Source organism: Rhinolophus sinicus, chromosome 1 (genome assembly GCF_057876585.1).
Source record: "Rhinolophus sinicus isolate RSI-liver-muscle chromosome 1, RSI-T2T, whole genome shotgun sequence".
Classification (NCBI taxonomy): Eukaryota; Metazoa; Chordata; class Mammalia; order Chiroptera; family Rhinolophidae; genus Rhinolophus; species Rhinolophus sinicus.
Genome location: NC_142501.1, coordinates 114,277,412 through 114,407,593, shown reverse-complemented (window position 1 = coordinate 114,407,593; position 130,182 = coordinate 114,277,412). Strand labels below are relative to the sequence as shown.

Here is a 130,182-nt window from a genome sequence, read left to right as displayed (position 1 = left end):
TTTATAGTCTTTGAAGCAATTGTAAATGGGATTCTTTTCTTAATTTCTCCTCCTGATATTTTATTATTGGTATATACACACGCAACTGATTTCTGAATATTAATTTTGTATCCTGCTACTTTACTAAATTCGTTTATCAGTTCTAATAGTTTTCTGGTGGATTCTTTAGGGTTCTCTATATATTGTATCATGTCATCTGCATATAATGACAATTTTACTTCCTCCTTACCAATTTGGATGCCTTTTATTTCTTTTTCTTGTCAGATTGCTGTGGCTAGAACTTCCAGCACTATGTTGAATAGAAGTGGAGAAAGTGGGCAACCTTGCCTTGTTCCTGATCTTAAGGGGAATGTTTTAGCTTTTCCCCATTGAGTGTGATGTTAGCTGTGGGCTTATCATATATGGCCTTTATTATGCTGAGATGTGGTCTCTCTATTCCCATTTTCTTAAACGTTTTTATTGTAAATGACTGCTGGATTTTGTCAAATGCTTTTTCTGCATCTAATCGATATGATCATATGATTTTTATTTTTCATTTTGTTAATGTGGTGTATCACATTAATTGATTTGCAGATGTTGAACCATCCTTGCATACCAGGAATGAATCCCCCTTGATCATGGTGTATAATGTTTTTAATGTATTGCTTAATTCTGTTCAGTGATATTGCTTAATTCTGTGTAGAGGGTTTTTGCATCTATGTTCATTAGAGATATCGGCCTATAGTTTTTTTGTTTCTTTTTTGTAGTGTCTGTCTGATTTGGGGATCAGAGTGATAGTGGCCTCGTAAAAAGTGTTTGGGAGCCTTCCCTCCTTCTGAATTTTTTGGAATAGCTTGAGGAGAATGGGGGATAATTCTTTTTTGCATGTTTTGTAAAATTCACCTGTAAAGCCATCTGGTCCAGAGCTTTTGTTTGTTGGGAACTTGTTGATTCCTGACTCAACTTCTGTGGTGGTAATCAGTCTCTTCAGGTTTTCCGTTTCTTCTTGAGTTAGCCTTGGAAGGTTGTATGCTTCTAGAAAATTTTCCGTTTCTAACAGATTGTCTAATTTGTTGGCATATAGATGCTTATAGTAATTTCTTAAATATTTTTGTATTTCTATGTGTCTGTTGTCACTTTTCCTCTTTCATTTCTGATTTTATTAATTTGGGTTCTCTCTCTCTCTCTCTCTCTCTCTCTCTCTCTCTCTCTCTCTCTCTCTCTCTGATGAGCCTGGCTAAAGGTTTGTTGACTTTGTTTATTTTCTCAAAAACCAACTCTTGGCTTCATTGATGTTTTTTATTGTTTTCTGGTGTCTATTTCATTGATTTCTGCTCTGACCTTTATTATCTCCCTCCTTATACTCCCTTTGTGGTTATTTTGCTGTTCTTTTTCCAGATCCCTTAAGTGTGAAGGTAAACTGTTGGTTAGTGATTTTTTTTGTTTCTCTATGTAGGCCTGCAATGCTGTGAATTTCCGTCTTAGGACTGCTTTCGCTGGATCCCATAGATTTGGTCTGTCGTGTTTTGATTTTCGTTTGTCTCGAGACATGTTTTGGTTTCTTCCTTGATCTCATAGTTAACCCATTCATTATTTAGTAACATGTTAATTCAGGCTCCATGAATTTGTGTGTCTTCTAGCTTTTTTTTCCTGTAGTTGATTTCTGATTTTATAGCACTGTTGTCAGAGAAGGCAATTGGTATGATGACTCCTCTGTAATCTGACACTACTCTTCAGTTCAGGGGCCAGCTTGAGTGTCTGGAAAGGCAGGGGTAGGATTGGGAGAGTGGGCAGAGGGGCCCGGGTGTTGTGATCAGGTCCTTTGTCTGACCTAGGGCCCAGCTGGAGGTCTCAGCTGAGGTTACTGCCTCAAATGCTGGATATGCTGGTCTCTCAGCAGGAGAGATCAGCTGTGGGACGCAGGGAAAGAGCCTACGTCTTGGCTCTTGTGGTCTCTGTTCTGTCCTGGGATCCTCTGTGTCTCCACAGCTGCAGGTGCGGGCTGAGGTCGCCACTCCACCCCCTTCTGTGTTCCCCTGCTCGCCCTATTTGCCCACCTTCACGTAATCCTCGAACGAGTCTCTTAGCTGTTCTATGTGATGAGCAGAGTCCTTTGATGGGTTCAATTTGTGGTAAGTTCCGGAGGAGAACTCAAGGAGACCACCTCGCTGCTGCCATTCCTATGATGTCACTCTTCTATGTATCCTTTGATCTATCCTCTTATTTCTTCTTTGACCAGGTCGTTCTTTAAAAGTATGTTGTTCAGTCTCTATGTATTTGTGGTTTTTCCTGCTTCCTTTTTGCAGTTGATATCCAATTTCAAAGCCTTGTGATCAGAGAATGTGTTTGGTATGATTTCAATCTTCTTAAATTTGCTGAGGCTAGTTTTATGTCCCAATAGATGATCTATCCTTGAGAATGTTCCGTACACTAGAAAAAAAATGTATAGTGTGATGTTTTAGGATAAAGTGCTCTATAAATGTCAATTATGTCTATTTCATGTAATGTGTCATTTAGGGCTGCTATTTCTTTCTTTATTTTCTGTTTGGATGATCTATCCATAGCTGTCAATGATGGATTTGGGTCCCCTAGTATAATTGTGTTTTGGTCAATTTCTCCCTTTAGTTCTGTTAGTAGTTGCTTGGTATATTTCGGTGCTCCCTGATTGGGGGCATAAATATCGATGACTGTTTTGTCTTCTTGTTGTATAGTCCCCTTTATCAATATGAAATGTTCATCTTTGTCTCTTGTTACTACCTTTTTTATCCTGAAGTCTGTTTCATCTGATATCAGTATGGATACACCTGATTTTCTCTGGATAGCATTTGCTTGGCGTATCAATTTCCACCCTTTCACTTTGAGTCTACGTTTGTCCTTGTAGCTGAGATGTGCCTCTTGGAGGCAGATATGATTTGGTTTAGTTTTTTGATCCAATCAGCTGCTCTGTGCCTTTCTGTTGGTGAGTTCAGTCCATTTACATTTAGGGTGATTATTGATATGTGAGGATTTCCTATCATTCTATCTCTACTTTTCTGGTAAGACTGTGTCTCCATTGTTTCTTTGCCTTTTTGTTGTTGTCTCTTATTTCTATGTGGTGGTAGTCTATGATTTTTCCCTCCTCTTCTTTCATTACATTATATATTTCAGTTCTGAATTTCTTTTGAGTGGTTACCATTAAGTTTATGTGAAAGAAAGTTTGATATTTAGAGTATTCCATTTTCTCAGCATGCTTACTTTCTCCATTCGCATATTCCGGTTGAGGCCTTTACTTTCCCCCCTTTTATGTTTTGGTTGCCACAAATTGTCCCTGTTGATCTGGTCAAATAGCTTCCTTCGGTATTTCTTGTAGTGCTTGTCATGTGTTAGAAAATTCCCTCAGCTTCTGTATGTCTGGAAAGGTCTTTATTCCTCCTTCATACCTAAAAGATACCGTTACTGCATATATTATCCTTGTCTCATAATTTCTCTCTGTCTATTGTTTGCATATTTGGTTCCACTCCCTCCTGACTTGTAGGTTACCGTCTTCTTTTTCCTGGCTTCCTTGAGGATTCTTTTTTGTCATTGATTTTTGACAGCTTCAATACAATGTGCGTTGGAGAAGGACTGTTGGATTTGAGGTCATTAGGTGTTCTATTTGTTTCTTGAATTCAAGGATCCAGTTCTTTCCACAAGTTTGGGAAGTTCTTATCGACTATTTGTTTGAATATATTCTCTGTTCCCTTCTCTCTTTCTTCCCCTTCTGGTATGCCCATTATTCTTATATTGCTCTTTCTGATGGAGTCACAAAGGTCTTGTAGTCTCACGTCTCAGGTCTCTTTCTCCTTCCATCCTTGTCATTTCCAGATTTCTAGCTTCGATGTCACTGATTCTTTCCTCCACCTGGTCAACTCTACTACCTAAACTGTCTCTTTCATTCGTCATTTCTTTTGATTATGTTTCTGAGTTCATTAAACTGCCTGTCTGTGTTTTCTTGCATCTCGTTGAGTTTTTCAAGAACTGCAGTCTTGACTTCTCTGTTATTTAAGTCACATATTTCCATATCTTTAAGTTTATTTTCTGGAGACTTTTCATTTTCTTTCTGAGCTGTCTTGTTGCTTTGGTTATGCATGGCAATTGATGATTTATTATTTGTCTTCCTAGACATCTGCAGGAGTGAGTTCTGCAACAGGTTGATAGAAAGAGGTCTTTCTTTTGTTTTCCAGTCGGTGTTGGGATAATGTTTTATTTTCTCTCCGACTGCAGCCTTTTATTGTCTCTCACACTGTAGTGTTATGTTTCCTCTGCACTATTCCGGCTTCTCACATAGTGGTGGGATTCCCTGGAAGGCGGGCGTTTCCTCTGTGAACAGTTCACTGGGGTCATAAGGCACTGCCTCCGTGGGGGGATGTGGGGAACTTCTGAAGTTCCAAAGCTCTTCCTGCACCAGATTCAGAGCCCGTGCATTTCAGCAGTTGTGTTCATTCCTGCAGGGATCCGCCCAGATAGGTGGGGACAGGGGTGGGGTGGGTTGTGAAAGGTGGCCCAGAGCAATGGCGGTGACGACCACCTCAGCCAGTCCTGTTTCCACAGCTCCCTGCCCTTTGCTGGAAGTACTTGGGCTGTGAGTCCTTGACTGCCGACCACAGTTCTCAGAACTGCAAATATTCTGTTCGTTTGATCTGACACTGCTACTGTTCTGCTTCTAGCACTGGACAGGTGGGGAAGGGGCGAGCTCTGGGAGGGTAGGGAGGAAGCAGCTAGTCTCTGTGCCTAAGGCTTCCATTCTTTACTCGGCAGTGAGGGCTTAAACCACTGTTTTCAGCCTTCTTCCCTCAGTCTTTGCTCTGACGTCCCTGCCGTTAGTAGTGGGTTCAGCTGTGTTATATGCTGTCCCCTCAGCCCTGTGGGCCATAATCAGAGCCCTAGCAGTCCAAGTTCTTCCCACTCCTGCAGCTGCACTAGTTCCGGGATGAAGGGAGCTCGGAGCACCGAGCTAGGTCTGCGTCCTGAGCCCACACGGCCCCGTGTGCCCACTTCTCCCCTCCCTCCTCCACCGCTCGAGCAATTTGTCCACCTTTAGGCTATTGCAGTAGTGCGGCCCTTAGTCTCGCCGGTCTTCTGCGCAGGGAGTCCTTTGTGAAATTTCAGTTGTTCAACTTGTTGTAAATTCCAGGGAAGATTTCAAGAGGCTCACCTCACACTGCCATTTTTACGACGTCACTCTTTCTTTTTTCCCCTTCACTTTAGGAAGTATTGAACATGGGGAATGAAAAAAAGAAGAGGCTGGGAAATATAGAGTGATAGTAAAATTTTATTGGGAGGTTTCCCACAGTGATGGAGATATGCAATTTGGTTAAGGGTAAGGAATCTTACTGTGATTTTACATTACATCAGCGGGACTTTTAGAATACTCGTGCATACACGAAATCTGTAATGGATTCATTTACTTATTGTAATAGTCATGAAATCTTCCTGGTACATTTCAATTTTAAAACTATGTGGCATATAATATATAGTTCTATTTTATTACACTTTGTATTTTGGTATCATATAGTTGGTAGGCGTGAGTGTTTTCTCTATACTTTTTTCTTTTTCTTTTTTTTTCAGTTATATTCAACTGACATTCAATATTATTTTATATTAGTTGCAGGTATCCTGGGTTCATCATTTTGACTTAAACAATGGTAATTTTGAAAATTGAGAATTCAAGTTCTCTATCTCAAAACCCGTATTACGAACGGATTCCACTATGTCCTCAATCAGTACATTATGAATATATTTAAATGTCTTCATCTAATTGAAGAGTACATGTTTTGCATAAAATAATAACCAGTTTTAGAAGCAGAGATTCTTAAACCATATGGTGAAATGTCAAATTTCAGAAAGTTTTTAGTTTTCTTTATAAATGTAAAATGTTTCATTTCCGTTACAGTTGACATTCAATATGATGTCAGCCTCAGGTGTACAGCATAGTGGTTAGGCATTTATATAATGTGTAAACTGGTGCTCCGATTAGTGTGGAATCCCTGACACCATACTTAGTTATTACAATGTTATTTCCTGTATTCTGTGTGCTGTCCTTGACAGCTACATGACTGTTTTATAACTGCCAGTGTGTACTTCTTAATCCTTTTACCTTTTCAAGCATCCCCCAACACTCCTCGAATCATGCCAGGATCAGTTAGTTCTCTGCATCTATGAGTTTGTTTCTCTTTTCTACGTTTATTTATTTTTTTTACGTATCACCAATAAGTGAAATCATGTGGTGTTTGTGTTTCTCTATCTGACTTATTTCACTTGGAAAAATACCCTCTAGGTCCACCCACGTTGCCATAAATGGTAAGATTTTATTCTTTGTTACAGCCAAGTCGTATTTTGTTGTATCTATGTACCACTTCTTCTTTATACAAGATGATGGATACTTCGGTTGCTTCCTTATCTGGATTAATGTAAATAATGTGTCAACGACCATAGAAATGCATATGTCTTCTCAAATGAGTGTTTTGGATTTCTGTGGAGGAAAACCCAACGTGGGATTGCTTCCCCACATGGTAGTTCTATTTTTAAAGTTTTGAGGAACTTACATATTGTTTCCATTGCGGCTGGCCGGATTTACAGTCTCAGCAACAGTGCACAAGGGCTCCGTTTTCTTCACATCCTCACCAACACTTGTTATTTGTTGAATTATTGATGATGGCCATTTTGATAGGTGTGAGGTGATAGCTCATTGTGCTTTTAATTTGCATTGCTCTAATGATTAGTGACGCTGAGAATCTTTTCTTATGTCTCTTGGCTATCTGTGTGACCCCTTTGGAGAAAAGTCTATTCAAGTGCTCTTCTCATTTTGTAATTGCATTGTTTGTCTTTTGGTGCCGAGCTTTATGACTTCCTTATATATTCTTGATATCAACCCTTTCTCAGATATATCATTGGCAAATATCTTCTCCATTCATCTGGTCGTGATTTCATATTGTAAATGGTTTCCTTTGCTGTGCAAAAATTTTTTAGTTTGATGTCATATATATATGGGTCTTGTATTCTTAACTATTCAGCCACCTTATGTCTTGACTGGAGCATTTAACTTATTTACATTTGCACTAACTATTTGTAGGTATGTAGATATTGCCATTTTATTATTAGTATTTCGTCTCCTCCTCCTCCTCCTCGTTCTGCTTCTGTTTTTTCTTCTTCTTCTTCAAGTTGTGGTTTTACATTTCTTGTAATACTGGTTTGCTGGTGCTCAACTGCATTACCCTCTTTTTCTTGGCAAGTTCTTTACGTCTCCTTTGATTCTAAATGAGAGCCTTGCTGGATACAGTAATCTTGGTTGTCGATTATAGCTTTTCATCACTTTCACTATTTCTTGCCAATCCCTTCTGACCTGCAAATTTTCTGTTGAGAGATCACCTGACAGCCTTATGGACGCTCCCTTGTTCATAACTAACTGCTCTTTTCTTGTCGGTTTTAATATTCTCTGTGCGTCTTTCCCCTTTGGCATTTTAATTATGATATGTCTTGGTGTGGGCACATTTAGGTTCATTTTGTTTGGAACGCTCTGTATTTCCTAGGCTTGTGTGTCTATTTCCTTCTCAGGTTGGGGAAGGTTTCTGTCACTGTTTATTACAAGAGGAGTTCAATTCCTTGATCTCTCTTCTTCTGATAGATTTACAAATGTTACTACATTTGATGTTGTACGAGAGGTCTCTTAAAGGATTCTCTGTCTTTATTTTATTTTGCTTATTATTCATTTTTTTCTTTTTGTGTTCTATTTGGGTGCTTTCTGCTACCATTTCTTCCAAATCACTGATTTGAACCTCTACTTCACCAAATGTGGTGCTGATTCCATCTATAAATTATTCATTTCAGACTTTTTTTAAATGATTTGTATGTCTTCTTTATGTATGCTGTCTCTTTGTTGAAGTTTTACTGAGTCTATCTATTCTTCCCCTAATTTCATTGAGCATCCTCATAACTAGTATTTTGAGCTGTGTATCTCATAGATTATTTGTCTCCATTTGGTTTATTTCTTTTTCTGGAGATTTTTCCTGGTTTTCCATTACATAAACGTTTCTTTCTCTCTTCTTTTTTCACTGCCTCTCTGTGTTTGTTTCTATGTATTATGTAGATCTGCTAATGCCCCTCATCTTGGCAGCATTGGCTCATATAACAGGTGTCCTGTGGGTCCAGTGGTACAGTCTCCCTGGTCACCTTAGCCAGGTTCTCCAGAAGCTCGTGTGGGTGGTGTGTGCCCTCCTGTTGTACTTGAGCCTTGATTGTTGTTGGCGCATCAGTGTGTGGAATTGACCCTCAGGACGACTGGCTGTGACTACAGTAGATGAGCTGATGTGTGTGGGCTGACGTCACAGAGTGGGATCGGCTGTAGCAGGGCTCCGGTGTCTGCTCAGTCCATGGCTTGGGCGTGCCATTTGTGGAGCTAATTGGGTGTCGTTCTGGTGTTGCTGAAGCTGATCACCAGGTGTGTTGGATTTGGGGCCTCTTGGGAGGGGCTGTGGGGCAGGCCCAGGTCAGCTGCTGCTTGTGCCCAACCCGGAGCACCCAGTGGAAGCCAGAAAGTGACCTACTCTTGGTAGCTGCCTTTGTGGGTGTGGAGGCCCCTGGGAGAGGCTATGCTGTGACGCAAGACAGGATGATGCATAGGATACTGGAAAGAAACGGAGGTCCTCAGTAGCATAAGTTGCGGCCTTATTGACTGTCTTAAAACAGAATTGTGATGATGCAACACCTCTGCTTACTGAGTGACTCCCCAGTATGTGAGGGTAAAATTCATATGCTAGCATGACACGTGCCTTCTTTGATTTGGTTCTGAAACGGCAGCGGTATCTCCATCCCATTCTCAGTGTTCCAGGCTTACCCCATCCCTTTGCGGCCCTCACTTGCAACATGTTGTTTCATCCTCAGGCTTTTGCTCCCTCTGCCCTTCTGGAATCCCCTTCATGGTTTCTGTCAGCACCTCGTATATCTTTCAAGATGCAGCCCTATCTTTGCCGCATCTGCTGAGCTTCCCTGGTACAACTGATTGTTGTCTCTTTTATGATCTAACTGTACTTTATTCATTTGGGGTGTTGAAGTGGAGAGCAGTACTTTTCTGTTCTTGTTGTTTTTATTTATTATATCTACCCCTACTAGAGTATAGGACCAAGTCTTTCATTTATATTCCCAGCTTCCACTGGGTCTACGCCTATGATATGATGGCTACAGTAAAGTTTTGTTGTCTTACTGACTGATGATTGAGTGAGTGAACGAGTAAATGAATATGATGTTTTCTGGAGTTGGGTTTTTGTTGTTGATTTTTACTTGTAGTAATAGAAGTACAGTGTAATGATGAGCTAATGTGAGGTGACAGCTGTGGAAAGATATAAGAAAGGTGTGATCTTCTGATATAGGCAACTGCTGCCTACTGGTATAGACACTGTCCTTGCAGAGTAGCACAGATTAGAATCCTGGATGGTCAGTTACTAGCTATGGGGTCTTGGGGAAACTTCTTTTTAAGCTGTCGGATGTAAGTGGCCTCATTCGTCATAATGGTGCTAATGCCTACCTTTCAGGTATGTGGAATGCACAAATATGGTAACAAATGTGAAAACACTTCGTAAACTGTAAAGGGAGCTACAGAATGTAAAACACCATGATCACAGTGGGATGTAGTAACTTACTAAATATCGGGACAATTTTTGTAAACCTGTAGGACAATCAAATGGCAATACTGTCAAGAACAGAAAGGAAAAGTTAGATGGGCCATGTGGATTTCTAATCTTAGGGATGTTAAGTTGCAGGAGACTGTGATTGGCGATACACTATAGATGTGTACCGTTTTGGTACTTGAGGCTTTGTTGGTGCGATCTCAATGTTTCGACCTGAAGTAAATGTCTGTGTTGGATACCAACTGTGTGCTGGGCAGATAGACAGTGAATGGAGAAGTTCAGGGCTTCAGCTGTAGCTTTAGAAGCAGAAATACAAGTTAACAAGAGTCCGTTATAAGTCACTATGAGTGCTTCATTTAAAGAGAATGGAGAATGCTGGGGGGAGGGGCATGGTTGTAGTTGGAATAGGAGTGGGAGTGGAATTTCGGTGATCAGGAAAGATCTTTCTGAGTGTGACAAAAACTGCCAAGTGAAGCATGAGAAGGAGCCAGTCGTGTGAAGATCTAGGAGCAAAACCTCCTGGACAGAGACAATACTGGATCGCATCTGTTCATCATTTTATTCTAATGTCTTGGAATGGCCACCAAGCAGGAAGTGGGGTAACCATCATCAAACTGTTTTCACATTTGTCGTTTTGGGTGGAAAACAAATGAAATTTGGATAGTAAGTACCCGGGACATTTTAGTTGGTTAATAAATAAATGTTCTTATTTAGCCTGATTAGAAATTATTATACTTTTTTGAAAATTTGCATAATTATATATAATATTTTTCCTATGATTTATTAAAACAAAATTTAATGAAAAGATTTTCTTATCACTTCGCTATGTTATTCCATCATTTTTCCTATCAAAATTTTTATCAAACTAGAGTTCGGTTTTTCTAAGCTCTTGCTGACCTACATGAAGCGGGTTCTAAAATGTTTTGTTTAGACTCAACAGGACATACACCAAGGTTTCTTACCATATCAAGCAAGTAGCTTGTTTTAACACTAAAAAAAAAAAAAAAAAAAAAAGAATGTGTCATTAGAAATATTTCAATGGTATATGAAGTACACTTTTCAAGGTGTTAGGTCAGTTCAAAAGTAATCGCGGTTTAAAAGGTTAAAAAAAATGCACAAACTGCAATATAATTTATACCAACCTAATATTTGCTTAAATACCTATTTTTCAAAAAGTCATTTTCTTGGAGGTTATAACGTTAATATTGTTATCCTGAATTGTTAACTAGAGATTGCATGAAATGTCCAATAGTTACTAATCATCTTGTTTCCTAACCCCTTCAGCCGACAATTAAAGAGAAAGATCCTGTTCCTGACGAAGCTGTAGGAATGGACGAAGTGCAACCCTTCAGACCAGGTACACTTTGTAACACCAATTTAATTTTGGGAAGGAGTACGCGAGGACTTTTGGCATGCGTGCAGTCTTCTCTTCCTCATTCCTTTTTTTCTGTTACAAATTTAATTGAAGGATTTGACATAAATAACATGATGTCACTGTTGGTATCGATGTTTGACAAAAGGTATTTACAGGAATAAGAAAATGAGATTTAAAAACTGTGACTCCACTAAGCTGTTCCTCCATTTGTTCGATACCCTAAATGTCCCAGTGTGGAATCCCGGTACTTAATAGTGGTTACCAGAGGTCAATTATCACACTGGAAGATATTCCCAGTGTTTTCAAATGGTTATTTGAATTTTTATGTTTACCCAAGTAAGCCTCAATTGCTACCATGTCAATTGTTTCTTAACTTTACTTCTCCTCTTAGTGTTTTAACACTGATGGTCTTAAGACATCCAGATATTCTACCGAGCAAACACTGGCTGTGTGTGTACGTGCGCCTATGGTGTCTTCGATTATTAAAAATGGGAGAAGTAATTAATGTTAATGAGTATTTGACAGACACAATCTTTGCAAACAGGAATTCTGAAGCTTTTGTGCCTTGGGATGCTTTGATGCTATTAAAAATTTTTGAGAATTCCAAAGAACATTTTTAAGTCAGTAGTCTCCATAGATAGTTACAATCTTAGAAATAAAAACCGAACAATTTAAAATACGAGCACACACAGGCATGCATTCCATGAGCCATTAGAGCTACGAGCCAGTCACCATCAGACCTATGATGTTACCATCAGAGCTGTGATATCACGGCTGTGGAGAACTCTACTGTACACTTAGAAGAGAATGAGAGTGAAAATAGCAAATGACAGTCAGTGTTTCTGTGAATATAGTTTTGACCTTTTCGGGCCCCTCGACTGACAGACTTTGGGACTTGACACATTCTCACATGACATTGGAAACCACTATTTTAAATGATGTACGAGCTTCCAGGATGTGAAGTGATAAGAGGCTTTAAAGCTTCACTTCTACAGTTGTGGTTTTCTTTCACTTGTCTTAAACGTTTAAGCTGAGATTTTGTTTAAAAAGCAAAAGGATTCTTTTGCTGTGCAGAAGCTTTTAAGTTTCATATAGTCCCATTCGTTTATTTTAGCTTTTACTTCCATTGCCTTTGGAGTCAAGTTCATAAAATGCTCTTTGAACCCAAGGTCCATAAATTTAGTACCTATGTTTTCTTCTATGCAGTTTATTGTGTCAGGTCTTATGCTTAAGTCTTTGATCCATTTTGAATTAACTTTGGTACATGGTGACAAATAGCAGTCCAGTTTCATTCTACTTATAGACACAGATAATAGTTTAGTGGTTGCCAGAGGGTAAGGGGGGTGGGGGCTGGGGGGTGGGGGGTGGGGGGTGGGAGATGAGGGTAAGGGAGATCGAATATATGGTGATGGAAGGAGAACTGACTCTGGGTGATGAACACACAATGGGATTTATAGATGATGTAATACAGAATTGTACACCTGAAATCTATGTAATTTTACTAACAATTGTCACCCCAATAAATTTAATAAAATTAAATTTAAAAAAAAAAAAAGATAAAAAGCAAAAGGAAAATATTCGTTTTCTGTCTCTTGGTGCCCTGTACTCTTTGGAGCTGACGTGGACCTAGTTTGATCGTATTTTTACTTGGAAACAATAAGGTCACCCAAGTCTGTCATTTGTCATTTGAATTTCAATTATCTAAAGCTTACAAAATGAATTCTGAAGATATTGAAGCATTTAGAAAAGACCATTTTCTTGTAATAAGTAGCTTCTTCTTTGAAATAGTATGATTCATTCAAAGTTGTTTTAAACCCATGTTTGTCACGCATATTTAAACGTCAGCGATTAGACATAACTTTTGATATTGACAAAAAAATTCACACCCCACACCATTTTAACTATTGAGACGGAAAGCTTTAATCGGGAACACATCATATAACAGAAATTGCTGAGTGACAATAGTTAATTAAACTTACCTATGTGAATGGCAAGTATAGGACACCTAAAATAACATGTACTCTGAAGGAGTAGTGTGTTTGGGAGAAAGAGGGTGTGGGGCTGCTTCTCTGAAGAAGGAAGTTTTACACGATGGTCGACTTTGTGTTATTTTTACCTCCTAATAAATGAAAACTGTATTTTCAGATTCTTCCAGCTGGAATGCTACTTCTTTGACTTTCAATCATGGAACTTCTCAAAGATCCGGGGATTCGAAATTTGGTGATAAACGGCCATTTGCCACACACTCAAGGAGCAAACCTCTGTCAGCATCCACAGAGTTTGGACAGATGACCGTAATAGACAAACGAAAGACTCAGATTGGAGGTGTGTTTTTCTTATGTACTTCTACGCTCCATGAATTGCGTGAATCACAGCTACAAGAAAACAGAGAAAGCAAAGAAGGAAATGAAAAAACAGAAAGAGTTCAACCCCAGCCTACCTCTGTGTAGGTTGATCGTAGTTCTGAATTTCCCACAGTCATTTTGTAGCAAAATGTGCTTTATGTTTACTCTGTTTAGGCAAGTTACAGCCAAATAGAATACCTTTTAGCGAGACATTAGCTTTCTTCCTCAATCTCAGTAACATAAGGAAATAAGAAAGGGAATAAGGAGAAAGTGTGGTTCCATTTAGACTAGTATTTAGCATACACTGGGGAGTGTATATGCATACATACACACATATATAGGTACATAAATATATGTGTGTGTATATATATATATATATATATATATATATATATATATGTATATATGTCTGTGTATGTGTGTATGTGTACGTATATACCTGAATATATAAATAAAAAATATATATGTATGTATAGATATATAGATATATAGATATGTATTTATATACACACACACACAAATATATAGCAGGGGAAGTAAAAGTTCTTTATGTATTAATTGCCCACCACTTGTATCATTAATATTCATTCTACTATAGTCTTCAGGGGTTGTCCCAAAGAAATGTTTTTACATCACTTCAATCTGCGCTTTCAAAGTTCTGCGTTTTTCTGTTGTGTATTTACACTTTATTTCAATTTTTTCTTTAACAGTGGATGAGTGTTCTAAATGCGACCCTGCGAGCAGGTAGGATTTTATGGATTTCTATAATTGCATGTTAACTAAGAGACTTCAGAGAGAAGCCAGTAAGCTTTAATGAGTGTTCTGCTCTGGAATAGACCCTATACTGTGTACCTAACATTGGTTCTCTCAGGTCTTCGGCACAGTAACTTTGCAAAGTAGCTGTGCTATTCGGCCTAGTTTTTATTCATTAGACGTGTGTGGTTCCGGGAGGTGGATTAATTGACCCCTGGTACCATAGTTACCAAGTGGCTGACCCGTGATGTGACCTTCAGCCTGCTTGGCTTCCCAAGTCCCTTCTCTTATCCCTCAGCCTGTACTGAGAAGTGCCTGGACAGGTCTGGATTCAAGGTTCAGGTGCAAGTCAGGTGGACTCAGAGAGTCCCGTTTAGTGACGTGTTAACACTGATTTAGAAGTTTCCTCCCAAGCCCAGTGAGCGCAAGCTCTTGTGTTAATGTACTTCACAATTGCAGCAGTCACGAGAACCTTGTTTTCACCATCAGTGTTTAAGGCAGATCTCAGTTCGCTGTGGCCATGAACCACAGGTTGTGCATAAGCAAGACCCAATCAGGCAAGTGTTTTCAGGTATAATGCGATGTAGCCTTCTTGGGACGAATCGTTGTTCTATAATAGAAGAACATCTATGTATAGATCATGTTGTGTTAATGCAGCACATATTCAGAGATATTTCTTATTGATTTCTCTACTCACTAACTCCACAGCCTGTGTTTTCCTTCTGGCTAGTACCTTTCCCTTGTCCAAGGAAGTTTTTTTCTTTTTTTCCAGAGTCTTTCTTCCTTCTTCCATGACTTTTCTTGATTTTTTACCATTGTCTCTGCTTTTTGGGGGGTTTTTGTTGCTATTCTGTTACTTTTTTCCACTTCTGCCAGCTAAGTGTTCTCCATGTTTCTAGACAGAATCAAAAGTACATAGAATTCCAGGTGTTGAAGGGATGTTAGTAATTAATTATTCAAAACACCCCCTGGTACTTCATATTGCCATTAATGTTTTGGTCAAGTGGTTGATCACATGAGGAGTATTAATTCCAAGAGATTAAAGTGACTTACTTGATGCAGTGAGTAATGAAATGAGATTAAGTGTAGGTTTCTAAGCCCTGTACACTTCCTTCTTTATCATCCTATGGCTGTGTGTTTTAATTATGGAAAGGTCTAGTGACTGCAGTGGAAGAGGATAAGAATGGAATTAGCAGGGGAATCCAAGTTTCAATAGGACCAACACTGGATGGAGTAGGAGTAAGGCTTTTAGAATAGAGATCAGAGATCAGATAAGGAAAAAGAGATCAGAATAGTAGGGTATGACAAGATAAAGAGAAATTACAAGAAAGAAGGAAAGAGGATGTTGGTAGTGGTCTAAAAAAGCAGATTAAAGTAAGGGGTTCTAGGGTGTCCTGAACAGGTTGCTGCTTTTTTGTTTGTTGACTTGGAGGAACCAGCATTCTTTAAGATTTGTATGAAAACATATTAAACATTTGAGCCTCTGGAAACATTCTCTTTATAGCAAGTAGGAATATGGTATCATCCACCAGCACCCGAAATTACAGAGCGGGTCCCCTCGAGTCCAAAGGCACTGCAGATTGCTGAACTCTATAGACCCATGGCCCACCGCAGGTGTTTCGTCACCTCCACCTCTTTTCCCGATGCACTGATGTCCTTCCCATGGATATGGAGGGTTGGGCAGAGGGAGGACTAATTGTGAAAACAGTAATGGAGTTGGGTCGGTGGTAACATGCCTGTGTTAGGAGTGGATGACCGAGCTCCACTTAGCTTATTTTCCAGGAACAGGGAAATGGAGAACTCCTAGTGTGGGTCATTTGAGCCCATCCATGTTTCAGGAGTCTGTGCTTTCGTAGGCTGAAGTTTTCAAGGTTGGAGATTGCCAGGAAGCTGTGAGGACAAGTGGTCTGGGAGTGGGGAGGCTAAGAACATACATATTTGTTCTTTGACTGTTGTACGTGTGACTTGCAAACATTTCACACATTTCAGGGAACTGACTGTACTGTTTCTGGGTGAAAGGAAGGAATGGGGTAAGTTTAGTATGTGCATCCTATGTTAAAGAAGTAAGACTGCCATTTTTGACTCACACAGATTAATCTTTGAACCAGGGACAGACCATGAAGAAGGGTCAGTGTATCTTTCTACCTTGATTTAGGTCACTGGTTTTGTCCCAGTTGAGGTTCCATTTATGTCTGCTATTAATTGCGTTTTGAATTCAGCCTTCAGGACTTTTGGTGAAAACAACATACTCTCAGGTGTTGCCAACATATTGGCTGTCATTCTCTGTTACGGAAACTTAGAGTGTATCTTCATTAAATATTGCATGAGTTGGGAGTGGTGGAGGCAGAAATAGGTAGCTAAGAGCTTTTCTAGCATATCATCTAATTTTTAATTATATCAAGAGACTATATTTCAAATGCAGATAGCTGACCTTTTACTCCTTTTGTTGTTGTTGTTGCTTTTGTCAAGAAATGAATTCACTTGTTTTTGTTATCTTTACCCTAAAGTCTTTCCCGCGAAACTGGCAATAAAGATTCATGGCCTATATCAGAGGAATGGCTCTTCGATGTTAATACCAAGGTAAAAGGCTCCTGTGTGAAATTAACTGTTTTGCTCTGAATTTAGTTTTGTGTAGCAATGACTTGTAAAATTTAGTTGTGGTCTACCTATCATTGTTCTATGTTTGTCATGGAAAATTCCTCAGCATGAACCATTTTATAACATGTGACCATTTGATGCTGCATTGTTTTGTTGTTGTTTTTTTAACTTCAGTAAGTATCAAAGATGGGGGCTGAGAAAAAGAAGGGCTGGGAAATGTATAGTGATAGTAAAATTCGATAGGGAGTTTTCCCACAGTGACGGAGCTATGCAATTTGGGTAACGGTAAGGATTCTCAATGTGACTTTTACGTTATACCAGCATGACTTTTATCATACTCGTGCCTGAATGAAATCTTGAATGGATTCACGTACTCATTGTAATAGTCATGAAATCTTCCTGGTACCTTTCAGTTTTAAAACTAGATAGTATATGACATATGGTTTTATTTTATTACGCTTTGTATGTTGGTATGGTATACTTGTTAGGAGGGAGTGTTTTCTTCATTTCATTTTTTTTTCACTTACATTCCGTTGACAATCCGTATTATTTTATATTAGTTTCCGGTATACTAGGTTCATCATTTAGACTTAATAATTGTAGAAGTTTTGAAAGTTTAGAATTCATGTTCTCTATCTCAAAACTCGTATAACAAAAGGATTCCACTATATTCTAAATCATTGCTTTGGGAATATATTTAAATATCTTCATCTAATTGAAGAGTACATGTTTTGCATAAAATAATAACCAATTTGAAAAACAGAGATCTTTTTTTTTTTCAAGTTTTGTGTTTTAATGGCGTATTTGATTACATGGTATTTGATCCGTGGGCTCCTCGGCCCATATATGCAATAGTGACACAGATTTTCATTCAACTGATATTCTGACATACTCCATCGTCAAATCAACACTTGTTGAGTACCTATTCTGTAACAAGCACGATCTCATTTACTTCTCAGAATAGCCTTGGCAAAGAAGGGAATCCTCATCTTCAGAGATAAGGAAGTGGAGACCAAGTCAGTCTAGGTAGCATGTGTTGCAGTAGCCAGGGAGAACGTTGAGGGTTTGATCCAAAATGCACTTGGCTCCAAAGCTCATGATACTCTTGTCTGCTCCCTATAAAACGTGTCCGTGAGGTCCTATGCCCATTGTCCATGACGCATTGACCAAAGTAAAGAAAGGATCCGTGTCTGCAAAAGACAGGATGCTTTCTTTACTCTGGTCAAAAGCAGAGATTCTTAAAAATCGTGTAATAAAATATCAAGCTTCAGAAAGTTTTTAGTTTTGTTTTTTAAATGTAAAATGTTTCATTTCTGTTACAGTTGACATTCAATATGATGTCAGCCTCAGGCGTACAGCATAGTGGTTAGGCATTTATATAATGTGTAAACTGGTACTCCGATTAGTGTGGAATCCCTGACACCATACTTAGTTATTACAATGTTATTTCCTGTATTCTGTGTGCTGTCCTTGACAGCTACATGACTGTTTTATAACTGCCAATGTGTACTTCTTAATCCTTTTACCTTTTCAAGTTGCTCCCCAACACTCTTCCCTCTGGGCAATGATCAGTTAGTTCTCTGCATCTATGAGTTTGTTTCTTTTTTCTATGTTCATTTATGTTTTTATTTATTTTTACATATCACCGATAAGTGAAACCATGTGGTATTTGCGTTTCTCTGTCTAACTTATTTCACTTCGAATAATACCCTGTAGGTGCACGCACGTTGTCACAAATGGTAAGATTTTATTCTTTGTTACAGCCAAGTAGTATGTTGTTGTATATATGTAGCACTTCTTGTTTATCCAAGACGATGGATACTTCGGTTGCTTCTTTATCTGGAGTATTGTAAATAATGCGACAAGGACCATACAGATGCATACATGTTTTCAAAGGAGTGTTTTGGATTTCTGCGGAGAAAAACTCAGAAGTGGGATTGCTGTGCCACATGGTAGTTCTATTTTCAAATTCTTGAGGAACTTCCATATTGTTTTCCATTGTGGCTGGCCGGATTTGCGGTCATACCAACAGTGCACGGGGGTTCCCTTCACATCCTCACCAACACTTGTTGTTTGTTGATTTATTGATGATGGCGATTCAGACAGTTGTGAGGTGATAGCTGATTGTGTATTTAATTTGCATTGCTCTAATGATTAGTGCACTGAGCATGGTGTCGTATGTCTCTTGGCTATCTGTGTGAGCTCTTTGGAGAAAAGTCTATTCAGGTACTCTTCTGATTTTGTAATTGCATTGTTTGTCTTTCGGTGTTACGTTTTCTGAGTTCCTTATATGTTTTGGATATCAACCCTTTCTCTGATATATGATTGGCAAATATCTTCTCCCATTCGTCCGGTCGTGTTTTCATTTTGTTGATGGTTTCTATTGCTGTGCAAAACTGTTTCAGTTTGATGTCATATATATGGGTCTTGAAGTCCTATCCATTCAGCCACGTTAGGTCCTCACTGGAGCATGTAACGTATTTGTATTTAAAGTAATTGTTATACGTATGTAATTATTGCCATTTTATTATCCATATTTCTTCTCCTCCTCTTCGTCCTCATTCTCCTGTTTCTCCTCCTCCTCCTCTTTCTTTTCTTCCTTCTTCTCCTTCTTCTCTTTCTCTTCCTCCTCTTTCTCCTCCTCCTCCTCCTCCTTCTCCTTCTTCTTCTTCTGTGTCTTGTTCTTTTTTCAAGTTGTCGTTTCACATTTCTTGTAATATTGGTTTGTTGGTGCTGAACGCCATCATCTTTTTCTCTGGCAAGTTTTTACCTCTCCATTGATTCTAAATGAGAGCCTTGCCAGATACAGTAATAGTAATCTTGGTTGTAGATTATAGCTTTTCATCACTTTCAATATTTCTTGCCAATCTCTTCTGACCTGCAGATTTTCTCTTGAGAGATCACCTGACAATCTTATGCGATCTCCATTGTACGTGACTAACTACTTTTCTCTTGATGGTTTTAATATTCTCTCCGTGTCCTACCCCTTTGGAATTTTAATTATGATATGTTTTGGTGTGGGCCTATTTGGGTTCATTTTGTTTGGAACTTTTGTGTTTCCTACGCTTGTGTGTCTATTTCCTTCTCCAGGTTAGGAAAGGTTTCCATCATTATGTATTCTGATAGGTTTTCTTTCTTTTTTTAATTTATTGCGGTGACAATTGTCAGTAAAATTACATGGATTTCAGGAGTACAATTCCGTATTACATCATGTATAAATCCCATTGTGTGTTCACCACCCAGAGTCAGTTCTCCTTCCATCACCATATATTTGATCCCCCTTACCCTCTCCTCCCAACCCCCACCCCCTTACCCTCTGGTAACCACTAAACTATTGTCTGTGTCTATGAGTTTTTGTTTCTCATTTGTTTTTCTTGTTCTTTTGTTGTTTTTGGTTTATATACCACATATCAGTGAAATCATATGGTTCTCTGCTTTTTCTGTCAGACTTATTCGCTTAACGTTATACTCTCAAGATCCATCCATGTTGTCACAAATGTTCCTATATCATCTTTTCTTACCGCTGAATAGTATTCCATTGTGTATATATACCACAACTTCTTTATCCATTCATCTATTGAAGGACATTTTGGTTGTTTCCATGCCTTAGCCACCGTAAACAAAGCTGCAGTGAACACTGGGGCACACGTGCCTTTATGTATAAATGTTCTCAGATTTTTGGGGTAGATACCCAGGAGAGGGATTCCTGGGTCGTACGGTAATTCTATTCATAATTTTTTGAGGAACCTCCACACTGCCTTCCATAACGGCTGCACCAGTCTGCATTCCCACCAACAGTGTATGAGGGTTCCTTTTTCTCCACAGCCTCTCCAACACTTGTTAGTGTTTGACTTGCTGATGATAGCCATTCGGACTGAAAGAAATTGAAGAAGGCACAAAGAAATGGAAAGACATTCCGTGCTCATGGATTGGAAGAATCAACATAGTTAAAATGGCCATATTACCCAAAGCAATATACAGATTTAATGCAATCCCCATCAAAATCCCAATGGCATTTTTAAAGAAATAGAACAAAAATATCATCAGATTTGTTTGGAACCACAAAAGACCCCGAATAGCCAAAGCAATCTTAAGAAAAAAGAACAATACTAGAGGTAAGACACGCCCTGACTTTAGCTTGTACTACAGGGCTACAATCATCAAAACAGCATGGTCTTGGCAGGAAAACAGACACAGAGACCAACGGAATAGACTTGAGAACGCAGAAATAAAACCACTTAAATGTGGACAGACAATTTTGACAAAGAAGCTAAAAACATCCAATAGAGGAAAGACAGCCTCTTCAATAAGTGGTGCTGGGAGAATTGGATAGCCACGTGCGAAAGAATGAAACTGCACTGCTATCTGTCACCATGTACCAAAATTAATTCAAAATGGATCAAAGACTTAAGCATAAGACCTGACACAATAAACTGCATAGAAAAAAACATAGGTACTAAACTTATGGACCTTGGGTTCAAAGAGCATTTTATGAATTTGACTCCAAAGGCAAGGGAAGTAAAAGCTAAAATAAACGAATGGCACTATATGAAACTTAAAAGCTTCTGCACAGCAAAAGAAACCATCGACAAAATAAAGAGGCAACCAACTGAATGGCAGAAGATTTCTGCAAACAGTGCCTCCGATAAGGGACTAATCTCCAAAATATTCAAAGAACTCATGAAACTCAACAACCACTAGGTTTTCAATTCGTGCTCTCTCTCCTTCTTCTCCTTTCGATAGCCTTACGAATGTTGTTACACTTGATATTGTCCCAGACATCCCTGAAAGTATTTTCTGTTTTATTTATTTTTTATTTATGTTCATTTTTTTTCTGTTCTGATTGGGTGTTTTCTGCTACCTTGTCTACCAAATCACTATTGGAACCTCTGCTTCACCAAATGTGCTGCTGATTCCATCTATAAATTATTCATTTAAATACTGTATTTTTCATTTCAGACTTTTTTTTTAAGGATTTCTATGTCTTCTTTATATTTGCTGTCTCTCTGTTGAAGTTTTACTTACTTTATGGATTCTTCCCCTAATTTCATCTCACATCCTTATAACTAGTGTTTTAAACTCTGTATCTGGTATGTGTCCATTTGGTTTACCTCTTTTTCTAGAGTTTTGTCCTGTTCTTTCATTAGGGAAATGTTTCTTTCTCCCTTGTTTGTTCACTGCCTCTCTGTGTGTGTTTCTATGTATTATGTAGATCTGCTAATTCTCCTCATCTTGGCAGCATTGGCTCATATAACAGGTGTCCTGTGTGTCGGGTGGTACAACCTCCCTGGTCACCGGAGCCAGGAGTTCCAGAAGCTCGTGTGGGTGGTGTGTGCCCTCCTGTTGTACTTGAGCCATATTGCTGTTGGCGCATCAGTGTGTGGAATGGACGCTCAGGACGACTGGCTGTGACTACAGTAGATGAGCTGATGTGTGTGGGCTGACGTCACAGAGTGGGATCGGCTGTAGCAGGGCTCCGGTGTCTGCTCAGTCCATGGCTTGGGCGTGCCATTTGTGGAGCTAATTGGGTGTCGTTCTGGTGTTGCTGAAGCTGATCACCAGGTGTGTTGGATTTGGGGCCTCTTGGGAGGGGCTGTGGGGCAGGCCCAGGTCAGCTGCTGCTTGTGCCCAACCCGGAGCACCCAGTGGAAGCCAGAAAGTGACCTACTTTTGGTAGCTGCCTTTGTGGGTTTGGAGGCCCCTGGGAAAGGCTATGCTGTGACGCAAGACAGGATGATACATAGGATACTAGAAAGAAACGGAGGTCCTCAATAGCATAAGTTGCGGCCTTATTGACTGTCTTAAAACAGAATTGTGATGATGCAACACCTCTGCTTACTGGGTGACTCCCCAGTATGTGAGGGTAAAATTCATATGCTAGCATGACACGTGCCTTCTTTGATTTGGTTCTGAAACGGCAGCGGTATCTCCATCCCATTCTCAGTGTTCCAGGCTTACCCCATCCCTTTGCGGCCCTCACTTGCAACATGTTGTTTCATCCTCAGGCTTTTGCTCCCTCTGCCCTTCTGGATTCCCCTTCATGCCTTCCCTCAGCACCTCGTATAACTGTCGAGATGCAGCCCTATCTTTGCCGCATCTGCTGAGCTCGCCTGGTACAACTGATTGTTGTCTCTTGTATGATCTAACTGTACTTTATTCACTTCAGGTGTACAAGTAGCGAGCGGTACTTTTCTGTTCTTATTTTTTCATGTATTATAATATCTCTACTCCTACTAGAATGTAGGACAAAATGTTTCATTTGTATTTCCAGCTTCCCCTGGGTCTGTGCCTATGATTTGTTGCCTACAGTAAAGTTTTCTTGTCCCACCGATGGATGGACTGAGTGAGTGAGTGAACGAGTAAATGAATATGATGTTTTCTGAAGTTGGGTTTTTCTTTCTTTTTGTTTTCTTTACTAGAAAGAAGCAACCAAGCCGGCAATTGGAAAAAGAGAAAATCGTGTGGCTATTATTGAAAGTGCTCCACAAGACCAAACAAGCAATGATAATTTGACTTGTGTTGACAGTGCACACCAGGATAATATACGTGGTAATTTAGTGACTATCTATGAATTCTTTCTAGCTTAAGCTCTGCTATAAACAAATCTCACTTGTGTCGACCCACATGTGATATTCACTTCTTTTAAGCATTCTTTCCTATCTTTTTTTGCAAAAGTATCCCCACTATTAACAACTGCTTCTTCTTGCAAACGCTTCCACCCCCTGAAATTCTTTTCTGCTATTACTTTTATGGAAATAAGCATGACTGAATGTGTATTTAAAATGCACAGTAATATACGTTCACATTAATGTACCTGTGACTCCATTTTATAGTTAAAAAGTCATCATTAGGATTAGGACAAGATGAAGATGAAGAATCACCTTGGGATTCTGAGGTACTGTCTTTCAGAATTATTATTATTATCAATGTTATTTACAAAATCACCATTCTGTGATGTTAAAACGAAAAGGGTGTGCTTTGACTTTACTTTCTCACCTCTGCATTTCCCCATACAAATCATTTTTTGATGGTTTATCCTATAATTAATAAACTAGCTATGTGGTTAATCTAATAAGACAGCGTAGTACAATTCTGCTAACTTGCAAGTTTCACTTTAGGAAGTCAGTGCAGAATAGTATAAAACACGTAGGCTTCCAAGTCTTAAGGAGTCAGTTTGGGATCTGAAGTGAAGTTTACCTAAAAGGTAAAGAATTATTCCAGCTCGACCTATACCCAAATGCATGACTCTGTGGTTTTTGTAGATGTGGAAATGTCCTAATGAGTTTCAGAAAGAAAGAGTTTGGATTGTAGGGTGTTTTTATAATTTGGAACTTGAGAAGATAATGCCTGGGACACCAAAGTATTATTATATTTGTATTGTCAAATAGATCTGCAAGGAACTTTTCTATGGTAGGAAAAGCATGGTGAATACTACTGATATGTTGGATTACACTAACAACAATTTGGCTGAGCGCTGCTTTACTATGTAACAACTGTCTCGTTCAGTTAAAACAGCAGGCATTGAGTCACTTGATGGCAACTGTACTTGCAGTAATGGAAGTACAGTGTAATGATGAGCCAATGTGAGGTGACAGCTGTGGAAAGAGACAGGAGGAGTGTGATCTTCTGATATAGGCAACTGCTGCCTCCTGGCACAGACACTGCGTTTGACGATAAGAACACAGTAGAATCCTGCATGGGTCACTTGCTAGCTGTGGGGTCTTGGGGCAACTCCTTCTTAACCTGTCGGATGTCAGTGCCCTCATTTGTCATAATGGTACTAATGACTACCTTTGAGGTATGTGGAATGCACAAATGTGGTAACAAATGTGAAAACACTTCGAAAACTGTAAAGGGTGCTATAGAATGTAAAACACAATGATCGCAGTGAGATTCAGCGACTTATTAAATATCGGGGACACTTTTTGTAAACCTGTAGGACAATCAAATGGCAGTAGTGTCAAGAACAGAGTGGAAAAGTTAGAAGGGGCACGTGGATTTCTCACCTGGGGGATGTTAAGTTTCAGAGACTGTGATTGGCAATACCCTGTAGATGTGTAGTGTTTTGGTACTTGAGGCTTTGTTGGTGCGAGCTGAATGTTTTCACCTTGAGTAAATTTCTAGTTGGATACCAGCTGTGTGCTGGGCAGTTAGACACTGACTGGAGAAGTTCAGGGGACAGCTGTAGCTGTACAAGCAGAAAAACAAGTGAACGACAGTCCATTATAAGTCACTATATCTGCGTCATTTAAGCAGAATGGAGAATGCTGGGTTAAAGAATATTGTCGGGGGTCGGGCATGGTTGTAGTTGGAATAGGAGTGGGAGTGGAATATCAGTGGTCAGGAAAGATCTTTGTGAGTGTGACAAAAACTGCCAAGTGAAGCATGAGAAGGAGCCAGTCGTGTGAAGATCTAGAAGCAAAACCTGCTGGACAGAGACTGCAATGGATCGCATCTGTCCATCATTGTATTCTAACGTCTTGGAATGGCCAGGAAGAGGAAGTGGGGTAACCATCATCAACCCATTTTTATACTTGTTGTTCTGTGTGGGAAAGAAGTAAAATGTGCATGGTAAGTGTCTGGTACATTTTAGATGATTATAATAAGTAAATGTTCTTATTTTTCCCTGATTACAAATTATTATACTTTTTTGAAAAGTTGCATAACTATATATACCATTTTTCCTATTATTTATTGACACATAATATAATGAAAAGTTTTTCTTATCTCTTTGCCACTTGGGTCAATGATTTTTTCTATCAAAATTTTTGTCAAATAACAGTTCGGTTTCTCCTAGCTCTTGTGGACCTAGATGAAGTAGGTTCTAAAATGTTCTGTTTAGACTCAGCTGGACATACACCAAGGTTTCTTACCATGTCAAGCAAGTATCTTGTTTTAGCACTAAAAAACAAAGCTGTGATTAGAAATATGTAACGGTTATATCAAGTGCACTTATCAAAGTATTAGGTTGTTGCGAAAGTAATTGGGGTTTCAAAGGTAAAGAACAAATTGCAAAATTGCAATTACATTTGCACCAACCTAATATTTCCTTAGATACATATTTTTCAAAAAATGCTTTTCTTGGAGGTAAGAACTTTAACATTTTCATCCTGAATTATTAACTAGAGATGGTATGAAGTGTCCATGAGTTACTAATCATCTTGTTTCCTAACCCCTTCAGACCAGCATTGAAGTGGAAGATCCTGTTCCTGAGGAAGCTGTAGGAAAGTACGGTGCGCAACCCTGCAGACCAGGTGCACTTTGTAACACCAATTTAATTTTGGGAAGCAGTACGCGCGGACATTTGGCATGCGTGCAATCTTCTCTTCCTCATTCCTTTTTTTTGTTACAAATTTAATTGAAGGATTTGACATAAGTAACGTGATGTCATTGTTGCTATCGAAGTTTGAGAGAAAAGACATCGACAGGACTAAGAAAATGAGATTTTAAAAGTGTGACTTCACTAAAATGTTTCTCCTCTTGTTTCGATACCCCAAAAAGTCCCAGTTTGGAACCCCTGTGCTTATTAGGGGTTCTCAGGGGTTAATTATCACACTGGAAGATATTTCCAGGGTTTCCAAATGGTTATTTGAATTTTGACGTTTGCCCAGAGTAAGCCTCAGTCGCTACCATGTCAATTGCGTTTTAACTTTACTTCCTCTTAGTGTTGTAACACTGATGCTCTTAAGCCAACCAGATGTTCTGATGAGCAGACACTGGCTGTGCGTGTACATGAACTTATGGAGTCTTTGATTATTAAAAATGAGAGAAGTAATTAATAGTAATGAATATCTGGTAGACACAGTCTTTGAAAACAGTATTTCTGAATCTTTTGTGCCCCGGGATTCTTTTATGCTATTAAAACTTATTGAGAATTCCAAAGTATTTTCTTTTGTCGGTGGTCTCCATTGATAGTTACAATATTAGACTTTAAACCTGAAAATTTTAAAATACGAGCACACACAGGCATGCATTCCTTGAGCCATTAGAGCTACGAGCCAGTCACCATCAGACCTATGATGTTACCATCAGAGCTGTGATATCACGGCTGTGGAGAACTCTACTGTACACTTAGAAGAGAATGAGAGTGAAAATGGCCAATGACAGTCAGTGTTTCTGTGAAAATAGTTTTGACCTTTTCGGGCCCCTCGACTGACTGATCTTGGGACTTTAGGGATTCTCACAGGACATTGGAAACTACTGTTTTAAATGACATACGGGCTCCCTGGTTGTGAAGTGATAAAATAGTTTTAAAGCTTCTCTTCTACAGTTGTGGTTTTCTTTCACTTGTCTTTAAGATTTAAGGTGAGAATTTTGTTTAAAAAGCAAAAGGAAAATAAGTTTGCTATATATTCATTTTCTGTCTCATAGTTCACTGTACTCCTTGGAGCTAGTGTGGACCTAGTTTGATCGTATTTTTACTTGGAAACAACAAAGTCACCCAAGTCTGTCATTTGTCATATGAATTTCTGTTTATGGAAGGGTTAAAAAATGAATTCTGAAGATCTTGAAGCATTTAGAAAAGACTATTTTCTTATAATAAGTAGTTTCTAATTTGTAATAGTACCATGCTTTAAAAGCTTTTTTTCTAATCCCATGTTTGTCACACATATTTGAACTTAAGATAAGTGGTTAGACATGACTTTTGAGAACGACAAAAAAATTCACATCCGGCACCATGTTAACTATTAAGGAAAGCTTTAATTGGAAACACATTACATAATAAAAATTGCTGAGTGACAATAATGAATTAAACTTACCTATGAGAATGGCAATATAGGACACTTAAAATAAAATGTGCTCGGAAGGAGTAGTGTGTTCGGGGAAAAGGAGGACGTGGGACCGCTTCTCTGAAAAAGGAAGTTTTTCAAGATGGTCAACTTTGTGTTATTTTTACCTCCTAATAAATGAAAACTTTATTTTCAGCTTCTTCCAAATGGAATGCTACTTCTTTGACTTTCGATCATGGAACTTCTCAAAGATCCGGGGATTGGAAAGTTGGTGATAAAAGGCCGTTTGCATCACACTCAATGAGCAAACCTCTGTCAGCATCCACAGAGTTTGGACAGATGACCGTAATAGACAAACGAAAGAGTCAGATTGTAGGTGTGTTTCTGTTAGGTAATCATAGGCTCCATGACTTGTGTGAATCACCGCTGCCAGAAAACAGAGAAAGCAAAGAAGGAAATAAAGATACAGAAAGTGTTCAACCCCAGCCCACCTCTATGTAGCCCCATCATAGTTCTGACTTTCCAACAGTCATTTTGTGGCAAAATCTACTTGACGTTTACTCTGTTTATGCAACTTACAACCAAACAGAATGACTTTTAGCAAGACATTGGCATTCTTCCTGAAGCACAGTAACATACGGAAATAAGAAAGACAATGAGGTGAAAGGGTGATTTCCTTTAGACTAGTATTTAGCGTACACTGGGGAGTGGGCAGCAGGATTATATGTACCACATTGGGACCAGATGGGAAAACTTCAGAAAGATCTAAAGGTTGCCTAGTGAAACAAAACAGTTTTTTAGCTTTAGTTTTATAGCTCGGCATTCACAAGTATTGGTTATAACTTTATTCGATGTAACTGAAAAAGCACCTTTGAAACCAACAACCAAATATTTCTTGGATTTTCTATGGCATTATATAGTTTAGAATTGACTTTTGCAGCAGTATTGGGATTCATTGAGAATTTAGTGCATAGCACTTCCTTCTCAGCTGTGTCCGCAGTCTGTCTCCTCTTCTCTCCCTTCTTCCTTAAACCCCAGTGCTGAATCCTCAATGGTGAAAAGAAATTTTCAGAATAGTAGAGGAAAACATTTCAGATATAAGGAAGGGTGTACACAGATACATGCATCAGAAGTAACAGTCATTGTGGAAACAATGAATGACGTTGCAGTTGAATCTTAGGGTGTTGTTCAAAAGGTACAATTACGAGGTAGAGAACAGAGTATATAGTGCGATTCGATATGTTTGTCCTGTATTTCTAAATTGCGTTTTGTTTCTGATTGTTTTTCCATCGATGTTCAATGAATGAATTGGTGGATTCATTTTTGACACGTTTGTATGCCTTTTACTTTGTGCCATATTACCCAAATGGTTTGTTGAAGTGTGAGCTAATTAGAAGTATTTCTTAAGTAAAGTAAAGTATTCAGGAAAAGATTACGCTTAATTTGAACTCTCAATTGATAAGATGTTATTTTCTGTATCTATAAAGATGATAGCTTTTATCTGACTGTTCTAAGTAGTTCGTTTTAACTCATATGTAGACTTGTCAGCAGGACAACACCTAGGAATGACATCGGAGGAAGGGCAAGCGAGGCTTGATGGAAATGAAAAGAACTACACACGTGTATGTAAAATTTAAGCTTAAATTTCTAGTATAATATGGTTTTCTGTGCTTTAATAATATAATAGAGTCCAATTGAAATTACCTTTCAAGCTAGCCTTTTAGAGTCACACGGTCATAATTGAATGATATGTATAACATTTGAACTAGTTAGAAAACTTAAAATATTGTTAGCATCTATACATATTCACAGCTCAACTTTATCCTTGAATTGAGGCAAAAAATAATAATAATAAAGTCCTGAATATTGTTTGCTCCTTTAATTTTTATAACTCCCTTACATAACAAAGAAAGTAACATCAAATATTGAATCACGTGATGAGACAGTTGAAATTATGAACCATGTGAAAATGATGGCCACTGATTCGGGCTCACGTGAAAGGAGTCAGTGGTTCAAAATGTGCAGTTCCCTATGGCTTGTCACTAAGGCCAAGGTTAGAGATGGATTCTTCCTTGTGACCTCTGTGTAATGGACGTCTGAGTCTACATTCAGAGAGAGAATGGGGTCATGCAATCAACTCAACTGACTTTTAAGAGAATCACGCTTTCCAGGATGGGACCTTTGGTTATTAGGGCACAAACAATAACTTTCTAATTCCTTTCATTTCAGTGTAGGAAATCAGTAAATGTGACTTAATTTTTGATCTGCTCTTATGAGTGGGTGTTGAATAAGTTAGAATTGGATGCAACAGATAACTATGTCAATGTATAACACTATCATAGTGTATAATTTGTATTAATATGTAGGAATTTACTTCTCTTACTGATTGATGTTAATGATGTGGGCTCCTAATTAAAGTTTGCCTATTCTCCAGTTATTAATCTTTAAAAGATATTCTTAAATTCACTATAGGGGCTCACTATTTAAGATGTGGTGTGGTGAACTATTTTAAGTGAGGAAGCCTCTGTGACATTAAAAATCATTTACTATTTCATTTTTGGGGTGGGTTTAACATATAAGCGATTGTTTAGTGCAAACGGTGACAAAATTAGTTTTGCGGGTTCATGTTTTTCTTCTAATTTAGACTAAGGCAACTTATTTTTCACTCTCTACTTACAGTCCAATAATTTAGGAATAAGTAAACGTAGATTAAGATTTTTAACAGTTAAATTTTAGTTACATTCTAATTTTTCTTTGTTCATATTCGATTCTCTAGGTTGTACAAAAGGAAAATGACACGCAGAGGCCACTTTCTCAAGAACAGGACAACAGAATATTAGAAGATGCAATTCTGACCAATTGCCTTCAACAACAAAAGGAGACAAAAATAAATCTTAAGAAAATGAATTCTGAGGTATTTTGTTTAGTTATTTTCAAATATGTGTGTGCGTATTTGTGTATGGACATATTTTGAAAACCAATGTTGTACCTATGGGAATTCTAGAGGATGTTAAAGGTGTGTGTGTGTGTGTGTGTGTGTATTTTAGGGGAAGTGAGATTTTCCGTCCATTGCAATAAATGATATTCTTGACTGAAATCCATTTATGTCCAACAATCAAGTAGTGACATTCCCAATGTCTCATCTATAGGGGAGGCTTTCAATACTTTTTACATGGATCAATGAGCTTTTTACAATCTCAACTCTATTGCTACTGAGAACAGAAGTTTCAGTTTGAGGCAGGGATTTCATCCCCTTGCTGTGTTAGCAGAGAGGTTAGTTTTCACTTCCACTGATTGTAAGGAGTAGAAGCATAGCCAGGTCAGAGACCGTCTTTTAGATCTCCTTGTCCTGCTTTTGAGAAAAGTAACAATTTGCTCCCAGTAGAGTCCTACTTCAGTACTAGGAACTTTTGAAGATATTGGATGCCACGATACATACTTAGTGATAATTTAGTGGTGAGTATTTTATTCAAAGAAGTCAGTGTATTTTCCCCTATTTCACATTTATTTCTCCTTTCAACATCATGAAAGGGAAATAACACTTATTGCAGCAGCAAATAATCTCACTATTTTCTAAGAAGAGCTCTATAATTTTTAGCTTATTTTCCCTGAGTATTTTGAAATCTAAGGCGTCTTTTGAATTTATATGTTTACACTAGAAGAGCAGCAAGCATACTATTGTAGAGTCCAAAGTCCTGGGGAAAATCCTGACCTTGCTCCTCTTTTTAATCATTCTGTTCGAGATTGTGATAACGAAATGAGTTCATTGATGTATAAAGAAGTGCTTAGCGCAATGCCTAGATTTATCAGTGATTAGTAGATTTAATCTCATAGGTGACTCTGAAAATATTAGAAAAGTAAAATATATTTTGAGTATTCTTGGAAAAAAAATTCTAGGAAATGTAATCAGTCCAAATATATGCAGAGTGAATACTCTTACTGTGGGATAGGTGTATATTCAGACGGTAACCTCTATTTTAAAATGTAGTCAAACTTCTTACTCTTTTATTTCATGCCTTCTGGGTTTGCTGCCTTTCCAGTTCTGAGACTCTTAAAATTCTCTTATGATTTTAAAATTCTTTTTCACTTTCATGGATTCAGCATCTTACATTAAATTTTTTTTAACTTTGGGGAATTTATGCTTGTATCAAGTTGGAGGTTTGCATTCAATGTTGCACAAACTGCAGTATCATTTGTACCAACCTAATATTCGCTTAAATACCTATTTTTCAAAAAGTCCTTTTCTTGGAGGTTATAACGTTAGTATTGCTAGCCTGAATTGTTAACTAGGGATTGCATAAAGTGTCCATTAGTTACTAATCATCTTGTTTCCTAACCCCTTCAGCCGACAATTGAAGAGAAAGATCCTGTTCCTGACGAAGCTGTAGGAATGGACGAAGTGCAACCCTTCAGACTAGGTGCACTTTGTAACACCAATTTAATTTTGGGAAGGAGTACGCGAGGACATTTGACATGCGTGCAGTCTTCTCTTCCTCATTCCTTTTTTTCTTTGCTACAAATTTAATTGAAGGATTTGACATAACGTGATGTCATTGTTTGTATGGATGTTTGAGAAGAGGTATTTACAGGAATAAGGAAATGAGATTTTAAAACTGACTTCACTAAGATGTTTCTCCATTTGTTCGATACCCTAATTGTCCCAGTTTGGAATCCCTGTACTTAATAGTGGTTACCACAGGTCAGTTATCACCCTGGAAGATTTTTCCAGCATTTTCAAATGGTTCTTGGACTTTTTATGTTAACGCCAGTAAGCCTCAATTGCTACCATGTCAATTGTTTTCTAACTTCACTTCTTCTCTTAGTGTTGTAACACTGATGGTCTTAAGACAACCAGATGTTCTGCTGAGCAGACACTGGCTGTGTGCGTACCTGCGCCTCTGGTGTCTTCGAGTATTAAAAATGGGAGACGTAATTAATAGTAATGAATATTTGACAGACACAATCTTTGCAAACAGGAATTCTGAAGCTTTTGTGCCTTGGGATGCTTTGATGGTATTAAAAATTTTTGAGAATTCCAAAGAACATTTTTAAGTCAGTAGTCTCCACAGATAGTTACAATCTTAGAAATAAAAACCGAACAATTTAAAATACATAACTTTTGATATTGACAAAAAAATTCACACCCCACACCATTTTAACTATTGAGAAGGGAAGCTTTAATCGGAAACACATTATATAACAGAAATTGCTGAGTGACAATAGTTAATTAAACTTACCTATGTGAATGGCAAGTATAGGACACCTAAAATAACATGTACTCTGAAGGAGTCGTGTGTTTGGGAGAAAGAGGGTGTGGGGCTGCTTCTCTGAAGAAGGAAGTTTTACACGATGGTCGACTTTGTGTTATTTTTACCTCCTAATAAATGAAAACTGTATTTTCAGATTCTTCCAGCTGGAATGCTACTTCTTTGACTTTCAATCATGGAACTTCTCAAAGATCCGGGGATTCGAAATTTGGTGATAAACGGCCATTTGCCACACACTCAAGGAGCAAACCTCTGTCAGCATCCACAGAGTTTGGACAGATGACCGTAATAGACAAACGAAAGACTCAGATTGGAGGTGTGTTTTTCTTACGTACTTCTACGCAACATGAATTGCGTGAATCACAGCTACAAGATAACAGAGAAAGCAAAGAAGGAAATACAAAAACAGAGAGTTCAACCCTAGCCTACCTCTGTGTAGGTTGATCGTAGTTCTGAATTTCCTACAGTCATTTTGTAGCAAAATCTGCTTTATGTTTACTCTGTTTAGGCAAGTTACAGCCAAATAGAATACCTTTTAGCGAGACATTGGCATTCTTCCTCAATCACGGTAACATAAGGAAATAAGAAAGGGAATAAGGAGAAAGTATGATTCCATTTAGACTAGTATTTAGCGTACACTGGGGAGTATGTATGTATACATATACACATATATAGGTACATACATACATACATATACGTGTATATGTGTATGTATGTATGTGTATATATATATATATATATATATATATATATGTATTTTTATATACACACAGATGTATAGCAGGGGAAGTAAAAGCGCTTCACGTATAAATTGCCCACCACTTGTATCATTAATATTCACCCTACTATAGCCTTCAGGGGTTGCCCCAAAGAAGTATTTTTATATCACTTCAATCTGACGCTTTCAAAGTTCTGTGTTTTTCTGTTGTGTATTTACAATGTATTTGAATTTTTTCTTTAACAGTGGATGAGTGTTCTAAATGTGACCCTGCGAGCAGGTAGGATTTTATGGATTTCTAAAATTGCATGTTAACTAAGAGACTGCAGAGAGAAGCCAGTAAGCTTTAATGAGTGTTCTTTCTGCTCTGGATTAGGCCCTATACTATGTGCCTAACATTGGTTCTCTCAGGTGTACGGCACAGTAACTTTGCAAAGTAGCTGTGCTATTCGGCCTAGTTTGTATTCATTACACGTGTGTGGTTCCGGGAGGTGGATTAATTGACCCCTGGTACCATAGTTACCAAGTGGCTGACCCGTGATGTGACCTTCGGCCTGCTTGGCTTCCCAAGTCCCTTCTCTTGTCCCTCAGCCTGTACTGAGAAGTGCCTGGACGGGTCTGGATTCAAGGTTCAGGTGCAAGTCAGGTGGACTCAGAGAGTCCCGTTTAGTGACGTGTTAACACTGATCGAGAAGTGTCCTCCCAAGCCCAGTGAGCGCAAGCTCTTGTGTTAATGTACTCCACAATTGCAGCAGTGACGAGAACCTTGTTTTCACCATCAGTGTTTAAGGCAGATCTCAGTTCGCTGTGGCCACAGAACCACAGGTTGTGCATAAGCAAGACCTAATCAGGCAAGTGTTTTCAGGTATAATGCGATGTAGCCTTCTTGGGACGAATCGTTGTTCTGTAAGTGAAGAACATGTATGTATAGATCATGTTGTGTTACTGCAGCACAAATTGAGATGATATTTCCAATTGATTTCTCTACTTACTGATGTCTCAGCCTGTGTTTCTCTTCTGGCTAATACCTTTCCCTTGTTCTAGGAAGTTTTTTTCTTTTTTTCCAGAGTCTCTCTTCTTTCTTCGATGACTTTCCATGATTTTTTACCTTTTTCACTGCTTTTCTCAGGGTTTTTTGTTGCTGTTGTTCTGTTGTTGTTTTTCCACTTCTGCCAGCTAAGTGTTCTCCGTTTTTCTAGAGAGAATCAAAAGTCCATAGAATTCCAGGTGTTGAAGGAATGTTAGCAATTAATTAATTCAAAACACCCCCTAGTACTTCATGCTGCCATTAATGTTTTGGTCAAGTGGTTGATCTCATGAGGAGTTTGAACTCAAAGAGATTATGTGACTGACTTGAGTACAGTGAGTGATGAAATGAGATGAAGTGTAGGTTTCTAAGTCCAGTACGCTTCCTTCTTTATCATCCTTTGGGTGAGTGTTTTAATTATGGAAAGGAATGGAATTAGCAGCGGAATCCAAGTTTCAATAGGACCAACACTGGGTTGGAGTAGGAATAAGGATTTTAGAATAGAGATCAGAGATCAGATAGGGGAAAAGAGATCAGAATAGTAGGGTATGACAAGATAAAGAGAAATTACAAGAGAGAAGGAAAGAGGATGTTGGTAGTTGTCTAAAAAAGCAGATTAAAGTAAGGGGTTCAAGGGCGTCCTGAACAGGTTGCTGCTTTTTTGTTTGTTGAATTGGAGGAACCAGCATTCTTTAAGATTTGTATGAAAACATATTAAACCTTTGAGCCTCTGGAAACATTCTCTTTATAGCAAGTAGGAATATGGTATCATCCACCAGCACCCGAAATTACAGAGCGGGTCCCCTCGAGTCCAAAGGCACTGCAGATTGCTGAACTCTATAGACCCATGGCCCACCGCAGGTGTTTCGTCACCTCCACCTCTTTTCCCGATGCACTGATGTCCTTCCCATGGATATGGAGGGTTGGGCAGAGGGAGGACTGATTGTGAAAACAGTAATGGAGTTGGGTCGGTGGTAACATGACTGTGTTGGGAGTGGATGACTGAGGCTCCACTTAGCTTATTTTCCAGGAACAGGGAAATGGACAACTCCTACTGTGGGTCATTTGAGCCCATCCTTGTTTCAGGAGTCTATGCCTTCTTAGGCTGAAGTTTTCAAGGTTGGAGATTGCCAGGAAGCTGTGAGGACAAGTGGTCTGGGAGTGGGGAGGCTAAGAACATACATATTTGTTCTTTGACTGTTGTACGTGTAACTTGCAAACATTTCACACATTTCAGGGAACTGATTGTAGTGTTTCAGGGTGAAAGGAATGAATGGCGCGATTTAATAACTGCTTTCTACGTTAAAGAAGCAAGACTGCCATTTTTCTCACACAGATTAATCTTTGAACCAGGGACAGACCATGGAGAAGGGTCAGTGTATCTTTCTAACTTGATTTAGCTCACTGCTTTTGTCCCAGTTCAGGTTCCATTTATGTCAGCTATTATTTGCGTTTTGAATTCAGCCTTCAGGACTTTTGGTGAAAACAACATACTCTCAGGTGTTGCCAACATATTGGCTGTCATTCTCTGTTACGGAAACTTAGAGTGTATCTTCATTAAATATTGCATGAGTTGGGAGTGGTGGAGGCAGAAATAGGTAGCTAATAGCTTTTCTAGCATATCATCTAATTTTTAATTATATCAAGAGACTATATTTCAAATGCAGATAGCTGACCTTTTACTCCTTTTGTTGTTGTTGTTGCTTTTGTCAAGAAATGAATTCACTTGTTTTTGTTATCTTTACCCTAAAGTCTTTCCCGCGAAACTGGCAATAAAGATTCATGGCCTATATCAGAGGAATGGCTCTTCGATGTTAATACCAAGGTAAAAGGCTCCTGTGTGAAATTAACTGTTTTGCTCTGAATTTAGTTTTGTGTAGCAATGACTTGTAAAATTTAGTTGTGGGCTACCTATCATTGTTCTATGTTTGTCATGGAAAATTCCTCAGCATGAACCATTTTAAACATATGACCCTTTGATGCTGCATTGTTTTGTTGTTGTTTTTTTAACTTCAGTAAGTATCAAAGATGGGGGCTGAGAAAAAGAAGGGCTGGGAAATGTATAGTGATAGTAAAATTCGATAGGGAGTTTTCCCACAGTGACGGAGCTATGCAATTTGGGTAACGGTAAGGATTCTCAATGTGACTTTTACGTTATACCAGCATGACTTTTATCATACTCGTGCCTGAATGAAATCTTGAATGGATTCACGTACTCATTGTAATAGTCATGAAATCTTCCTGGTACCTTTCAGTTTTAAAACTAGATAGTATATGACATATGGTTTTATTTTATTACGCTTTGTATGTTGGTATGGTATACTTGTTAGGAGGGAGTGTTTTCTTCATTTCATTTTTTTTTCACTTACATTCCGTTGACAATCCGTATTATTTTATATTAGTTTCCGGTATACTAGGTTCATCATTTAGACTTAATAATTGTAGAAGTTTTGAAAGTTTAGAATTCATGTTCTCTATCTCAAAACTCGTATAACAAAAGGATTCCACTATATTCTAAATCATTGCTTTGGGAATATATTTAAATATCTTCATCTAATTGAAGAGTACATGTTTTGCATAAAATAATAACCAATTTGAAAAACAGAGATCTTTTTTTTTTCAAGTTTTGTGTTTTAATGGCGTATTTGATTACATGGTATTTGATCCGTGGGCTCCTCGGCCCATATATGCAATAGTGACACAGATTTTCATTCAACTGATATTCTGACATACTCCATCGTCAAATCAACACTTGTTGAGTACCTATTCTGTAACAAGCACGATCTCATTTACTTCTCAGAATAGCCTTGGCAAAGAAGGGAATCCTCATCTTCAGAGATAAGGAAGTGGAGACCAAGTCAGTCTAGGTAGCATGTGTTGCAGTAGCCAGGGAGAACGTTGAGGGTTTGATCCAAAATGCACTTGGCTCCAAAGCTCATGATACTCTTGTCTGCTCCCTATAAAACGTGTCCGTGAGGTCCTATGCCCATTGTCCATGACGCATTGACCAAAGTAAAGAAAGGATCCGTGTCTGCAAAAGACAGGATGCTTTCTTTACTCTGGTCAAAAGCAGAGATTCTTAAAAATCGTGTAATAAAATATCAAGCTTCAGAAAGTTTTTAGTTTTGTTTTTTAAATGTAAAATGTTTCATTTCTGTTACAGTTGACATTCAATATGATGTCAGCCTCAGGCGTACAGCATAGTGGTTAGGCATTTATATAATGTGTAAACTGGTACTCCGATTAGTGTGGAATCCCTGACACCATACTTAGTTATTACAATGTTATTTCCTGTATTCTGTGTGCTGTCCTTGACAGCTACATGACTGTTTTATAACTGCCAATGTGTACTTCTTAATCCTTTTACCTTTTCAAGTTGCTCCCCAACACTCTTCCCTCTGGGCAATGATCAGTTAGTTCTCTGCATCTATGAGTTTGTTTCTTTTTTCTATGTTCATTTATGTTTTTATTTATTTTTACATATCACCGATAAGTGAAACCATGTGGTATTTGCGTTTCTCTGTCTAACTTATTTCACTTCGAATAATACCCTGTAGGTGCACGCACGTTGTCACAAATGGTAAGATTTTATTCTTTGTTACAGCCAAGTAGTATGTTGTTGTATATATGTAGCACTTCTTGTTTATCCAAGACGATGGATACTTCGGTTGCTTCTTTATCTGGAGTATTGTAAATAATGCGACAAGGACCATACAGATGCATACATGTTTTCAAAGGAGTGTTTTGGATTTCTGCGGAGAAAAACTCAGAAGTGGGATTGCTGTGCCACATGGTAGTTCTATTTTCAAATTCTTGAGGAACTTCCATATTGTTTTCCATTGTGGCTGGCCGGATTTGCGGTCATACCAACAGTGCACGGGGGTTCCCTTCACATCCTCACCAACACTTGTTGTTTGTTGATTTATTGATGATGGCGATTCAGACAGTTGTGAGGTGATAGCTGATTGTGTATTTAATTTGCATTGCTCTAATGATTAGTGCACTGAGCATGGTGTCGTATGTCTCTTGGCTATCTGTGTGAGCTCTTTGGAGAAAAGTCTATTCAGGTACTCTTCTGATTTTGTAATTGCATTGTTTGTCTTTCGGTGTTACGTTTTCTGAGTTCCTTATATGTTTTGGATATCAACCCTTTCTCTGATATATGATTGGCAAATATCTTCTCCCATTCGTCCGGTCGTGTTTTCATTTTGTTGATGGTTTCTATTGCTGTGCAAAACTGTTTCAGTTTGATGTCATATATATGGGTCTTGAAGTCCTATCCATTCAGCCACGTTAGGTCCTCACTGGAGCATGTAACGTATTTGTATTTAAAGTAATTGTTATACGTATGTAATTATTGCCATTTTATTATCCATATTTCTTCTCCTCCTCTTCGTCCTCATTCTCCTGTTTCTCCTCCTCCTCCTCTTTCTTTTCTTCCTTCTTCTCCTTCTTCTCTTTCTCTTCCTCCTCTTTCTCCTCCTCCTCCTCCTCCTTCTCCTTCTTCTTCTTCTGTGTCTTGTTCTTTTTTCAAGTTGTCGTTTCACATTTCTTGTAATATTGGTTTGTTGGTGCTGAACGCCATCATCTTTTTCTCTGGCAAGTTTTTACCTCTCCATTGATTCTAAATGAGAGCCTTGCCAGATACAGTAATAGTAATCTTGGTTGTAGATTATAGCTTTTCATCACTTTCAATATTTCTTGCCAATCTCTTCTGACCTGCAGATTTTCTCTTGAGAGATCACCTGACAATCTTATGCGATCTCCATTGTACGTGACTAACTACTTTTCTCTTGATGGTTTTAATATTCTCTCCGTGTCCTACCCCTTTGGAATTTTAATTATGATATGTTTTGGTGTGGGCCTATTTGGGTTCATTTTGTTTGGAACTTTTGTGTTTCCTACGCTTGTGTGTCTATTTCCTTCTCCAGGTTAGGAAAGGTTTCCATCATTATGTATTCTGATAGGTTTTCTTTCTTTTTTTAATTTATTGCGGTGACAATTGTCAGTAAAATTACATGGATTTCAGGAGTACAATTCCGTATTACATCATGTATAAATCCCATTGTGTGTTCACCACCCAGAGTCAGTTCTCCTTCCATCACCATATATTTGATCCCCCTTACCCTCTCCTCCCAACCCCCACCCCCTTACCCTCTGGTAACCACTAAACTATTGTCTGTGTCTATGAGTTTTTGTTTCTCATTTGTTTTTCTTGTTCTTTTGTTGTTTTTGGTTTATATACCACATATCAGTGAAATCATATGGTTCTCTGCTTTTTCTGTCAGACTTATTCGCTTAACGTTATACTCTCAAGATCCATCCATGTTGTCACAAATGTTCCTATATCATCTTTTCTTACCGCTGAATAGTATTCCATTGTGTATATATACCACAACTTCTTTATCCATTCATCTATTGAAGGACATTTTGGTTGTTTCCATGCCTTAGCCACCGTAAACAAAGCTGCAGTGAACACTGGGGCACACGTGTCTTTATGTATAAATGTTCTCAGATTTTTGGGGTAGATACCCAGGAGAGGGATTCCTGGGTCGTACGGTAATTCTATTCATAATTTTTTGAGGAACCTCCACACTGCCTTCCATAACGGCTGCACCAGTCTGCATTCCCACCAACAGTGTATGAGGGTTCCTTTTTCTCCACAGCCTCTCCAACACTTGTTAGTGTTTGACTTGCTGATGATAGCCATTCGGACTGAAAGAAATTGAAGAAGGCACAAAGAAATGGAAAGACATTCCGTGCTCATGGATTGGAAGAATCAACATAGTTAAAATGGCCATATTACCCAAAGCAATATACAGATTTAATGCAATCCCCATCAAAATCCCAATGGCATTTCTAAAGAAATAGAACAAAAATATCATCAGATTTGTTTGGAACCACAAAAGACCCCGAATAGCCAAAGCAATCTTAAGAAAAAAGAACAATACTAGAGGTAAGACACGCCCTGACTTTAGCTTGTACTACAGGGCTACAATCATCAAAACAGCATGGTCTTGGCAGGAAAACAGACACAGAGACCAACGGAATAGACTTGAGAACGCAGAAATAAAACCACTTAAATGTGGACAGACAATTTTGACAAAGAAGCTAAAAACATCCAATAGAGGAAAGACAGCCTCTTCAATAAGTGGTGCTGGGAGAATTGGATAGCCACGTGCGAAAGAATGAAACTGCACTGCTATCTGTCACCATGTACCAAAATTAATTCAAAATGGATCAAAGACTTAAGCATAAGACCTGACACAATAAACTGCATAGAAAAAAACATAGGTACTAAACTTATGGACCTTGGGTTCAAAGAGCATTTTATGAATTTGACTCCAAAGGCAAGGGAAGTAAAAGCTAAAATAAACGAATGGCACTATATGAAACTTAAAAGCTTCTGCACAGCAAAAGAAACCATCGACAAAATAAAGAGGCAACCAACTGAATGGCAGAAGATTTCTGCAAACAGTGCCTCCGATAAGGGACTAATCTCCAAAATATTCAAAGAACTCATGAAACTCAACAACCACTAGGTTTTCAATTCGTGCTCTCTCTCCTTCTTCTCCTTTCGATAGCCTTACGAATGTTGTTACACTTGATATTGTCCCAGACATCCCTGAAAGTATTTTCTGTTTTATTTATTTTTTATTTATGTTCATTTTTTTTCTGTTCTGATTGGGTGTTTTCTGCTACCTTGTCTACCAAATCACTATTGGAACCTCTGCTTCACCAAATGTGCTGCTGATTCCATCTATAAATTATTCATTTAAATACTGTATTTTTCATTTCAGACTTTTTTTTTAAGGATTTCTATGTCTTTTTTATATTTGCTGTCTCTCTGTTGAAGTTTTACTTACTTTATGGATTCTTCCCCTAGTTTCATCTCACATCCTTATAACTAGTGTTTTAAACTCTGTATCTGGTATGTGTCCATTTGGTTTACCTCTTTTTCTAGAGTTTTGTCCTGTTCTTTCATTAGGGAAATGTTTCTTTCTCCCTTGTTTGTTCACTGCCTCTCTGTGTGTGTTTCTATGTATTATGTAGATCTGCTAATTCTCCTCATCTTGGCAGCATTGGCTCATATAACAGGTGTCCTGTGTGTCGGGTGGTACAACCTCCCTGGTCACCGGAGCCAGGAGTTCCAGAAGCTCGTGTGGGTGGTGTGTGCCCTCCTGTTGTACTTGAGCCTTATTGCTGTTGGCGCATCAGTGTGTGGAATGGACGCTCAGGACGACTGGCTGTGACTACAGTAGATGAGCTGATGTGTGTGGGCTGACGTCACAGAGTGGGATCGGCTGTAGCAGGGCTCCGGTGTCTGCTCAGTCCATGGCTTGGGCGTGCCATTTGTGGAGCTAATTGGGTGTCGTTCTGGTGTTGCTGAAGCTGATCACCAGGTGTGTTGGATTTGGGGCCTCTTGGGAGGGGCTGTGGGGCAGGCCCAGGTCAGCTGCTGCTTGTGCCCAACCCGGAGCACCCAGTGGAAGCCAGAAAGTGACCTACTCTTGGTAGCTGCCTTTGTGGGTTTGGAGGCCCCTGGGAGAGGCTATGCTGTGACGCAAGACAGGATGATGCATAGGATACTAGAAAGAAACGGAGGTCCTCAATAGCATAAGTTGCGGCCTTATTGACTGTCTTAAAACAGAATTGTGATGATGCAACACCTCTGCTTACTGAGTGACTCCCCAGTATATGAGGGTAAAATTCATATGCTAGCATGACACGTGCCTTCTTTGATTTGGTTCTGAAACGGCAGCGATATCTCCATCCCATTCTCAGTGTTCCAGGCTTACCCCATCCCTTTGCGGCCCTCACTTGCAACATGTTGTTTCATCCTCAGGCTTTTGCTCCCTCTGCCCTTCTGGATTCCTCTTCATGCCTTCCCTCAGCACCTCGTATAACTGTCGAGATGCAGCCCTATCTTTGCCGCATCTGCTGAGCTCGCCTGGTACAACTGATTGTTGTCTCTTGTATGATCTAACTGTACTGTATTCACTTCAGGTGTACAAGTAGCGAGCGGTACTTTTCTGTTCTTATTTTTTCATGTATTATAATATCTCTACTCCTACTAGAATGTAGGACAAAATGTTTCATTTGTATTTCCAGCTTCCCCTGGGTCTGTGCCTATGATTTGTTGCCTACAGTAAAGTTTTCTTGTCCCACCGATGGATGGACTGAGTGAGTGAGTGAACGAGTAAATGAATATGATGTTTTCTGAAGTTGGGTTTTTCTTTCTTTTTGTTTTCTTTACTAGAAAGAAGCAACCAAGCCGGCAATTGGAAAAAGAGAAAATCGTGTGGCTATTATTGAAAGTGCTCCACAAGACCAAACAAGCAATGATAATTTGACTTGTGTTGACAGTGCACACCAGGATAATATACGTGGTAATTTAGTGACTATCTATGAATTCTTTCTAGCTTAAGCTCTGCTATAAACAAATCTAACATGTGTCGACCCACATGTGATATTCACTTCTTTTAAGCATTCTTTCCTATCTTTTTTTGCAAAAGTATCCCCACTATTAACAACTGCTTCTTCTTGCAAACGCTTCCACCCCCTGAAATTCTTTTCTGCTATTACTTTTATGGAAATAAGCATGACTGAATGTGTATTTAAAATGCACAGTAATATACGTTCACATTAATGTACCTGTGACTCCATTTTATAGTTAAAAAGTCATCATTAGGATTAGGACAAGATGAAGATGAAGAATCACCTTGGGATTCTGAGGTACTGTCTTTCAGAATTATTATTATTATCAATGTTATTTACAAAATCACCATTCTGTGATGTTAAAACGAAAAGGGTGTGCTTTGACTTTACTTTCTCACCTCTGCATTTCCCCATACAAATCATTTTTTGATGGTTTATCCTATAATTAATAAACTAGCTATGTGGTTAATCTAATAAGACAGCGTAGTACAATTCTGCTAACTTGCAAGTTTCACTTTAGGAAGTCAGTGCAGAATAGTATAAAACACGTAGGCTTCCAAGTCTTAAGGAGTCAGTTTGGGATCTGAAGTGAAGTTTACCTAAAAGGTAAAGAATTATTCCAGCTCGACCTATACCCAAATGCATGACTCTGTGGTTTTTGTAGATGTGGAAATGTCCTAATGAGTTTCAGAAAGAAAGAGTTTGGATTGTAGGGTGTTTTTATAATTTGGAACTTGAGAAGATAATGCCTGGGACACCAAAGTATTATTATATTTGTATTGTCAAATAGATCTGCAAGGAACTTTTCTATGGTAGGAAAAGCATGGTGAATACTACTAATATGTTGGATTACACTAACAACAATTTGGCTGAGCGCTGCTTTACTATGTAACAACTGTCTCGTTCAGTTAAAACAGCAGGCATTGAGTCACTTGATGGCAACTGTACTTGCAGTAATGGAAGTACAGTGTAATGATGAGCCAATGTGAGGTGACAGCTGTGGAAAGAGACAGGAGGAGTGTGATCTTCTGATATAGGCAACTGCTGCCTCCTGGCACAGACACTGCGTTTGACGATAAGAACGCAGTAGAATCCTGCATGGGTCACTTGCTAGCTGTGGGGTCTTGGGGCAACTCCTTCTTAACCTGTCGGATGTCAGTGCCCTCATTTGTCATAATGGTACTAATGACTACCTTTGAGGTATGTGGAATGCACAAATGTGGTAACAAATGTGAAAACACTTCGAAAACTGTAAAGGGTGCTATAGAATGTAAAACACAATGATCACAGTGAGATGCAGCGACTTATTAAATATCGGGGACACTTTTTGTAAACCTGTAGGACAATCAAATGGCAGTAGTGTCAAGAACAGAGTGGAAAAGTTAGAAGGGGCACGTGGATTTCTCACCTGGGGGATGTTAAGTTTCAGAGACTGTGATTGGCAATACCCTGTAGATGTGTAGTGTTTTGGTACTTGAGGCTTTGTTGGTGCGAGCTGAATGTTTTCACCTGGAGTAAATTTCTAGTTGGATACCAGCTGTGTGCTGGGCAGTTAGACACTGACTGGAGAAGTTCAGGGGACAGCTGTAGCTGTACAAGCAGAAAAACAAGTGAACGACAGTCCATTATAAGTCACTATATCTGCGTCATTTAAGCAGAATGGAGAATGCTGGGTTAAAGAATATTGTCGGGGGTCGGGCATGGTTGTAGTTGGAATAGGAGTGGGAGTGGAATATCAGTGGTCAGGAAAGATCTTTGTGAGTGTGACAAAAACTGCCAAGTGAAGCATGAGAAGGAGCCAGTCGTGTGAAGATCTAGAAGCAAAACCTGCTGGACAGAGACTGCAATGGATCGCATCTGTCCATCATTGTATTCTAACGTCTTGGAATGGCCAGGAAGAGGAAGTGGGGTAACCATCATCAACCCATTTTTATACTTGTTGTTCTGTGTGGGAAAGAAGTAAAATGTGCATGGTAAGTGTCTGGTACATTTTAGATGATTATAATAAGTAAATGTTCTTATTTTTCCCTGATTACAAATTATTATACTTTTTTGAAAAGTTGCATAACTATATATACCATTTTTCCTATTATTTATTGACACATAATGTAATGAAAAGTTTTTCTTATCTCTTTGCCACTTGGGTCAATGATTTTTTCTATCAAAATTTTTGTCAAATAACAGTTCGGTTTCTCCTAGCTCTTGTGGACCTAGATGAAGTACGTTCTAAAATGTTCTGTTTAGACTCAGCTGGACATACACCAAGGTTTCTTACCATGTCAAGCAAGTATCTTGTTTTAGCACTAAAAAACAAAGCTGTGATTAGAAATATGTAACGGTTATATCAAGTGCACTTATCAAAGTATTAGGTTGTTGCGAAAGTAATTGGGGTTTCAAAGGTAAAGAACAAATTGCAAAATTGCAATTACATTTGCACCAACCTAATATTTCCTTAGATACATATTTTTCAAAAAATGCTTTTCTTGGAGGTAAGAACTTTAACATTTTCATCCTGAATTATTAACTAGAGATGGTATGAAGTGTCCATGAGTTACTAATCATCTTGTTTCCTAACCCCTTCAGACCAGCATTGAAGTGGAAGATCCTGTTCCTGAGGAAGCTGTAGGAAAGTACGGTGCGCAACCCTGCAGACCAGGTGCACTTTGTAACACCAATTTAATTTTGGGAAGCAGTACGCGCGGACATTTGGCATGCGTGCAATCTTCTCTTCCTCATTCCTTTTTTTTGTTACAAATTTAATTGAAGGATTTGACATAAGTAACGTGATGTCATTGTTGCTATCGAAGTTTGAGAGAAAAGACATCGACAGGACTAAGAAAATGAGATTTTAAAAGTGTGACTTCACTAAAATGTTTCTCCTCTTGTTTCGATACCCCAAAAAGTCCCAGTTTGGAACCCCTGTGCTTATTAGGGGTTCTCAGGGGTTAATTATCACACTGGAAGATATTTCCAGGGTTTCCAAATGGTTATTTGAATTTTGACGTTTGCCCAGAGTAAGCCTCAGTCGCTACCATGTCAATTGCGTTTTAACTTTACTTCCTCTTAGTGTTGTAACACTGATGCTCTTAAGCCAACCAGATGTTCTGATGAGCAGACACTGGCTGTGCGTGTACATGAACTTATGGAGTCTTTGATTATTAAAAATGAGAGAAGTAATTAATAGTAATGAATATCTGGTAGACACAGTCTTTGAAAACAGTATTTCTGAATCTTTTGTGCCCCGGGATTCTTTTATGCTATTAAAACTTATTGAGAATTCCAAAGTATTTTCTTTTGTCGGTGGTCTCCATTGATAGTTACAATATTAGACTTTAAACCTGAAAATTTTAAAATACGAGCACACACAGGCATGCATTCCTTGAGCCATTAGAGCTACGAGCCAGTCACCATCAGACCTATGATGTTACCATCAGAGCTGTGATATCACGGCTGTGGAGAACTCTACTGTACACTTAGAAGAGAATGAGAGTGAAAATGGCCAATGACAGTCAGTGTTTCTGTGAAAATAGTTTTGACCTTTTCGGGCCCCTCGACTGACTGATCTTGGGACTTTAGGGATTCTCACAGGACATTGGAAACTACTGTTTTAAATGACATACGGGCTCCCTGGTTGTGAAGTGATAAAATAGTTTTAAAGCTTCTCTTCTACAGTTGTGGTTTTCTTTCACTTGTCTTTAAGATTTAAGGTGAGAATTTTGTTTAAAAAGCAAAAGGAAAATAAGTTTGCTATATATTCATTTTCTGTCTCATAGTTCACTGTACTCCTTGGAGCTAGTGTGGACCTAGTTTGATCGTATTTTTACTTGGAAACAACAAAGTCACCCAAGTCTGTCATTTGTCATATGAATTTCTGTTTATGGAAGGGTTAAAAAATGAATTCTGAAGATCTTGAAGCATTTAGAAAAGACTATTTTCTTATAATAAGTAGTTTCTAATTTGTAATAGTACCATGCTTTAAAAGCTTTTTTTCTAATCCCATGTTTGTCACACATATTTGAACTTAAGATAAGTGGTTAGACATGACTTTTGAGAACGACAAAAAAATTCACATCCGGCACCATGTTAACTATTAAGGAAAGCTTTAATTGGAAACACATTACATAATAGAAATTGCTGAGTGACAATAATGAATTAAACTTACCTATGAGAATGGCAATATAGGACACTTAAAATAAAATGTGCTCGGAAGGAGTAGTGTGTTCGGGGAAAAGGAGGACGTGGGACCGCTTCTCTGAAAAAGGAAGTTTTTCAAGATGGTCAACTTTGTGTTATTTTTACCTCCTAATAAATGAAAACTTTATTTTCAGCTTCTTCCAAATGGAATGCTACTTCTTTGACTTTCGATCATGGAACTTCTCAAAGATCCGGGGATTGGAAAGTTGGTGATAAAAGGCCGTTTGCATCACACTCAATGAGCAAACCTCTGTCAGCATCCACAGAGTTTGGACAGATGACCGTAATAGACAAACGAAAGAGTCAGATTGTAGGTGTGTTTCTGTTAGGTAATCATAGGCTCCATGACTTGTGTGAATCACCGCTGCCAGAAAACAGAGAAAGCAAAGAAGGAAATAAAGATACAGAAAGTGTTCAACCCCAGCCCACCTCTATGTAGCCCCATCATAGTTCTGACTTTCCAACAGTCATTTTGTGGCAAAATCTACTTGACGTTTACTCTGTTTATGCAACTTACAACCAAACAGAATGACTTTTAGCAAGACATTGGCATTCTTCCTGAAGCACAGTAACATACGGAAATAAGAAAGAGAATGAGGTGAAAGGGTGATTTCCTTTAGACTAGTATTTAGCGTACACTGGGGAGTGGGCAGCAGGATTATATGTACCACATTGGGACCAGATGGGAAAACTTCAGAAAGATCAAAAGGTTGCCTAGTGAAACAAAACAGTTTTTTAGCTTTAGTTTTATAGCTCGGCATTCACAAGTATTGGTTATAACTTTATTCGATGTAACTGAAAAAGCACCTTTGAAACCAACAACCAAATATTTCTTGGATTTTCTATGGCATTATATAGTTTAGAATTGACTTTTGCAGCAGTATTGGGATTCATTGAGAATTTAGTGCATAGCACTTCCTTCTCAGCTGTGTCCGCAGTCTGTCTCCTCTTCTCTCCCTTCTTCCTTAAACCCCAGTGCTGAATCCTCAATGGTGAAAAGAAATTTTCAGAATAGTAGAGGAAAACATTTCAGCTATAAGGAAGGGTGTACACAGATACATGCATCAGAAGTAACAGTCATTGTGGAAACAATGAATGACGTTGCAGTTGAATCTTAGGGTGTTGTTCAAAAGGTACAATTACGAGGTAGAGAACAGAGTATATAGTGCGATTCGATATGTTTGTCCTGTATTTCTAAATTGCGTTTTGTTTCTGATTGTTTTTCCATCGATGTTCAATGAATGAATTGGTGGATTCATTTTTGACACGTTTGTATGCCTTTTACTTTGTGCCATATTACCCAAATGGTTTGTTGAAGTGTGAGCTAATTAGAAGTATTTCTTAAGTAAAGTAAAGTATTCAGGAAAAGATTACGCTTAATTTGAACTCTCAATTGATAAGATGTTATTTTCTGTATCTATAAAGATGATAGCTTTTATCTGACTGTTCTAAGTAGTTCGTTTTAACTCATATGTAGACTTGTCAGCAGGACAACACCTAGGAATGACATCGGAGGAAGGGCAAGCGAGGCTTGATGGAAATGAAAAGAACTACACACGTGTATGTAAAAATTAAGCTTAAATTTCTAGTATAATATGGTTTTCTGTGCTTTAATAATATAATAGAGTCCAATTGAAATTACCTTTCAAGCTAGCCTTTTAGAGTCACACGGTCATAATTGAATGATATGTATAACATTTGAACTAGTTAGAAAACTTAAAATAGTGTTAGCATCTATACATATTCACAGCTCAACTTTATCCTTGAATTGAGGCAAAAAATAGTAATAATAAAGTCCTGAATATTGTTTGCTCCTTTAATTTTTATAACTCCCTTACATAACAAAGAAAGTAACATCAAATATTGAATCACGTGATGAGACAGTTGAAATTATGAACCATGTGAAAATGATGGCCACTGATTCGGGCTCACGTGAAAGGAGTCAGTGGTTCAAAATGTGCAGTTCCCTATGGCTTGTCACTAAGGCCAAGGTTAGAGATGGATTCTTCCTTGTGACCTCTGTGTAATGGACGTCTGAATCTACATTCAGAGAGAGAATGGGGTCATGCAATCAACTCAACTGACTTTTAAGAGAATCACGCTTTCCAGGATGGGACCTTTGGTTATTAGGGCACAAACAATAACTTTCTAATTCCTTTCATTTCAGTGTAGGAAATCAGTAAATGTGACTTAATTTTTGATCTGCTCTTATTAGTGGGTGTTGAATAAGTTAGAATTGGATGCAACAGATAACTATGTCAATGTATAACACTATCATAGTGTATAATTTGTATTAATATGTAGGAATTTACTTCTCTTACTGATTGATGTTAATGATGTGGGCTCCTAATTAAAGTTTGCCTATTCTCCAGTTATTAATCTTTAAAAGATATTCTTAAATTCACTATAGGGGCTCACTATTTAAGATGTGGTGTGGTGAACTATTTTAAGTGAGGAAGCCTCTGTGACATTAAAAATCATTTACTATTTCATTTTTGGGGTGGGTTTAACATATAAGCGATTGTTTAGTGCAAACGGTGACAAAATTAGTTTTGCGGGTTCATGTTTTTCTTCTAATTTAGACTAAGGCAACTTATTTTTCACTCTCTAGTTACAATCCAATAATTTAGGAATAAGTAAACGTAGATTAAGATTTTTAACAGTTAAATTTTAGTTACATTCTAATTTTTCTTTGTTCCTATTCGATTCTGTAGGTTGTACAAAAGGAAAACGACACGCAGAGGCCACTTTCTCAAGAACAGGACAACAGAATATTAGAAGATGCAATTCTGACCAATTGCCTTCAACAACAAAAGGAGACAAAAATAAATCTTAAGAAAATGAATTCTGAGGTATTTTGTTTAGTTATTTTCAAATATGTGTGTGCGTATTTGTGTATGGACATATTTTGAAAACCAATGTTGTACCTATGGGAATTCTAGAGGATGTTAAAGGTGTGTGTGTGTGTGTGTGTGTGTGTATTTTAGGGGAAGTGAGATTTTCCGTCCATTGCAATAAATGATATTCTTGACTGAAATCCATTTATGTCCAACAATCAAGTAGTGACGTTCCCAATGTCTCATCTATAGGGGAGGCTTTCAATACTTTTTACATGGATCAATGAGCTTTTTACAATCTCAACTCTATTGCTACTGAGAACAGAAGTTTCAGTTTGAGGCAGGGATTTCATCCCCTTGCTGTGTTAGCAGAGAGGTTAGTTTTCACTTCCACTGATTGTAAGGAGTAGAAGCATAGCCAGGTCAGAGACCGTCTTTTAGATCTCCTTGTCCTGCTTTTGAGAAAAGTAACAAGTTGCTCCCAGTAGAGTCCTACTTCAGTACTAGGAACTTTTGAAGATATTGGATGCCACGATACATACTTAGTGATAATTTAGTGGTGAGTATTTTATTCAAAGAAGTCAGTGTATTTTCCCCTATTTCACATTTATTTCTCCTTTCAACATCATGAAAGGGAAATAACACTTATTGCAGCAGCAAATAATCTCACTATTTTCTAAGAAGAGCTCTATAATTTTTAGCTTATTTTCCCTGAGTATTTTGAAATCTAAGGCGTCTTTTGAATTTATATGTTTACACTAGAAGAGCAGCAAGCATACTATTGTAGAGTCCAAAGTCCTGGGGAAAATCCTGACCTTGCTCCTCTTTTTAATCATTCTGTTCGAGATTGTGATAACGAAATGAGTTCATTGATGTATAAAGAAGTGCTTAGCGCAATGCCTAGATTTATCAGTGATTAGTAGATTTAATCTCATAGGTGACTCTGAAAATATTAGAAAAGTAAAATATATTTTGAGTATTCTTGGAAAAAAAATTCTAGGAAATGTAATCAGTCCAAATATATGCAGAGTGAATACTCTTACTGTGGGATAGGTGTATATTCAGACGGTAACCTCTATTTTAAAATGTAGTCAAACTTCTTACTCTTTTATTTCATGCCTTCTGGGTTTGCTGCCTTTCCAGTTCTGAGACTCTTAAAATTCTCTTATGATTTTAAAATTCTTTTTCACTTTCATGGATTCAGCATCTTACATTAAATTTTTTTTAACTTTGGGGAATTTATGCTTGTATAAAGTTGGAGGTTTGCATTCAATGTTGCACAAACTGCAGTATCATTTGTACCAACCTAATATTCGCTTAAATACCTATTTTTCAAAAAGTCCTTTTCTTGGAGGTTATAACGTTAGTATTGCTAGCCTGAATTGTTAACTAGGGATTGCATAAAGTGTCCATTAGTTACTAATCATCTTGTTTCCTAACCCCTTCAGCCGACAATTGAAGAGAAAGATCCTGTTCCTGACGAAGCTGTAGGAATGGACGAAGTGCAACCCTTCAGACTAGGTGCACTTTGTAACACCAATTTAATTTTGGGAAGGAGTACGCGAGGACATTTGACATGCGTGCAGTCTTCTCTTCCTCATTCCTTTTTTTCTTTGCTACAAATTTAATTGAAGGATTTGACATAACGTGATGTCATTGTTTGTATGGATGTTTGAGAAGAGGTATTTACAGGAATAAGGAAATGAGATTTTAAAACTGACTTCACTAAGATGTTTCTCCATTTGTTCGATACCCTAATTGTCCCAGTTTGGAATCCCTGTACTTAATAGTGGTTACCACAGGTCAATTATCACCCTGGAAGATTTTTCCAGCATTTTCAAATGGTTCTTTGACTTTTTATGTTAACGCCAGTAAGCCTCAATTGCTACCATGTCAATTGTTTTCTAACTTCACTTCTTCTCTTAGTGTTGTAACACTGATGGTCTTAAGACAACCAGATGTTCTGCTGAGCAGACACTGGCTGTGTGCGTACCTGCGCCTCTGGTGTCTTCGAGTATTAAAAATGGGAGACGTAATTAATAGTAATGAATATTTGACAGACACAATCTTTGCAAACAGGAATTCTGAAGCTTTTGTGCCTTGGGATGCTTTGATGGTATTAAAAATTTTTGAGAATTCCAAAGAACATTTTTAAGTCAGTAGTCTCCACAGATAGTTACAATCTTAGAAATAAAAACCGAACAATTTAAAATACATAACTTTTGATATTGACAAAAAAATTCACACCCCACACCATTTTAACTATTGAGAAGGGAAGCTTTAATCGGAAACACATTATATAACAGAAATTGCTGAGTGACAATAGTTAATTAAACTTACCTATGTGAATGGCAAGTATAGGACACCTAAAATAACATGTACTCTGAAGGAGTCGTGTGTTTGGGAGAAAGAGGGTGTGGGGCTGCTTCTCTGAAGAAGGAAGTTTTACACGATGGTCGACTTTGTGTTATTTTTACCTCCTAATAAATGAAAACTGTATTTTCAGATTCTTCCAGCTGGAATGCTACTTCTTTGACTTTCAATCATGGAACTTCTCAAAGATCCGGGGATTCGAAATTTGGTGATAAACGGCCATTTGCCACACACTCAAGGAGCAAACCTCTGTCAGCATCCACAGAGTTTGGACAGATGACCGTAATAGACAAACGAAAGACTCAGATTGGAGGTGTGTTTTTCTTACGTACTTCTACGCAACATGAATTGCGTGAATCACAGCTACAAGATAACAGAGAAAGCAAAGAAGGAAATACAAAAACAGAGAGTTCAACCCTAGCCTACCTCTGTGTAGGTTGTTCGTAGTTCTGAATTTCCTACAGTCATTTTGTAGCAAAATCTGCTTTATGTTTACTCTGTTTAGGCAACTTACAGCCAAATAGAATACCTTTTAGCGAGACATTGGCATTCTTCCTCAATCACGGTAACATAAGGAAATAAGAAAGGGAATAAGGAGAAAGTATGATTCCATTTAGACTAGTATTTAGCGTACACTGGGGAGTATGTATGTATAACTATACACATATATAGGTACATACATACATACATATACGTGTATATGTGTATGTATGTATGTGTGTATATATATATATATATATATATATATATATATATATATGTATTTTTATATACACACAGATGTATAGCAGGGGAAGTAAAAGCGCTTCACGTATAAATTGCCCACCACTTGTATCATTAATATTCACCCTACTATAGCCTTCAGGGGTTGCCCCAAAGAAGTATTTTTATATCACTTCAATCTGACGCTTTCAAAGTTCTGTGTTTTTCTGTTGTGTATTTACAATGTATTTGAATTTTTTCTTTAACAGTGGATGAGTGTTCTAAATGTGACCCTGCGAGCAGGTAGGATTTTATGGATTTCTAAAATTGCATGTTAACTAAGAGACTGCAGAGAGAAGCCAGTAAGCTTTAATGAGTGTTCTTTCTGCTCTGGATTAGGCCCTATACTATGTGCCTAACATTGGTTCTCTCAGGTGTACGGCACAGTAACTTTGCAAAGTAGCTGTGCTATTCGGCCTAGTTTGTATTCATTACACGTGTGTGGTTCCGGGAGGTGGATTAATTGACCCCTGGTACCATAGTTACCAAGTGGCTGACCCGTGATGTGACCTTCGGCCTGCTTGGCTTCCCAAGTCCCTTCTCTTGTCCCTCAGCCTGTACTGAGAAGTGCCTGGACGGGTCTGGATTCAAGGTTCAGGTGCAAGTCAGGTGGACTCAGAGAGTCCCGTTTAGTGACGTGTTAACACTGATTGAGAAGTGTCCTCCCAAGCCCAGTGAGCGCAAGCTCTTGTGTTAATGTACTCCACAATTGCAGCAGTCTTGAGAACCTTGTTTTCACCATCAGTGTTGAAGGCAGATCTCAGTTCGCTGTGGCCACAGAACCACAGGTTGTGCATAAGCAAGACCTAATCAGGCAAGTGTTTTCAGGTATAATGCGATGTAGCCTTCTTGGGACGAATCGTTGTTCTGTAAGTGAAGAACATGTATGTATAGATCATGTTGTGTTACTGCAGCACAAATTGAGATGATATTTCCAATTGATTTCTCTACTTACTGATGTCTCAGCCTGTGTTTCTCTTCTGGCTAATACCTTTCCCTTGTTCTAGGAAGTTTTTTTCTTTTTTTCCAGAGTCTCTCTTCTTTCTTCGATGACTTTCCATGATTTTTTACCTTTTTCACTGCTTTTCTCAGGGTTTTTTGTTGCTGTTGTTCTGTTGTTGTTTTTCCACTTCTGCCAGCTAAGTGTTCTCCGTTTTTCTAGAGAGAATCAAAAGTCCATAGAATTCCAGGTGTTGAAGGAATGTTAGCAATTAATTAATTCAAAACACCCCCTAGTACTTCATGCTGCCATTAATGTTTTGGTCAAGTGGTTGATCTCATGAGGAGTTTGAACTCAAAGAGATTATGTGACTGACTTGAGTACAGTGAGTGATGAAATGAGATGAAGTGTAGGTTTCTAAGTCCAGTACGCTTCCTTCTTTATCATCCTTTGGGTGAGTGTTTTAATTATGGAAAGGAATGGAATTAGCAGCGGAATCCAAGTTTCAATAGGACCAACACTGGGTTGGAGTAGGAATAAGGATTTTAGAATAGAGATCAGAGATCAGATAGGGGAAAAGAGATCAGAATAGTAGGGTATGACAAGATAAAGAGAAATTACAAGAGAGAAGGAAAGAGGATGTTGGTAGTTGTCTAAAAAAGCAGATTAAAGTAAGGGGTTCAAGGGCGTCCTGAACAGGTTGCTGCTTTTTTGTTTGTTGAATTGGAGGAACCAGCATTCTTTAAGATTTGTATGAAAACATATTAAACCTTTGAGCCTCTGGAAACATTCTCTTTATAGCAAGTAGGAATATGGTATCATCCACCAGCACCCGAAATTACAGAGCGGGTCCCCTCGAGTCCAAAGGCACTGCAGATTGCTGAACTCTATAGACCCATGGCCCACCGCAGGTGTTTCGTCACCTCCACCTCTTTTCCCGATGCACTGATGTCCTTCCCATGGATATGGAGGGTTGGGCAGAGGGAGGACTGATTGTGAAAACAGTAATGGAGTTGGGTCGGTGGTAACATGACTGTGTTGGGAGTGGATGACTGAGGCTCCACTTAGCTTATTTTCCAGGAACAGGGAAATGGACAACTCCTACTGTGGGTCATTTGAGCCCATCCTTGTTTCAGGAGTCTATGCCTTCTTAGGCTGAAGTTTTCAAGGTTGGAGATTGCCAGGAAGCAGTGAGGACAAGTGGTCTGGGAGTGGGGAGGCTAAGAACATACATATTTGTTCTTTGACTGTTGTACGTGTAACTTGCAAACATTTCACACATTTGAGGGAACTGATTGTAGTGTTTCAGGGTGAAAGGAATGAATGGCGCGATTTAATAACTGCTTTCTACGTTAAAGAAGCAAGACTGCCATTTTTCTCACACAGATTAATCTTTGAACCAGGGACAGACCATGGAGAAGGGTCAGTGTATCTTTCTAACTTGATTTAGCTCACTGCTTTTGTCCCAGTTCAGGTTCCATTTATGTCAGCTATTATTTGCGTTTTGAATTCAGCCTTCAGGACTTTTGGTGAAAACAACATACTCTCAGGTGTTGCCAACATATTGGCTGTCATTCTCTGTTACGGAAACTTAGAGTGTATCTTCATTAAATATTGCATGAGTTGGGAGTGGTGGAGGCAGAAATAGGTAGCTAAGAGCTTTTCTAGCATATCATCTAATTTTTAATTATATCAAGAGACTATATTTCAAATGCAGATAGCTGACCTTTTACTCCTTTTGTTGTTGTTGTTGCTTTTGTCAAGAAATGAATTCACTTGTTTTTGTTATCTTTACCCTAAAGTCTTTCCCGCGAAACTGGCAATAAAGATTCATGGCCTATATCAGAGGAATGGCTCTTCGATGTTAATACCAAGGTAAAAGGCTCCTGTGTGAAATTAACTGTTTTGCTCTGAATTTAGTTTTGTGTAGCAATGACTTGTAAAATTTAGTTGTGGTCTACCTATCATTGTTCTATGTTTGTCATGGAAAATTCCTCAGCATGAACCATTTTATAACATGTGACCATTTGATGCTGCATTGTTTTGTTGTTGTTTTTTTAACTTCAGTAAGTATCAAAGATGGGGGCTGAGAAAAAGAAGGGCTGGGAAATGTATAGTGATAGTAAAATTCGATAGGGAGTTTTCCCACAGTGACGGAGCTATGCAATTTGGGTAACGGTAAGGATTCTCAATGTGACTTTTACGTTATACCAGCATGACTTTTATCATACTCGTGCCTGAATGAAATCTTGAATGGATTCACATACTCATTGTAATAGTCATGAAATCTTCCTGGTACCTTTCAGTTTTAAAACTAGATAGTATATGACATACGGTTTTATTTTATTACGCTTTGTATGTTGGTATGGTATACTTGTTAGGAGGGAGTGTTTTCTTCATTTCATTTTTTTTTCACTTACATTCCGTTGACAATCCGTATTATTTTATATTAGTTTCCGGTATACTAGGTTCATCATTTAGACTTAATAATTGTAGAAGTTTTGAAAGTTTAGAATTCATGTTCTCTATCTCAAAACTCGTATAACAAAAGGATTCCACTATATTCTAAATCATTGCTTTGGGAATATATTTAAATATCTTCATCTAATTGAAGAGTACATGTTTTGCATAAAATAATAACCAATTTGAAAAACAGAGATCTTTTTTTTTTCAAGTTTTGTGTTTTAATGGCGTATTTGATTACATGGTATTTGATCCGTGGGCTCCTCGGCCCATATATGCAATAGTGACACAGATTTTCATTCAACTGATATTCTGACATACTCCATCGTCAAATCAACACTTGTTGAGTACCTATTCTGTAACAAGCACGATCTCATTTACTTCTCAGAATAGCCTTGGCAAGGAAGGGAATCCTCATCTTCAGAGATAAGGAAGTGGAGACCAAGTCAGTCTAGGTAGCATGTGTTGCAGTAGCCAGGGAGAACGTTGAGGGTTTGATCCAAAATGCACTTGGCTCCAAAGCTCATGATACTCTTGTCTGCTCCCTATAAAACGTGTCCGTGAGGTCCTATGCCCATTGTCCATGACGCATTGACCAAAGTAAAGAAAGGATCCGTGTCTGCAAAAGACAGGATGCTTTCTTTACTCTGGTCAAAAGCAGAGATTCTTAAAAATCGTGTAATAAAATATCAAGCTTCAGAAAGTTTTTAGTTTTGTTTTTTAAATGTAAAATGTTTCATTTCTGTTACAGTTGACATTCAATATGATGTCAGCCTCAGGCGTACAGCATAGTGGTTAGGCATTTATATAATGTGTAAACTGGTACTCCGATTAGTGTGGAATCCCTGACACCATACTTAGTTATTACAATGTTATTTCCTGTATTCTGTGTGCTGTCCTTGACAGCTACATGACTGTTTTATAACTGCCAATGTGTACTTCTTAATCCTTTTACCTTTTCAAGTTGCTCCCCAACACTCTTCCCTCTGGGCAATGATCAGTTAGTTCTCTGCATCTATGAGTTTGTTTCTTTTTTCTATGTTCATTTATGTTTTTATTTATTTTTACATATCACCGATAAGTGAAACCATGTGGTATTTGCGTTTCTCTGTCTAACTTATTTCACTTCGAATAATACCCTGTAGGTGCACGCACGTTGTCACAAATGGTAAGATTTTATTCTTTGTTACAGCCAAGTAGTATGTTGTTGTATATATGTAGCACTTCTTGTTTATCCAAGACGATGGATACTTCGGTTGCTTCTTTATCTGGAGTATTGTAAATAATGCGACAAGGACCATACAGATGCATACATGTTTTCAAAGGAGTGTTTTGGATTTCTGCGGAGAAAAACTCAGAAGTGGGATTGCTGTGCCACATGGTAGTTCTATTTTCAAATTCTTGAGGAACTTCCATATTGTTTTCCATTGTGGCTGGCCGGATTTGCGGTCATACCAACAGTGCACGGGGGTTCCCTTCACATCCTCACCAACACTTGTTGTTTGTTGATTTATTGATGATGGCGATTCAGACAGTTGTGAGGTGATAGCTGATTGTGTATTTAATTTGCATTGCTCTAATGATTAGTGCACTGAGCATGGTGTCGTATGTCTCTTGGCTATCTGTGTGAGCTCTTTGGAGAAAAGTCTATTCAGGTACTCTTCTGATTTTGTAATTGCATTGTTTGTCTTTCGGTGTTACGTTTTCTGAGTTCCTTATATGTTTTGGATATCAACCCTTTCTCTGATATATGATTGGCAAATATCTTCTCCCATTCGTCCGGTCGTGTTTTCATTTTGTTGATGGTTTCTATTGCTGTGCAAAACTGTTTCAGTTTGATGTCATATATATGGGTCTTGAAGTCCTATCCATTCAGCCACGTTAGGTCCTCACTGGAGCATGTAACGTATTTGTATTTAAAGTAATTGTTATACGTATGTAATTATTGCCATTTTATTATCCATATTTCTTCTCCTCCTCTTCGTCCTCATTCTCCTGTTTCTCCTCCTCCTCCTCTTTCTTTTCTTCCTTCTTCTCCTTCTTCTCTTTCTCTTCCTCCTCTTTCTCCTCCTCCTCCTCCTCCTTCTCCTTCTTCTTTTTCTTCTGTGTCTTGTTCTTTTTTCAAGTTGTCGTTTCACATTTCTTGTAATATTGGTTTGTTGGTGCTGAACGCCATCATCTTTTTCTCTGGCAAGTTTTTACCTCTCCATTGATTCTAAATGAGAGCCTTGCCAGATACAGTAATAGTAATCTTGGTTGTAGATTATAGCTTTTCATCACTTTCAATATTTCTTGCCAATCTCTTCTGACCTGCAGATTTTCTCTTGAGAGATCACCTGACAATCTTATGCGATCTCCATTGTACGTGACTAACTACTTTTCTCTTGATGGTTTTAATATTCTCTCCGTGTCCTACCCCTTTGGAATTTTAATTATGATATGTTTTGGTGTGGGCCTATTTGGGTTCATTTTGTTTGGAACTTTTGTGTTTCCTACGCTTGTGTGTCTATTTCCTTCTCCAGGTTAGGAAAGGTTTCCATCATTATGTATTCTGATAGGTTTTCTTTCTTTTTTTAATTTATTGCGGTGACAATTGTCAGTAAAATTACATGGATTTCAGGAGTACAATTCCGTATTACATCATGTATAAATCCCATTGTGTGTTCACCACCCAGAGTCAGTTCTCCTTCCATCAGCATATATTTGATCCCCCTTACCCTCTCCTCCCAACCCCCACCCCCTTACCCTCTGGTAACCACTAAACTATTGTCTGTGTCTATGAGTTTTTGTTTCTCATTTGTTTTTCTTCTTCTTTTGTTGTTTTTGGTTTATATACCACATATCAGTGAAATCATATGGTTCTCTGCTTTTTCTGTCAGACTTATTCGCTTAACGTTATACTCTCAAGATCATCCATGTTGTCACAAATGTTCCTATATCATCTTTTCTTACCGCTGAATAGTATTCCATTGTGTATATATACCACAACTTCTTTAACCATTCATCTATTGAAGGACATTTTGGTTGTTTCCATGCCTTAGCCACCGTAAACAAAGCTGCAGTGAACACTGGGGCACACGTGTCTTTATGTATAAATGTTCTCAGATTTTTGGGGTGGATACCCAGGAGAGGGATTCCTGGGTCGTACGGTAATTCTATTCATAATTTTTTGAGGAACCTCCACACTGCCTTCCATAACGGCTGCACCAGTCTGCATTCCCACCAACAGTGTATGAGGGTTCCTTTTTCTCCACAGCCTCTCCAACACTTGTTAGTGTTTGACTTGCTGATGATAGCCATTCGGACTGAAAGAAATTGAAGAAGGCACAAGAAATGGAAAGACATTCCGTGCTCATGGATTGGAAGAATCAACATAGTTAAAATGGCCATATTACCCAAAGCAATATACAGATTTAATGCAATCCCCATCAAAATCCCAATGGCCTTTTTAAAGAAATAGAACAAAAATATCATCAGATTTGTTTGGAACCACAAAAGACCCCGAATAGCCAAAGCAATCTTAAGAAAAAAGAACAATACTAGAGGTAAGACACGCCCTGACTTTAGCTTGTACTACAGGGCTACAATCATCAAAACAGCATGGTCTTGGCAGGAAAACAGACACAGAGACCAACGGAATAGACTTGAGAACGCAGAAATAAAACCACTTAAATGTGGACAGACAATTTTGACAAAGAAGCTAAAAACATCCAATAGAGGAAAGACAGCCTCTTCAATAAGTGGTGCTGGGAGAATTGGATAGCCACGTGCGAAAGAATGAAACTGCACTGCTATCTGTCACCATGTACCAAAATTAATTCAAAATGGATCAAAGACTTAAGCATAAGACCTGACACAATAAACTGCATAGAAAAAAACATAGGTACTAAACTTATGGACCTTGGGTTCAAAGAGCATTTTATGAATTTGAGTCCAAAGGCAAGGGAAGTAAAAGCTAAAATAAACGAATGGCACTATATGAAACTTAAAAGCTTCTGCAGAGCAAAAGAAACCATCGACAAAATAAAGAGGCAACCAACTGAATGGCAGAAGATTTCTGCAAACAGTGCCTCCGATAAGGGACTAATCTCCAAAATATTCAAAGAACTCATGAAACTCAACAACCACTAGGTTTTCAATTCGTGCTCTCTCTCCTTCTTCTCCTTTCGATAGCCTTACGAATGTTGTTACACTTGATATTGTCCCAGACATCCCTGAAAGTATTTTCTGTTTTATTTATTTTTTATTTATGTTCATTTTTTTTCTGTTCTGATTGGGTGTTTTCTGCTACCTTGTCTACCAAATCACTATTGGAACCTCTGCTTCACCAAATGTGCTGCTGATTCCATCTATAAATTATTCATTTAAATACTGTATTTTTCATTTCAGACTTTTTTTTTAAGGATTTCTATGTCTTTTTTATATTTGCTGTCTCTCTGTTGAAGTTTTACTTACTTTATGGATTCTTCCCCTAGTTTCATCTCACATCCTTATAACTAGTGTTTTAAACTCTGTATCTGGTATGTGTCCATTTGGTTTACCTCTTTTTCTAGAGTTTTGTCCTGTTCTTTCATTAGGGAAATGTTTCTTTCTCCCTTGTTTGTTCACTGCCTCTCTGTGTGTGTTTCTATGTATTATGTAGATCTGCTAATTCTCCTCATCTTGGCAGCATTGGCTCATATAACAGGTGTCCTGTGTGTCGGGTGGTACAACCTCCCTGGTCACCGGAGCCAGGAGTTCCAGAAGCTCGTGTGGGTGGTGTGTGCCCTCCTGTTGTACTTGAGCCTTATTGCTGTTGGCGCATCAGTGTGTGGAATGGACGCTCAGGACGACTGGCTGTGACTACAGTAGATGAGCTGATGTGTGTGGGCTGACGTCACAGAGTGGGATCGGCTGTAGCAGGGCTCCGGTGTCTGCTCAGTCCATGGCTTGGGCGTGCCATTTGTGGAGCTAATTGGGTGTCGTTCTGGTGTTGCTGAAGCTGATCACCAGGTGTGTTGGATTTGGGGCCTCTTGGGAGGGGCTGTGGGGCAGGCCCAGGTCAGCTGCTGCTTGTGCCCAACCCGGAGCACCCAGTGGAAGCCAGAAAGTGACCTACTTTTGGTAGCTGCCTTTGTGGGTTTGGAGGCCCCTGGGAGAGGCTATGCTGTGACGCAAGACAGGATGATACATAGGATACTAGAAAGAAACGGAGGTCCTCAATAGCATAAGTTGCGGCCTTATTGACTGTCTTAAAACAGAATTGTGATGATGCAACACCTCTGCTTACTGGGTGACTCCCCAGTATGTGAGGGTAAAATTCATATGCTAGCATGACACGTGCCTTCTTTGATTTGGTTCTGAAATGGCAGCGGTATCTCCATCCCATTCTCAGTGTTCCAGGCTTACCCCATCCCTTTGCGGCCCTCACTTGCAACATGTTGTTTCATCCTCAGGCTTTTGCTCCCTCTGCCCTTCTGGATTCCCCTTCATGCCTTCCCTCAGCACCTCGTATAACTGTCGAGATGCAGCCCTATCTTTGCCGCATCTGCTGAGCTCGCCTGGTACAACTGATTGTTGTCTCTTGTATGATCTAACTGTACTTTATTCACTTCAGGTGTACAAGTAGCGAGCGGTACTTTTCTGTTCTTATTTTTTCATGTATTATAATATCTCTACTCCTACTAGAATGTAGGACAAAATGTTTCATTTGTATTTCCAGCTTCCCCTGGGTCTGTGCCTATGATTTGTTGCCTACAGTAAAGTTTTCTTGTCCCACCGATGGATGGACTGAGTGAGTGAGTGAACGAGTAAATGAATATGATGTTTTCTGAAGTTGGGTTTTTCTTTCTTTTTGTTTTCTTTACTAGAAAGAAGCAACCAAGCCGGCAATTGGAAAAAGAGAAAATCGTGTGGCTATTATTGAAAGTGCTCCACAAGACCAAACAAGCAATGATAATTTGACTTGTGTTGACAGTGCACACCAGGATAATATACGTGGTAATTTAGTGACTATCTATGAATTCTTTCTAGCTTAAGCTCTGCTATAAACAAATCTAACATGTGTCGACCCACATGTGATATTCACTTCTTTTAAGCATTCTTTCCTATCTTTTTTTGCAAAAGTATCCCCACTATTAACAACTGCTTCTTCTTGCAAACGCTTCCACCCCCTGAAATTCTTTTCTGCTATTACTTTTATGGAAATAAGCATGACTGAATGTGTATTTAAAATGCACAGTAATATACGTTCACATTAATGTACCTGTGACTCCATTTTATAGTTAAAAAGTCATCATTAGGATTAGGACAAGATGAAGATGAAGAATCACCTTGGGATTCTGAGGTACTGTCTTTCAGAATTATTATTATTATCAATGTTATTTACAAAATCACCATTCTGTGATGTTAAAACGAAAAGGGTGTGCTTTGACTTTACTTTCTCACCTCTGCATTTCCCCATACAAATCATTTTTTGATGGTTTATCCTATAATTAATAAACTAGCTATGTGGTTAATCTAATAAGACAGCGTAGTACAATTCTGCTAACTTGCAAGTTTCACTTTAGGAAGTCAGTGCAGAATAGTATAAAACACGTAGGCTTCCAAGTCTTAAGGAGTCAGTTTGGGATCTGAAGTGAAGTTTACCTAAAAGGTAAAGAATTATTCCAGCTCGACCTATACCCAAATGCATGACTCTGTGGTTTTTGTAGATGTGGAAATGTCCTAATGAGTTTCAGAAAGAAAGAGTTTGGATTGTAGGGTGTTTTTATAATTTGGAACTTGAGAAGATAATGCCTGGGACACCAAAGTATTATTATATTTGTATTGTCAAATAGATCTGCAAGGAACTTTTCTATGGTAGGAAAAGCATGGTGAATACTACTAATATGTTGGATTACACTAACAACAATTTGGCTGAGCGCTGCTTTACTATGTAACAACTGTCTCGTTCAGTTAAAACAGCAGGCATTGAGTCACTTGATGGCAACTGTACTTGCAGTAATGGAAGTACAGTGTAATGATGAGCCAATGTGAGGTGACAGCTGTGGAAAGAGACAGGAGGAGTGTGATCTTCTGATATAGGCAACTGCTGCCTCCTGGCACAGACACTGCGTTTGACGATAAGAACGCAGTAGAATCCTGCATGGGTCACTTGCTAGCTGTGGGGTCTTGGGGCAACTCCTTCTTAACCTGTCGGATGTCAGTGCCCTCATTTGTCATAATGGTACTAATGACTACCTTTGAGGTATGTGGAATGCACAAATGTGGTAACAAATGTGAAAACACTTCGAAAACTGTAAAGGGTGCTATAGAATGTAAAACACAATGATCACAGTGAGATGCAGCGACTTATTAAATATCGGGGACACTTTTTGTAAACCTGTAGGACAATCAAATGGCAGTAGTGTCAAGAACAGAGTGGAAAAGTTAGAAGGGGCACGTGGATTTCTCACCTGGGGGATGTTAAGTTTCAGAGACTGTGATTGGCAATACCCTGTAGATGTGTAGTGTTTTGGTACTTGAGGCTTTGTTGGTGCGAGCTGAATGTTTTCACCTGGAGTAAATTTCTAGTTGGATACCAGCTGTGTGCTGGGCAGTTAGACACTGACTGGAGAAGTTCAGGGGACAGCTGTAGCTGTACAAGCAGAAAAACAAGTGAACGACAGTCCATTATAAGTCACTATATCTGCGTCATTTAAGCAGAATGGAGAATGCTGGGTTAAAGAATATTGTCGGGGGTCGGGCATGGTTGTAGTTGGAATAGGAGTGGGAGTGGAATATCAGTGGTCAGGAAAGATCTTTGTGAGTGTGACAAAAACTGCCAAGTGAAGCATGAGAAGGAGCCAGTCGTGTGAAGATCTAGAAGCAAAACCTGCTGGACAGAGACTGCAATGGATCGCATCTGTCCATCATTGTATTCTAACGTCTTGGAATGGCCAGGAAGAGGAAGTGGGGTAACCATCATCAACCCATTTTTATACTTGTTGTTCTGTGTGGGAAAGAAGTAAAATGTGCATGGTAAGTGTCTGGTACATTTTAGATGATTATAATAAGTAAATGTTCTTATTTTTCCCTGATTACAAATTATTATACTTTTTTGAAAAGTTGCATAACTATATATACCATTTTTCCTATTATTTATTGACACATAATATAATGAAAAGTTTTTCTTATCTCTTTGCCACTTGGGTCAATGATTTTTTCTATCAAAATTTTTGTCAAATAACAGTTCGGTTTCTCCTAGCTCTTGTGGACCTAGATGAAGTACGTTCTAAAATGTTCTGTTAAGACTCAGCTGGACATACACCAAGGTTTCTTACCATGTCAAGCAAGTATCTTGTTTTAGCACTAAAAAACAAAGCTGTGATTAGAAATATGTAACGGTTATATCAAGTGCACTTATCAAAGTATTAGGTTGTTGCGAAAGTAATTGGGGTTTCAAAGGTAAAGAACAAATTGCAAAATTGCAATTACATTTGCACCAACCTAATATTTCCTTAGATACATATTTTTCAAAAAATGCTTTTCTTGGAGGTAAGAACTTTAACATTTTCATCCTGAATTATTAACTAGAGATGGTATGAAGTGTCCATGAGTTACTAATCATCTTGTTTCCTAACCCCTTCAGACCAGCATTGAAGTGGAAGATCCTGTTCCTGAGGAAGCTGTAGGAAAGTACGGTGCGCAACCCTGCAGACCAGGTGCACTTTGTAACACCAATTTAATTTTGGGAAGCAGTACGCGCGGACATTTGGCATGCGTGCAATCTTCTCTTCCTCATTCCTTTTTTTTGTTACAAATTTAATTGAAGGATTTGACATAAGTAACGTGATGTCATTGTTGCTATCGAAGTTTGAGAGAAAAGACATCGACAGGACTAAGAAAATGAGATTTTAAAAGTGTGACTTCACTAAAATGTTTCTCCTCTTGTTTCGATACCCCAAAAAGTCCCAGTTTGGAACCCCTGTGCTTATTAGGGGTTCTCAGGGGTTAATTATCACACTGGAAGATATTTCCAGGGTTTCCAAATGGTTATTTGAATTTTGACGTTTGCCCAGAGTAAGCCTCAGTCGCTACCATGTCAATTGCGTTTTAACTTTACTTCCTCTTAGTGTTGTAACACTGATGCTCTTAAGCCAACCAGATGTTCTGATGAGCAGACACTGGCTGTGCGTGTACATGAACTTATGGAGTCTTTGATTATTAAAAATGAGAGAAGTAATTAATAGTAATGAATATCTGGTAGACACAGTCTTTGAAAACAGTATTTCTGAATCTTTTGTGCCCCGGGATTCTTTTATGCTATTAAAACTTATTGAGAATTCCAAAGTATTTTCTTTTGTCGGTGGTCTCCATTGATAGTTACAATATTAGACTTTAAACCTGAAAATTTTAAAATACGAGCACACACAGGCATGCATTCCTTGAGCCATTAGAGCTACGAGCCAGTCACCATCAGACCTATGATGTTACCATCAGAGCTGTGATATCACGGCTGTGGAGAACTCTACTGTACACTTAGAAGAGAATGAGAGTGAAAATGGCCAATGACAGTCAGTGTTTCTGTGAAAATAGTTTTGACCTTTTCGGGCCCCTCGACTGACTGATCTTGGGACTTTAGGGATTCTCACAGGACATTGGAAACTACTGTTTTAAATGACATACGGGCTCCCTGGTTGTGAAGTGATAAAATAGTTTTAAAGCTTCTCTTCTACAGTTGTGGTTTTCTTTCACTTGTCTTTAAGATTTAAGGTGAGAATTTTGTTTAAAAAGCAAAAGGAAAATAAGTTTGCTATATATTCATTTTCTGTCTCATAGTTCACTGTACTCCTTGGAGCTAGTGTGGACCTAGTTTGATCGTATTTTTACTTGGAAACAACAAAGTCACCCAAGTCTGTCATTTGTCATATGAATTTCTGTTTATGGAAGGGTTAAAAAATGAATTCTGAAGATCTTGAAGCATTTAGAAAAGACTATTTTCTTATAATAAGTAGTTTCTAATTTGTAATAGTACCATGCTTTAAAAGCTTTTTTTCTAATCCCATGTTTGTCACACATATTTGAACTTAAGATAAGTGGTTAGACATGACTTTTGAGAACGACAAAAAAATTCACATCCGGCACCATGTTAACTATTAAGGAAAGCTTTAATTGGAAACACATTACATAATAGAAATTGCTGAGTGACAATAATGAATTAAACTTACCTATGAGAATGGCAATATAGGACACTTAAAATAAAATGTGCTCGGAAGGAGTAGTGTGTTCGGGGAAAAGGAGGACGTGGGACCGCTTCTCTGAAAAAGGAAGTTTTTCAAGATGGTCAACTTTGTGTTATTTTTACCTCCTAATAAATGAAAACTTTATTTTCAGCTTCTTCCAAATGGAATGCTACTTCTTTGACTTTCGATCATGGAACTTCTCAAAGATCCGGGGATTGGAAAGTTGGTGATAAAAGGCCGTTTGCATCACACTCAATGAGCAAACCTCTGTCAGCATCCACAGAGTTTGGACAGATGACCGTAATAGACAAACGAAAGAGTCAGATTGTAGGTGTGTTTCTGTTAGGTAATCATAGGCTCCATGACTTGTGTGAATCACCGCTGCCAGAAAACAGAGAAAGCAAAGAAGGAAATAAAGATACAGAAAGTGTTCAACCCCAGCCCACCTCTATGTAGCCCCATCATAGTTCTGACTTTCCAACAGTCATTTTGTGGCAAAATCTACTTGACGTTTACTCTGTTTATGCAACTTACAACCAAACAGAATGACTTTTAGCAAGACATTGGCATTCTTCCTGAAGCACAGTAACATACGGAAATAAGAAAGAGAATGAGGTGAAAGGGTGATTTCCTTTAGACTAGTATTTAGCGTACACTGGGGAGTGGGCAGCAGGATTATATGTACCACATTGGGACCAGATGGGAAAACTTCAGAAAGATCAAAAGGTTGCCTAGTGAAACAAAACAGTTTTTTAGCTTTAGTTTTATAGCTCGGCATTCACAAGTATTGGTTATAACTTTATTCGATGTAACTGAAAAAGCACCTTTGAAACCAACAACCAAATATTTCTTGGATTTTCTATGGCATTATATAGTTTAGAATTGACTTTTGCAGCAGTATTGGGATTCATTGAGAATTTAGTGCATAGCACTTCCTTCTCAGCTGTGTCCGCAGTCTGTCTCCTCTTCTCTCCCTTCTTCCTTAAACCCCAGTGCTGAATCCTCAATGGTGAAAAGAAATTTTCAGAATAGTAGAGGAAAACATTTCAGATATAAGGAAGGGTGTACACAGATACATGCATCAGAAGTAACAGTCATTGTGGAAACAATGAATGACGTTGCAGTTGAATCTTAGGGTGTTGTTCAAAAGGTACAATTACGAGGTAGAGAACAGAGTATATAGTGCGATTCGATATGTTTGTCCTGTATTTCTAAATTGCGTTTTGTTTCTGATTGTTTTTCCATCGATGTTCAATGAATGAATTGGTGGATTCATTTTTGACACGTTTGTATGCCTTTTACTTTGTGCCATATTACCCAAATGGTTTGTTGAAGTGTGAGCTAATTAGAAGTATTTCTTAAGTAAAGTAAAGTATTCAGGAAAAGATTACGCTTAATTTGAACTCTCAATTGATAAGATGTTATTTTCTGTATCTATAAAGATGATAGCTTTTATCTGACTGTTCTAAGTAGTTCGTTTTAACTAATATGTAGACTTGTCAGCAGGACAACACCTAGGAATGACATCGGAGGAAGGGCAAGCGAGGCTTGATGGAAATGAAAAGAACTACACACGTGTATGTAAAATTTAAGCTTAAATTTCTAGTATAATATGGTTTTCTGTGCTTTAATAATATAATAGAGTCCAATTGAAATTACCTTTCAAGCTAGCCTTTTAGAGTCACACGGTCATAATTGAATGATATGTATAACATTTGAACTAGTTAGAAAACTTAAAATATTGTTAGCATCTATACATATTCACAGCTCAACTTTATCCTTGAATTGAGGCAAAAAATAGTAATAATAAAGTCCTGAATATTGTTTGCTCCTTTAATTTTTATAACTCCCTTACATAACAAAGAAAGTAACATCAAATATTGAATCACGTGATGAGACAGTTGAAATTATGAACCATGTGAAAATGATGGCCACTGATTCGGGCTCACGTGAAAGGAGTCAGTGGTTCAAAATGTGCAGTTCCCTATGGCTTGTCACTAAGGCCAAGGTTAGAGATGGATTCTTCCTTGTGACCTCTGTGTAATGGACGTCTGAGTCTACATTCAGAGAGAGAATGGGGTCATGCAATCAACTCAACTGACTTTTAAGAGAATCACGCTTTCCAGGATGGGACCTTTGGTTATTAGGGCACAAACAATAACTTTCTAATTCCTTTCATTTCAGTGTAGGAAATCAGTAAATGTGACTTAATTTTTGATCTGCTCTTATGAGTGGGTGTTGAATAAGTTAGAATTGGATGCAACAGATAACTATGTCAATGTATAACACTATCATAGTGTATAATTTGTATTAATATGTAGGAATTTACTTCTCTTACTGATTGATGTTAATGATGTGGGCTCCTAATTAAAGTTTGCCTATTCTCCAGTTATTAATCTTTAAAAGATATTCTTAAATTCACTATAGGGGCTCACTATTTAAGATGTGGTGTGGTGAACTATTTTAAGTGAGGAAGCCTCTGTGACATTAAAAATCATTTACTGTTTCATTTTTGGGGTGGGTTTAACATATAAGCGATTGTTTAGTGCAAACGGTGACAAAATTAGTTTTGCGGGTTCATGTTTTTCTTCTAATTTAGACTAAGGCAACTTATTTTTCACTCTCTAGTTACAATCCAATAATTTAGGAATAAGTAAACGTAGATTAAGATTTTTAACAGTTAAATTTTAGTTACATTCTAATTTTTCTTTGTTCCTATTCGATTCTCTAGGTTGTACAAAAGGAAAACGACACGCAGAGGCCACTTTCTCAAGAACAGGACAACAGAATATTAGAAGATGCAATTCTGACCAATTGCCTTCAACAACAAAAGGAGACAAAAATAAATCTTAAGAAAATGAATTCTGAGGTATTTTGTTTAGTTATTTTCAAATATGTGTGTGCGTATTTGTGTATGGACATATTTTGAAAACCAATGTTGTACCTATGGGAATTCTAGAGGATGTTAAAGGTGTGTGTGTGTGTGTGTGTGTGTATTTTAGGGGAAGTGAGATTTTCCGTCCATTGCAATAAATGATATTCTTGACTGAAATCCATTTATGTCCAACAATCAAGTAGTGACGTTCCCAATGTCTCATCTATAGGGGAGGCTTTCAATACTTTTTACATGGATCAATGAGCTTTTTACAATCTCAACTCTATTGCTACTGAGAACAGAAGTTTCAGTTTGAGGCAGGGATTTCATCCCCTTGCTGTGTTAGCAGAGAGGTTAGTTTTCACTTCCACTGATTGTAAGGAGTAGAAGCATAGCCAGGTCAGAGACCGTCTTTTAGATCTCCTTGTCCTGCTTTTGAGAAAAGTAACAAGTTGCTCCCAGTAGAGTCCTACTTCAGTACTAGGAACTTTTGAAGATATTGGATGCCACGATACATACTTAGTGATAATTTAGTGGTGAGTATTTTATTCAAAGAAGTCAGTGTATTTTCCCCTATTTCACATTTATTTCTCCTTTCAACATCATGAAAGGGAAATAACACTTATTGCAGCAGCAAATAATCTCACTATTTTCTAAGAAGAGCTCTATAATTTTTAGCTTATTTTCCCTGAGTATTTTGAAATCTAAGGCGTCTTTTGAATTTATATGTTTACACTAGAAGAGCAGCAAGCATACTATTGTAGAGTCCAAAGTCCTGGGGAAAATCCTGACCTTGCTCCTCTTTTCAATCATTCTGTTCGAGATTGTGATAACGAAATGAGTTCATTGATGTATAAAGAAGTGCTTAGCGCAATGCCTAGATTTATCAGTGATTAGTAGATTTAATCTCATAGGTGACTCTGAAAATATTAGAAAAGTAAAATATATTTTGAGTATTCTTGGAAAAAGAATTCTAGGAAATGTAATCAGTCCAAATATATGCAGAGTGAATACTCTTACTGTGGGATAGGTGTATATTCAGACGGTAACCTCTATTTTAAAATGTAGTCAAACTTCTTACTCTTTTATTTCATGCCTTCTGGGTTTGCTGCCTTTCCAGTTCTGAGACTCTTAAAATTCTCTTATGATTTTAAAGTTCTCTTTTTTACTTTCATGGATTCAGCATCTTACATTAAATTTTTTTTAACTCTGGGGAATTTATGCTTGTATAAAGTTGGAGGTTTGCATTCAATGTTGTATTTTTCCAATGGGATATCCACTTACTACAACCTTTTCATTATATAAACATTTAGGTTCTTCTTTAATTTCAAACGATATCATGATATGCCATTTCATTGAGTGCTAGCTACAAGTCTCCTTTGTTTTACTTAGGTTTCTGAGAGTTGCGAAAAAGAAAAAGACCTGTTGCGTGAAAATCAGATGTTACGGGATGAAATCGCCATACTAAGACTGCAACTGGACACACTGAAACCTCAGAATCAGGAAATGGAAAAAAAATACTTTGAGGACACTGCAAATGTAAAACAAAAGGATGACCGTCTTCAAAAGACGATAAAACTGAATGACAAAACACTAACAAAAACAATATTTGAATATAACAGACAGCTTAATGTTCCAACAGCCGAGAATACAATGCTGAACTCTCAACTGGAGAATGAAAGTCGAAGCAAAGAAAGATTGAAAATAGAAGCGGAATCCAACCTTTATATGCTGGCTAGTGCTTCTCTCCATCATTATGAGCTTTGTAAGCAATTAATAAGACACCTACGAAATGCTTTCCAGGGATTAAGAGATGAATGCTTGCATTTCATGGACAAAATCAGGTTTGCTAGGTGTAACCTAAAAGAAAACACTGAGATTCTTTTTCAGCAACTTTCTAAAGCTCAAAGTAAATCCAATAGCTTAGACACTGAGCTCCCTCACACTAGATATGCTGTCAGAGACAGGACATTGGTTTTTGAACCTGTACTGAAAGACCCAAACCAAACTCAGTGTCAAGAGGAAAAAATTGAACACGTGCATCAAAGGAAACAAGGAAAAGTGAGCACATATACTGGAGAGCCGGACTCCCCAAAGGAGAAAGGTTCTGACCTGCAAAGTGGAAAGATGCTTCTTCCACGGCAACTGGGTGATGCGTTCAACAAAAGTGACAATAAGGAAAACTCAGGAATGAATATTCAAGAGCAGCTTCAGCAGCTCAAAAAAGCGCTTCAAGCTGTATTTGAAAAACAAGATCGTATGTTGAAAGAGGAACATCAGGATTTTGTCAACAAATTGAATCACTTGAATGGAAGAATGTGCCAATATGAAAAGGATAAATCAGAAAAAGAAGTAAGTATCCAGAAAGATAGTTTTCAAATTTCCTGGAAGAAAATTCAGTGTTCAAATATTTGATGATGGCTAAATGTTGCAAACTAGCTGAATATTAAACATACATAGATTACAAATGTATTTGCTCTAACAGCTTAAAAGCATACATTGTATCCAGCCAATAAAACTTAGACCTGTGAGGTGCTTTCCTGTGAGTAAAGGCATTGTGTTGACTATGAAATTTTAAGGTATAAATTATTAATAGATACACATTGATATGAATGATTTAGTCTTAGACCGCTTCACTAATAATTTTCATCTTTGTGTTACCACATTGCAGTACCATTATGAAGCAGATAAATGGAAATGCTCCTATGCAAACAGAGTTTTTAGAGATAAGGGTTCAATTAAGTGGATTACCTAGACAGTTAATTCTAGATTTCCCCCATGAACTGAAGTGTAGATGCTGTCCCTTTCCCTCAGTAGTTTCTTCCACGTTTTAGTTGGTATAATTTTGTTTTTATTCATGTCAATTTGATATAAATTGGAACTATTTCAGTCTCAAATAATGTATTCTTATGAACTGTGACCTCTTTAAAGGCAGCTAATTTTTCATTAAATCATAATTTGGGACAAATGTGAGGAGTTCTATCAAAACTCTACTTGATTTAATCTTCCCACTGCTATGAATAATAGTCTCTGAATATTTTTACAAATTCATATTTCTCATCGCAAGGCCCATTTACTATCATTTGGACATAAGTTTGTCCATTTCAAAGAGAATTGCAGCGGTCTCTGATTTATTAATTTGGCATTGGGTCTCCATTTTCAGACGAGTGAGGGGTGGCAGGATTCATGTGTAGCAGGAAGGGAGGTCCAGGCCGTGTTACCTGGGGCCCTGAAGACCAGTGGAATGAGTCGCTTTTCTTCTAAGATACAGGAATCTGTTGGAAGGTTGTGAGCAGTGGACTGCATACGTGAGGACCTGTGAAGTCAATTTAAACCTGTGATAAAAAAGGGGGAAAACATTCCACAATGTAGAATTGACTACCACTAGTCCCACCGACATACCTAGCTCCCCTTGAGATGTCAGGAGATTGTTAAGCTTTGCAGCTTCATCAGGGGAAGTGGAGAGTGGGGCTGAATCTGTTGTTCAAGTAACCTACGTAATAGTGAGTGGGCAGCAGGATCACACCTTCTGTGTCTTACCCAGATTCAGTAAACAGAATTTGTCCAAAAGAAGAAAAGAAGGTGAACTGATGCGTGGGGTGATCTTTTTCAAGCTATGTATTGTATTAATATGTTAGAGTTAGCGAATTTTAACGTAATTTAATAGATGGGATTATAAAATCACTAACAGAATCATCTTCCTAGGTGGTTGGGAGACAACTTCAACGAGAGCTACCGGACACCATAAAAAAACTGCCTAAGTCAGAGGCTTCACTGCAGGTTAGATCACATCAGCATATGAATTCAGAAGCTGAGAGGCAGGATTTCAAGACATTAGAGCAACTCCCAAGTCAGGTATGTGTGAAATGTAACCTGTCAACAGTTCATCGATAGTTGATTAATATAAAGTGTTTTAGGATGCTGATTTTCAAGGCAGCTCTCTTTTGTGTTTTCCTTGTACTTAATTTATTATAATTTTATTATCTTTATAATGCACTTCTTCCTTAAATTCTGGCTTCCATCCTGCTATTTGCATTGTATGTGTTTGTAGTCTATACCCTTGGTAACGTTGAGAAATAGGCAGAGTTCCTCATAGAAATCGAGAGACTTTTTTCCTACTAAACAATCTTTTGTAGTGATAGGTCCATGACCACGATGAGCAGCCATTTAAGATCAGAAGATAATGTTTACTAGCACAATTCAGACATTTGTCTTATTTCTTATCATCGCTTTTGTGAACGGTTACAGCATTGGCATATGTTTCATGGACTTCAGACTGACTTGTACAGAAAGTTCATTATACAAACCAGTTGAAGTAGGCATTTCCTTCATTTTGTTTTCATTTTAGAAATATTTTAAAAGTATAGAAATACGTAGATCATTATATTATGCACACCCACAATAGAGAATTAAGAAAATAATCTAGATTTACTATTGTTTTTTTTCTTTTTAATCTTCATTGGGATGCAATTCCCATATCATATTTCAGCCATTTAAAATATACAATTCAATGTCTCTTGTTACATTCAGAGAATTGTGGAACTATCACCACAATTATAGAACATTTCCATGACCCCCAAAAGAAACCCCACATCACTTAGCTGTCACCCGTCTTCCTGTCTCTCCCAGCCTCAGGCAACCACCAATCTACTTTCTGTCTCTATAGATTTGCCTATTTTGGATGTTTCATGTAAATGGAATCACAAGATACGAGGTCCTTTGTGACTGGCTTCTTTCACGTAACATCTCATTTCCAGGGTTCAACCGTGTTGTGGCACATATCAATTGTTAGCTATTTCTTCCTATTGCCCAACATTACTTCACTTTGTGGACAAAATACTTACCCATTCATCAGTTGATGGGACTTTGTGTTGTTTCCACTTTTTGACTGTTAATAATTCTGCTATGAACACGAGTTGACAAGCTATGGGGGAGCCAATGTTTTGATTTCCCTGCCCCCGGATTTCTCGCTCCCAGTCTCACCTCTCCGTGAAGCTTTCTCTGACTGTTCCAATTCTCATTGAACTCATGTTCCTCAGAACTTGTCAGATAGTCTGTGCAGAGCAATCAAGCCCAAAATTTGACATAGTTTTAATTTTTCATGAAAGAGAATTCTGTCTTTCTAAGTATAAGTTTGTCTAAGGGGAAATAGTATTTGATATGATGGCACCTATCCTTGCATAAATTGAAAATGTTTTCTTTAACAGTTGTTAGGATAAAATTAAATATTTTATACCAAACCAATACTTCCCCTTGGAGACATTGATATAATTAAACTTGTATTCTGAAAGTATTTCTCACAATTATGTATAAAATTGAAAGCACGAATCTAATAGAAAATTGTTCAATGAAATGGTCGTTTTCCCCCCTCCATGAAAATAAAAAAAATAAAATAACAGGGAACCAGCCCTTCCTCTCTGCAGCCAGACAGGGTGTACAGATTGATAGCACGTTCTTACTGTACAGTTCTGAGGATGCCTTTTCTGATCTGCCAGAGCATGGTGCTTTCATCTACTCTTCTGAGTGCTTGCTAACACATCCCAACCTAATCAGTTGCTGGGAATGAATTGATTTGGGAAGTTGGGTTTGGCACTAGAGTCCGTTATTTCCATGTCAGTGGCTTTACCCTGCCTCTCATGGTCATGTAAATTGTATGCTCAATCCAGGAGGTGGTATTTGCATTGCAGTCCTTACTCATTACCCACTGAGTGGTACAGAGACATAGTAACGTATAAATTATTACAAGCAGAGAAAATGTACTGTTGGCTAGTGGAATTGGTAAAAGGATTTTAGTACTGGGGTTCTATTCCGGGCTTAATGCTCCCCATTTGCTGACATTGCCAATAGTTTGATGAATGATTTCACTGTAACTGGTGTAACAGACCACTTCCATTGGCATCCCATCCATGTAAATATCAAATTGTATTAGAACTTAAAATACAGCAACACTAATAATGCTAACTGCAAACCCTTTGATTTTACTGTGTGCCGTGTCCTTTTCTATTACATATGTTCCCTAATTTAATCTTCCCCATATCCCAGTGAGGTAGATGCCACTATTGTCTCATTTTATACATGAAGAAACTGAGACCCAAAAAATTTAAGTATTTTGCTCAAGGTCACCCAGCTAATAACTGATGGACTTGGGATAAAAGCCCAGGCATTTTGCTCTTGTTTAATTACTGCCCCTCAAACTATTCCATGAACTGTCTGACTGCCCCCAAGAGTAGCCTGTTAGCTTTCAAACTCCCTGGAATAGGCTGGTAATTCACGTACGTGAATATTTAAAATTAGAGTTGATGGGATGCTTGGAATACAGTATGTGTGACTTCTCAGGTCATTTGTACTACAAGGTATGATAATTAAGTGTGAGAACTCATTCTAGAAAAAGTGCTACATACCTCCTTGCTGACTATCACTACAGTCACAAAGGTCCCTTTGGGAAGCTATGCACCGCTGCCACCACCTAGTTCACAGTTCAAAGCAATTTGGGAACTCTTTTTCTGGAATGGCCATCATTGCTGTCATCATATTACCCTTGATGTCCTGAATGTCATCAAATAGTCTTCCTTTCCATATTTTCTTTATCTTTGGGTAATGACATATTTAGTCATTGGGGCCCAGATCAGGTGAGTAGGGAGGGTGTTGTAATACAGTTATTTGTTTACAGGCTAAAATCTCCCTCACGGACAGCGCCATGTGAGCTGGTGCATTGTCGTGATACAAGAGCAATGAGTCGTTGGCTAAAAGTTCAGGCCGTCTTAACTTTTTCACACAACCGTTTCAGCACTTCCAAAGAGTAAACTTGGTTAACTGTTTGTCCAGTTGGTAGAAATTCGTAATGAACAATCCCTCACACATATAAAAAAAAAAGGGGAGCAACATCATGCAACAAGTTTGCGAACTTAATTGTCAGATGTCATAGATCATCAGTACTTCAACATCACTTTTTCTTTATTTTAGCAGCAAGAAGCAAGTGCCCGACATGCAGAGGATGCGCAATGTACCGAGAAGATCCAAGATCATGTGCAAAGGTATAATTTAAAGCAGCACAGAAAGTACCTTGAGTATTTATAAAGCAGACGTGTAGTGTATTATGACAATTAGATCAGTTATAACAATAAACACATGAGTGTGAAGCTGGGTCAAAATGTCAGCTTTGAGCTACCTTGAAAAGAGTAATTTGTGTACATTATCTCTACTTTTGCACATTGTCCACAATTCACAACTAGAAAAATGGCACAATTGCCAAATCATGCGCTTTTGAATTTGTAAGATTTTATGTAGTTGCACCTTCAGATATTTGTTCAGAGATTATGTGGTATGCTTTAAAGTCAATGTGTGAGAATAATTATGTCAAAATATTCACTTTAGGCTTGAAACTCAAAATGCTGTCATAAAAACGATAAATAAAAAGCTAGAGGGCATAATCGAACACCTTCGCAGGAACCTGTCAGGTACAAGCTTGGTAAGTTAGTCTCTTCATTTCTGTCATACTGCAAAGGAATTTTTATGTCTGTCATAGTAGCATATAATACTATTTTAGACAATAAGAACAGTCTCGTTAATAAAAGTACCGTATCCATGTTGATACTACTTGCTGGGAGTAATGTAATTCCTCTCCACAGAGAAAGAAATCTCAGTTCATAAAATTAATGATTTTTGTGGTAAGAATTTTATAAAAAAAGATTGCGATAGTCTAAAGGCAATATTTGATGTATACCACGTTTCATTTATCGTTTCGTTTGTCCAACATTTGGGTTTTTCCAACTTTTGGCTGTTGCTAATTATGCTGTCACAAACATCGGACTACAAATATCTGTTTGAGTCCAGGCATTTGAGTAAGGATTTGATCCAGAATTCTGAATTTCCCTTGAAATGTAAACCCTTTAGTGAGATTTGGAGAACAAATTACTTTTAATGTTCTAATTTGTTTTCTTCATCATTAAAGAATACTGGGTCATTGTGCAAATGTTTCCTGAAAAGAATATACTTTTCTCTTTGTTGGATTTTGAAAAAGAAAACAGATGCAAGTGTAAAAGTAGAAATGAATGTCCAATCAAGGCCTTACATAGTAACATAGTGCTCCTAGCTTTGCAAGTTTAGAAACTAATCTTTTTCCATTCACTTGAGTTAATCATACGCTTTTAAAGATTTAACAGTTCGATGTCAGAAAAGATTGATGTGTCATCCAGGATGACAATTTCCCGATGGACAGGGAAAACTGTATCACTGTTTCCTAAGCAGAACAACATTCCCCTGACATCCTCCTGTCCTCTGGAGGAGAGGCTCCCTAGGATTTCCCATCCTAAGATCGCATTGTGACCCCTGTGGTGGACCAATGACGTAGATGTACCTTCCAGCTGGTGTATTTCAGTCACAGTAGCCAGGTCTAAGCAATTTCATTAGACAGACATGCCCATCAAGGGAAACAGAAGATTGTGCTGATGGTCCTTTTTGTGGCCAAAGAAACTTTGAAAAAAATTTTTGTCTAGACTTCTTGTCAATTAAGTCACATTACGTTAGCATACTTTTCATATGAGTGACATGATAATGTGTTGAAAAGGAGTCTTACGTGAATGGTAGTTCCAGGAGTTGTCACATGGCAGTTTTATAAAGAAATCTATTGAAGTATCAAAAATTGAAAAATTGGGGATTTGTGGTCTAGATAGCAGAGTAGGTAAATGCCATGCTTGCCTCCTCTCATGACCACATCAAAATTACAACTAAACTACAGAACAATCATCACTGAGCATCACCTGAAGTCTAGTTCAACCAAAGTCGTCCTACCACTAAGGACATACAGAAGAAGTCACCTCGAAACTGGTAGGAGGGGCAGAAAAACAGAACAAGCTGATGCCAGACCCCTGTTTGACTGTTAAAAATCGGGAGGGATATCGTGGATGCGGTGGTCCACCCGGAGGTGCAAGTGGTCCCAGCTCCACACCAGGCATCCTAGCCCAGGATTCCAGTGCTGGAGAGAGATGTCCCCATAACTTCTGGGTGTGGAAACCAGTGGCTGGGTGAGATGAAGGATGGCTAGAGTCCCAGTCAATTCTCTTAAAGGACTTGGGAATGGGATTACTAACTGAGGGACTCACTTGCTCTGAGCTCCAACTCTGGGCAGTAGTTCAAAAGATGTCAGGGACATAAGGAAAGGAAATACGTTTTCTGGCTTTAGGTTGACGGCTGGAAGGGAGCTTTCTCCCACACAGAGGTGCTTGTAGAATCCATTCTTTCTGAACTGATCCATCACCCGTTGCGGTGTGAGACATGGGAGCCGCCATCTCTTGAGTCTACATCAACGTGGCTAACAATGTCCATCCCACCCTGGTGAATCCCTGAGAACCTGCCCCACCTAACTAGGGAGCAAATCCAAGCTGCTTCCAGTGGTGTTTCCAAAAAAAAAAAAAAAAAAATCCTGTCTTGGCTCGTGCTGCAGACTTTCCTAAAACCTCTCAAATTTTCACAAAACCCAAACAAGCAGTGTGTGGCTTCAGCTGACCTTTACCTCTTGCTGTGCAGACCCAAGATGGCACTAGTGGAAGCTGGCTGTGGTTCACAACTGGAACTCTTCAGGCACCTCCAAAGCCGGTGCGGGTGGCAGCCATCTGCATCCTGCTTTGTGGTCAAGCTAGGTAGCCCTGGGCAGGACACAGGCTGCAGCTGAACTAGGCCTGTGGCCGGGCCGCTTCCAGGAGTCCCTAGGGCTGACATACTTGGAGGCCATCTTTGGACAGAGCGGGAGCATCACCGGGGTGCCTGCCAGGAAGATACAACCAAAGTGTATACAGGGTAGACACCAGTGCCATGCTACAGCGAATCCTGCTCTATAGGGGCAGCCCCTGCAAAAACAGCTCCTCCACTGTAGTCATGGTCAGTCCTCAACCAAACAGTCTGACAATCAATACCTCCCATTGACATGCCAACAGCAACCAAGGCTGCACTACAACGTGAGAGTACAGACAACCCACACAAAGGACACTCCTATAGCACCCGGCTCTAGTTAACAGCTAGTACGTGCCACTGGGCCCCACAGGACACCTACTACGTGAGGACACTCCAATAGGTCTGGGAGACACAGCAGCCCTACCAAATACATAGAAACAAACACTGGGAGGAAGCCAAAATGGGGAGTCAAAGAAACGTATGCCAAATAAAAGAACAGAGCAAACCTCCAGAAAAATACTGAGCAAGATAGAGAAGAGCAATCTAGCAGATGCAGAGTTCCAAACACTGGTTGTTAGGATGCTCAGTGACCTCAAGGAGAACTTCAACTAACAGATAGGAAACACAAAAATGAAGATAGAAAACAAAAAAATTGAACCAGTCATAAGTGAAGAATAAAATAACTGAAAAAGCGAATGTCTTCAAGGGAATGAAAACTGATTAGATGAAGCAGAGAATCGCATGAGCGATTTAGAAGCTATGGTAGCAGAGACTACCCAATGAGACCAGCAAAAAGAATCCAAACTATGAGGATAGCTTAAGGGAACTCTGAGAATGTCAAGCATAACAACAGTCTCATCATACGGGTAGTACGAGAAGAAGAAAGAAATGAAGGGGTTCAAAATGTACTTGAAGAAATAATGTCTGAAAACTTCCCTAACTTGGTGAAGGAAATGGACATATAAGCCCAGAAATCACAGAGTTTCAAAGAAGATGAGCCCCAACAGGCCCATACCAAGATACGTCAAAATTAAAATGCCAAAGTTTAGATGCAAATAAAGACTTTTGAAAACAGCAAGAAAAAGGCTCTTAGTAATCTGTAAAGGAGCACCCATGAGAGTAGCAGCTGATTTCTCAAGAGCAACTTCGTGGGCCTGAAGGGATTGGCAGAAATATTCAAAGTGATGAAGACATGCCTACAGCTAAGATTTGTCTACCCAGCAAAGCTATAATTAAGTGTCATAGGACAGATAAAGAGCTTTCTGGAGAAAAAAACAAAACAAAACAAAAACTAAAGGAGTTCATCAGTACCAAACCAGTATTATAAGGAACATTAGAGGGACTTCTTTAAAAGGAACAAAAAAGGAAAAACAAAAATATCAATCATAAAATAGCAGTAACTATGTATCTACGCACAATTATTTTACGTGTAAATGGATTAAATGCTCCAGTCAAAACGCAAGGTGGCTGAAAGATAAGAAAATAAGATCCTTACATATGTTCCCTACAATAGACTGGCTTCAGATCAAAAGACACAGAGACTGAAAATAAAGGGATGGAAAAAGATATTTCACGAAAACAACATGAAATTTAAAAAGCTGTGGGACTAATGCTTATATCACACAATATAGACTTTTAAACAAAGGCTATCACAAGAGTCAAAGAATGACCCAGATATCCCACTTCAGAGTATTTATCCAAAGAAACCGAAAAATGCTAATTCGAGGCGATGTGTACATCAGTATGTTCACTGCAGGATTCCTTACAATGGCCAAGATGTGCATGCGGCCTATCAATGGATGAATGGATGAAGAAGAGATGATACATACATGCAATGGAATATTGCTTGGCCATGGAAGGAAATGGGTTCTGGTCATCTGTGGCGGTATGGATGGACCTGGAGGGTGTTGTGCTGAGTGGAGTGTGTCAAATTGAGAAATACAGATGCAATGTGATTTTGCTTATCAGTGGAATTTAAGAACAGAACAAACAGAAAAAAAACTCATACATACAAAGAATAGTTTGTTGGTTGCCAGCTGGAAGGGGGTTCGTGAAGTGGGTTAAAAGGGGAGAGATTAAAAAGTACAAATTGGTTGTTACAAACTAGTCATGGAGATCCAGGGTATAGTATAAGGAATATATTAATAATATTGTAATAGCAACGCATGGCATCAGATGAGTACGCGATAATTTAGGGTGATAGATGGGAGAGGAGTTAGGAGCAGGGTGCTAAAGGTGAAGGCAGTAAGAAGTACAAATTGGTAGTTCCTAAATAGTCATGGGGATGTAATGTAAAGCATAGGGAATATAGTTAATACTGTCACAATAACTCCGTACAGTGCCAGGTGGGTGCTGCACGAGTCAGGGGGATCACTTTCTTAAATTATATAAATTCTAACCACTGTGCAGTACACATGAAATTAATGTAAAATAATACTGAATGTCAAAAAATCGAAAAATTTATTGTAAGCATACCTAAAACTGATTAAGCTTATACTGTTAAGTCCTGGAATCGCCCCCCCTCAGACAGACAGAGGACACGATAATGCAAGTTACACAGCGAGGTTTATTTCCAGCTAGCTGGGGTCCCCGTCTCTGCCCGACGCAGCGGGTTTTAACAAGGACCCCCAGCCCTTAAAGCTAAGGGTTTTTATATCGTTTCTAAGGCACTCAGTAATTTTCCGTAGTTTTAGGGAGTACAGGTTAACCTACAATTCTCACATAGCTAAGGCATTAAGTAATTTTTTTCAGTCTTAGGGAGTGCAGGTTGAGCTATGCTTAGAGAGTGCACGTTGAGCTGTGCTTCAAAGAGTTAGTTTATAGATAAACTACAAAAGCCTCCATTGCTTCTTCAGAGAACAGGAGATAAGCTGTTAGGCATCTGGTCTCACATAACAATTAGGCCATTAGGTTATTTTAAGCTCAGGGCTGTTAACCCTATCTTAACTTTAAGGTAGCAGTTCTTATGCTAAAGTAGCAGTTCTCATGCTAACAGTCCCTTACAATACCAAAATAATGAGCGACTATAGATTCCTAGGGGAAGTAATTAGCATCGCCACAGAATTATCAGCCACCATAAGCTCTACCGTGTAAATCAAAAGTTTAATTACGACAGGTTTCAACGAATTCAATCAATAGCCCTCTTTCTCTAGAAGACTCTCATCTCAGGATTCCCCCCAGGTGAGATATTACCGGGGTTAAGATATTTGATTCACACAATGTTGAGAGGAAGCATCTGGACTGGGAAGAAAGGGTAGTTCCAGCTGACAAGCCTTCCAACAAGATAAGGGGTGTACTTGTGAAAGGAATTTCAGAACACTTCCATAGGTCAGGTCAGGTCAGGTCAGGTCCCAAGGAATAGGAAGTTATTCAAAAGAGCAAACAAACATGGAAAGGCGAATAGCGGACAATGTGAAGCTTATGAAAAACTTATGCATTCTGAGAGAAAAGCAGGACAAAGTATGCTGGTCAGCATCCTAAGGGTGAGGAGCTGCCAAGATCTGAAAATAACGCTACGCTCACAGTAACAGTGGTAAGAATCCCCGTAAAATGTACAAGATGAGCCGATCCATAGCAAGTCATGGTTTATGAGTGTGTGGTTGAGGGCGCTGTCTATGAGGGACTCGAGGGGAAAAAGGAACGTACAGAAGACCTCAGTAAGGGGGTGAGGGCTGCCACTGTAGATGAGGGAATGTGGTTTGAAGCACTGGGATGTAGGAAGCTGAGAGCATTTAAAAAGAGGAATAGAAAAGGGTCAAGGACTGACTATCAGGGCTGCTGTTTAGAAAAGAGTTGGGCTGAGAAGACCACAGAAAGGGTGTGGGCATCCTCATCAGTTGCTGCGAAGAAGTAAAGCAGGATAAGGACTAAAGAAAGAGATGACCCTGAAAACTGTTTTAGCGCAGTTATAAGGGCAGAAAGTCAGATTCTTCTGTAAAAGAAGAGAATAAGTGGCGAAAATATGGACCTGGGGATGAGGCCACACATTAAAGAGGGTTAGAGTCCAAGGAGAAAAACAGGATGACAGAAAAAGTCACAGGAATCAAGAAACAGTTTTGTTTTCATATAACATAGAGGAGATGAACTTGAGTTAAAGAGAAAAATATTTACTAGAAACGGAGAAATTGAAACCTATGGAAGAACGCTTACAGAGAATGAGAGTCTTCATCTGATGCTCACGTCAGATGATCACAATAATGTAAGGTGGACTGCAGGGAAGTTTCAGTGATTATCGTAGAAAAATGTGATTCCATAAACCCTGGAAAATCTTGAGCTGTAGATGAAAATGTCTCTGGAGGCATTTCTACAAACCGAAATGTAAATAAGCCACTATTTAAATCAGGTTTAACACTTAGTATTTTTACATGTGAAAACCTCTGTTTTTAAGAAAGTTTGGCAATTTAAATTCCAGGAAACCAATGATGACACTGTAAAATCAATTTGAGCTGTTTTAAGAAAAGTCATTGTTTTTGAAATCTGTCCTTACTGGCATCAGGTTTATAAACTACATTTTATACACCTGTCTACACATATTACTAATGAACTCATGAGGAATAATATTTTAAAGAAAGAAGTGAGTCTCTAGATTTTCAAAACTAACTTTCTTTAAAAATGTTTTTCAAAGTCTCAGGATGGAAAGAAACAATTAGAGTACTATAAGAAGTTAACAGAATCTCTGCAATATGATTTGAATCAACACAAGAAGACAAATGATGGATTAGAGAAAGAGGTTACCAGGTAAGGTTTTGATATTTCAGATCATGTCAACCATTAATTACTATTTAACTGTAACTCTTCCTTGATGAAAACCTAAGTACAAATGTATTTCATATCTGTAATTTTCATAGTTAAACACATTATCCTACTTAAAAATTTACTTCAGAAACTCACAGCACAATCAAACTTGTGTGAATGCCAAAATGTTATACCTGCTCTTTAATGATTCCTGTAACTGTAATGACAGTGTCTTTTGCATATACTGTCAACTGCGCTCTTCCTGGTCTCCCTTGAATCTTTATTTCTGCAAGATGTCTTTGCTCTCTTTGGTAATCTTTCCTTCTTTAATAGTGTTCTTCCCTTCGGCATTCTAACAGTTTAATGTCTAAAAACCTATCTGTGGTTTTGTTTAACATCATCAGAAGTGTTATTGATTTGGCTTCTGTGTTCTTTCTACTTTTTTCAGTTATAAAACATGTCATACATACCAAACCAGATGTATAACCTAAAGAAGAATGAGATGAGTAATCGTCTCACTCAGATAATAATGGAAGTTTCCCAACATCTGGGAAGCCCGCACGTGGCGTGCCCTTGCTGCAAACTGAATGAAGTTTTTCTCTGATTCTCCTCAGTGTTTTTTTTCCCTCCTGTCACTGTCTTTCTCTGCATTGTTTTGGATTCTTCTCATTTTATTAAATTGTGCTGGCAAAGATCTCTTCTTAAAACAGACTTGAAGAGACTGTTACACCTCATCTCTCCAGTGTCCTTTCTTCTAAAGCCCTGCCCCTTTCCTTTCCACTCTGACCAGATTTTTCCTTCCGGTTTCTCTTTCTATTTTGAATGATTTCTTTTCTTCCTGTAGACTGTGGTCAGTAGGCTCCGAATGGTATTTTTCTGTCTTTTCGAAACACCCACATATATTATACTTTCCTTCTTCACCTTTGATACTGATCTCTGCTTTATAGCTGATATTTAATAATAGGGTAACGTTTGATACTAACAATCTTAAGCGGATGTTAATAATACTTTAATTATAAGAACCTTTCATCGTTACAATATGATGTCTGTATCATATGTATCACAATTGTTTTATGTTACTCATTTAAGATTATAATTTAATAAGTATGCTCTCAAACTATTATACTGGAATAAATAGGAGAGGTTCATAATTTATAGGTTTGTTTATTTTGTATGATAGACATAATCTCTCTTTAAATAATTATTAAATATTTGTCTTAAAGAATTTGACTTACTCATTTTCTACAATTCTGCAGACTGAAGACACTCTTTCAGAATACAAGGATGCTACATGACAATCAAAATGGAGAGGTTAGTGTCCTTGGAGATTTAGAACCCAATCAATCAGAAATGGATATTCAGAAAAATAGGTTAAAACAGAAGGTAATTTATAATCCGTTTGGAACCCAAAAATCACTTAATTTGGGGAAATATAAACCACTCAATGCTTTTAGCAGTATGATATAGATTTTTCCTTAATTTCATAGACAGAAGCAGTGAAAAAGACCGCTATTTTTCTATATAATTTTTCTTTAAAAGGGCATTCTGTTACCTCTCCTATGTCTCAACCCTGGCTAGTTATCTAAAGCCAAGAAGGACTCTGTTGCATGACCCCCAAAGCACTGGCTCCAAATCAGCTTCTTTCTTCTTTCTTTCTTTCTTTGTTTCTTTTTTCCTTCCTTCCCTCCTTCCTTCCTTCCTTCCTTCCTTCCTTCCTTCCTTCCGTTCATTCGTAACAGCTTGATTGAGATATACTGAACATAGCATGCAGTTCACTCATTTAAACTGTCCAGTGCAGTGCTTTTAGTGTGTTCAAAGCTTTATGCAGTGGTCATCACAAGCAGTTTTAGAACATTTTCATGACCCTGGAAAGTATCCTTGTACCTGTTAGCTTTCACTGTGTGCCAGTCTGCCCTTCCCACTCTTCCTAGCCCTAGGGAACCACTAGTGTACTCTCTGCTCCATATTGTGGTTTTGATTTATTTTTTTCTGATGACTAACGATCCTGAGCAATCTTCTCACAGGCGTATTATCCATTCATATATCTTCCTTGAAGAATTGATTATTCAATTCCATTGCCCATTAAAATTGGATAGTCTTTTTCTTGCTGAATTGTAAGAATCTTTGTATAACCTAGATACAAATTAGTTATCACATACAGGATTTTCAAATATTTCTCCCTTTCATTAGCTTGCTTTTTAGTTTTTCAATGTGTCCTTTAAAGCATAGCATTTTTTTATGCATGATTATTACAAGCTTTCAATTTGTAAAACATAATAATAATAATAATAATAATAGTTGCAAAACGCATTACAGCAAAGTGCAATAAAAGAAGATATGTCTGTAATTTATACTGCATAAGTTATGTTGCTTATTATATCTTTTTATAATCCAGAAGTTGTGTCTATTTTTTCCTTAACTCCCCAATGGAGTGGCTGAAATAAACCACAGTTATTTGGTTCACAAATCCATACTTAAGAAGAGTGTGGCCAGGGCCGTCTGTCTCTGTTCCCCTCAGCTTCAACTGGGGCAGCTCCATGGCTGGTGGCTGGAATCATTTGAAAGTCTGTTCAGCAATGTGTCCGGTTGTTGGTGCCTACTGTTGGTCGGCACTCTAGCTGGGGCAGACAGCAGGGACACCCACACCTGAACAGCCGGCTCGCACTGTGGCCCGAGCCCCCCACAACACGGGGCTGGGTTCCAAGGTTCAGATCCTCAGAGACATAACCAACAGGAGCAGTGTTGCCCTTTGTGAAGGAGTCTTGGAATTCACACGGAATCTCTTTCAACATATTCTGTTCATTAGGAGCAAGGCACTAATGTTGACCCATATTAGACTGTTTTTATGCAATGAATATTTCAAAATTTACGGACACATTTAAAAACCAGCTTGATCTATCCACTGTCCACAATTCTTTATATTCCTCCCACATGGAAAATACACTCATCCCTACACAATACTCCCCACAAGTCTCAAGTTTATGGCATCAGGCTCAGGTTCGAGTCTAAGATTTTACCATGTGAGTCTGGTGCAAATGGGGATGAAGGGCCTGGTTTTTGGTTTCTAGGATAAAGCCCCTTGAGGACAATTCCTTTCAATATGAAAACATGAGAATGGAAGGGACAAGTTATCTACCACCCACACACCCAACATTCTGCTCGACTGCTGAAGTTTCCCCTGCAGAAATGGAAAGTGGAAGGCACCTTAGTCCATAGCAATTCTGAAATACAGCCTGATGTGTGCTGTCCGTTCTTGGATTAGGACTCAGTGGTAACCTTGCCAGTGCTTCTCCATGGCCCTTTGCTGTGGCCTGTGAGCTCTTTGTTCTGTGCTTTTCATAAGAAATGACCTGTGCTTGCAGCCCTTTCCTCAGCATCATTCCTCCACGCGAATGCCTAAGCCCCACAGGCCTCCTCTTAGTTTTCACTCTCTTGGTTTTTATTAGTCCAAGGTAATAAGCTGGTTGTTTGCTACTTGATCATCCTAAAAGCTTGGCGTTGCGTGTGAGTTATTGGGGTTCGTGCCACTAGAAAAGCCACCGTCATAAATCGTTTTGAGAGAAGCTCTTGGGCTTCCTGTAGCTGTTGCAGGACCATGCCTTTAAAATTCTTATACTCTGTAGATCCTTCCAGGAATTTAAGGCCCCACCTTAACCCTTTTGAGGTCTCGAGGAAGAGTTTTACACTCTTCTCTTCATCCTTATATCATGTCCTCCTGGGAGCACAGGGAATTTGATCTTCACCCAGAAGCCATTTCTTTCTTTTAGCGTGATTTGCCCTGTGGGGACCTTAGGAGAGGCTGTAAATGGGAAACAGAAACGGGACCTGTGGGAGAGGCTGTAAATGGGAAACAGATATTTGAACACAATATGTCCTGGTTCCTTTACAGTTCATAGTCTTTCGTTAGCTCATGTATCTCATGGATTTTACTTTGTTACTTCATAGCAAGAGTCCCCTTTCATCCAGATTTCAGACTCATTTTCTTCACTGGCTGAGAAGCTCTTGCTGTCAGCCTCTTCAGGGGCCAGCAAGCCCCCAAGAAGCGTCTCTTGGAGGCCCTGTGGTTGTCATTCTCACTCTTCTCCACATCCTTTCGGGTTCCACGTCCCTCCTGGTGCAAAGGCACTCCTACAGGCTTTAGATGGCATTCCTTGTGGCCTCACACCATTTTGAATATCAGTAACAATGCCAGTTATTTATTGCTGCTCAAGAAACCAACTCAAAAGCTAGTGGCTCAAAACAGCATCTGTTTTGTTCCAAAGGAATGCAGTTGGATGAAGGTCTGTGAGACCAGCTCATTTCTTTTCCACTTGGCATCAGCTGGGTGGCCATGAAGCTGCGAATGAGAATCATCTAAAGGCTGTAACACACACATGTAGCAGTTGAAGCGGCCTTTTGCCCGGGACATCCGCTGGGCCCGTCGCAGCGCAAACATCTATAGGAGGCCTGACTGTGTGGCCTGGGCTTCTTCATTCTGCACAGCTGGTGGCTGGGTTCTCAGGCCGAGCTTCTCGAGAGACAAAGTCACATGGAAGCTGTATCACATTTCCTGCCTCAGACATAGCATTCTCACAGCAGTTCTGCCCTATTTCCATGCACTAGAATCCAGTGACTCACTAAGGCCAGCACATATTAAAAGAGAGGGAATTTCATGGAGAAATGTCAAGAATTTGTAGGCATGTTTTAAAAACACTATATCCACTCACCTCGTCTTACCAAATAAGCATTGTATCTACAGGAAAGTAGTTCTACCCTGCTCAGTTCCACTGAAATTCCAGGAGATTTGTTGTTGTTACTATTGCTGTTTAGGATGTTCTCGTATATCTTGGAAAGTAAGAGAGGATTACGAGACAGCGTTATTGAATTAAGACTTTTGTTGTGGGTGAAAAAAATGTAGCGCTCATCTCACTAAACATTCACAGTGTGAGATGTGATTTCTCCTTAACCTTGGGAATCATTTCTTCTTGGAAAGCAATTCAAATTGCCATGAAACATTTGTAGCTGACAGAGGCCGAAGTAACTCGGATGAGTTACTTGTAACTCCCTACAACTTCTTAAGAAATTATGGAGAGTTAAAATGGGGAACAGGTGAGAGACTATCAACTGGGAGGTGACTTATAGTCATTTTATAGAAGAAAGACATGAAACAAGCATTCAAGAAATAGTAGAAAATCAAGTGCAGATGTCGTGTGGCAAAGTCGATGACAGTAAAGGATGCATTTTTGAGACTCCTGGTGCTTTTATGTTCGTTCTTCATTCTGAGTAATTCAAGGTTCCACATTCTAAGACTCTGCTACAGTATCGATGACATTTTATTGCAACTGAATTGATTTCAAAAGTTGATACTGGTTTGGGGTTAGACTATTCTCAGTCAACTTCCTTCGTAACCAAATTATACTATGTTACTCATTCAGAATGACGATCTCACAGCAAAACTGGAAACTGCATCTTCAGAATGTCTCCATCTGTGGGGTGGCCAGTTGGCTCAATGGTTAGAGCATCGTGCTCATAACACCAAGGTCGCTGGTTCGATTGCCACATGCACCAGTTAGGTACACCCTCCACAGCTAGATTGAAAACAATGGCTGGAGCTTGGAGCTGAGCCCCCGGTGGGTGGGTGGCCGGTTGGCTCAGTGGTTAGAGTGCAGTGCTCATAACACCAAGGTTGCCGGTTCGTTTCCCGCATGGGTCAGTGAGCTGGACCCGCCATAACTAGTAGATTGAAGAGAACGATTTGACTTGGAGCAGAGCTGTGCATCCCACAACTAGATTGGAAACAAACACAATTTGTTTTAAACAGTTTTTTAAAAAGGATGTCTACATCTTGTTGAAGAAAATCAATCTTAACAGGAGTTATTATCTATAAAGGAGTACAAAAGTCATGTGAAAAACTAGAGAATAAAAAGAAGAGGAGATAAAAATTATTGAGCCTCAAAATTCATATAGTCACGAATGAGGTAGAAAAGCGTGAAGCAGAACACTAAAAATTCTGGGATATTGAAGACTGAGCAAGACAGGATGTAGTAGAAAACATTTTTTAAATCTGTTTTTACAGGTTAATTCACTGATTACCATGCCTTAATTCATTTCACTGCAGATGACGTTGGGATATACGTATTGTACGTCATTCCCCTATTCCGTTCACAGCGGGTACTTTTTTATTTTCAGATTTCTGGAACTAAGGTGGGATTTGCCTCTCCTTCTTGATATTTCAGTTCCCATCACTATTATCACTCAGTTGATCTTTGAGAATCATTCTTTGTGGAAAATGATTTTATTTTTAAGGCCAGTTGATATAAAACGAGACTATTAGGAAATAAAGAAAAAGGGTGATTTAAAAACTGCACCATACTCTTAGATTATTAAGTCATATTGTTCAATTCTTAAAATTTCAAATTGATTCTCTTATTGGAACAGTCAGATGAGATGATTCGAAATATTTTCATAATTCAGATGTATTTCATTCCATATTGATGATAAGTATTTTAAACTTCAGCTTTTTTCACATTTAAATTGCCCTCCAAATCATTGACTTAAAACTAAAGAATACAAATAGACTATAGTTATTCAGGTTATAATTATTTTTAAAATGTATCCTTTCCGTTGGCTTTAGGAACAAGCAGCATGTCAAGAAAACGTAGACCCGTTAAATGACTGTGGTGACAGAATTCAACGTCTGCAGGTCAGAATTCAACGTCTGGAATCTGAACTCTCCAAAGCGAAACATTTTAAAATAGAATTGGAAGAATGTAAGCGCCTCTACCTAGAGGAATTAAAAGTTACAGCATCTTTGGAAAAGAAACTAAACAAGTAAGTCCAAACAAAGAGAAAAATCAATCGAGCTCATTAATTTGCCTCTAAAGTCTAATTTTTATCCAGGCAGATTCCCGAGATTAATAGGAAGTGAAAGCTTACTAAATAGTATAATTTTGGAAAATGATGTTAGTGAATAAATTACTTTTAAAATGTTAGTTCAGGATGCATCTCTCCCATTTTTGGTTTTACATGACTGTATTTTTCCTTCTCACGCTTTTCATAGCCTTAATCTGATCTACCAGTCTCTAAGCAAAGTGTTTTTGAAGCTTTGTGATTTAGACAGCGCTATTTATTATAAAATTTCTTGTCAAAATTTCCCTAAATATGAGGTAACTATTTACTATAACAACTTAAACCCAAAGGGTTAAGTACTCTGCATATTCTGGCACTTGGTAAATGTACTTTCTCGATTGTGCTCTGTGTTTTTGTCTCTAGAGGTCGCTTTCGGACAAGCTGTTTTTTCTAGTCTTTTGGATGTACACAGAGGCATACATGTGAAATATAGGAGAAGGTTAACATAGGGGTGAAGGGTAGTGTAACTGACTAAGTGGCTATAAAAATAAGGCGGTCAGCCTGAGGGGGTGTGTGGAAGACAGAAAGGGCAGATCCCACCTCCAGTGCCTTGGTAACAGTGTCATAAGCTACATGCCCCTGGAGCTGTTTCAGTTCAGTATGATCACCAACCAGGCTCTCTTGTTCTCCCCCAGAGGCTGTTGTTCTAAATGACGCCTCAGTGCCAAATGGTTAATTTCTTCAGGGTAATGAGGGGATTACCCAAGGGCAGTGAAAGCAAATGCTTGAAAATAGCTTTGTGGGATTTCAGCAAATTTCTAAACTTGTTTACTATGTATGTCTCTTAGCAATCCTCAAGAATCTTATGGGTTCAGCCATTCCAGAAGGCAGAAAGTATTATCTGTTAAGCCGTCAACATCACTGATAGGCCTTTTCCTCCCCTCCCTACTTTGAATTACTTCTTAGCCTGGCTTCCCCACAGAAACATATGTACCGGTTTAAAACAATTTGAAACATATCCTTGTACTTGGTAGGTCTGCCCTGACATATTTTCAGTGTTCGTTTCATGGGCAATTCCACTTACTATTATGGAAACATTAAGAACTGCAAATCATTAAGGAAAAAATAAAATACTAAGTCTTTGCTCTTACAATCTTCACAGGATTAAGGACACGCTGGCAGAGATGAGAACCCAGCTTCTCATGAATGCACCACAGAACTCTTTACTCAGCACGGCTCCCAGGAGGCCAGACCTGCACCTCCCTTGTGTTGGAAGGCTAAATGATTGGTTCCGACCTCAAGGAAGTCTCGCTCCAAGAGAGCAGTGGGTGATTGCTACGTCAGCCCCACAGACTTCTAATAATGGCACGTGCACCAACTTGATGAAGGTTAGTTATATTACCTTCTTTCCTTTGGGTTTCAGATTTGTGATGTAATTCTTGTTCTTAACTTGGTCGGAGATTCTGAGTTGTTTCATTGACTAATGCACACAACGTAAAGGGCATAATTGTGTGTGCTAATGTAGAATGGAGACAGAAATTTGACCATCTTTTGTAAGTCCCTGCATCTCCCATGTTTTAAGAGCTACCTGTCATTAACTGTATTCAATAAATGTAATTAACTGACACATTTTAAATTTCTGGAAAAGCTGCTTTTCAATTAGATTTTACAAATGAAATATTACTACCTAACAACGAACGGGATGCTTTGAGATGCTTTGGCTTACTTCTGCATTGTTTTTAATTTGGCGATGGTTTATAACAATTTTAGTTTTCCTACAGCCCAGTTTCGCCATCCCTAAGCGTAAGTGAATGATTGACATTTACTAACTAAATGTGGATGTTTCTTATTTCAATGAAACCGAGGTAAATCCTTTTTATGAATTCGGCAAACTTGTAACCCTGGAAAGATTAACTTCTCTTTCTAAGTTAAAAGTTGTCATCTTTTTACATGATAGTACATCCTTAATTTCTGTTTTACTTATAGCATTTTTATTTCGATGATTTAAAATGTCTTGCTTAAAAAGTAATAATAAAATAAAATGTCTTGCTAAGCCACAGTACATTTTCGAAAGAGGTAAATTGAGCAAATATTTGAATTTTTAAAATGAAGTTCACTTATATCTGTATATCTCGGCATCACTTGAATAATTGATGACTGAGATGGCAATGAAATGGGGTCGTTACTAGCAACTTGTTTTCTTTGTGCAATACTGTTATTAAAATGTCCATTTTGATCTCATTTCTTTAGTTCTTCACCGAGCCAGGATTTCTGTTTGGACCTTTTTTATAGTTCTCATACCTTTGGTAAAGTAGTCCTTCTGTGCATTAATTTTGCTCCTGAACTCATTGAACTGCCTCGTGAGTTTTCTTGTATCTCATTGAGATTCTTCCTGGCTGCTATCTTGAAATCTCTATCACGTAGATCACAATCTTTCGTGACTTTGACTTGGTTTCTGGAGAAGTGTCGTTGTCTCAGTGTTACCCTGTTACCCTGGTTGTTCATGCTGCTGGATGGCTTGTTCCTCTGCAGGCTCATTGGAAGTAGTGAACACTTTCTTATTGATGTACATTTTGATGTGAGCAATTCAGCAGGTAGATAATTAGACGTCTCTGTTTTGTTTTTCAGTAGCTGATGCAATAGCACAGTTTCTGTTTTCTTTCACTGGTGCTACTTGTGCCTAGGGGGTCCAAGTGTGGGGGCTTAGCTGTGAGTGTGGGAGTGCTGGCCTGGGTGACCAGCATGATGGGTGTTGCCGCTGTATCCAGATCACGACGTTCGCTGGGCACCAGCACCTTGGGAGGGAACAGGGGAAAGCGCTGGTTGAGGAGAGCCTGTCTTGAGCCCACTGAGCTCACCTGGTTCCCTGTGGCCCTGGTAGGACTGTGCTGTGGTTGGAGGCTGGAGAAGTATTTCTGCTGCTGCTACTGGTCTCTGGTGGTGCCAGCACTGCTGCAACTGGGGAGGGTTGGGATTCTTGTGGAGGTGGGGGGATGCTGCTGCTGCCCCTCTTACCCTCCACTGGGCTGTGATGTGGGGGCTGCGCCCCAACCCCTCCACTGCTACTGCCTTTGCTGGGGATTCAGGCTCAGCCTGTCCACCTGGAACCAGGTGTGGGCCTGTTCCTGTCCTTCCCCCCATCCTGCCTCCCTTTCACTTCCCATACACCCTCCTTCCCTTTACGGCTGTGGGATCTTTTAGGCATCCTAGTGTGTGGGACAGAGGAACCTCTTTTGGGCTAGAGATGTCCAACTAGTTATAGATGTTAGAGGAGATGCAACGTTGTTGTGTCATTTGCCATAATGTTGACATCACCTTCTAAGATAGCCATTTCTGTCAATGCAGATTGGTTTGTAATTTGATGGTATTTTTATGGCCCACTTAATGACAAGCAAAATAGCGTAGGCCTGTGCTAAATGAGGTTTCAACCTTGTTTTTTCATTTAATTTCATCATAACATAGCATAGCAGAGCCAAGTATTTTGAGATAGCCTTTTGGTCGTATAGGATCTCAGTGCTTCGAAGTGCTGACATTGGAATACTGGGTACAAAAGGAAAGTGTATGTCTAATGTTTTGTAAGTTGTTCAGCATGATACGTACTTCAAATGGTCTCTTTAGTCGTCTCCAGAAAAATCAGAAGATGAAAGAGTGTAAATGCAGAAGCTATGCAAGAGAATATGCTTGTGGACATTTTTTCTTTAATTAATTTTTGGTAGGAAAGATGTGTTTAGTTTTTCAGTATTTCTAGATAAACGAGAAATGGTTTATTTTAAACTCAATACCGTTTTTCCAAGTTAGCCACTATCCCCCTGTGGGGCGTTGTTTTGCCCAATCGTGCAAGCCTGATTAAGAGAGATGAAAAAGCGCTACTCCGTCAAGATACAGAGATACGTCTCCCAATCACGACAGAATGCTGGAAAGACTTATGGTCCAGCTGTGATGATGTGAGGTTGGACAGAAGTGTGCTAGGAGATAAAGAGAAATCTCTTTTGTGGTATAAGTTTTGCTTGCTACAGATTACCACAACATGGTTAACGCATTTGTTGGTTGGTATCGGTCAACCAAGTTTTATTTTCAGGAAAAGAAAGGTTCCTTTAAGGAAGAATTTCCTCAGTTCGAGTTTGCTTTCTATCATTAAAGATTTTCTCCTTCAAGTTCTCGGTCCTGTGTTGAGAAATGTTTGTGCTTTATATATTGAGTGTATTGACTGCTATTAATCGGAGTTTTGATATCAGTCTCAGTTTCCTTATTTTTTTTCATGACTTTAAAGCTTCCAATTATTTAGAAAGTTACTATTTTGTTTCTCATGCCTCAGTATTGTTGAACTACATGACAAAGTTTTAGGTATTCATTTTGTCTGAGTCAGAAATTGATGGCAATTTCCTGAATATGAGGAAGTAGCTGGCATGTTACTCTAGCCTCAGTAAGAAGTCCTAAAGCCCATTCCTGGCCCGCAGCTCATTGGTTTTGTGACCTCAGGTGACCTCTGATCTCTCTGAGCTTGATTGCCTGTTATGTACAATTACGGACTTTGACTAAATCAGTGACTTTCTGACTTCAAAAATATTTATTTTTCAGTCTAATACGAGTCTTTAAAAAAAATTTTGAATGAAACTATATGATATAAAATATAGACAAGTAGAGCTGCCTAGCTAACGGAGACATGGAGACTCTGAGATTTTGTGTTCCTGCGGGGTCCCCAGTGGAACCTTAGATTTCTATGGGACAGAGTCTGAGAAGTACCAGTTATGAGAAAACCCTTCTAGTGAAACTCCTTTGAATTAAAGTTCGTGGATACATTCTTTTCCTGTGTATAATTTTCTCACCTGTCTATATTTTTGAGTAATGGAAAGGTATAAATAAACTTGCAGAAGCATTCTCCTTCTGAATATTGGACTACAAGCTACTTCTACTATCTGAACACAATCTTCACCTACAAATAAACATAAAGATAATCGAAGTAAATATCTAGGAAAAGGGCTTTGGGGAAAAGAGAATAACGTTACATTTGCAGTTCCCTAATTCAAGTCACAGAAAAATGTGATTTGCATTTTATATATTGTTGATTAATTGGAATTAAAACTGTTTCATGACAGGCCTGTCCCTTCACCTGGTATTGGGTTGTTGTTTTTACAAGGCCGTCTAGTAATGTTGTCACATTATTCATTTTATAAGCCTTTTCTATGAAGCTATTGACAAAAAGGTGTTATGGAAAACAGTCTCTGCAAATATTGGAAACCATGATGGCCAACAGATTTGTCTTCACCCCTGAATTTGTAAAGGCATTGGGTGTCATATTATCGTTGTCACCACACTGTCTATTACGTTCTGGACATTATTGTAAGCCCCGTTTTGGTCATGTAGTGAGAGGATACCTTTCAGAAGGAAGGATTAAATAAGAAAACTTTAGACTGGGACACTTGCAGTATAGAGTTTGAAATATTCCCATACATTTCGTAATTAAGTAGACTAACTACAACCACTCGAATACTTCAAAAATTGGGCCTCCCTCATTTGTAGAAAGAATACGAATTTACAATTAAATAATTATGTATTCTTTTCATTGTTACTAATTCTTTAGTCATGAATCAGAAACTAAATTTGAAAACTGGGTCTAGGCCATACTTTCTAAGTCAGATTTCCTGTAATCTTTGTGTCCATACAAATATAAATGTTTCAGTCATAATACAGACAAGAAAATAGTTTTTGTGATTGTTGCAGCCAGCAGAATTTTCACGTGACGTGACAGGGCCACAATCATCATTTTATGTATTTAAGGTTCTATGCTGAGAAATAGCCTAGAACACACCGTAAGATTAATTTTAAAAGTGCAAGAAACCATTAAGATAAAAAATCCATAAAGGAAAAAATCCATTAAAGTTAAAAAAAAAACTGATTAAAGTTTTATAAAGGGCTGTTTTTCTAAGGATTGAAAAGTAATGCTTTCACTGTAAAATATGACTTGTTTGATTCTTTGTAGGAATCAGATCACACCTCATCCTTCTGAAATTGTGTGTATTCAGTAGACCAATTTCAGCTGCACTTTGGTCGGATTAGTCTAAACAGCATCACCTATATATGTTCTCTATTAAATTAAAATGAGTAGAAATGTATTTTATTTATGTGATTACTTTTGTGTGTATTTACACAATGCCCAAGCAAGGTCTACTCTTTAAAGGTGTTATGTAAAGGCCACATTCCTACATTAAAGCCTCTTGTTTAACTTAAATACTGTAACTAAGATTTGATTTATTTCAGGAGCAGCAGAAGTTGGTGGAAAGCATAACTAGAGATGTAGAAGAAGGTAGGTGGCCAAAATGTACTGATTCCAGTTAGATATCATTAATTTCTGAAATAAACAATAAAGAGTATGGCATCCTTCTCCATGTTTTGATAATAGATACTACAATAACTATTTTCTCATGCATTGCAAGTGGGAAAGTTGAAAGCATAAACAAGCATTATGAAGAATACATTTCTTCCTCATTTATTCATCACGTGTAGCCTTTCGAAAACCTCAAAGTCCATGTATCTCTTTTTATTTCTGGCCGTCCCCTTCCTTTCCTCTACCACCCATATGGAACTTTTAACTTGCACATTGAAAACTGGGCTTCATCAACCTATCCTGTTTTTGCTAGTGATATAAGGCCCAGTAACCAGGCTCATCTAGTAATACTTAGGCAATTACAGTCCATATAGCTGTCACCTGATCGGTGACATTTAAACCTCCAGTCATTGACTTTGTCATTGGTTTACCTTTTACCTTCAGGAGAAACATCACATACTTTTGCATGGTTAAAACCACCCAAATCAATTTACTTCTTGCCAAATAATTCGGCCTTCTCTCTTGCTACTAACTCTAGTCTGCCCCTTTGCTCTAGCATCTATTGATAGCTAAACTAGACTACTTCTCATTCCACGCTGTTCTTCCCCACTCTAGTCTTTGCATCTGCTTCTTCCTTCTATGTGGCATGCTTTTTCCTTGTCCTTCAGATACGAACATACGTATCACCGCCACCAAAAGGCAGACAATATTGACACAAAGCCAGGAGGTCCCTTCTATGTGTTCCGATAATGCCCTGCTTTATATTTGTATGGTATATGTGACTCTGAATGGAAATGGCCTGTTCACCTGTTTTTCCAGTTTAGAGTAGGTGATGGTTCTGGGGTGGACCATGTCCTCTTCACCTTGTAACTTCAGTGCTTGTTGTACTACCTTAGCACATGCTTGTTGAATAAATGAATGAAGAATGAGACAATCAGAAGCTCTGAAACTTAGCAGGAAGAGCAGTTAACTCAGTGTGCAGCCATGGGCAAGTGATATGTAATAGTAATCTCCTACTGGGTAGTGGAGTCTTCATAGGTTTTTTTCATTCTTCTTAACATGTATACTTACATTTTAGATAAAGAGTATGATTCTTTCTTTTTTTTTCTAGCTGATGCTGAACTTCAATCTGAACACCGTCTACTTTGCTCTAATATCTAGTGATGATCTAGTTTTGAATGCATCACAAGAATATATGTCGTTTTTGAGTAAGAACTATATGATCTGAAATATAAATAGTTCACCTTTACTGGGCTGTTTACATAGCATTTTCCTTCTTTCCCATTAAACATATGGCATGTGAAAATTCTTACTGAAGGAAAATATTTTCGTTTCATATGTGTATATGAAAATCTATATAGTATTCAAACTGTGTTTCTTGGCGTCTAACTAGCTTTGGAGCAGATTTTGTGGATGAAAACAAGCAGTGTTAAGTTTTACATACTCATGCTGCCCAAATACTAGCTGTTTATCCAACACCCAAACAACCAAGTTGTCATTAATACTGCAGTGGTGTAAACTGATAGCTATTTTTCAATTTTCCAATATTTATCACTGTGTATGAACCTAAAAATTTTCACAGACATCATTTTGATATCTGCTGTTATGGTTACGATCAATGTTTGGATGTATTACAGTTGTTATAGTGCCATAAATCTGATTATATTAATATATAATTTTAAACACAGATTCATAAAGCTGTCCTCTTACAGAAATAAAATTTGTCTAAGGTTTTTCACCTTTTCTAGTCATTGATTTATCGATTTGTTTTTTGGAAACAGTCTTAAAATTAAGAAGCTTCTGGTTACGCCGACTTGGCAGAAATGTCACACAAGTGATGCTGAGTTCTTCCCAGTGCAGCAAATCTGGAGGCACGTGCTGGATTCCGTTACTGGCAATGTTGACTTTGATCGTGTGGTTAAGAAGCGTCGCCGAGTTTGTCCACCATAAAATTACTATTTCCCCTTGGTTATTCCCTTATCTCTTGTGTGCAGATACCCTGAGACTCTGTAAATATATCGTCAATCCTCAAAATCTCACCCACTAGATGGAGCACCCATTGATGACTCTTGCTGAATCAATGCCTTGATGGTTGCCAAATGATTATAGTATGATTCTGTCATCCCTCCTGCATTGATCAATACATCCAACGAAACACGCAAACAGATGAGGGAGGAAGGAAAGCTTATTACTTTGGTGCTTAAATGCTCCTGATTTGCCCAGTGGTAGCCATTTCAAGCTCACAGCATATCTTTTTGACCTGTCCCCATTATTCTTTGAGCACATCCTTCCTCTCTCGACAAGTTGTTCCAAGCTCATCTTGCAGTTGTCCGCCCCAGCCCTGCCATTGGACATTTTCTATAGAAGCCCTGAATCCTCTTAGGGGGGAGAGTGACATCGGGAGACCTGGATCTGGACACCAGATGCGGTGGGTGTGCATGTTGCTAGTGGTTGTCGTTGCTCTCGGGCTCCCTCAGTGAACAACAGGGATTATGTGTGTTAACAGAAATGCACGCACACACGCACACGTGGGTTCAATATCAAATATAATGAAAACTATGAATTCCTACCAATTCTTCTAATTCCAGTCAAATTCCACAGGGATCATTCCACAGGGTTTTTTCTTCACTCTCTGTTAAGTCCCTTTTATGGCAGTAAGGTGGCTCCCATCATCTGTATCTTATTTGTTTCATCTCCTTGCTGTGCCCACGCACATGTCCTCCTCACTGCCTTGGATTCCAACGCCCCACATTGAGTGGTGACCACTGTTGACCTCACTGTGCTCTCCCAGTGTGTGCCCTTGCCCTCACGTGCTTTCTCAGATCCCCTGTACCAGGCCCCCTCCTCTGCAGGTGATGTTCCCCCTTCAGGCTCTGAAAACCCGCGCTGGCTGTCCCTGTGTTCCTGTGTTGACGCCTCCTGACCTTGCCCAGTCTCTGACCCTTCATCCCAGTCCTTGTCTTTCAGGGATGCTCTGACTTGCGCTCCAGCACTGTCGTGGTGCCCTCCCACACCTACGCCTTCCTCTTCCATCCCGGCTCCGACAGCTTACTCTGAGCTGTCACAGCTCCGTTTTTGTCCCCATGCTTTTGAGCTGAAATGATTGGGAAGAGAAAGAAGAAAGGGGGGGAAGGGCTCTATGTACCTTTTATAATCCGCTTGTCAAGCTCTACAAATACAAGCAAGGATTTTGATTGGAATTGCGTTAAATCTGTAAACAAACTGTGGAGAAAAGACATTTGTAATACTGAGTTTTCCAAACTTAATATTTTAATTGTCTGATGAAGTCTCAATGTTTAAAATATTTCCCATAGCGGGCTGGCATATATATTTTTTATTTATTCCCTATTATTTGATACTTTTGATCCTATTAAAAATGTTATTTTAAAAATCAACTTCATTTCCTCTTTGTTGCTCACTTACAGGCATACAATTGATATTTTGCACTTTGAGCTTGATATCAGCTATAATGCTGAACTCTCATATTTTTCTTACTCGATTGTTCTTTCTGTGGATTCTTTTGGATTTTCTACTTGTACAGATAATATATTTTATAAATGGGGACAATTTTGTTTCTTCCTTTCCAATTCGTAGAGTTTTCATTTCTTTTTCCTTCTTACTGCAGGAATATTCTTGAATAGAAGGTGAAATATTTCTGAAATTCCATGTATTTCTGAAATTCCAAAGCAGAATCAAAATATCTTTCTCTAATTCTGTAAATAGTGGTGGTTTTTAAAAGGAAATGTCGTCTATTAGTGTATTAGTGTTCTATTGCTGAATAACAGATCACCACCAACTTAGCACCTAACAAACACCCACATTATTATTTCACATTCTGATGTGCCCGGCGTCTGGGCTCAGCTGGTCCTTGCTCAGGATCTCACAGGCTGCGGTCAGGGTGTCAGCATTAGGAGGCTCCACTGGGAAGAAGCCACTTCGAAGCTCCTTTACTTTGTTGGCAGAATTCCCTGTGACTGTTCAACCATATATTTATATTCCCAGCGATTCTCTGGCTCTCAGCGGGAGGCTGCCTACAGGTCCTAGGGGTTGCCTACAGTTCTAAGAGGCGTGTCTGAGTCAGGGTGGGCTGCGATAACAAAATACCATGGACTCATTAACAACAGACCTTTCTTCCTCACCGTTCTGGAGGCTGGGAAGTCCAAGACCAAGGCATTCGCAGATTCAGTGTCTGGTGAGGGCCCACTTCCTGATCCATCGACACCGGTCTTCTTGCTGTGACACATGGCAGAGGGGCAAGTGATCGCTCTTAGGCCTATTGTGTTTTTTTTTGTTTGTTTGTTTTGTTTTAAATGTATTGGGGTGACAATTGTTAGTAAAGTTACATAGATTTCAGGTGTACAATTCTGTATTACATCATCTATAAATTCCATTGTGTGTTCACCACCCAGAGTCAGTTCTCCTTCCATCACCATATATTTGATCCCCCTTACCCTCATCTCCCACCCCCCAACCCCCTTACCCTCTGGTAACCACTAAACTATTGTCTGTGTCTATGAGTTTCTGTTTTCATTTGTTTGTCTTGTTCTTTTGTTGCTTTTGGTTTATATACCACATATCAGTGAAATCACATGGCTCTCTGCTTTCTCTGTCTGACTTATTTCGTGTCAGTATTACACTCTCAAGATCCATCCATGTTGTCACAAATGTTCCTATATCATCTTTTCTTACCGCCGAACAGTATTCCATTGTGTATATATACCACAACTTCTTTCTCCATTCATCTATCGAAGGACATTTAGATTGTTTCCATGTCCTGGCCACCGTAAACAAAGCTGCAGTGAACATTGGAGCACACGGGTCTTTATGTATAAATGTTTTCAGATTTTTTGGGTAGATACCCAGGAGAGGGATTGCTGGGTCATATGGTAATTCTATTCGTAATTTTTTGAGGAAACTCCACACTGCCTTCCATAACGGCTGAACCAGTCTGCATTGCCACCAACAGTGTATGGGGTTCCTTTTTCTCCACAGCCTCTCCAACACTTGTTACTATTAGTCTTGTTGATGATAGCCATTCTGACTGGGGTGAGGTGATACCTCATTGTGGTTTTGATTTGCATTTCTCTGATGATTAGTGATGTTGAGCATTTTTTCATATGTCTATTTGCCATTTGTATGTCCTCTTTGGAGAAATGTCTCTTCAGGTCCTCTGCTCAATTTTCAATTAGGTTGTTTGTTTTGTTGTTGTTGAGTTGCATGAGTTCCTTGTATATTCTGGATATTAGCCCCTTATCAGAGGCACTGTTTGCAAAAACCGTCTCCCATTCAGTTGGTGGCCTCTTTATTTTGTCGGTGGTTTCTTTTGCTGTGAAGAAGCTTTGAAGTTTCATATAGTCCCATTCGTTTATTTTAGCTTTTACTTCCATTGCCTTTGGAGTCAAATTCATAAAATGCTCTTTGAACCCAAGGTCCATAAGTTTAGTACCTATGTTTTCTTCTATGCAGTTTATTGTGTCAGGTCTTATGCTTAAGTCTTTGATCCATATTGAATTAATTTTGGTACATGGTGACAAATAGCCGTCCAGTTTCATTCTTTTGCACGTGGTTATCCAATTCTCCCAGCACCATTTATGGAAGAGGCTGTCTTTCCTCCATTGTACGTTTTTAGCTTCTTTGTCAAAAATTATCTGTCCATATTTATGTGGTTTTATTTCTGGGTTCTCAATTCTATTCCATTGGTCTATATGTCTGTTTTTCTGCCAATACCATGCTGTTTTGATTATTGTAGCCCCGTAGTAAAAGCCAAAGTCAGGAAGTGTGATACCTCCATTATTGTTCTTTTTTCTTAAGATTGCTTTGGCTATTTGGGGTCTTTTGTGGTTCCAAACAAATCTGATGATTTTTTGTTCTATTTCTTTAAAAAGTGCCATTGGGATTTTGATGGGGAGTGCATTGAATCTGTATATTGCTTTGGGTAATATGGCCATTTTAACTATGTTGATTCTTCCAATCCATGAGCACGGAATGTCTTTCCATTTCTTGGTGTCTTCTTCAATTTCTTTCAAAAATGTCTTATAGTTTTCAGCATATTGTTCTTTCACATTCTTGGTTAAGTTTGTTCCTAGGTATTTTATTCTTTTTGCTGCAATTGCAAAAGGAATTGTCTTTTGTATTTCTTTTTCTGAGATTTCATTGTTAGTATATAGGAAAGCAATGGACTTTTGTACGTTGATTTTGTAGCCAGCAACTTTACTGTATTCGTTGATTGTTTCTACTAGCTTTTTGGGGGAGTCTTTAGGGTTTTCTATATATAGCATCATGTCATCTGCAAAGAGTGACAATTTAACGTCTTCATTCCCAATTTGGATGCCTTTTATTTCTTTCTCTTGCCTGATTGCTCTGGCAAGGACTTCCAACACTATGTTGAAAAGCAGAGGTGATAGGGGACAGCCCTGTCGTGTTCCTGAACGTAGAGCAAATGGCTTCAGTTTTTCACCATTAATTATGAGATTAGCAGAGGGCTTGTCATATATGGCCTTTATTATGTTAAGGTATTTTCCTTCTATACCTATTTTATTAAGTATTTTAATCATAAATGGATGTTGTATCTTGTCCAATGCTTTTTCTGCATCAAATTTATATAATCATATGATTTTTGTCCTTTATTTTGTTTATGTGATGTATCACATTGATGGATTTGCGGATGTTGAACCATCCTTGAGCCCCGGGGATGAACCCCACTTGGTCGTGATGAATAATCTTTTTAATGCATTGTTGTATTCAATTTGCTAGAATTTTATTTAGGAGTTTTGCATCGGTATTCATCAGAGATATTGGTCTGCAGTTTTCTTTTTTTGTGCTGTCCTTACCAGGTTTTGGTATCAGGGTAATGTTGGCCTCATAAAATGAGTTAGGGAGTACTATCTCTTCTTCAATTTTTTGGAAGAGTTTGAGCAGGATTGGTATTAGATCCTCTTTGAAGGTTTGGTAGAATTCACTAGTGAAGCCATCTGGTCCCGGACTTATGCTTTTGGGAAGGTTTTGGATGACTGATTCAATTTCGTTACTGGTGTTCGGTCTGTTTAGATTTTCCAGTTCTTCATGGTTCAGCCTTGGAAGGCTATATGTTTCTAAGAACTTGTCCATTTCTTCTAGGTTATTGAATTTGGTGGCAAATACTCCTTCGTACTATTCTTGGATGATCCTTTCTATTTCTGTGATGTCCGTGATAACTTCCCCGTTTTCGTTTCTGATTTTGTTAATTAGTGTCTTCTCTCTTTTTATCTCAGTGAGTCTAGCCAAGGGTTTGTCAATTTTGTTAATCTTTTCAAAGAACCAGCTCTTTGTCACATTAATTTTTTCTATTGTCTTTTTGTTCTCTATTTCGTTTAGTTCTGCTCTAATTTTTGTTATTTCCTTTCTTCTGCTGACCTTGGGTTTCACTTGTTCTTCTTTTTCTAGTTCTTTAAGGTGTATCATGAGGCTATCTATTTGGGAGTTTTCTTGTTTCTTGAGATAGGCCTGTAATGAGATAAATTTCCCTCTTAAAACTGCTTTTGCTGCATCCCAAAAAATTTGGTAGGATGTATTTTCATTGTCATTTTTTTCTATGTATCTTTTGATCTCTGCTCTAACTTCTTCTTTGACCCAGTCGTACTTAAAAAGTATGTTGTTTAATCTCCATGTATTTGTGTTTTTTCCTGCTTTCTTTTTGCAGTTGATATCCAATTTAAAAACCTTGTGATCAGAGAATATGCTTGGTATGATTTCAATCTTCTTAAATTTGCTGAGGCTGATTTTATGTCCCAACATATGGTCTATCCTTGAGAATGTTCTGTGTACACTAGAAAAGAATGTATAGTCCGATGTTTTAGGATGAAGTACTCTATAAATGTCAATTATGTCCATTTCATCTAATGTGTCATTTAGGGCTGCTGTTTTGTTATTTATTTTCTGTTTGGATGATCTCTCCATAGCTGTCAATGATGTAGTTAAGTCCCCTGGTATAATTGTGTTTTGGTGAATTTCTCCCTTTAGTTTTGTTACTAGTTGCTTGGTATATTTCGGTGCTCCCTGATTGGGGGCATAAATATTGATGACTCTTATGTCTTCTTGCTGTATAGTCCCCTTCACCGTAATGAAATTTCCATCTTTGTCTCTTATTATCTTTTTCACCCTGAAGTCTGTTTCATCTGATATCATTATGGCTACACCTGATTTTCTCTGGGTACCATTTGCTTGGAATGTCAATTTCCACCCTTTCACTTTGAGTCTGTGCTTGTCCTTGTAGCTGAGATGTGTCTCTTGGAGACAACATATGGTTGGGTTTCATTTTTTGATCCAATCTGCTACTCTGTGCCTTTTTATTTGTGAGTTCAGTCCATTTACATTTAGGGTGATTATTGATATGTGAGGGTTTCCTGTCATTCTATCTTTAGTTTTCTGGTAAGGCTGTGTCTCCATTGTTTCTTTGCCTTTTTGTTGTTGTCTATTATTTCTGTGTGGTGGTATTCTATGATGTTTCCCTCTGTTTCTTCTTTATTGCAGTATATATTTCAGTTCTGGATTTTTTTTTTTTTTTAGTGTTTACCCTTAAGTTTATGTAAAAGAAAGTTTGATATTTAGAGTATTCCATTTTCTTCAGCACGCTTACTTTCTCTATTCCCGTATTCCGCTTCAGGCCTTTACTCTCCCCTTTTTTATGTTTTGGTTGCCACAAATTGTCCCTGTTGATGGTGGTCGAATAGCCTCCTTTAGTATTTCTTGTAGTGCAGGGTGTGTATTAGAAAATTCCCTCAGCTTCTGTATGTCTGGAAAGGTCTTTATTCCCCTTTGAGATCTAAAGGATATCTTTGCTGGATATATTATTCTTGGCTCATAATTTCTCTCTTTTAATAGTTTAAATATTTGGTTCCACTCCCTCCTGACTTGGTGAGTTTCTGCTGAGAAATCTGATGATAATCTAATGGTCTTTCCTTAGTAAGTTACCGTCTTCTTTTCCCTGGCTGCCTTGAGGATTCTTTCTTTGTCGTTGATTTTAGACAGTTTCAATACAGTGTGCCTTGGAGAAGGCCTGTTGGGATTGAGGTAATTAGGTTTTCTATTTGCTTCTGTCTAATGGGCTTTCCTTTGTAAGTTACCGTCTTCTTTTCCCTGGCTGCCTTGAGGATTCTTTCTTTGTCGTTGATTTTAGACAGTTTCAATACAGTGTGCCTTGGAGAAGGCCTGTTGGGATTGAGGTAATTACGTGTTCTATTTGCTTCTTGGATTCGAGGGTTCAGTTCTGTCCACAAGTTTGGGAAGTTCTCATCGACGATTTGTTTTAATATATTCTCTGTTCCCTTCTCTCTTTCTTCTCCTTCTGGTATGCCCATTACTCTTATATTACTCTTTCTGATGGAGTCAGAAAGTTCTTGTAGACTTCTTTCATTTCTTTGAAGTCTCAAGTCTCTTTCTTCTTCCATCTGTGTAATTTCCAGGTTTCTATCTTCGATGTCACTGATTCTTTCCTCCATCTGGTCAACTCTACTACCTAAGCTGGTTATTTCGTTCTTAATGTCTTCTATTGAGTTCTTAATCTCCAGAAATTCTATTTGGTTCTTTTTTAAAATTTCAATCTCTTTCATAAAATGCTCATGCTGTTCTTTGATTGTGTTTCTGAGTTCATTTAACTGACTCTCTGTGTTTCTTGCATCTCGTTGAGTTTTTTCAGAACTGCAATCTTGAATTCTCTGTCATTTAAGTCACATATTTCTGTATCTTTAAGTGCCTTTTCTGGAGATTTTTCACTTTCTTTCTGAGCTATCTTGTTGCCTTGGTTATTCATGGCAATTACTGATTTACGATTTCTCTTCCTAGACATCTACAGGAGTGGCTTCTGCAACAGGTTGATAGGAAGCGGTCTTTCTTTTGTTTTCCAGTACTTGTTGGTAGAGTGTTTTAATTTTTTTTCAACAGCAGCTTATTTTTCTTCTCCCACACGGTGGTGCTATGTTTTCTCTGCACTATTCCAGCTTCTCACACAATGGGGTGATTCCCTGGGAGACGGGCTTCTCCTCTATTAATAGTTAGTCTAGGTCACAGGGTGCAGTATCCCTGTGGGTATGCGGAGAGCTTTTGATGTTCCAAAGCTCTTCCAGTTCCAGATTCAGAGCCCGTATGTTTCAGCAGTTCTGTTTACTCCTGCAGGGATCCGCCCAGATAGGTGGGGCCAGGGGCGGGGTGAGTTGTGAGAGGTGGCCCAGAGCAATGGCGGTGACCACCACCACAGCCCGTCCTGCTTCCACAGCTCCCTCCCCTTTGCCAGAACTAGTTGGGCTGCGAATTTGTGTCTGCGGTCTACCGTTCTCAGAACAGCAAATATTCTATTCTTTTGATCTGACATAGCTGCTATTCAGCTTCTAGCACTGGGCAGGTGGAAGCGGGGCGAGCTCTGGGAGGGTAGGGAGGGGGCGGCTAGTCTCAGTGCCTAAAACTTCCGTTCTCTGCTCGGCAGTGAGGGCTTAAACCACCGTTTTCAGCTTTCTTCCCTCAGTCTTTTCTCCGAGGTCTCTGCCATGAGCGTTGGGTTGAGCCGTGTTATATGCTGCCCCCTCAGCCCTGTGGGCCATAATCGTCCCACTCATGAGAGCAACATCCTCCCACTCTAATCATCTCCCAAAGGCTCTGTTTCCAAAGACTTTCACGTGGGGCATCAGGACTTCACCTATGAATTTCAGGGGGACATGACATGAGCATTCAGCCTATGGCAGAGCCCTTCACGGTTCGTGGCCATGTGCGCTCACTCAGGATGGCTGAGACTTCAGGAGGCAGCCAGGGGAACCTCTCACTTCCCAGAGCAGGGCTCTTCTTCTTTTAAAGGTTTTCAGCTGATGAAATCAGGCTCACTCAGATTCATTCCCCTTTTGATTGACTCACAATGATCTGAGTTACTTACATGTGCAAAATTCCTTTACTTTTTGCCACATTCTGAGGGTTAGAGGCAAGGGACAGATCCTGCTCATTCTCAATGGGAAAGGATTATGAAAGGTGAGCACAGCAAAAGGCAGATGTTATGAACTGACCTGAGGGTCTATGTTCTTCAGTTGTGTGATGGAAGTTTTCTTACAATACCAATTCTATCATGAATGAATGTTGAATTTTACTCGATGCTTATTTTGCATCGATGGAGATCATTTGCTTTTAATTGTTCACGTGCGTCACCGTGTTTCCTTTGTCAAATCAGTCAAGCATTTCTCAGGTCAGCCGAACTTGGTTATGGTATTTTCTTGCTTTGTTTTATACATTGCTACACTTGGTATGCTAATAGCTGGTGAGGACGTTTTCATCTCTCTTCGTGCATAATGATACTACAAAGAATTTTTAATACTTTAACAACATTTACACGTCTCCAAACATGTGCTTATGTTGCTTTGTACTTCAATTCTGTCTTGTATCTTACACAGACACAAGATATGTTCATAACTTTTTCAGGATCTTATCCACGTTCATTGAAGTACCTACATATTTAACCCTTTATTTCCTCTGTTTCTTCCTTACATCTCAGAACTTCCATATGGGGTAGTTTTTCTTCTGTTTGTAGTGGACATCCTTTAGAATTTTCATCAGTGAGAAATTCCTGGTAGTAATCTCTGTTTTTATTTTGTCTGAGTATTGGCACATATTTTCACTTCGTAGAGAATTCCACGTTGGTAGTTAGTGTCTTTGATGATATGGAAGATGACATTCTGTTGCACTTTGGCTTCCATAATTGCTGTTGAGTAATTGGTTCTCCAACTGTTCGTTTTTTGAACATAATCTATTCCACACCCTGCCCCTGTCCCCACAATCTTTGGTTACTTTTAAGGTTTTACTCTTTGCTTTGGTTCATGAATCAGGAACAAAGTAATATTCAGAGACTGGAGCTATTGTAGTGTCAGGCCATTGGGGTTCATGCCCTGACAAGTTTGCAATGGCCTATTTGTGCCCGGTGAGCGTAGAGACTTTTATTTTCTTTCTGACCTCCCATGACCCCTGCAAACGCTTTCCGTCTTAGGCTGTGTATTTTGACCTTGGTGACCACTGTAATTCCTGGCCACACTGAGCCCAGGGAAGTGGTGGTCGTTATGCAGCCAGATGCTTGACACGTGCTGGTCTTTCCTGCTGGTGTTCGCTCACAGTGCCCAGAGGGCTGGCTTTAGAATTTGGATGACTGCAGTTTTATCTTGAACTGCACTCCTGGGTCTCTGGAGACAGTGTGCCATCGGGCACAGGTAACAAGTGCAGCCGGGGCATGGATTCACTTATAAGGACAAGAGCATCTTGGGTGGGGATAATTATTTGCTGCTTACAATCTGAATTTTCAAACAGGTGTGCAGGTGAGACATTTAGTGCAATACATTGCATGTGTGAAGTTAACAACTAGTGTGTTTAAGTTAGCTTTAAACTGTGTGCACAGTTTGTTCCCTTTTGGTGGTGTTTTGAAGCCAAATAACGAGCAAGGGGGGACTCTATGGAGAGGCCAACCCATGGATACACAGTGTTCATAAACAGACTTTTAAGAGTCATTCCCCAATTTGTAGTTTCAAGTTGGCTCTGGATGTATTTAGATACATGCTGGTCTCGGTTGTAGACATCTGAAACCTACAGGTTGGCTTTGACCATAGAAGGGAAGTAGAATTTTATTAACAACAAACTGAAAGATGGGTGCTTTATTACAAAAATAAACCAAAACAAAACATAGCACATTCTTGGTTTGAGGGAAGAAATCATCTCAGTGGAGCTGCAATAGCCCGATGCCCCCAAAAGCAATTCAGAAATCCTGCACCTGGAGGGCTCATTCTCAAGGAAGCAGCTCTTCTCTGGAGGACACATAAAAAGTGTCCTTCAACCTTGCTATATGAATAGGTGCAATAGAATAATAACAGAATAAAGAAATTCAGGTTGATTTAGCTGGAGGAAGTGAAAGTTTTCCTCATGATAATGGTTGAAATTTGGAGGGTCAGACTCAACAGATGTGAAGGGGAATTGAGCTCCATAGTCCAGGGGAGTGAGATGTGGGTGGTCTAACTGCTGTCACAGAGGGTTTCAGGAAAGGGGTGATGCTTTCATTGTTACTAGATCAGAAAGGTGACTGGGCCCCAACAATTTAGAGGGGAGGAGAGGCAGGATGCCAGCTGACTAGCTGATCCCTGAGAGGGTGTGTCTAAAAGCTGCAGAAAGACTCCCTAGGCAGAGCAAGGAGGACCCTCCAATCAAATATTGGGACAGCAGTATGAATTGGTTACAGAATATCAGGGCAGGTTTGAGAGGGGAAGTTGAATCACATCAGTGTAAAAACTCAAAAAACATTAGTGAGTGGCTCTTAAGGTGACCATGTATTGTATGCTGTACCCTGGGAAAGCACGCCCAAGAAATCATGTTTAGGAGTCGTGGTAAGGCACAGAAAACATGAGCTATATTGGAGGGAGGGTAGGAGGTAAGACCATATAGTATTGACTGATTTTGTAATAGTCGTTGGTCTGCTGGAAGGATCTCTTGTGGGAAGGATTATGTAACCCAGGCAAGTCGAATGTGGACAAGATTTATTTAAACATCAGATGCTTTTGGCAGAAACCACAGTTCCTGTTTTCACATATCTCACTATGGAAAACTGCATAAAACAAAATCTAGAGGAACATAAGTGTTAGGAAAACATCTAGGGCAAAAAAAGGGGAAAGAAAAAGTACTCAGAACCGGCAAAAAGCATAGCACGACTTGGTAGAGAAGGAAAGAACTCTGTGAGGTAGGGTAATGAGCTAAGTCTTCCTGAAACTACTGGTAAACTAAAACAATAAAGGCCAATAGCTTAAAGGACATAGCTGATTGAGGTGATAAACAGAGCCAGTGACATCCTACCTAAACCAGAGGAAAATACCTCTCTTGAGTAGTCGTGACACAGACGGCCGCTAGGGGCGCAGTTCATTTAAAGCAACTTATTTCAGAACTTGCTGTGGTTCTCTCATGGAACCAATAATGGGGACAAAGTGGGCAGCAGAATGTTCCCAGGGAAGCAGGTTTCCCAGATCCAAGCAATTCCATAGTGAGTGGCAGGAACCATAGTTGCTCAGTACCAAAATCACTGGTCCATGGGGGAGAGTGGAATCACGAGTGGAGCCCACAGGCCATGCAGCATCAGAATGCCAGAAAGAGGACACTCAATGCGCTAGTCAGAACTGAGAGACTGAAAATGCTGAATGGAAAGAACTTCTCAGGACCTGATACCTGGAACTACTTCCACTGAAAATTGTAAAGAACAAAAGGCAGGACTACCTTAAACGACAAGCTTGGGAAAGGAGATGAGTGAATTTTGGCCTCTACCACATCCTGGTTCCATATGTATAGAAAACTTTTAGTGTCTAATTTAACCTCTTATGGAAGTTTTCTTCTAATTACGTTTTAGAAATTGGGATATAACATAACATACGCTGTTCAAAAGAGTGCAAATCTGTACTTTTAGTATATTGATTACGTTGTAACACCATCACCAGTGTCCAATTCCAGAGTATTTCCATCGCATCAAAAGGAAACCCTGTACCTGTTAGTAGTCAGTCCCAATTCTCCCCTACCTGCCCTCTTGGCAACGACTAATGAAATTTTAGTGTCTATGGATTTGCCTCTTCCAGATATTTCACATACTTGGAACCATACAGCGTGCGGCTTTTTAGTCGGGCTGATTTCACTTACCATCATGTTTACAATTTTCATCTATATTGTAATGTGTAGCATTACAGATTCCTTAGTAAAGCTGAATGATATTCCATTGTGTGCATATACAGTATTTGTCTATCCATTTGTCAGTTGATGGGCGTGGAGTGTTTCCATTTGGGGCTATTATGCATAATGACGCTGTGAGCATTGCTGTGTGATCCTAAATGGTTTTCAGGGTCATGATCACAGACCCCAGACAAGCATCATGGGTTGACCACTATACTAGCAAAGTTGAAACTAACTGATATTTTTTTAGATACCTCTCAGTCTATTCTGGCCTTTGACTACACAAAGTACTGGGGTTGGGAAAATAATTGTGTTTCGGATAACTGTTCTAGGAGTCGGGGATTGCTTTATTTTCTAAAATGTGTAAGTGTGGAAAACAATTGCCGTGTAATTGTTTTGAATCAAAACTTGCTTGACTCCTTAAAAGTGAGGCTCCTGAGCTGCTTAGCAGTGAACACACACAGTTGCAAGGCCCTGAACTGCACCCACTCCTGGCTGCAGCTGCCAAAGGGATGCAGACATGGACAGTTCATCTGATTGAAACTGGCACGATGAGAAGTCTGGGAGAATGGAGTTAGGCTCTAAATGGGGATTTGGGACTTTAATTTCTTTGGATGCATAATGCCCAAGGACAGCAGGGCTTTTTACATTGTAGCTCCAGTGGACTTCAACTGAAAGATTCAGGGTTTTAATGTTTTAAGATTTTAATCTTTTAATCGTAAGACTAGAAATTAACGGGAGGGGTTATACTTAATTTTGGAGTGTCACTATATGCTGACATGTGAGTAGGAGAATATTTTAATTTAATTTGGAATATTTAATTTTAACATTGTTATTTAATATCATTGCAGAAACTCTGAGAGGGTATATTGGTCAATATGGCTGTTCAGAAGTTGGGGTAGAAAATAGCTTTAAATTCAGAGTGGCTATTGAGATCATTCAATTAATATAATACTATTCTGTTCCATTTCAGAACCTAGAGCAAAATCTAATTCTTTCAATACAAAGAAAGGTCCTAGAATGTCCTAGAAATATCGATACCTTAGTACAGAAGTGCAGTTATTTTCTTGTGACAAATATTTTCTTCTTCTTATGTTAAATGTATATACCATAGTTCTCTGCTAATGATGCCTCATCGGGTAATCTATTGAGGATATCTAAGGAGACAGAGACACGCATGTAGAATACATTTTTTAAAAGTAGCACAAGCTAAGGTATCTCTTATTCAAAGGGAAGGGCAAAAGCACAGGAGCTGGTGGTTATATTGTCACTTATCATCCATCAAGGAGATGAAAAGATGCTTTTGCTGTAGATTTTTTAAGCAGCTGGATTACACCAATATTAAAATGTGTGTGTGGGGGGAAATTCCTCCGGTTTTCTCCCTTAGCTGAGTCTTTGCTACTGCCATTGCCAGGTGTGTAAAAATGATGATTAGATTTGGGCCCTTTAGTGTTTCATCCTTGGGCCAAAGTAGAGGATAAACCTGGGACGTCTCCCAGTGGAGGCCTTGAACTCTTTATCTCCAACATGGGACACAGAGTGGGAACCCAGGATGTCCTTTCTGCCCCCTGCCTGCAGTAAGTGGGGATTTCCAGAATTCCCCCCATTTGCTGCTGCTGTGCATACGCTCCTCTGCAAAGTGAGTTGGTTTTCCATTCCTGGTGTAGTAACTTAATTTAGTGCAAGGTTTGTGGTAGGAGGTTGGAGTTTTTCTGGTTTCACATTGGTAGACATGTTCCTCACTCTTTCCGCTTTTCTTTTTTCTTTTTTTGGGGGTAGTCTGATTCCTCTTATTTATATTCATACAAAACAGGCTCTTAAGCAGGTCTGCATTCAAAAATTATGTGATTAAGAATTAAACCGGGTGTTTCCGGAATAATGGCGGCGTGAGGTGAGCCTCTGTAAAGCTCCCTGGAATTTACAACGAATCGAACAACAAAAACTCCACGAAGGACTCCCTGCACAGCAGACAGGCAAGACGAAGAGGCCCACTACCGACTGAAATCACCTACAGGTGGGAGATCCACGCGAGTGGAGGGAGGAGGAAAGGGAGAAGCACGGAGACGGAGCCGCGCGGGCGCAGGACGCAGACCCAGCTCAGTGCGCCGAGCTCGCTGCTTCCCGGAGCTACCGCAGCTGCGGGAGAGGGAAGAGCTCGGACTGCTAGGGCTCCGCTTGTGGCCCACAGGGCTGAGGGGGCAGCATATAACACGGCTGAACCCAACGCTCACGGCAGTGCCCTCGGAGAAAAGACTGAGGGAAAAAGGCTGAAAATGGTGGTTTAAGCCCTCACTGCCGAGCAGAGAACGGAACCTTAGGCACTGAGACTACCCGCCCCCTCCTTACCCTCCCAGAGCTCGCCCCGCCCCCACCTACCCAGTGCTAGAAACGGAACAGTAGCAGTGTCAGAGCAAAAGAACAGAATATTTGCTGTTCTGAGAACTGTGGGCCACAGACAAAAATTTGCAGCCCGACTAGTTCCGGCAAAGGGGAGGGAGCTGTGGAAGCAGGACGGGCTGTGGTGGTGGTCGCCGCCATTGCTCTGGGCCACCTCTCACAGCTCACCTCGCCCCGTCCCCACCTATCTTGGCGGATCCCTGCAGGAGTAAACAGAACTGCTGAAATATACAGGCTCTGAATCTGGAGCGGGAAGAGCTTTGGAACATCAAAATCTCTCCGCATACCCACCGGGACACTGCGCCCTGTGACCTAGACGAACTATTAACAGAGGAGAAGCCCGTCTCCCAGGGAATCCCCCCATTGTGTGAGAAGCTGGAATAGTGCAGAGAAAACATAGCACTACCGTGTGGGAGAAGAAAAATAAGCTGCAGTTGGAGAAAAAATAAAATATTCTACCAACAAGCACTGGAAAACAAAAAGACCGCTTCCTATCAACCTGTTGCAGAAGCCACTCCTGTAGATGTCTAGCAAGAGAAATAGTAAACCAGTAATCACCATGAATATCCAAGGCAACAAGATAGCTCAGAAAGAAAGTGAAAAATCTCCAGAAAAGGCACTTAAAGATACAGAAATATGTGACTTAAATGACAGAGAATTCAAGATTGCAGTTCTGAAAAAACTCAACGAGATGCAAGAAACACAGATAGGCAGTTAAATGAACTCAGAAACACCTTCAAAGAACAGCATAAGCATTTTACAAAAGAGATTGAAATTTTAAAAAAGAACCAAATAGAATTTCTGGAGATTAAGAACTCAATAGAAGACATTAAGAACGAAATAACCAGCTTAGGTAGTAGAGTTGACCAGATGGAGGAAAGAATCAGTGACATCGAAGATAGAAACCTGGAAATTACACAGATGGAAGAAGAAAGAGACTTGAGACTTCAAAGAAATGAAAGAAGTCTACAAGAACTTTCTGACTCCATCAGAAAGAGCAATATAAGAATAATGGGCATACCAGAAGGAGAAGAAAGAGAGAAGGGAACAGAGAACATATTCAAACAAATAGTCGATGAGAACTTCCCAAACTTGTGGACAGAACTGGACCCTCGAATCCAAGAAGCAAATAGAACACCTAGTTACCTCAATCCCAAAAAGCCTTCTACAAGGCACATTGTATTGAAGCTGTCTACAATCAACGACAAAGAAGGAATCCTCAAGGCAGCCAGGGAAAAGAAGACGTTAACTTACTAAGGAAAGCCCATTAGATTATCATCAGATTTTTCAGCAGAAACTCTACAAGCCAGGAGGGAGTGGAACCAAATATTTATAAACTATTGAAAGAGAGAAATTATGAGCCAAGAATAATATATCCAGCAGAGATATCCTTTAGATATGAAGGAGGAATAGAGACCTTTCCAGACATACAGAAGCTGAGGGAATTTTCTAATACACGCCCTGCACTACAAGAAATACTAAAGGAGGCTATTCGATCACCACAACAGGGACAATTTGTGGCAACCAGAACTCAAAAAAGGGGAGAGTAAAGGCCTGAACCGGAATACGGGAATAGAGAAAGTAAGCGTGCTGAAGAAAATGGAATACTGTAAATATCAAACTTTCTTTTACATAAACTGAAGGGTAACCACTCAAAAAAAATCCAAAACTGAAATATATACTGTAATAAAAGAAGAAACAGAGGGTACATCATAGAATACTACCACACATAAATAATGCATAACAACAAAAAGGCAGAGAAACAATGGAGACACAGCCTTACCAGAAAACTAAAGATAGAATGACAGGATATCCTCACATGTCAATAATCACCCTAAATGTAAATGGACTGAACTCACCAATAAAAAGGCACAGAGTAGCAGATTGGATCAAAAAACTAAACCCAACCATATGCTGTCTCCAAGAGACACATCTCAGCTATAAGGACAAGCATAGACTCAAAGTGAAAGGGTGGAAATTGACATTCCAAGCAAACGGTACCCAGAGAAAATCAGGTGTAGCCATAATGATATCAGATGAAACAGACTTCAGGGTGAAAAAGATAACAAGAGACAAAGATGGACATTTCATAATGGTGAAGGGGACTTTACAACAAGAAGACATAACAGTCATCAATATTTATGCCCCCAATCAGGGAGCACCGAAATATACCAAGCAACTAGTAACAAAACTAAAGGGAGAAATTCACCAAAACACAATTATACTAGGGGACTTAAATACATAATTGACAGCTATGGAGAGGTCATCCAAACAGAAAATAAATAACAAAATAGCAGCCCTAAATGACACATTAGATGAAATGGACATAATTGACATTTATAGAGTACTTCATCCTAAAACATCGGACTATACATTCTTTTCTAGTGTACACGGAACATTCTCAAGGATAGACCATATATTGGGACATAAAATCAGTCTCAGCAAATTTAAGAAGATTGAAATCATACCAAGCATATTCTCTGATCACAGGGCTTTCCAATTGGATATCAACTGCAAAAAGAAAGTGGGAAAAAATACAAACACATGGAGATTAAGCAACATACTTTTAAAGTACGACTGGGTCAAAGAAGAAGTTAGAGGAGAGATCAAAAGACCCATAGAAACAAATGACAATGAAAATACATCCTACCAAAATTTTTGGGATGCAGCAAAAGCAGTTTTAAGAGGGAAATTTATCTCATTACAGGCCTATCTCAAGAAACAAGAAAACTCCCAAATAAATAGCCTCATGTTACACCTTAAAGAACTAGAAAAAGAAGAACAAGTGAAACCCAAGGTCAGCAGAAGAAAGGAAATAACAAAAATTAGAGCACATCTAAATGAAATACAGAACAAAAAGACAATATAAAAAATTAATGTGACAAAGAGCTGGTTCTTTGAAAAGATTAACAAAAATTGACAAATCCTTCGCTAGACTCACTAACATAAAAAGAGAGAAGACACTAATTAACAAAATCAGAAACGAAAAAGGGGAAGTTATCACGGACACCACAGAAATAGAAAGGATCATCCAAGAATACTATGAAGAACTATATGCCACCAAATTCAACAACCTAGAAGAAATGGACAAGTTCTTAGAAACATATAGCCTTCCAAGGCTGAACCATGAAGAACTGGAAAATCTCAACAGACTGATCACCAGTAACGAAATTGAATCAGTCATCCAAAAGCTTCCCAAAAGCAAAAGTCCAGAATCAGATGGCTTCACTAGTGAATTCTACCAAACCTTCGAAGAGTATCTAATAACGATCCTGCTCAAACTCTTCCAAAAAATTGAAGAAGAAACAGTACTCCCTAACTCATTTTATGAGGCCAACATTACCCTGATAACAAAACCTGGTAAGGACAGCACAAAAAAAGAAAACTGCAGACCAATATCTCTGATGAATACCGATGCAAAACTCCTAAATAAAATTCTAGCAAATTGAATACAACAATGCATTAAAAAGATTATTCATCACGACCAAGTGGGGTTCATCCCTGGGGCTCAAGGATGGTTCAACATCCGCAAATCCATCAATGTGATACATCACATAAACAAAATAAAGGACAAAAATCATATGATTATATCAATTGATGCAGAAGAAGCATTTGACAAGATACAACATCCATTTATTATAAAACCACTTAAAAAAATAGGTATAGAAGGAAAATACCTTAACATAATAAAGGCCGTATATGACAAACCATCTGCTAATCTCATAATTAATGGTGAAAAACTGAAGCCATTTGCTCTATGTTCAGGAACACGACAGGGCTGTCCCCTATCACCTCTGCTTTTCAACATAGTGTTGGAATTCCTTGCCAGAGCAATCAGGCAAGAGAAAGAAATAAAAGGCGTCCAAATTGGGAATGAAGAAGTTAAATTATCACTCTTTGCAGATGCCATGATGCTATATATAGAAAACCCTAAAGACTCCCCAAAAAGCTAGTAGAAACAATCAACGAATACAGTAAAGTTGCTGGCTACAAAATCAACGTACAAAAGTCCATTGCCTTCCTATATATTAACAATGAAATCTGAGAAAAAGAAATACAAAAAACAATTCCTTTTGTAAATGCAGCAAAAAGAACAAAATACCTAGGAATAAACACAACCAAGAATGTGAAAGAACTATATGCTGAAAACTATAAGACATTTTTGAAAGAAATTGAAGAAGACACCAAGAAATGGAAAGACATTCCGTGCTCATGGATTGGAAGAATCAACATAGTTAAAATGGCCATATTACCCAAAGCAATATACAGATTCAATGCAATCCCCATCAAAACCCCAATGGCATATTTTAAAGAAATAGAACAAAAAGTCATCAGATTTGTTTGGAACCACAAAAGACCCCGAATAGCCAAAGCAATCTTAAGAAAAAAGAACAATAATGGGGGTATCACACTTCCTGACGTTGCTTGTACTACAGGGCAACAATAATTCAAACAGCATGGTATTGGCAGAAAAACTGACACTTAGACCAATGGAATAGAATTGAGAACCCAAAAATAAAACCACATAAATATGGACAGATAATTTTTGACAAAGAAGCTAAAAACATGCAATGGAGCAAAGACAGCCTCTTCAATAAATGGTGGTGGGAGAATTGGATAGCCACGTGCAAAAGAATGAAACTGGAGTGCTATTTGTCACCATGTACCAAAGTTAATTCAAAATAGATAAAAGACTTAAGCATAAGACCTGACACAATAAACTGCATAGAACAAATCATAGGTACTAAACTTATGGACCTTGGTTTCAAAGAGCATTTTATGAATTTGACTCCAAAGGCAATGGAAGTAAAAGCTAAAATAAACGAATGGGACTATATGAAACTTAAAAGCTTCTGCACAGCAAAAGAAACCATCGACAAAATAAAGAGGCAACCAACTGAATGGGAGAAGATTTTTGCAAACAGTGCCTCCAATAAGGGGCTAATATCCAGAATATACAAGGAACTCATGCAACTCAACAACAAAGAAACAAACAACCCAATTGAAAAATTGGCGGAGGACCTGGACAGACATTTCCCCAACAAGGACATACAAATGGCAAACAGACATATGAAAAAATGCTCAACATCACTAATCATCAGAAATGCAAATAAAACCACAATGAGATATCACCTCACCCCAGTCAGAATGGCTATCATCAACAAGACAAGTAGTAACAAGTGGTGGAGAGGCTGTGGAGAAAAAGGAACCCTCATACACTGTTGGTGGGAATGCAGACTGGTGCAGCCGTTATGGAAGGCAGTGTGGAGTTTCCTCAAAACATTACGAATAGAATTGCCATATGACCCAGCAATCCCTCTCCTGGGTATCTACCCAAAAAATCTGAAAACATTTATAGATAAAGACACGTGTGCCCCAATGTTCATTGCAGCTTTGTTTACGGTGGCCAAGACATGGAAACAACCAAAATGTCCTTCTATAGATGAATGGATAACGAAGTTGTGGTATATATACACAACGGAATAGTATTCGACGGTAAGAAAAGATGATATAGGAACATTTGTGACAACATGGATGGATCTTGAGAGTGTAATGCTGAGCGAAATAAGTCAGACAGAAAAAGCAGAGAACTATGTGATGTCACTGATATGTGGTATATAAACCAAAAACAACAAAAGAACAAGACAAACAAATGAGAAACAGAAACTCATAGACACAGACAACAGTTTAGTGGTTACCAGAGGGTAAGGGGGGTGGGTGTGGGAGATGCGGGTAAGGGGGATCAAATATATGGTGATGGAAGGAGAACTGACTCTGGGTGATGAACGCACAATGGGATTTACAGATGACATAATACAGAATTGAACACGTGAAATCTAGGTTATTTTACTAGCAATTGTCACCACAATAAATTTAAAAAGAAAAGAAAAGAAAAGAAAAGAAAGCAACATACATACAGAGAACATTTTGTTGCTTGCCAGCTGGAAGGGGGTTCGTGAAGTGGGTTAAAAGGGGAGAGATTAAAAAGTACAAATTGGTAGTTACAAACTAGTCATGGAGATCCAGGGTATAGTATAAGGAATATATTAATAATATTGTAATAGCAACGCATGGCATCAGATGAGTACTCGATAATTTAGGGTGATAGATGGGAGAGGAGTTAGGAGCAGGGTGCAAAAGGTGAAGGTAGTAAGAAGTACAAATTGGTAGTTCCTAAATAGTCATGGGGATGTAATGTAAAGCATAGGGAATATAGTTAATACTGTCACAATAACTATGTCTAGTGCCAAGTGGGTGCTGCACGAGTCAGGGGGATCACTTTCGTAAATTACGTAAATTCTATCCACTGTGCTGTACACATGAAATTAATGTAAAATAATATTAAATGTCAAAAAAGCGAAAAATTTGTAAGCATACCCAAAACTGATTAAGCTTATACCAAAATAATGAGGGACTATAGATTCCTAGGGGAAGAAATTAGGATCACGACAGAATTATCAGCCACCATAAGCTCTACCGTGTAAATCGAAAGTTTAATTACGACAGGTTTCAACGAATTCGATCAATAGCCCTCACTTCTCTAGAAGACTCTCATCTCAGGATTCCCCCCAGGTGAGATATTACCGGGGTTAAGATATTTGATTCACACAATGTTGAGAGGAAGCATCTGGACTGGGAAGAAAGGGTAGTTCCAGCTGACAAGCCTTCCAACAAGATAAGGGGTGTACTTGTGAAAGGAATTTCAGAACACTTCCATAGGTCAGGTCAGGTCAGGTCAGGTCCCAAGGAATAGGAAGTTATTCAAAAGAGCAAACAAACATGGAAAGGCGAATAGCGGACAATGTGAAGCTTATGAAAAACTTATGCATTCTGAGAGAAAAGCAGGACAAAGTATGCTGGTCAGCATCCTAAGGGTGAGGAGCTGCCAAGATCTGAAAATAACGCTACGCTCACAGTAACAGTGGTAAGAATCCCCGTAAAATGTACAAGATGAGCCGATCCATAGCAAGTCATGGTTTATGAGTGTGTGGTTGAGGGCGCTGTCTATGAGGGACTCGAGGGGAAAAAGGAACGTACAGAAGACCTCAGTAAGGGGGTGAGGGCTGCCACTGTAGATGAGGGAATGTGGTTTGAAGCACTGGGATGTAGGGAGCTGAGAGCATTTAAAAAGAGGAATAGAAAAGGGTCAAGGACTGACTATCAGGGCTGCTGTTTAGAAAAGAGTTGGGCTGAGAAGACCACAGAAAGGGTGTGGGCATCCTCATCAGTTGCTGCGAAGAAGTAAAGCAGGATAAGGACTAAAGAAGGAGATGACCCTGAAAACTGTTTTAGCGCAGTCATAAGGGCAGAAAGTCAGATTCTTCTGTAAAAGAAGAGAATAAGTGGCGAAAATATGGACCTGGGGATGAGGCCACACATTAAAGAGGGTTAGAGTCCAAGGAGAAAAACAGGATGACAGAAAAAGTCACAGGAATCAAGAAACAGTTTTGTTTTCATATAACATAGAGGAGATGAACTTTAGTTAAAGAGAAAAATATTTACTAGAAACGGAGAAATTGAAACCTATGGAAGAACGCTTACAGAGAATGAGAGTCTTCATCTGATGCTCATGTCAGATGATCACAATAATGTAAGGTGGACTGCAGGGAAGTTTCAGTGATTATCGTAGAAAAATGTGATTCCATAAACCTTGGAAAATCTTGAGCTGTAGATGAAAATGTCTCTGGGGGCATTTCTACAAACCGAAATGTAAATAAGCCACTATTTAAATCAGGTTTAACACTTAGTATTTTTACATGTGTAAACCTCTGTTTTTAAGAAAGTTTGGCAATTTAAATTCCAGGAAACCAATGATGACACTGTAAAATCAATTTGAGCTGTTTTAAGAAAAGTCATTGTTTTTGAAATCTGTGCTTACTGGCATCAGGTTTATAAACTACATTTTATACACCTGTCTACACATATTACTAATGAACTCATGAGGAATAATCTTTTAGAGAAAGAAAAGTGAATCTCTAGATTTTCAAAACTAACTTTCTTTAAAAATGTTTTTCAAAGTCTCAGGATGGAAAGAAACAATTAGAGTACTATAAGAAGTTAACAGAATCTCTGCAATATGATTTGAATCAACAAAAGAAGACAAATGATGGATTAGAGAAAGAGGTTACCAGGTAAGGTTTTGATATTTCAGATCATGTCAACCATTAATTACTATTTAACTATAACTCTTCCTTGATGAAAACCTAAGTACAAATGTATTTCATATCTGTAATTTTCATAGTTAAACACATTGTCCTACTTAAAAATTTACTTCAGAAACTCACAGCACAATCAAACTTGTGTGAATGCCAAAATGTTATACCTACTCTTTAATGATTCCTGTAACTATAATGACAGTGTCTTTTGCATATACTGTCAACTGCGCTCTTCCTGGTCTCCCTTGAATCTTTATTTCTGCAAGATGTCTTTGCTCTCTTTGGTAATCTTTCCTTCTTTAATAGTGTTCTTCCCTTCGGCATTCTAACAGTTTAATGTCTAAAAACCTATCTGTGGTTTTGTTTAACATCATCAGAAGTGTTATTGATTTGGCTTCTGTGTTCTTTCTACTTTTTTCAGTTATAAAACATGTCATACATACCAAACCAGATGTATAACCTAAAGAAGAATGAGATGAGTAATCGTCTCACTCAGATAATAATGGAAGTTTCCCAACATCTGGGAAGCCCGCACGTGGCGTGCCCTTGCTGCAAACTGAATGAAGTTTTTCTCTGATTCTCCTCAGTGTTTTTTTTCCCTCATGTCACTGTCTTTCTCTGCATTGTTTTGGATTCTTCTCATTTTATTAAATTGTGCTAGCAAAGATCTCTTCTTAAAACAGACTTGAAGAGACTGTTACACCTTATCTCTCCAGTGTCCTTTCTTCTAAAGCCCTGCCCTTTCCTTTCCACTCTGACCAGATTTTTCCTTCCGGTTTCTCTTTCTATTTTGAATGATTTCTTTTCTTCCTGTAGACTGTGGTCAGTAGGCTCCGAATGGTATTTTTCTGTCTTTTCGAAACACCCACATATATTATACTTTCCTTCTTCACCTTTGATACTGATCTCTGCTTTATAGCTGATATTTAATAATAGGGTAACGTTTGATACTAACAATCTTAAGTGGATGTTAATAATACTTTTATTATAAGAACCTTACATTGTTGCAATATTCAGTCTGTATCATATGTATCACAATTGTTTTGTGTTACTCATTTTAGATTATAATTTAATAAGTATGCTCTCAAACTATTATACTGGAATAAATAGGAGAGGTTCATAATTTATAGGTTTGTTTATTTTGTATGATAGACATAATCTCTCTTTAAATAATTATTAAATATTTGTCTTAAAGAATTTGACTTACTCATTTTCTACAATTCTGCAGACTGAAGACACTCTTGCAGAATACAAGGATGCTACATGACAATCAAAATGGAGAGGTTAGTGTCCTTGGAGATTTAGAACCCAATCAATCTGAAATGGATATTCAGAAAAATAGGTTAAAACAGAAGGTAATTTATAATCCGTTTGGAACCCAGAAATCACTTAATTTGGGGAAATATAAACCACTCAATGCTTTTAGCAGTATGATATAGCTTTTTCCTTAATTTCATAGACAGAAGCAATGAAAAAGACCGCTATTTTTCTATATAATTTTTCTTTAAAAGGGCATTCTGTTACCTCTCCTATGTCTCAACCCTGGCTAGTTATCTAAAGCCAAGAAGGACACTGTTGCATGACCCCCAAAGCACTGGCTCCAAATCAGCGCCTTTCTTTCTTTCTCTCTCTCTCTCTCTCTCTCTCTCTCTCTCTCTCTCTCTTTCTTTCTTTCTTTCTTTCTTTCTTTCTTTCTTTCTTTCTTTCTTTCTTTCTTTCTTTCTTTCTTTTTCTTCCTTCCTTTCTTCCTTTCTTCCTTTCTTCCTTCCTTCCTTCCTTCCTTCCTTCCTTCCTTCCGTCCTTCCGTCCTTCCGTCCTTCCTTCCTCTCCCTTCCCTTCCCTTCCCTTCTGTCTTTCTGTCTTCCTTCCTTCCTTCCTTCCTTCCTTCCTTCCTTCCTTCCTTCCTTCCTTCCTTCCTTCCTTCCGTTCATTCGTAACAGCTTGATTGAGATATAATGAACATAGCATGCAGTTCACTCATTTAAACTGTCCAGTGCAGTGCTTTTAGTGTGTTCAAAGCTTTATGTAGTCGTCATCACAATCAGTTTTAGAACATTTTCATCACCCTGGAAAGTATCCTTGTACCTGTAAGCCCTCACTGTGTGCCAGTCTGCCCTTCCCACTCTTCCTAGCCCTAGGGAACCACTAGTGTACTCTCTGCTCCATATTGTGGTTTTGATTTATTTTTTTCTGATGACTAATGATGCTGAGCAATTTTTTCCCATGCTTATTATCCATTTGTATAGCTTCTTTAAAGAATTGATTATTCAATTCCATTGCCCATTAAAATTGCATCGTCTTTTTCTTGTTGAATTGTAAGAATTCTTTATGTATCCTAGATACCAAATGCTTATCACATATTGGATTTCCAAATATTTCTCCCTTTCATTAGCTTGCCTTTTTAGTTTTTCAATGGTGTCCTTTAAAGCATAGAATTTTTCTATTTTAATAAAGTCCAGTTAATCTACTTTTGTTTGGTGCTGTCATATCTAAGACACAATGCCAATTCCAGTCATGAAGACATGAAGCTTCTTCTAAGCTTTTATAGTTTTCGCTTTTACATTTTGAAATATTTTTTATATATGTTATGATGTAGAGGTTTAATTTTTTCTTTTGCATGTGGATATCCAGTTGACCCAGTATCGTTTGTTCAAAAGACTATTCATGTCCAGTTGGAATTTTCGGCACCCTTGTCAAAAATCACTTAGCTATATATAAGTGGGTTAATTTTTGGATCATCTATTCCAACTCATTGATCTATAGATCTGTCCTTATTCCATTACTGAATCAAATGTTATGAGAACTCTTTCCCAGTCATCTTGGATATTACAGGATATCTTATGGAATAATACAATGTCAGTGTAGTGGAATATCTTTAATTCCACTTCTGTGGAGATGTTTTGCTTCTTGATGGAGCCTGTGGCCTGCTTATGCCTTGGTGACTCTATGACATGATGGGATATTAGGCTTACAAAGTCGACTCATTCCTTTTATTTCCTTCATTCAAAACATTAGTCTTTAACCCAGTGCCTCCCCCTTCACTTCCATTTCCATCAAATGACAGTAGTAAGATCTGCTTACTTGGTGGACCACTTTCTTCAGTTTGTCTATCTCCTAATCCATAGCCTCTTCCATAGACTTCACTGTCTAGGAAGGAGAAGATGAAACCTGGACAGTCTGCATTCCTCTTTGGAAATCTCTCTAATCTGTCATCTTGCAATTGAAAAGTAGATTCTGTTTAACCTGGTTCTTTTCTAAAACACTGGTGCCAATCTTGTTCTTGGCATAGATCCTACATTCTCAGAAACGCAGTTCCCTGTATCTACTTCTTTTCCTTAAATAGGGATGCATAGTTGTACCATTAGCTTCATATATAAAGAATGGAACAAATATTTCATCCCATCCAAAGAAAATATGTCGAGAGTACAGCTGTTAAAAATCAGGAAGAAATCAATCAATCAGAAACAAATAATAGATTAGTGATGTGAATCAGAAAATTTCAAAGCCTATTTGTATGATACGGAGAAGCATTGTGGTATAAGATACAGAAGACATTGTCTTCCCTTCCCATACAAACAAGCTTGAAGTAAGGTAGAATAGAAATTGTATTTAAACAGTGCCAGAGGAGACTATGATTGTTTTATTACTGAGATTAAAAATGATTCCATAATGCTCTCTCTTTCCTCACCAAGGGTAAGGAAATGAAGATTGAGTACTAGATTGAGGACTAAATAGTCAAAGCTGCCGATCTCTTAGAATTTTAGGGAATGGAAATCAGGAAAAAGGTTTGATTTTAGCTATTAAGTGGCTATTTCTAGTTTTTCAACTATCATACTACAAATCATATGTCTCCTTGCCAGTCTTCCTTATCCCGTAAGTTGAGGGAAGCTTCTAAAGATGCATACCTGCCTCGCTCTCATTGAAGGGAACCCTGAGACATCTTCTTGTGTCTTCTTTGTATTCACTGCTTCTTCTCATTAGCATTGTGTGCCATTAATAAGTCAATCGCCACATTTCTTAGATTCCACTATAAAGGAGACTAAAGGCATACCTCGGAGATATCGAAGGTTTGGTTTTGACCATGGCAATAGAGCTAGTAACCCAATAAAGTGAATCACAAGAATTGTGCATATAAATTTATCCTTACGCTAGTCTGTAGTCTATTAAGTGCGTGGCGGCATTATGTCTAAACAAACAGTGTACATACCTTAATTAGAAAGTACTTTATTGCTAAAAAATGCCAAACATAATCCAAGTTTGACAGAAAAGTGGTGTTCATATACTTGGTGAATGCATGATTGTTACAAGCTTTCAATTTGTAAAACATAATAATAATAATAATAATAATAGTTGCAAAACACAATAAAGCAAAGTGCAATAAAAGAAGATATGTCTGTAATTTATACTCTATAAGTTATGTTACTTATTATCTCTTTTTTTAATCCAATAGATGTATCTAGTTTTTTCCTTAACTCCCCAATGGAGTGGCTGAAATAAACCACAGTTATTTGGTTCACAAATCCATACTTAAGAAGAGTGTGGCCAGGGCCGTCTGTCTCTGTTCCCCTCAGCTTCAACTGGGACAGCTCCATGGCTGGTGGCTGGAATCATTTGAAAGTCTGTTCAGCAATGTGTCCGGTTGTAGGTGCCTACTGTTGGTCAGCACTCTAGCTGGGGCAGACAGCAGGGACACCCACACCTGAACAGCCGGCTTGCATTGTGGCCCGAGCCTCCCCACAACATGCGGCTGGGTTCCAAGGTTCAGATCCTCAGAGACATAACCAACAGGAGCTGTGTTGCCCTTTGTGAAGGAGTCTTGGAATTCACACGGAATCTCTTTCAACATATTCTGTTCATTAGGAGCAAGGCACTAATGTTGACTCATATTCCACTGTGTGTATGCAATGAATATTTCAAAATTTACGGACACATTTAAAAACCAGCTTGATCTATCCACTGTCCACAATTCTTTATATTCCTCCCACATGGAAAATACACTCATCCCCACACAATACTCCCCACAAGTCTCAAGTTTATGGCATCAGGCTCAGGTTCGAGTCTAAGATTTTACCATGTGAGTCTGGTGCAAATGGGGATGAAGGGCCTGGTTTTTGGTTTCTAGGATAAAGCCCCTTGAGGACAATTCCTTTCAGTATGAAAACATGAGAATGGAAGGGACAAGTTACCTACCACCCACACACCCAACATTCTGCTCGATTGCTGAAGTTTCCCCTGCAGAAATGGAAAGTGGAAGGCACCTTAGTCCATAGCAATTCTGAAATACAGCCTGATGTGTGCTGTCCGTTCTTGGATTAGGACTTAGTCGTAACCTTGCCAGGGCCTCTCCATGGCCCTTTGCTGTGCCCTGTGAGCTCTTTGTTCTGTGCTTTTCATAAGAAATGACCTGTGCTTGCAGCTCTTTCCTCAGCATCATTCCTCCACGCGAATGCCTAAGCCCCACAGGCCTCCTCTTAGTTTTCACTCTCTCGGTTTTTGTTAGGAGCCTCCCCCGGCGGGCACGATGCCGAGGAAGCAGTGACCCCGAGAGAGGCGGGAGCGCGCGCGCGGGGTGGTCCGGGGCCGGGGGCGGGTAGGGGTTGGGCGAGGCGGTGGCTCCTTCTCTATCTACCCTGGAAGCTGTTCCCGCAGACCCCTTCCCTGCCATCCTGAGCCAGTAGGGGAGTGGGTGGCGAGGGGTGGGGCGTCCCCTCCTGTGGGAGGGTTTCCAGTTCCCGGCGGATCCTCACCTGGTGGGAAAGGGCCGCGAGGGCGGCCATCCCTGAGCGCCCTTCCCCCCTCTGCACCGGCCTGGCTGGCGGCAGGTGACTTTCCTCTGTAGGTCGCAAACGTGGTTTAAAGTGATACCCTCCCGCGGGTTGGGAATCACTGTGCAGCTAGTGCCTCATTACAAGGGAAGTGGTTAAGGGTACACCTTTGGGAGACGTGAAAAACTGAAAACTACTCTAGCTTTAGGAAACGGCCCAGGAACACTGGAGAACAAATGACTTCTCTCAGGTGGTGGGATACTGAACAGCCACCTGAAAGGAATCTTCATAAACCGTTGTGTCTAGTACGTGTGTGTGTGTGTGTGTGTGTGTGTAAATGTGTATATACATACTTTTATACTTGTATTTAGACAGAGAATGTGAATGTTTCATGAGGCTGAGGAATTGCTTTTACTGTTGGAGATGTGTAAGCTGGAGACAATAAACATGGAACAGAGAAAATGAAACCAGGTTCGTCTGCCTCCTCCACCAGGAAAACTGTTGTACGGAAATGTGTGCCACAGACATATTTAAGGAAAACCAAAGCTGTAGGCCCGTAAGGTGGTGGTAGGACATGGAAAGCCTGAGATCTGGTTCAGCAAGTGGCAATGTGAACGGCAAACCCCCCTTGCTCTTTGTCTAGGGGCCAGGCTAACCCTCAGGCCCTGCCCAGTCTGTAGTCAGCTGGGAGACCCTGAGGAGGCCGGGCCAGGGACCGCCCTGGAATGGACTACCCTGGAGAGAGGAGACAATGATTAGAGTCTTTGGGATGAAAGATCCGCTTTTCTGCTGGGACGGTTTCAGTAGTTCTTTAGATATTGTGAACAGCATTATAAAAGTAGTGTCTTTTTGTAATTGACCTCAGGTTGCATCTTATGCTATGGAATCCAAATAAACCCTCCAAAAACCAAAAGAAACTTATTGTTGAAAGGATCTGGTCATTGTATTTATTACCTTACTGTGGAAGCCCTACCTTTACGTAGATCTCCGAGCCCTGCTTCTTGTGAGTTTTCTAGATACTTGAACTGTGTGATATGTTCTTTGGAATCTATGAAACAGTAAATACAAAGGAAAAGGAAAAAGTAAACTTTGTTTTTTGAAAATAACATCTATTTCATTCAGAAAAAAAATGTATTAAAAGTTTTCATTGTTTTCTCTTTGATGTGCATGAGGATTGAATAACAGAATATATGTTATGAAATGATGTCCAGATACCTTTGCATTAAGTTGGTGCAAAAGTAATTGTGGTTTAAAAGGTTAAAAATGAATGCGAAAACCTCAATTACTTTTGCACCAACCTAATAGTAATATAAAAAACAGTACTGATTTTCAAGGTAAGTTTTAAAAGTTGAATTTAAGAATCTGGAAGTGAATGCCGTAGAACTGTAGTAAAACTCGTAATACTAGCGTGTGGGTTTGTCACCTACACAGCAGGAAGTGTTTCACTAGTGTTAGACTTTAAAATACCTTGTTAAACTATATTTTCTTTTCATTTCAACAAACATTTCCTGAGGGCCTGCTGTGTGCCAGTCTCTGGGAAGAATGAAATAGAGATCTTGGCCTAAGTTGGACAGGAAGATGGACGGGCATGGGGTGAACACTTTGCAGAAAAGGGCCAGGGAGGTGGAACACAGGTGGAACGTGCTATTGGGCACACAGAGGAAAGAACGGGACATCTACTTGAGCTGGACATTGAACTGTCCAGTGGCTGTTTGTCAGGGCAAAAGGGGGCCATTCATTTGAAGCACAGGGCAGAACACAGATACAAGGGCATAGAAGCAAGAGTGCAGGGAACTGTGAGCTCTGTAATGTCCTCTGGGTGTGAGTGGCATGGCGACAGGAAATGATATTGGTGACTAAGTGACAGACAGATCCTGAAAGGCCCTATTTGTCTCTCAGGAAGGAGCTGGACCTCTGTCTTGTATGGGAAGGGTTTTAAGCAGCCAGATGAGCTCATGTTGGGGAAAAAACAGTGGGCTGAGAGGGAACGATCTGAGAGTCAGACTGTGTAGGAGGCTATGAAATTTCATTCAGCAAGTATTTGTTGGACCCCCAAATATACCAGGTAATGTTCTAGGTGCTGTGGACAAAAT

At 38.9% G+C, this 130,182-nt stretch overlaps 2 protein-coding genes across 2 annotated transcripts; both read left to right on the top strand.

Annotated features, from left to right (window-relative positions):
* Window positions 1-44,260: 44,260 nt before the first annotated feature.
* LOC141568770 (uncharacterized) lies at window positions 44,261-70,846 on the top strand. The gene is made up of 15 exons (XM_088793520.1): window positions 44,261-45,528; window positions 47,201-47,380; window positions 48,556-48,626; window positions 49,781-49,918; window positions 51,352-51,424; window positions 52,410-52,589; window positions 53,248-53,281; window positions 55,781-55,853; window positions 62,291-62,420; window positions 62,705-62,766; window positions 65,053-65,125; window positions 66,798-66,977; window positions 68,153-68,223; window positions 69,378-69,515; window positions 70,835-70,846. The coding sequence occupies exons 2-15, from the start codon at window positions 47,305-47,307 to the stop codon at window positions 70,844-70,846; spliced, it is 1,311 nt and encodes a 436-aa protein (XP_088649646.1). The 5' UTR covers window positions 44,261-45,528; window positions 47,201-47,304.
* Window positions 70,847-70,881: 35 nt separating this feature from the next.
* Window positions 70,882-98,815, top strand: LOC148759218 (ankyrin repeat domain-containing protein 26-like). Its single transcript, XM_088793489.1, has 10 exons — window positions 70,882-71,873; window positions 73,227-73,376; window positions 76,485-76,555; window positions 76,896-76,989; window positions 83,815-83,927; window positions 88,407-88,461; window positions 90,538-90,734; window positions 91,915-92,140; window positions 97,011-97,056; window positions 98,189-98,815. The coding sequence occupies exons 1-10, from the start codon at window positions 70,962-70,964 to the stop codon at window positions 98,236-98,238; spliced, it is 1,914 nt and encodes a 637-aa protein (XP_088649615.1). The 5' UTR covers window positions 70,882-70,961; the 3' UTR covers window positions 98,239-98,815.
* Window positions 98,816-130,182: the final 31,367 nt, after the last annotated feature.

Coding starts and splice junctions, on each gene's coding strand:
- LOC141568770 (XM_088793520.1), top strand. CDS start 47,305: ATGAGCAAACCTCTGTCAGCATCCACAGAGTTTGGACAGATGACCGTA. Junction 47,381..48,555: donor ACGAAAGAGTCAGATTGTAG/GTGTGTTTCTGT, acceptor ACTTGTCAGCAG/GACAACACCTAGGAATGACA. Junction 66,978..68,152: donor ACGAAAGAGTCAGATTGTAG/GTGTGTTTCTGT, acceptor ACTTGTCAGCAG/GACAACACCTAGGAATGACA.
- LOC148759218 (XM_088793489.1), top strand. CDS start 70,962: ATGTTACGGGATGAAATCGCCATACTAAGACTGCAACTGGACACACTG. Junction 73,377..76,484: donor TAGAGCAACTCCCAAGTCAG/GTATGTGTGAAA, acceptor TCTTTATTTTAG/CAGCAAGAAGCAAGTGCCCG. Junction 76,556..76,895: donor ATCCAAGATCATGTGCAAAG/GTATAATTTAAA, acceptor TATTCACTTTAG/GCTTGAAACTCAAAATGCTG.